Below are 124,284 nucleotides of genomic sequence, written 5' to 3' on the forward strand. Positions count from 1 at the left end.
ATTTGGTCGGAGCCCTCTTTTGGTTTTGGCATTTGAATTTTGGTGTATTGTTTGCTTTTGCTGTTGCCTACCTCTTGTGGGGTGTCTTACTGATTGTGTTCTTCATTTGAAATAGTATCACCTGAAGAAACTTGCAGAGGAGCCATACTGCTATAGAGCTGCTTGCTCCTTCCTGTTTGTCTAGTTGCAATTTTGTGTGTAAACCTTGACTGTTAAGCATGGGGGCCTCCACATCAGTACTGAGTGGCAGCCCCCTGGGTCATTCTGGCCACGAGTGGTCCACTTGTGATTATGAGCCAATGGCCAAGAAAAATATGATTTTTTTAATTGTTACACAGCTTGGCCCGTGTATGTTTTGGGGTTTGAAGAGCAATGGCCCCTAAATAGTTCTCTAAATCAGCAGTTGCCAACAGGTGATCTGCAGGCCACTGGGGGCCCATGAGGCCCAAAAGGTTGGCGACCACTGCTTTAAACTACTACACCGTGTTGCAACTGAAGTCACTTTGCCAATCACGTGGTCAATGTGATATGGTCTGTTGCATGCCAGCTTCTGTGTTGTTACATCATAAGAATTCTGCTCAGAAAGACGGAGATTAGTGGTTCAAAATGGGAGGGAAGTACTTACTTCTCTCCCAGACAGTAAAACTCACAAGGAAAGAAGTCTTTTAAACACTGTAAATCTTCCTCCTTGAGGTCAGGGAGCTGCCTTAGCACAAGGAACAATGGGGAAATTAATTAATGCCACCCCCAAACCCCCGCACAGGCTGTGCGTGCAGCTGGAGCGACTGCCCCACCCCTTGTGTGTGAAGGGAACAAAATGGTACTTTTAAATGCAGCTGCAGGCCTGCTATCCCCCGGCCATTTCCCAGCTTCCTAGAAGTTGTCAAGGTCATGTTATCTCTGTTATGCCTCTTTAAATATGTGAGTGTATCTGTCAATGAAAAAAAACATGTTTCTGAAAATTATGTTTTTAGTTGTCACTAAAAATTAAAATTTATAAGAATTTAGAATTCTAAGTTGTAAAAAAAAAAAGTATATGCTTTTGAAAATAAAAAGTATAAGTTACACTATTTTTTTTTAATTGGAAGAAAATAAATTGTTCTTAAGTTAGTTATTTCTGAATCGGTAAAAAAAAAAAAAAAATGGCACTAACAGGTTTGGCTCAGTGGAAAGAGCATCAGCCTGCAGACTGAAGGGTCCCATGTTTGATACTGGTCAAGGACATGTACCTTGGTTTCAGGCACATCCCCAGTAGTGGGTGTGCAGGAGGCAGCTGATTGCTGATTCATTGATGTTTCTAGCTCTCTGTCCCTCTCCCTTCCTCTCTGTAAAAACACAATAAGATATTTTTTTTAAATGGAAAGTGACTAAGAAAGACACAGAGGTTCATGGATGTCACAGAAAAGTTCATGCAAGTTGCATAGGGTCTTTACAAGTTGAAGAAGGATTGTATAGAGGTTAGAAGCAACAACAGAAAGAATAAAAGAAAATTGAAAAATGAAAAAGAATTTTAAAGGGTCATACATATTACTGGAAGAAAGGACAATGAAGGAGAAATGAATACTCATGAAGGTAAATGGAAATGGGGGGTGGGGGGAAGGGAATAAGGAACAAAAAAAAAAGGTGCTTAGATAATATTGTAAAACGGAGTGGTAATTTTAATGACAAAAGAAAAAGCCAGGAAGTGCCACTTAATTTTTCAAAACCAATTGTAATTTCCCCATTGGAATTCCAGGCATAACTGACTCTGGGAACTAATTAATTGCTTTCTTAATATGATATACTGTAAGGTTGAGTAAAACCAGAATACAACAATAAATATAAGGTTGAGTAAAGCCAGAATACAATATTTTATGGCAAACATTAAAGCAAGGCTAGGCCCCGAGGGAGGTTTCATCCTTAGGTACTCATCTCATGATACTCATCTCATGACCACCAACCTGACCGCTATGGAATTCACCTCCCGGGAACTGAGCGACCTGACCGTTGAGGAATGCATTTACAGGAACAGACCAGCCTAACCTGTAATTACGGGGAACGACCATCCCGGAGATGCTGCAATGGCAAAAAAGGACTTACATAAGGGAACGGGGACGGGGAGGCAAAGGGTGCTTACTTGCATAGCTGGGCTAAAGTATAAAACTTAGAAGGAAACTTAGAGCGAGGTCTGAGTTTGGAACAGGTGAGTGCCATTGCGCTGGTGTCCCAGCTTGGACCCTAGCTCGAGCTAGAATAAATAAAGACTTTCTGCCTTTGCATCGGACTCGGCTCCCTGGTGGTCTGTGGGTCCCAGAATCTACCAGGCACAACATTTGGGGGCTCATCTGGGTGGGATCCACATCGCCCCACAGGACTACCAGTGTGGAAAGTCTTCCTTGACAGAGAGGTGAATGGACTGTTTTCTTCTGTCAAAAGTCTTGTTGGCTTGTTGCTGTTGTGGGCTCAATTTTGGTCTTGGAAGCACCCGGAGAAACCAGTGGATGCACCAGCAGGTGTAAGATTGGAGGAGCCGGAAGACTTTCTGGTTCCTTTGGAAAGGAAATATATTTCCCTCATTGAGTTGGGACGAGACAGGTCGCTACCATTGGTCAGTGAGAAACCATCGTCCATTCTGGCCCAGACTTGCTCCCACAGAGTTGGGAGGTTGGTTTTTGGTGCTTTCTGTTTGTCTTTCATTGTTTTCTTTTGTGTGACGTACTGGACGGATAAAATGGGACAGACTCAGACAACTCCTCTTTCTCTGATGGCTGAGCATTTCAAGGATGTTAAGGGAAGGGCAAATGACCTCGGTGGAGGTCAGGAAAGGAAAATTCATTACTTTCTGTGGTGCCGAATGGCCTAGCTTTGGCGTAGGATGGCCTAGAGAGGAAACCTTTAACGTAGAAGCAATTGGCAAGGTTAAAGAGATTATTTTTGAAAAAGGTACTCATGGGCTTCCAGACCAAATCCCCTATATTCTGGTGTGGGAGGACCTGGTGGAGAAACCCCCATCACGGTTGCAACGGATCATGCCCACTAAAGGGCCCAACAAAGTGCTGGTTGCTAAAGAGAAATAGAATAAGGAAGTGTTGGCTGCTAAAGAGAAGGAGAACAGCGAGGAGAGTGGGGAGCAATGGAGAGAGGAGCCCCCAGTCCTCCCTGACTCTACCCCAGCCTCTTTATATTCAGATCTTATTGATCTGGAGACTCCTCCTCCCCCGTATAACCCTGCTCTGGTTCCGATTCCAGTGAGAGCTGAGACAGTTGGCACAGCTGGAGAAGGGCCGGCTTACGGAACCGGCAGAGAACAACAAGGACACCGGATCCCAAGCAAACACAGGCTTTTCCTTTAAGGGCCCTGGGACCTCCTAGACCCGATGGAGAGCCAATCCTCCAATATTGGCCCTTCTCAATCAGTGACCTAAATAACGGAAAAGCTTAGAATGCTAACTTTTCTGAGAATCCAAAGGAACTCATTAACCTTCTGGATTCGTTTCTTTTCACTCACCAACCCACCTTGGATGACTGTCAGCAGCTGTTGAGGGTCCTGTTCACCACTGAGGAGAGAGACGGGATCCAGGGAGAGGCACAAAAACTCGTCCCCGGAGACAACGGGAGACCCACAACGAACCCCAGAATCATAGAACATTCCCACTGGAGCGGCCAGCATGGGGCTTCAACAAGGATGAAGATACGGAGCGTCTCCGGGTCTACCGCCAGACTCTGAGCGGCAGCACGAAAGCCAACCAATTTGGCTAAGGTAGGGGATGTATGGCAGGGGTCGGAGGAGAGCCCAGCTGCATTCTTGGAATGGATCATGGAGGCTTTCAGGCAGTACACCCCCATGGATCCTTCCTCGGATGAGGCCAGGGCATCTGTTATCATGGCCTTTGTTAACGCACCTGATATTAAAAGGAAGCTGCAGGAGGGGAGCAATGGAGGAAAAGAAAAAGAAAAATGAGAAAAAAAAATGAGGAACATTTGTAATAATATGAACAATAAAGATTTATTTAAAAAAAATAAAATAAAATGCAAGCCCCTACAATGACATTTAAAAAAAAAAAAAAAGGAAGCTGCAGAAGGTGAATAGGCTTACAGAAAAAGACTCTAAAAGAGCTACTAGAAGTGACTGAGAAAGTGTTTAATAATAGGAAGACTCCTGAGGAAAGATCAGAAAGACTAAGGCAAGAGGATGGAAAGGAAGCTAGGAGGGCCAATAAAGAGATGGCTAAAATCCTACTAGCAGCTGTAGGACGAAAAGAGAAGGTAGAAGAGAATGGGAGTAGAGGAACCTACAGGGAAAGACTAGATAAGGACCAGTGTGCCTATTGTAAGGAGAAAGGACATTGGAAGAGGGAGTGCCCAAGATAAAGAGAAAAGAAAAGAAAAAAAACAAGAAGATTTTGTTAGAACAGGAGGAGGATAGTGATTAGGGACATCGGGATTGGGTTCCCCTCCCCGAGCCTAGGGTAACATTAACTGTGGAGGGGAGCCCGGTGACTTTCCTGGTAGACACAGGCGCAGAACACTCGGTGATAACCCACACTAAAGGCAAACTCTCGGGGAAGACCAGTTGAGTACAAGGAGCGACTGGAACGAAACTCTATAGATGGACTACTAAACGAAAGTTAGACTTAAGCACAGGACAAGTGAGTCATGCCTTTATGGTTATCTCCGAGTGCCCTACACCCTTACTAGGAAGAGACCTCCTCACCAAATGGAAGGCCCGCGTTTACATTGAGGATGATGGAGTCCCCATAACTGACTCTAAGGGCCGACCAGTAGCTCAGCCCCAGTGACCCAAGGATTAACCCTGACTCAGGCAGATGAATACCGGCTGTATCAGGAGTCAGAACCCACTAATGAAAAAGAAATGAATTGTTGGTTACAAAGTTTCCCCGAAGCATGGGTAGAGACGGTGGGACTTGGGCGGGCAAAACACCAACCGGCAATTTATATTGAACTGAAACCTGGCACTGAGCCAGTTTGGGTTAGACAGTATCCCATGAATCAGGAGGCCCGGTTGGGAATAACCCCTCACCTCAGGAGGCTCCTGGATGCTGGCATCCTTCGGAAATGCAGGTCGCCCTGGAACACCCTCCTTCTGCCTGTTAAGAACCCAGGAGGAGCCAAAGCCGGTTTGGCTCAGTGGATAGAGCGTCGGCTGCAGACTGAAGGGTCCCAGGTTCAATTCCAGTCAAGGGCATGTACCTTGGTTGCGGGCACATCCCCAGTAGGGGGCGTGCAAGAGGCAGCTGATAGATAACTCATTGATGTTTCTAACTCTCTATCTCTCTCCCTTCCTCTCTGTAAAAAAATCAATAAAATATACTAAGAAGGAGGAGGAGGAGGAGGAGGAGGAGGAGGAGGAGGAGGAGGAGGAGGAGGAGGAGGAGGAGGAGGAGGAGAAGAAGAAAAAGAAAAGCCGAAGCCGGTTTGGCTCAGTGGTAGAGCATCGGTCTGCGGACTGAAAGGTCCCAGGTTCGATTCCGGTCAAGGGCATGTACATTGGTTGCAGGCACATCCCCGGTAGGGGGTGTGCAAGAGGCAGCTGGTCGATGTTTCTCTCTCATCGACATTTCTAGCTCTCTATCTCTCTCCCTTTCTCTCTGTTAAAAATCAATAAAATATATGAAGAAGAAGAAGAAGAAGAAGAAGAAGAAGAAGAAGAAGAAGAAGAAGCAGCAGCAGCAGCAACCACTGAGAGGAAAAGATTATCGGCCAGATCAAGATCTTAGAGAAGTGAATGCCAGAGTGTCTGATGTCCGCTCCACTGTCCCCAATTCTTATACTTTGTTAAGTTCGCTTTCTCCGAACCAGGCGTGGTATATGGTCTTGGACTTGAAAGACGCCTTCTTCAGTTTATCAGTAGCCCTGCGAAGTCAGGAGGTTTTCACTTTCGAGTGGCAGGATAAGGAGAGGCATTCAAGGACAACTGACCTGGACCAGGCTTCCCCAAGGATTTAAGAATTCTCCTACTCTGCCGAAACCGGTTTGGCTCAATGGATAGAGCATCGGTCTGCGAACTGAAAAGTCCCAGGTTCGATTCCAGTCAAGGGCATGTACATTGGTTGTGGACACATCCCCAGTAGGGGGTGTGCAGGAGGCAGCTGGTCGATGATTCTCTCTCATCGATGTTTCTAGCTATCTATCCCTCTCCCTTACTCTCTGTGAAAAATCAATAAAAATATATTTTAAAATAAAAAATAAAAATAAAGAATTCTCCTACTCTGTTCAATGAGGCACTTCACATGGACCTGAGTGAGTACAGAGTCCAACACCCACAACTGACCTTGTTACAGTATGTAGATGACCTACTGTTGGTAGCGCCTACTCACCAGGCATGTCTAGACGGGACGCGAGACCTGTTGCTGACTTTGAGCGCCCTGGGATACCGTGCCAGTGCCAAGAAGGCTCAGATATGCAGAGAGGAGGAAACGTACCTGGGGTACAAGGCGAAGGGAGGACAGCGATGGCTGACGGATGCGATGAAACAGATAGTTCTGGGGATACCCACGCCAACGTCCTGCCGGAAGGTACTCGAATTCCTAGGCTCAGTGGGATATTGCCGCCTATGGATCCCTGGGTTTGCAGAGAAAGCCAAGCCGCTATACGGGGGTGTAAATGGGGACACACATGGACTTGGACTCTCGCTGTGGAAGGGGCATTCCACACTCTCAGAAAGGCTATGCTTGAAGCCCCAGCATTGGCCTTACCTGGACCTACAAAAGAATTCCACCTCCTTGTGAGTAAAGGAAAGGGGATAGCAAAGGGGGTGTTGACTCAAACCCTGGGACCTTGGAAACGGCTGGTAGCCTACTTGTCAAGGAAACTAGATCCAGTAGTGGCCGGCTGGCCTGCATGTCTGCGAATTATCGCAGCCACGGCCCTGCTGGTCAAGGACGCTGACAAGTCAACCTTAGGCCAACTCCTTGAGGTTACTACCCCTCACGCTATAGACGGCATTCTAAAGCAGCCGCCTGGAAGGTGGATTACGAATGCCCATGCCCAGCTAACTCACTCCCAGGGACTCCTGCTTGATGCCTCCAGAATTTCGTTCAGAACTCCAACCACACTGCTCCCGAATCCAGAAGCACCTCCACCAGTGCACAACTGTCTTGAGATCCTAGCGGAGACTCAGATGGCAAGGAAGGATCTACAAGACCGCCCCCTTGGCAACAGTGACCTGATTTGGTTCACGGATGGAAGCAGTTTCCTTTGAGAGGGACGCAGGTACTTGGGGGCTGCCGTGGCCGATGCAGAAGGAGAACGGGTGTGGGCGGCTAGCCTGCCCGCTGGGACGTCAGCGCAGAAGGCAGAACCGACGGCCCTCACGGAGGCATTGCGCCGGGCGAAGGGGAAGAGGCTAACTGTATACACTGACAGCAGGTACGCCTTTGGGACTGTGCGTATCAGTGGGGCCCTCTACCAAGTACGGGGCTTTATAACAGTGGAGGACAGAGACATCAAACATAAGCCAGAGATTCTACAATTGTTAGAGGTCGTTCTGCTACCTAAGGATGTTGCTGTGGTGCACGTTCCAGGCCACCAGAAATGAAAGACTCTATTTATTTATTTATTTTTAATATATTTTATTGATTTTTTACAGAGAGGAAAAGAGAGGGATAGAGCATTGAGGAGAGAGAATCATTGATCAGCCGCCTCTTGCACACCCCCTACTGGGGATGTGCCAGCAACCAAGGTACATGTCCTTTACCGGAATCGAACCCAGGACCCTTCAGTCCGCAGGCCGATGCTCTATCCACTGAGCCAAACCGATTTCAGCTGAAAGGAGAATCTCTAGAGGTACAGGGAAACCATGCAGCTGACACAGGAGTCAAAAGGGCAGCAGAGAAAGGAGAGTCCAGGGAACTGGTTTTGACCCTCAATATACCCCCACCGGGGATGGGGGTGCTTTCTCCTAAACCGGAATACTCAGACACTGATAAGGACTGGGCATTAAATAGAGAAAGGGCCTCATGGGGAGAAGACAGCTGGCTATGGAATTCGGAAGACCCATTAGTACTTCCAGAAAACCTGGGAAGACATTGACTGGAACACCTGCATCAGACTACACACCTCGGCAAGAAAAAGGCACTCCAATCATTGGACTCTGCTTGGATCAGTTTCCGGACACCTGGGAAAGCGATGGACTCCATCCTTAGCAGCTGCCGTGCTGGCCAGGTTATGAAACTGGGAAGAGAAGGGACCCACACAGGTACGAAGGAGAGAGGGACGAAGCCAGGGACAGCTTGGGAAATAGACTTCACCGAGGTAAAGCCAGGCAAGTACAGTATAGATACCTGTTAGTGATGGTAGACCCCTTCTCAGGGTGGATGGAAGCCTTCCCCACAAAGAAAGAGACTGGCATAGTGGCAGCTAAGAAAATCCTAGAGGAAATAGTGCCTCGTTATGGAGTACCAGAGAGCATAGGGTCAGATAACAGGCCAGCTTTTGTGGGAAAAATTAGTCAGAGGTTAGCCCAGGCTATGGGGGCAGATTGGAAATTACATTGTGCATATAATCCCCAGAGCTCTGGGCAGGTAGAAAGGATGAATCGGACCACAAAGGAGACTTTAACTAAATTGGTACTAGAGACTGGCGGCGACTGAGTGGCACTCCTTCCCTTCGCCCTGTTCCGAGCCCAGAACACTCCTTATAAACTAGGGTTAACCCCTTTTGAAATAATGTATGGTTCCCCTCCGCCTATGTTTCCTTGGCAAAGGGAGACTCATCCACCAATAGAACACCCAGCGGAACTCACACAGGCAACACAAGCCTTACAGAGAGTCCAGCGGCAGATCTGGCCGGCACTCCAAGCAGTGTACAAAGGGCAGGGGAAAGACATTGAGTCTCACCCCTTCCAGCCTGGTGACTGGGTATGGGTTCGAAGACATAACAGCAAAACTCTAGAACCTAGGTGGAAAGGGCCCTTTCAGATAATCCTTGTTACCCCTACTGCCCTAAAGGGTGACGGAGTGGCTGCCTGGATTCATCACACGCACGCCCGAAAAGCAGAAAAGGCGGAGCAAGAAGGCCAAGAGGCTCAATGGAAGGCCACCACTGATCCTGAGAATCCATTAAAGACCAGACTGACGCGAGTGACCCTAGAATCATGAGGACCGTATTCAATCTGGTGACTATGTTCTCTTTCTCTCCCTTCTTGAGAGAGAATAAAGTTTCAGGCTACAGGGCTTGGGACTTTGACCACCAGCCTTATACCTTAACCCGGGAGATTGTCAATCTTGAAACCTTGGAGGTCTACAATGCAACTCCAAGGTAACCCCTCTTCACACCTGGGGGCCAGATCTTTATTTCAACTTAGAAAGAGTAAGTCCGGTGGAAGAAATATCAAGGACACATGAGGGACGGGCACAAGCCCGAGTAAGAATGAGCGAATATGGATTTTATGCATGTCCGGGGTTCAGACAGAACTGGGGAAGTCAGAAGGAAATGTGGAGGGCCAGAATCCTTTTGCTGTGCTAAGTGGGAATGTGTAACTACTAATGTTGGGGAATGAAATAAGGTAGCAACCTTACTTGGGGAAAAACTGCTGTTTGGATTTTAACGCAGCCATTCTGGCTTCTGCACCTGCTTATTAAACATGGGGTAGTTATCTCAGCTTCCAGGTGGAGAGCTGGAGGCTAAGGCAATTTTCCTGTGCCTGGGACCAGAACTACAGGAGATTGATTCCCACTGACTCAGTAGCTTCAGGGGTAGAAACTGTAGATAACCTTTAGAGACTAACCGCTGAGCTCTGCTTCTGTATTATCGGCTATTGCAAGATAGAGCCACATTCCAAAGTCCAGCAGGATGTGGCTGGGAACGACTCTGCAGGCTGTTCCCAGCCTTTAGTCTTTAGAGTTTAGAACATAGAACAAAGGAAATTTCTTGGGATTTGGACCTTTAAAAGGACTGCCTGCACCTGAAACAGTGCGTTCGTCTAAACTACCCAGAAGAGACTTTATATGATTATCTAGAACCAGGAAATCAGAAAACTCAGACATCCCAGTACAAGTGAGAGCCTTTACAGCCAGTATGATTGCACTCTATTTGGCCTCGGGGCTGTAGGAGCAGGAACTGGGATAACTTCCCTGGCAACACAACATAGAGGATTCAAGTAGCCTCTAGGCTGCCATAGATGAAGACATAGCCCGACTAGAAGAATCTATTTCTCATCTAGAGAAGTCGCTGACCTCCTTGTCAGAAGTAGTACTCCAGAATAGGAGAGGGCTAGACTTAGTATTCTTACAACAAGGAGGGTTATGTGCGGCTTTAGGAGAAGAATGCTGTTTCTATGCAGACCATACGGGGCTAGTTAGAGAGGCCATGGCAAAAGTCTAAAGGACTAATAAGGAGAAAGAAAGAGAGAAAGAGAGAGAGAACATCAGGAAGGATGATTCGAATCATGGTTCAATAATTCACCCTGTTATCCACTCTACTGGGACCCATTATCATTACTTTGTTATTACTTACTTTTGGGCCTTGCATAATCAACAGGTTAGTGGCCCTTGTAAAAGATCAAATAAACACGGTCCAACTAATGGTTTTAAGACAGCAATACCAGAGATTAAGCTCCACTGAGACAAGAGGCTTGTGATCAACTATGGGCAAGAATGCCCATAGCCTCAAGAAAAAAGGGGGAGCTGAAACGGGTTTGGCTCAGTGGATAGAGCGTTGGCCTGCAGACTGATAGGTTCCAGGTTCAATTCTGGTCAAGGGCATGTACCTTGGTTGTGGGCACATCCCCAGTAGGGGTGGTGCAAGAGGCAACTGGTCGATATTTCTCTCTCATCGATGTTTCTATCCCTCTCCCTTCCTCTCTGTAAGAAAAATCAATAAAATATATTTATAAAAAAGAAAGAGAGAAAGAAAAACAAACAAAAATGACCATGTTCTTAAAAATTTAAATATATATATATATTTAAAATAAGAAAAAGGGGGGAATGTAAGGTTGAGTAAAGCCAGTATACAATATTTTATGGCAAACATTAAAGCAAAGCTAGGTCCCAAGGAAGGTTTCATCCTTAGGTACTCATCTCATGATACTCATCTCATGACCATCGACCTGACCGCTATGGAATTTACCTCCCGGGAACTGAGCGACCTGACCGCTGAGGAATGCATTTACAGGAACAGACCAGCCTAACCTGTAATTACGGGAGGCGACCATCCCGGAGATGCTGCAATGGCAAAAAAGGACTTACACAAGGGAACAAGGAGGGGGGAGGCAAAGGGTGCTTACTTGCATAGCTGGGCTAAAGTATAAAACTTAGAAGGAAACTTAGAGCGAGGTCTGAGTTTGGAACAGGTGAGTGCCACTGCGCTGGTGCCCCGGCTCGGACCCTAGCTCGAGCTAGAATAAATAAAGACTTTCTGCCTTTGCATCGGACTCGACTCCCTGGTGGTCTGTGGGTTCCAGAATCTACCAGGCACAACAATACTTCCATTTTAAATTCTAAATGTTATCTTAAAATATTGTTACGAAAAAAGCAAATTCTTTTGTCAATTGCATTATAATCAAATCTATAATCATGTCATTTTAAGTATCTTTTGCCATTTATACACAGTAATTACTTAACTTACGCATTTGCAAAAATGTTACATCTTCTGACTTATTCTAAATATGAATTTTTAAGAGTAATTTTCATATCATACCTTTAAAATAAATAAAGGTTTCTAGAACTCTAAGAAGTAACTAAGTCATAGAAATACTGTCAAATAATCAAGATAAATAAGAATTGATTATGGGACTGAATAAACTGAAGATTATTATTGTTTATGACTTTGTTAAAAATATTGCTGATTTTTAAATTTTCATTTATTTTCTTAGAGCAGTTTTGTGAATTGTACCTTTTAATAATCAATATTAAAACATATTTTTCTCCAAACTTGATCCCTCCAGAATTTAAAAACTCTTTTAATAAGTGACTATTCTTATTTTCATGGCAATATGTTTGTTTGCATGAATCCAATAAGAATCTGATTTCTTCATAGCAGACCAATTGTAGTTTTATTAACCAAGACTTTGACTGGAATGTTATGTTTGCAAATGTCATGCCTAGACTCTTAACTGTCAGCAAAAAACTTTAAAAAATAAAGATTGACTTTAAAGCCAAGAAAAGTCCTTTGGGAAAATGTCCTGGTACCTTTCCTGGGAACCTTAACTATCAATATATAGTCTAAATTTGGTTTTAAAATCAAGATATAATTCACATAGGATACAATTCACCTTCTTAAAGTATTTGTTTGGTTTAAAAGATATGTTTTTTGCCGAAACCGGTTTGGCTCAGTGGTAGAGTGTCGGTTCTGTGGACTGAAAAGTCCCAGGTTCGATTCCGGTCAGGGATGTGCCCGCAATTGGTTGCGGGCACATGCCTGGTGGGAGGTGTGCAGGAGGCAGCTGGTCGATGTTTCTCTCTCATCGACGTTTCTAGCTCTCTATCTCTCTCCCTTCCTCTCTGTAAAATATCAATAAAATATGTGTTTTTTTTTAAATAAATAAAAGATACATTTTTAACATGGCACAAAAATTTCTCAGAGGAAATAAATCTTCTTTTAAATAATTCTATAGACTTGTGTGGTTTTCTAAAGGATGCTCATATTTTAACATTTGGAAGGAAAATGATGAGTTGAAATGAATGGGGTCTGGGTGGCCCCTTCGTTCGCTTTAATGAAGGTAGAGACATCTGAGCTGGCCACCGCAGCCCAAGTAGTAAAAGTAAAGTTGATCTTCAATGGCACCCCCATCCCATTTTCTTTCCCTCCCCCCCCCTCTTTCTTTCTTTCTCTTTCTTTTTCTTTCTTTCTTTCTTTCTTTCTTTCTTTCTTTCTTTCTTTCTTTTTTTTTTTTTTTTTTCCTACTTATTCCCCATCACTTCTCTTTGGCCTTACCTCTGGACAAACTCCTTTCCCAAATCAGAATCCACCTTTGGGCTGTACTGTCACCGTGTCATCAGTGGTGTTTTCTGACCCTCACAATCCACTGGGCAGTCGCTGTGGCTCAGGCTCTTCGGTGGAGCTGTGGGGAGTCATGCCCCATTAGCTACTGCTCCTGGGAACAAGTCCCAGCCCCGCTCAGGCATCTCCATAGACTCCCCCACGAGCCCCAGGCAGCCTGGTACAGGGAAAGACCAGCAGTTTGGGATCAGGCAGGACTGATTGAAACTCTGCTTTGCAGTTTACTGTGTCAGATTCTGGGCAATTTCACCAAGTTTCCAAGCCTCACTTTCCTCTTGGTGAGATGGTTGTAAGAGTTCCTGCCCTAAATCACCCCAGGACCAGGTAACAGACAACCAGGGACCACACCGAGGCTCACAGAAATTATTCAAATTAGTTAATTCTAGGCTTGCTCAGCTTGCCCACCCGGCCTCACCCATTCCTTCCCATAAAAATCATAACGAAGGCTCTGCCCGTGCTTTCCCCTCACTCTTCCTGCACCGCTCTGGTGCTCCTCCCATGTGGTCCTAAGTGGCATGGTGTGCCCCCTTTTCTTGGGAATTGTATGTAATAAGCCTTTTTAAAAGACAATGTCTTCCTGTCTGTCACTATCCACGACTGAAACAAATTCCAGGTATGTATGTATGTATGTATGTATGTATTATTTATTTACGTATTTATGTATGTATGTATTTTATTTACTAGTTGCCCAGTGCACGAATTTATGCGCCATGAAAGGAACTGTGGGCCATGAGGCTGTGATGGGCACAGGGGTGGGTCTCAGCCCATCCTCTGCACCCCCACCTGGCCCCTCATGCCACGACCCCTAGTCCCCTCTCTGCCAGCAGCCACACTACTGCCACTCCTGCTGCTGCCACTCCCATGCACTGACAGCACCAGCCCTGCTCGCACCCACAGACAGCATGGAGTAATTGGGGCCAGCCCCATCAGTAGGTGCAAGTGGCGGCTGCTGCCCGATCACCCCTCAGGAGCAGGGGGAGGTCGAGAAGCCCTCAGGTGTGACCAGGTGCTGGCAGTGGGTGTGAGCAGCAGTTCTGGCGCTGGCTGCGGGAGCAAGTGGGGCTGGCGCTGGCAATGGGTGTGAACAGGACCATGACTCGCAGGAGCAAAGGATTTTCAGTAACTACCACAGGCTCACCCAGATGACAGCGACCGGTGCCCCACCTTGGTCTGGAGCCCCTGCTCACCTGGTCCACCATCCCACCACAACCGACACCCACCATGTTCCATGCACATCCCCTGGTGGTCAGTGCACGTCATAGTGACCAGTTGTTCCAGTTGTTCTGCCATTTGGTCTATTTGCATATTAGCCTTTTATTATATAGAATTTTTTTGTTGTTGTTAATCCTTATCTGAGGATATTTTTCCATTGATTTTTAGCGAGAGTGGGAGAGGAAAAGTCAGAGAGAAACATTGATGTGAGAGAAGCATACCAACTGGTTGCCTCCTGCACAAGCCCTGACCAGGGCCTGGGCCAGGGAGGAGCCTGCAACCAAGGCAAGTGCCCTTGACCAGAATCAAACCCAGAACTCTTTGTTCCACGGGCAGATGCACTACTCATTGAGCCAAACCAGCTATGGCCCAGGTATGTTTTTATTTTATTTTTTTTATTTTTTTAATATATTTTATTGATTTTGTACAGAGAGGAAGGGAGAGAGATAGAGGGTTAGAAACATCGATGAGAGAGAGTCATCGATCAGCTGCCTCTTGCACACCCCCCACTGGGGATGTGCCCCCAACCAAGGTACATGCCCTTGACCGGAATCGAACCCAGGACCCTTCAGTCCCCAAGCCGACGCTCTATCCATTGAGCCAAACCGGTTTCGGCCCAGGTATATTTTTAAATGGAGGGTATTCTTAAGTCTGCAGACCCTCATTTGGGAGAAGGCAATGGTTAGGAGCAGGGGGACCCAAAGAGGGGAGGAGCTCTGTCTGGTGTCCCCAGCACCCAGGGCAGTGAGTGAGTGAGTCCTCTAAACGTAGGACCTCTCACCAGGGCCGTGCTCATGGCAGCTCAAAACCAACTTCTAGACTTTCAGGAATTTTGTGAATCGGTTGTTAAACTGTTGGTAGCTTGAAACCAGCCACAATGACAGTATTTATACCACAGAAGTCTACACACCTGCATGTGACAGATCAGGACTTTCCCCATCACCACCTGCTAACACTGTTAAATGTTTACGTCTGATGAAAAACATAAACCGATGAACAAAAATAGATCCAGAGACGTAGAAGCATTGAACAGACCGTCAAACCTCAGAGAGAAAAGGGCACGGTAAGAGGTCAACCATAGGACTTGTATGCATGCATAGAAGCATACCCAATGGACACAGACAGTAGTGGGGTGAGGGCCTGTGCTGGGAGTGGGAATGGGCAGGGAGAGTTCAATGGGGGGAAAAGGAGACATGTAATACTGTCAACAATAAAGAATTTAAATTACAAAACAATGTTTACATGTGTACCACTGCCTCTAATGTCTTATCTGCTTCTCCATTTGTACTGGAAAGGCAGAGCGAAAGGGAGCGTTTCCCGCTGGAGCTGCTCTGCAGCCCACTCCCAGGACCAGAGGACACTGCCCAGGATTGGTGTTGACCCTTCCATCATACTCCACACAAAGGACCCCAGGTCTCCAGAGAGACCTCATTTCCCTGCCGGACACTTCTCGTCCCCGGTGCCCCAGCCTGGGTCAGCCCAGTCCCCCAGATGCTGAGCTGGAACTGCCAGGTGTGTCCGTGTGGGACCAGTAGACCCTAAGCATGGCCACACCAGGAAGAACTCACACCCAGTCCTCATGCGGCCAGATGGGGGAACTTCCACTCCACCCTCCAGTGGGAAAACCATGCGAGAAACATCTAGGTCTTCTCCAATGGGAGCGCTTGGCAAAAAAAAAAAAAAAACCAAGGGTACGCAGGTGGGCCCTCGTTTCTCTCCCAGCTGTGCCCACCACCGAGCAGGCAACCACTGATGGGACAGCTGGTGTCCTCAAAGGCCTCCCACCCAGCTCAGCTCAGCTCAGAAGTAACGCTCAGCTTATGGTTGGGGCCCATGATCACCCTCCCTCTGCCACCTGCGCCTTTCAAGTGTTTCAGACTCAACAGGCAGGAAAAGGAGCCCCTAAAACCTAAGCCATCTGAGGCCCCATCCAACCTTACCCTTTCACATCCTCTTGCTTACCCCTTGTTCCCCCAACCACACGGACCTTCCTCCAGTTCCTGGAACATGCCAAGTTCACCCCCAGCTCCGCATCTCTGCCTTTTTCATTTTCCTCAGTGCTTCCCAGGGCTGGTTCCTCCTGCCCTCTCAGGTCGTGGCTCAGAGGCCACTCTACGAAACATCCGCCTCCCTCATATAACCCTGGTTTATTGTCTGTGTTTCTAAAACTGTGCATGTGCTCACCTGTTTATCACCTGTCCCCTCAGGCCTTATCCGTTTGGTTCACTGCTGTGACCTAGCACCTAGGACTGCAAAATTGCAGAGGCTTAGAAATGTTTGTTGAACAGACTGTTTTGGGGATAGGGGAAAATGAGTATTTTTCTTTTTTCTTTTTCTTTTTTTTATGGGGTTTTATTTTTTAAACCAAGGATATTTTTCCATTAATTTTTAGAAAGAGTGGAAGAGAGAGAGGGAAAGACAGAGAAATATCAATGTGAGAAGCACATCTATTGCACACATTCTGACCAGGAGCCTGTAACCGAGGTGCTTGCCCTTGGCCGGATCGAATCCGGGACCCTTCATCCCCAGGTCAACACTCTAGCCACTGGGCTAAACCAGCTAGGGCAAGTGTTTTTCTTCAATAGTAAAATATAGATTATGAAAAACTTGAAAATATAGAAAAATACAGTTTAGAACCTTCTTTAACATTTTGATCACAAAAGACAAGTCACACCTGCACTTTCTCCACGCATGTAGGTATAATGGTGGGGGGGGGGGGGGTGCACATGTAGACAGTCCTTCCAGGCTCCTCAGGGCCCCCGATTCCCGACCACATTCTTGTACACCCATCCCATTTCTGAGGACCGCCCTGAGAATGACCCTTCGTTGGAGACCTCTGGGGCTCAGTAAAGTGTAAGGCTTTGCAACGTAAGCATGAGGTAACGATGGTCTTCCCCATTTCCAGATGTGGGGACCAGACTGGCTGCTGTCACAGAAGCCACACAACTGACAAACAATTCCAATTGTCTAGCAGTGCCAAGGCCTCATTTCTCCCTACCTTTGGCCTTCAGGGCATCTAGCCTAATTGCCTGCCCTCTGCAAGGTGCTTGCTCATTAATGAAAACTAAGATGGTTAGGGACGGGTGGTGAGTCACAGCCACCAGTCCGTAGACTCCTTGGGACAGGCCCTGTTGATGACCAGACAGTGGGGCAGGCCCTCACACAGGATCCTCTCCACCTCGGGACCCTCCCACTCCAGCCCCTGCAGCTCGAGCACCCTGAGCTTGGGCATGCAGCTGCAGGAGGAGATTATTTCAGCCAGGGAGAGCTTTTCCAGGGTGCCGTGCGGGGCCTGCAGGCACAGGCTCTCCAGCGCCGGCATTCCCTCCAGGGCAGACAGGCCGATGGCTGACAGGCCCATGATGGTGAGCCGGATCTTCCGCACATCACGGAGGTGGCGGCTGATGGCCAGGAGGGTGTTGTCGGCCGAGAGGACACAGCCCAGCACCTCCAGCCTCTGCAGGTAGCTCAGCTCCTGCAGGCTTGCATCCATCCCGGCCTCGGTCACCCGGTACGTGCCGCCCAGCACCAGTGAGCGCAGGGCGCCGAAGCACGTCAGGCCCTGCAGGTGCTCGTCCCGAAAGGCAGGGACGCGGTCCAGCACGAGGCACTCGAGCAGGGGCATCACGGTGTGGTCCTGCCCCTTGAGGAGCCAGGCCATGGAAATCTCACAGCTGTGCAGCTCCAGGGTCCGCAGGGTGCAAGGCAGGCTGGTGATCGGCAGCATGCTCAGATCAGCGCTGTGCAGGCAGAGGCGCTGGAGGTTGGGGCATTTCTGGCCCAGGGCCCTCATCAGGGCTGGGGACAGCTGGGGAGCCTGGGAGCCTGCGGACAGGTAGCCACACAGCCGCAGGGAATGGAGCCTGGATGCCATGTACCGGCGAAGGAGGTGCCACATGACTTTAGGCCGCATCTGTAAGAGCCAAAGATAGGGGTGATTAGGAAGTGAGAGACACAGGGAATCTTTCAAGGTCCCTGCCCAACTGGAGTCAGACAAGCCCCCGCTGGGGTTCTCCTGCTCCCCTAGAATCGTCCTTCCACCATCAGCCTCGCCCGATCAGACACCTCTCTGGGGCGGGGGGGGGGGGGAAACTCCACTGCTTTGACTCCAAGAATTGAACAAAAGCAATAAAGGAAAGAGGTCATAACAAATCGGTCTTTAGCAACAGAGTGGATTCTCATTATGTTCTGGAGTAAAACAGCAAAGCAACCCCCCGAGTTTTTCTCTCTTTTTTAATGACCACCATGGAGAGAAGCAAGCAATGTAAAATAAAACTGAAAAAGGCTAAAACTGCCCAGGGTGCATTAGGTCTAGGTTTTAAAAAACCAAAACAAAACGCCATAACCTGATAATAGCGAAAGCTGTCAAAAATGTATCCTAGCAAGTTAGATTTAGTAGAAAACAAACAGATAAAGGGCCCGGATCAGGCTGGTTGGCTGCTGCCGCGAGTGTCATAGCCATCCCTCATTCCACCGTTCTGGTCTCTGGGCTTTCTTATCTCTCTCTCTCTCTCTCTCTCTCTCTCTCTCTCTCTCTCCCTCCCTCCCTCCCTCCCTCCCTCCCTCCCTCCCTCCCTCCCTATCTCTCAAATCAATCTTTAAAAAGTAGTGTGTGAATAAGGCTAATTGTGGGTCGATACAAGTAAAATAGCATTTAATAATCTAAACAGTAGCAATAGCATTATCTAAATTTTAGAATCACATTAACAATACTGCATGTTGCTAATGGGCACACACATAGGAAGTGAATAAAAACGCCAAAGGCCACAATTCCATTTTAGAAGAGTGGTTTCCTCTGAGGAGGGTTTCAAAAAAGTGCAACAAGCATATCAACAAATGTTGTGTGTATAATGTATGTTTCACATGACCTGCAGTAAATGCGGCCAAAGGCTAAAACAGGGTAAGTCTGGGTGGTGACTACCTATTTACCTGAAACCATGTTACCCTCTATACATTTCTATATACTTGAAATAGTTCATCATAAAAACAAGAAAGGTAAGATGCAAATGACAGAAAGTGGAAATAGCTGGGTTGCACTACTCAGGAAGTTAATTATGGAAAATGATTTCCCCATGAAGCCTCGGTAATAATAATCCTAAGTGATAACCTCATCACCAGCCAGCACTTATCATGTGCCGACTCTGTGCACTCAGACTTGGCCAAGCCCATTCCCCCGCACCGTCTCGGTCATTTACATTTTGGAGATGGGGAAACCGGCCGGGAAGGTTGCAGAGGAGCGAGTAAAAGCGACACGACCGGGTGGCGTGCTCCCCGGAGCGTCTGGGCTCGAACCGCGCGCGGCCCGGGCCCGCCTGGCCTGCCGCACTCACCCGGTAGACGGTCAGGTCGACGTGTCGCCACAGCCACCGGTCGTCCACCAGCCTCCTCCAACGGTGACAGACCCTGCGGGGGGAGACCGCCGTGAGCGCAACCCCCACCCCGCCTCGCCCTTCGCCCCCCGCCCCCCGCCACGGCGGGGCGAGGCCGCACCTGGAGAGGCGAACCCGGTCCCGCACCGGGAGGTAAGAGAAGATCTCCAACAGCACCGAGTCCGGCAGGTCCGAAAGAGCCGCCATGCCCCGCCGACTCGCATTTCCTCTTCTGGCGACCGGCCTCGCCCGGGGGCGCCCCCGGAGGCGGGGGGAGTGGGGTGCCGGCTGAGAGGTCGCCACGGCTCCGGTAGCGGTGGAGAGGGTTAGCCTTCCTTCTGGGGAACGCGCGTGAGTCCCTGCCGAGGACCTGCCCCGCCGCCTAGGAGCCTTCAATTTCAAACCGGAAACAAGCTGGGAAGGCGTAGCTGGGCCGCGTGACGCAAGGGGGCGTGGCCGAGGCGGGGGACCAATCCGGAAGGCGTGGCCAGGACGGGGGCGGGGACGATGGGCGGGGCGGGGACCAATCCGGAAGGCGTGGTTAGGGCGGGGCGGAGCGGGGAGCACTCTGACCACCAGGGGGCAGCTCCCGCATTGAGCGTCTGTCCCCTGGTGGTCAGTGCCCGTCATAGCGACTGGCCCTTCCGCTTGCACATTAGAGTTTAAGTATAGGCTAGTCTGCACCGCAGGTGTCCCCGGGCGGCAGAGCCATAGCCGGAGGGAAGGCCCAGCCCTGAATGAAGACAGGGGCCCCCGGGATGACTGCAGGGCTCGGCAGCGGCAGGTGTCACCCGGGCCCCTCTAGGGTGCCCACCCACTGACGGTGTCTCCGCACAGCGAATGGCGCCTCCACCAACGAGCTGGGCCCCGGCCTCTGACCTCTGACCCTCCCTCCACGGGGCCGACGCCCCCATTCGGCCCGCGCACCAACCGCCAGGGACCCCCTGCCCAATCTGGAGTCCCCAAAGCCGCGCCGGCCCATATTACCAGGCTCCGAGGAAGGGGCGGGCGCTTTAGGCTGCGCACTTCCGCTTCCGGTTCCCAGCGCAACCTCCGGCCCCGGCTTGGCTGTCGAGCGACTAGGCTGTGGCGTCGGCGGGTTCCAGGCGATTCGAGGTGAGGAGTCGGGTGGGGCGGTCGGTCCCGAGTTGGAGAAAGCGGACGGCCTCCGGCCATCGACGGCCCAAGGGCCCGGAGCGGGGAGGCGCGGCGGCCTGGGCTCCGCGGTCCCGGGACACGGAGCTTGGGGCCCCGGAGGACGGGGGTCTGAGGAGGTGGGAAGACAGCGTAAGTTTCCACCGGAGGTCTTGGGGTGCGGGAGCCCCTTAACGTGCTGACTTTGTGGCTTCGGACAGGATGATCGAGGTTGTTTGCAACGACCGTCTGGGGAAGAAGGTCCGCGTGAAGTGCAAGTATCCTCCGGAGGCGGGGGCGCGGGGGGCGGGGGGCCTGGCCCGGGCCGCTGGGTCCGTGCTGGAGGGGGGGCGGGTGGGGAGCCGGCAAGTGCCGTTAGCCCTGCAGTGTCCTCCCACCACCCCGCACCGTTTCCCTTAACTCCTCTGCGCCAGCACCGATGACACCATCGGGGACCTGAAGAAGCTGATCGCAGCCCAAACGGGGACCCGTTGGAACAAGATCGTGTTGAAGAAGTGGTGAGTGCCGTGACCGAGCGGGGGTCCGGGGTTCGGGGACCCAGGGACCAGGCCGGAGGTCTGGGTCGGGGTCGTGAAGACCGCCTTAGGTTTCTGTCTGAAAGGTGTCTGTCCCGCAGGTACACGATTTTTAAGGACCATGTCTCTCTGGGGGACTGTATCCTTTGTGTGATTTCTTGAGGAAAGGGCTCCACGCCGCGTCCTGGGTCTGTCAGAGACTGTGCTCATACGGTGTTGAGCCAAGTATGGAGCACGTGGTAAGCATTTGGACAATGCCAGTCATGTATGTCATTATTTCGCTGGGGGAGGAGGGTGGCTGGTTGGTGAAATATTTTGAGGCTTAGAAGACACTTCTAAGGAGGTCGGGGTGGAGTGAGACTCCGCCATGTCTCTGATGCAAAAGGAGCTGATGCAAAAGGAGCGTGACACGTTACAGTGTGTTCTTTCCAAATCAAAATGACCCAGTCCCTGATGGCTTCCTTGGTCCTGGCTGGAGCCAGCAGGCCCCCCGGCCCAGCTGGGAGAGAGGAAAGGGTGGGGGTCCAAGCCACAGTGAAGGATTCCTTAACACCTTCACTTCAGATGAAATCCATGATGGGATGAACCTGGAGCTTTATTACCAATAAAGCGGAATTCCTTCCTCGCGCCCTGTCCCCCCTCCCCTTCTCTCCTGCGCTCAGCTCCAGCACTAGTACGGATGCTTGTTTTTAAAAAAGTCATGTTAATAAAAACTTAGAACAGCTTCATTGTTGTCATCTTTGACTGAGGCCTGTCTGATGAGGGAGGGTTGGTGTCTGGCTGTCACTATACTCTCAGTGCCCAGCTGCTCATTAAGACTGACTGGATCCGTGAGGAAGAGCAAGCCAGGAGACCCGGAGCCTGTGTGGGTTTCTGGAGGGCAAGAGATCCCCAGATTATTGTCACCCTAAGAGGCCCAGGGCCCTCTGGATAGGGTCAGTTAGGAATACAGGTTCTGGATTGAGACAGGCTGTGGGTGGAATCCCAGCTCTTCACATTGACAACGACCTCGGCAAGTTGCTTGATCTCCCTAAGCCTTCATTTCCTTTTCCAAACTGGAGCTGATAGTTCATGGTCGTGTTGCAAAGTGTAGATGAGATAAGATGAGGGTTAGCACCTGTGGGGATCCGGCAGGGCCAAGGCATACTCAAGCCCCAGGGCGCCTTATGCACTGCGCCAGCTCAGCCAGGTTCAGTGACCCGGGAGGGTGCGGTGAAGGATTGAGAAAAGACAGACAAGAGACTGAAAGCTGGTACTCCCGGCTGGGGACCCAGCAGCGCCACGAACTACAAGCCGATGCCAGGAGGCAAAGTAAGGGCGTGGTCAACATGTTGACAACATTCTTGTGGGTTTCCATCCCACTCAGTTACATGTACCTGATCAAGCTTTGTTTATTTGCAGCCTTTATTAAGCACTTGGGGCTACATGTTCAGAACATAAGTTCACGCTGTGCCCTCTTGTTAGTCCAAGGCTTGAACCTGTCCAAACACTGTAACCACACCCCACAAGCACCTACAATTCTTGGCATTTATGAAATCCTAGTGGACAGGGCAAAACAGTGTGGCATAGGCTGAATTTTGACTGATCATTAGTAGTTGGATTTGGGGTAGTCAGCTTCTGTTGCTCTTCAATTTCCTGTGCCGCAGACTCCAGCAGGTCTTCGCTGCAGCACTCCTGAAGATCTCTCCCCCCCCCCCTGCCTCCCACCCTCCATCTCATAGCAGACCAGACATCCTGCCCTACCTGGCCACTCCATGCCTGGAGCAGCTTTGTGGCCACCATCTTTGGTCTTCTGATTTGCATACTCACTCTGATTGGCTGTGGGCATAGTGAAGGTACAGTCAATTTACATGTTTGCCTATTATTAGGTAAGACTAGAGGCCCGATGAATGAAACTCATGCAAGAGTAGGCCTTCCTTCCCCTACTGCTGGCACCAGCTTCCCTCCAGCATCCAGGAACTCGGAAGGCCCCGCCCACCTGCCTCAGGCCTGTCAATGGCCTGGGCCTCCCTCTGCGGGCGATCAAACATTGTTTCAGCCTTAGCCAGTTCCAGTGATTAGAGCGTTGGCTTGAGGACTAAAGGGTCCCACACTGGGGATCTGGTCCAAAACCAGTAGCCCAGCCAGGGTGGCTCAGTGGTTGAGTGTCAACCTATGAACAAGGAAATCATGGTTGGATTCCCGATCAGGGGATATGCCTGGATTTCGGACTAGATCCCCAGTGTGGGGCATGCAGGAGACAACCAATCGATGACTCTCTCATCATTGATGTTTTTATCTCTTCCTTGTCCTTCCTCTCTGATATCAATAAAAATATGTTGTTGTTTTTAAAGTTACAAGTAAAATGAGGCAGGAAAGGTGGAAGGGTGTTGTTAGAATGAACCTGTGGGACTGGATGAGAGTTGGAGGCTTCAGTGTGGACGCATGGTTTTTATTTCCTATGTATATAGACATGCAGATATGTGTGTATACATATATTTTCTTGCTTTTTCCACTTAGAGGGACCAGAAGCAGTGACACCCCAGTGCAATGAGCATGTCCAACACCCAGATCTTTGTTTCTAACCAACATTCTCCAATGAAAGGAACTAGAGCTTCTTGGGGAAGTGATTGGTTCTAGAGCGAGGGCAGGGAAAATACAAGCTGGGCATGGAGCATCTAGTGGCGCCAGGAGCTAAGAAGTGCCAAATAAAAAGGATGGAAGCATGTTGAAAGGGCACAGTCTCAAAATATCCCTCAAAAGTATTATTGTAATAGTAAGTTCAGAAATTGCCTTAACCAAGTGGTCAAAGTTAATATCGCAACTGTCATAGGCAGCCTCTACAATGGCCCGTAATTCACATCCTTGTGTAATCCCTTCCTCTTGAGTACAGGCTAGGCCTAGCTTCTAACAAGTACAGCATGGCAAAAGTGGTGGGATATCACTTCTGAGATGAGGTTGCAAGGAAACTCGCTTCTGTCTTGCTTTCTCACTCGTTCATTCATGAAAGCCAGCTGCTATGTTGTGAGCTGCCTTATGGAGAGACCTTCAACAAAGAACTGCAGTCCTCAGACAAACATCCTATTAGTACTTGAATCCTGCAAGCAGCCACCTGAGAGAGCTTGGAAGTAGTTCCTGCCTCAGTCAAGCCTTAGACTACAGCCACCCCTGCTGACACCAGCTAAACTGTGCTTGGATTTCTGACCCAATAGAAGCTGTGAGAAAGTGTTAATCCACTAAGTTGTGAGATAAGTGTCACTGCAACAATAGATATCTTAATACAACCAGGAACACATTGCATACCGGGTATGATGCACTGAGGTTATATTATCTCTGGGGTATCTTTCCTAAAAATGAATAACCTCAATCTAATCATGAGAAAATACCCAACAAACCCCATCATGAGAAAACATCAGCATGGGCATTCTGCTATTCAAAAGTTTCAGGATTGTGTAACACAAGGAAGACCTAAAAAAAAATTGTCACATGTTGGAAGAGACTAAGGAGATGTGATGATGTGGATTCAAGTCTTTTAAACTGCCCTAGCTGGTTTGGCTCAGTGGATAGAGCATCAGCCTGCAGACTGAAGGGTACTGGGTTTGATTATAGTCAAAGGCACATGCCTGGGTTTCAGGCTCAATCCCCAGGATGGGGCATGCAGGGAGCAGCCAACCAATGATTCTCTCATTGATGTTTCGTTTCTATCTCTTTCCCTCTTGTCCTCTCTGAAATCAATTAAAAAAAAAATTTAAAAAGAGTAACGTACCAATGTTGATTTCTTTTTTCAATGTATCTTTATTGTTGAAAGTATTACAGATGTCCTTTTTATTCTCCTATTAGCCCCCTCCACACTGCTGCCATCCCCCATGTTGATTTCTCAATTTTGATAATTATGGCAGAGTTTCTCAGCTTTGGCACTGGTGGCATCTGGGGCTGGATAATCCTTTGCTGTGGGGGATGTGCATTGTAGATATTTAGCAGAATCTTTGGCTTTACTCACTAAATAAAATGCTAGTAACAGTGCCTCCCAACTCCACCTATTTGTGACAACCAAAAATGTCTTAAGACATTATCAGATGTCCCTTGGGGAACAAAATCACCTGGTTAAGAACCTCAATTCTGTTATTAGCATCTGCTAATACAAGGTAAGGCTGGGTGAAGGGTATATGAAATTCTGTTTTCTATACTAAAACACTTATACTACTTCTGTAACTCTGCCCTAACTCTAACATTATATATTTTAAAAGATTATTATGCTAATACATGCTCGTAAAATAAATCAAAATGGCATTATTTAAGTTGTTCATTTCTTCATCTCTATCACCAGTGGTAGTTATAACATATTTGATTGAATCCAGAAATTTTCTGTGATATAAATCTATAGTTTTTACACCGTTAATTATACATATTCTAAAACTGATACTGTTCATTAGCTTGCTTTTTTATACTCTTAATGCTTTGATATATTTCCATAGGTGATGTCATTAAGTAATTTTTTCATTTGTTATGCCTTTCTACATACTATAATGGCTATGCTGTACTATGATTTGCTTTTTTCCACCCAGAAAATACATCCCTGCTATGTATGGGCCAGGCTCTGTTTTGAGTGCTTTACATAAATTAACTCATTTACACTTTACATCAAAGATATGCACGAAATATTATTTCTTACCCTCACTTTTTCAGGTGGGAAAGCTGAAATGCAGAGGTTAAGTAATTTGTTCAAGGTCACAGCAAATGGTAGAGCCAGGCTTTGAGCTAAAGCAATCTGGCTCTTAAGTGCTCTTAACCTTCTACCGAATCCTGTCTCTACTTTCTTGTGAACATGCTGCCCTCCTTTTCACTGTGCCTCATTCTTTTTAGTGATCACATGAGGGCCCATGCTGTAGATGGACTATAATTGAACTTTCCTGTTAGTCTCTCTTACTTCCATATTTATCTCCAACCACCTCCTCCGTGTCCCATGGACACCACAGACTCCATTTTAAATGGACTCAGATTGAACTCATCCTCCTCCAACCTTCGCCTCTTTCTATGTCCCCATCTGAGTGGCAATGCCAACATCCACCAGTCATCAGGTTGGAGGCAAGAGCCAGTTTGAGAGGGAATAAGTGATGGTGTTTGGGTCAGTGGCACAGGCCAAGGGTTAACTTTGCCCAAAAAATAAAATAAGGGTTAGACTTGAACATCTGAAGGAAAGAGGGAGGATGGAGAAGCCAGATTTAGGCTTTGGGTTATTTGATGCTTATCACCAAGGCAGCTGCTTGCTATGGCAATAGTAAAGACAGCACCGCATCTCCCAAGCATCTGGTCGGCTGCCCTTTTACCTCCGCACTGGCTAAGACACTTCCGTCAGGTGGGCTGCGGCCCTCCGGAAACGGCTTAGGAAGACGGAAATTGCGGCTGCAGTAGCCAATCGGATAGGCTCTGTGGCTAAGGACGCCCAGGAGGGATGGGTACTTCTTTGAAGCTTGCAAAAGGGAGTTGAGAAGTCGGGAGTGCATCCCTTCCTCACCAGAGGCTCCAGGAGAGCAAGGAGGCGGGGCCCAGGTGAAAAAGGGTGGGGAGGATACGCCCTCTTTCGCTCTTGCCCAATAGAAAGCCAATTAAGATGCCCAATGGGGGTCGCCGCCAGACCGCGCCCCACCAATAGGCGGCCGCGCTGGGCGGGTGCGGGCGGCGGAGGCGGGGCCGCGGGGGCGGAGCAGGCGCTGCCGCAGGAGGGAAGATGGCGGACGAGGAGAAGCTGCCCCTCGGCTGGGAGAAGCGCATGAGCCGCAGCTCAGGTGCCACGGGGGTCCGGGCTGGGGCGGGGCCGCGCGGGTCTGCGGGAGCAAGGCTCGAGCTCGCCCTCGGGCGCGGCGCCGCCGCCCTATTCCCGTGGGGTCTTGGCTCCGCATCCTCCCGGGTAACGGCCCCGGCCCGCCCCGTGGAGGCTTCGAGCCTCTGGAGCCGGGAAGCGGGAGGAAACAGGCGGGGCCGGGGCCGGGCCCGGGAGGCCCAGCGCGTTGCGGGGCGGCGGGGATTCCTCCAAGCGATGGCCCTGGTCCTGCGGACCGGGCTGACCCCTTCCGGCCTCATGCACCTGACCTCGCCGGGGAACTCCTCTGCACCCCGCTGGTCCTGGGGGTCAATCTCTGGGGGAGAACACCCGAAGGCCATGCTTCTTAGGGTGTGGCCCCAGGGTTTGCCCCGGCCTCTGATGCACAACCCACTCCTGCCACCACTCCTGCCACCCACGCCTAATGCTGAGCCCCTGTTCTTGGGTCCCATGTAAGGCTTATCCGTAGTCATGTCAACAACAGGGTACTTTTATTAGTTGCAGGCATTGTGCCAAGCGTTTTTAAGTGTCTTCTCTGAATGGCAGTCATCACCCCCATTTTGCAGGTGAAATAACTGAGGCCAGGAAAATGAAGGAATTTGCCCAAAGTCATTCATATTTCTGGGAGGCGGGGCCTGAGGGCTCCAGAGCCCCATGCCCTTGTCACTGCAAACTGCAGAGCACCAGGCCCTGCATCTTGTTCCACCCCTTCATTGTCCATAGCTGCCATCGCCGCAGTGACAACTGATGAGCACTTTGCATCCCTCATCATGGACTCTCCACATTAACCCCTTGAAGTTTGATGGCCTCATCTCTCACTTCCCCGCCACTTTTCAAAGAGATAGAGTCCATTACCAAGGTTTTATAGACCTTCCATGGCTCAACTCTCACTCCCCTTGCTCCAGCCTGGCCTGTGGCTGTGACCTGGGCCATAAAGCTGACGCTCTGCTCAGCTCTGGCCCCCTTCCCCCAGTTCTGTCATTCCTGCTTGGCGTGTCCCTGACAGTCCTTAAGGTGACATCCAGCCCTTCACAGAGCTGGGTACAAGTCCCCCATGTAACCCAGGCACACTCTGGGCCCATGGAATGACACCCCCTTTCTACCAGGCCCCTCCACTTCAAGTTTCTTGTGTGCCGTGTTCACTCCATGCTCCTCAGTCGCTGAGTAACATCTGGCCCCTCGTCCAGCCCGGTACGCTGCAGGGGAAAGAGCAGAGTTTGGTGTCTGACACCCCTGGGTACGGTTCTTGCTTCCCTCCACAGTGAGCCTGGAGCAGAGTAATCGCTCGGGAAGCATTACCTAGTTTTGTCATCTATAAAAAGAGATAGTAATAGCGATCACCCTCTTAAAGGCGTGCCAGGAGCCATCCTAAGCACTTGACAGATGTGAACTCATTCAGTCCTTACCCCAGCCCACCCAGGCAGGTACTGTTGTCATCTCCGTGTGACAGGTGAGAAAACCGAAGCCCGGGGAAGGTAGGTCATAACGGTGAGTAAGAGGCAGAACCAGGTTGGAATAGGTGGTCTGACTGCCGAGCGCATGCTTGGAGCCACTTCATCTCCCCGACCCTGGTCCGCCTCTGGGGCGGGGCTGGCTTCTCTGTTGTCACCCCGGCTCATTCACAGTTCTCAGTGACTAAGTTACCGTGTCCTGTTCGCTTCACTGGCGGCGATCCGTCCCCACCTAGAATGTTGGCTCCCTCAGGGCCTGTGGCATGCGGTGGACGCACAGTGAATGTGCTGAGTCATGGCATCTCTTAGGCCAGTCCCTTTTTCTGGCCTCAGGGGGGTGTCCTCCGGGCAGGCCCAGCTGAATATCCACCTCCTCTCCCTCCAGGCCGGGTGTACTACTTCAATCACATCACCAACGCCAGCCAGTGGGAGCGGCCAAGTGGCAACAGCAGTGGCAGTGGCAAAAATGGACAGGGGGAGCCTACCAGGGTGCGCTGCTCACACCTGCTGGTCAAGCACAGCCAGTCACGGCGGCCTTCGTCTTGGAGGCAAGAGAAGATAACCCGGACCAAGGAGGAGGCCCTGGAGCTGATCAACAGTGAGCAGAACTGGAGACAGGATCTGGGGGTGGAGGGGGGGCCTCTCCCTGAGGGGGCCAGAGCAAGCCTCGTAGAAATCACACCAGACCCTCTACCCCAGCCTGCTCGGCTGTGAGGCGTGGCGCTGGCTGACACAAAAGGGCCTTCACATGACGTGAGCCTGGCCCACATGCCCGCTCCTTGCTCTTTCCGTCTGTAAGAGCGGCTAGCAGATCCCTGTGAGCTCTGTGACCTCCCCGAGACTCAGTTTTCACCTCTGTAAAGTGGGCGTCGTCACACACCTGCCCCTGAGGGTCGTTGTGAAAGTTCAGTGAGATGAGACAGTGCACGGGGCCCGGGGAGCCCTCGGTCAGTGGGAGTGATTGATGATGCTGCCATGAGACAGGGTTCTGCAGTGCATCCAGGAGTGGGTCCGGAGGCAGGGAGGGAGATCGGGAAGGTACAGAACTGGCCGGCAGCTGGTAATTCATTCTGCCGGAGAGGAGGCTGTTGTGGCTCTGTTCTGTTTGCTCCGAGTCTGGAACAATGGTCGGCAAACTTTTTCTTAAAAGGCCAGATGGTAAATATTTTCGGTTTTAGAGGCCCAACAGTATCTGTAAGCTCTGCTTTGTAAAATGATATCATTACACAAAATGTAAACAAATGGGCGTGGCTATATGCCAATCAAACTCTGTTTACAAAAACAGCGAGCCTGTGGGTCGTTGTTGGCAGAGCTGTCCATTATAGCTGCCACTACCTGCATGTGCCGATGTCCACTTACATGAAGTAATGTTAAAAATCGGTTCTTTAGTCGTGCTGGCCACACTTCATGGCCAGGGCTGCCGTCTTGTGCAGTGCATTGTAAACATCTTCATCCTCGGGAGAAGCTCCTGTTGGACAGGGCTAACCTGCATCTCACCTGTGATTTCATCAGCCACTCAGCCTCTCCCACCAGAGACCCCAGACCTCTTCCTGGCTGCTCCTGCCCCACGTAACTGCCCCCTCATCCATGCCCAGACAGCCTGAGTTCCCGTCGGACTCTGCCAGGTCCTGGCTGTGTGACCTTGAGCAAGTTGCCTAACATCTCTGAGCCTTCATTTCTACCTGTAACATTGGTATTTATAAGAGAACCCACCTCCCAGGGCAGTTATGAGGACTCTGACCTAATACAGTAAAGCACAAATAACAGCACCTGGCACTTGGTTAACGTTCTATAATTACTCGCGGTGATTATGGTTGTTATTAGCACAGGCCTGGCAACGAGCACACAGCCAGTCAGTATTGGCTGTGCCTCACTATCATATCACTTGGTCCAGTACTTGCCTGGGAAGATATTACTCACACACATGCATACCCCCTCCCCCATATGGGGTCTGGCATGATAAATGACACCCGTTAGCCTCATGCCTCATAACATTATAGGGAGGATCTCAGTTCTTGCACAGAACCTGAGGCAGATTAAAAAACGCGCCTCCTGAGCTTCACCAGGGCAGGGACTGGATCTGCTCTGTTCCCCGTTTCCCTGCTACCCAGCACACAGCCAGGCCCGTGTGAGCCCTCAGCATTGTTCGTGGAGCAGTAGGAGGCAGAGCATTCCTGGCCGAGGACATGCCAGAAATAAAGGCCTGGCGCTAGGCTGTGAACGGAACTCTGGGAGGCTGTGCAGGGGACTGAAGAGGGACCGCATCCTTCGAGGGCAGGTCCTGGCCCGGTTGAGGAGGGCCCAGAGTAAGGCAGAGAGTTGGGGTCTCTCCTGGTCATTGCAGGAACCATGGCCAGGTGTGACCGGAGAGGGCCCTGCAGCGGTGTGCTTTCAGAATTGTGTGGCCGGAGGTGAGCGGCCAGGGAAGCCAGAAGGTCCAGCGGCCAGGTTGGCTGGGACCAACTCTGAGTGATGGGAAGGCGGGGGAAGGGGTGGGGGAAGGGGAGGAGATCTGACTGCCTCAGGGAAAGAGAGGAAACAGTGGAGAAAGCCATAGAGAGAATCTTGAGATGGCATCTTGGGTTCTCCCAGCTCAAGGGGTCCCTGTTCCAAGGCTTCTGGACCCTAAGACAGAAAGACATAACAAGAGGCGCCACCACTGGTAGAGAGGACTAGGAGAGAGATGCAGTCTGAGGAGGGACTCACTACATCTGGGGGCCTGAGGAAGAGACTGTGGGAAGGCAGCTGGGAGGGGGCTTGGGCTCAGCTGTCAGGCTGTGAGGATGCTTCCCCATCGCCAGGATGGGACAGGTGTGTGGTAGGGCTGACACTGTTGTGGGGCCTGAGAGTGCTGAAGTCGGCTCGGGTTTTGAGGAGGGTAACGTGGGAGCAGGTGCTCCCCGTAAGCAGCTGGGCCCCGGGGCCTAACCTTCAGTGGATGCAGACTGGGTTAGCAGGGGTAGGGCATGCCCACCTGTGCTAGAGGGCCTGGTGGGAGCTGTGGGAGGAATTGCAACTACAGATGATGGACTTGAACTTGGAGGTGGGTGAGAAGGGTGGAGCATATTCTAGAAAGATTAGGAGGCAGAATCCAGAGGAATCAGTGATGGATTAGATGGGTGGGGATGGGGTAAAGTCAGAACCATGTAGCCGGACCTGGAGTCACACAGAGATGGGTCCTGGTGTCAGTTGAGTGGCCTTCAGCAGTGTCTTCATTTTCAGAGCCTCGGCTTCCTTTTCTGTAAAGTGGGGGACAAGGTGGCCCGGAAGGTCCAGGGAGTACTCAGAAGAGCAATGGGCTCAGTGTCTGGCGCTCACTGTCTGTGTGCTGGAGCCTTGACCTCAGTCATTTAGGCGTGTATGGTGGGGGCCAAGGTCAAGACCAGGCCTTTGCTCTGCAGCCCCTGCAGCTTCCCTGAGGCTGATGGAAAGAACTCGGGCCCGTGGAGAGAGCCTTGGGCAGGGGGGCGGGAGCTGGCAGGCTCTGGGCAGACCCTCTGATGACCTTGGGCAGTGAGCTTCCTCTTCTGCCTCCGTGCCCTGAGACTCCGAGCTGGGGCCGGGGCGGTTAGGAGGGAGCAGTGAGACGCAGGCTGGTGCCATGACGGCGAGCTTGGGGCGTTTGGCTCCTTTTCCTCCTGTGGAAGTGAATGTTCCCCGTCGCGGGCTTGTTCCAGGTGATCAGGAGATGAGGATTTGGGCAGCACACTTTGTCGCTGGCAGCCGGGTCTGGAGGCTCATCAGTACCCATTTAGAGCCAGTGCTGCCCGTTGCCCAAGGGGACAGGCTGCCTGCAGGGAGAGCCAGTGCTTCCGCGTTTTCTGCTGACGCCCCTGTTCTCAGCGCGGCTCCTCTGCAGCTGCGGGGCTGTGGCCAGGAGCGATCGGAGATCAACTGCTGCCTGTAATCCCGGTGTCCTTGCTGCGGAGGCCAGGCCATGGAGAAGAAAGGGATGCAGGGCAGGTGGGGAGCTTCCCCGGGACCCTGTCCAAGGATCCAGGGTCAGTTAGAGCAGTGGTTCAGATCTTCCCGCCCTGGTCAGTGACTCAGGTCTCTCTGAGCCCTCTCTGCTGGGTCTTAGGACGTGTGGGATGACAGGACTAAACCCTCTTTCCCTTGTTTGTCTCCAAACCTTAGAGTCAGAGACCACCCTGTTTGTTCACTCACTTCCCTCAGGTAATGTGCTGTCATCACAAAGCCTGTCCTTGGTGTGTGCCCATGCGGAGAGAGACATGGACCTCTCCGGTGTCTCTCTCATAAGAACACTAGTTATCGGCTCCACTTAACCTTAATTATTTCTGTAAAGCCCCATCTCTCAATACAGTCACACTGGGGGTCGGGGCTTCGGCACTTGAATTGGAGCACACAGTTCAGTCCATATTGTGGGGACCGATAGTTAGTGCCTGTCAAGGGTTTGCTCTGGGCCAGCCCTGCCCCGAGGTAGGAGCTGCTGATTAGCCCATTTTTCAGGTCAAGAAAGTGAGGCTCCAAGAGGGAAAGTCACAGAGGTCAGGAGCAGGGAAGCTGGGATCTGAGCACAGCAGCTAAGGTTCCACGTCCACCCCCTGCGCCTCAGGCCTGTGTTGTGCCGGCAGAGGCAGAGGCTGTTCCGTTGCTCATCCTGTTTCAGGAGTCCTGAACTCCCCAAGCGGGCGGGAGGGGCCTGCTCCAAACCGGAGCTCCTGGCGAGGCTGCCTGGTCGGTCTGGCGCCCTGGCCCAGCCGGACCTCCGTTGGAGGGGGGCTGAGTGGGCGCTGTCTTGGTGACTGGTGTGGACGCAGTCAGGTGAGGCCAGGGCACGGAAAAGGCCAGGGCGTCTGGTTTGTTCTGTCTGTGTTGCCTTCTCTTTGGTATTTGGGCCCGAGGTTCACAGAAAAAGTAGGAGATTCCGGCATTTCTGCCTACAAAGCCCAGTGGTGGATCCCTCTCCCTCCTTCCCCGTGGCCTGTTTCTGTCTCATTTATTCATGAATTCCTTCAACATTAGTGAACATCTGCTCTGTATCGTGCCCGGTGCTGAGGACACAGCGGTGAGCAAGGCTGGCCCGGCCCCCGTCCTCCGGTACAAGGCGGGCCACAGAGGCGCAGGCGCACACAGGACAGTGTTAAACGCAGGGCTCGGGGGCACCTCGCAGAGCAGGGTCTCAGGAAAGGCTTTTTTTTTTTTTTTCTAATATATGTGTGTTTATTAATTTCAGAGAGGAAGGGAGCGATAGAGATAGAAATCGAAACATCAGTGATGAGAGAGAATCATTGATGGCTGCCTCCTGCACGCCCCCCACGGGGATCAAGCCTGCAACCGCGGCCTGTGCCCTGACGGGAATGGAACCCGGGACCCCTCAGTCCTCGGGCCGACGCTCTATCCACTGAGCCAGACCAGCCAGGGCTTAGGAAAGGCTCTTGAGGCGAGGGAGTTGTGGGCAGAAGACAGCAGGCCAGCTTCAAGTGGGAAGAGATGCCTGAGCAAGGATGGAATTTTGGGCACCGTCAAGGTGGCAGGCGGAGGGGGCTGAGGGAGCAGAGAGCAGGGTAGGACTGGGAGGGACACCCTGTGGGGCATAAGAGTGGAGATGAGGGGACACAGGAGTCTGAAGGTTCCCTTGCATCGTGGCTTGTGGCCAAGACAAACTCCTGAAGGTCAGCCTCCACAAGGTGAACTGAGGAGGGAAGCACTTTTTTTAAATATCATTTCAGGCTCCATCTGAGCAGAACGTTTTCTGAGAGAGCTGGCTGCTCGGAGGAAGATTTGGGTGCTTGAACTATGGGGCAGGGGGAGGTTAAAAGCTTGACTTTTGCCCAGGCCAGTGGTTATAGCATCGGCCCATGCACTGAAGGGTTGAGGGTTCCATTCCCGGTCAAGAGCACGCACTAGGGTTGCAGATTCAAGATCCCCTACCCAGTTGGGGTGCATGCAGGAGGCAACTAATCGATGCGTGTCTCTCACATCCATGTTTACCTCTCTCCTCCCCCCTCTCCCACCCTCTAAAAAGTCAGTGGAAAAACATCCTCAGATTAGGATTAACAAAAACAAAAAGCTTGATTTTTACCTGGTTTTCAGGCTGGCAGCGCCTGCTCACACACACACTGTGCTTCTTGGCCAGTCCCTGTAGTTATGCCCATGGCCAGCTGCTGGAGGATGCAGCCAGGTGGCCACAGTGACATGCTTGGAGTGGGCTCAGGTCTCGGCCTGGGTGCAGGTGCTGGGCATGTGCGGACAGTGTGCCTCTTTACGGCAGACAGGTACACACGCAGGGGGTGGTGCGCTGTGTGCTCAGGATCCCGGGCTGCAAACTGAGGTCCAGGCAGAAGAGAAGAGGAATCTTGGTGCTGCGAGGGGGAGGGCACGGAGATACCTGGAAGTCCAGGGAGGGGGAGGGGTATCCTAGTGACATCCGGTGCAGGTCAGAGTCACCTATGGATGCATGTGGCACAGAGGCACCGCCTAGCAGCCCCATGGAGGTGTTCCAACCACCCCAGGGCATTGTGGTCAAAAGCCACTGCATCTTGCAGGCAAGCGAGCGGGGCTTTTGTCGCACCGGTGAGTCTGCCCGAGCAAGCAACACCCCAGACCAGACTGAGGTGTGCCAGCGAGGAAGCCAGGGATGGGCAGGTCAGGGAGAAGCAGAGACAGCCTCATCCGGGATGTGTAACCCATAGGGAAGGGGGAATGGTGATAGCAAATGACACTTCTCAAGTTCTCACTCATGTCCGGCACTGTGTAGCATGTCACTGGTCTGCTAGTGAATGACTAACAATTCAGACTCGGAGGCAAAGGGATGGTGAGAACAAGACAGGAGTGACAGGGACATGGGGAAGGCAGGAGTGATGGCGATGGTCGTGGGAGCATGAAGCAGATCAGACACCAGGACACTGGTTGCTGCTGTGAGTTCAGAGAGACAGGTGATAAGCATACTGTCATGGGCATGCCATTTTATTATTTTATTATTATTATTATTATTATTATTTAATATATTTTATTGATTTTTTTACAGAGAGGAAGGGAGAGAGAGAGAGAGCTAGAAACATCGACCAGCTGCCTCTTGCACACCCCCTACCGGGGATGTGCCCGCAACCAATGTACATGCCCTTGACCGGAATCGAACCTGGGACCTTTCAGTCCGCAGACCGACGCTCTACCACTGAGCCAAACCGGCTTCGGCTGAGCATGCCATTTTAATGGGTCCCTGTAGATGGGTGACTGTGACCTTGAGGTCATACAGGAGTCCAAGAGAGCTGGCTGCTCAGAGGAAGATTTGGGTACTGTGAACTGTGGGGCTGGAGGCGGTGGGGTGGTAAAAGCTTGACTTTTTGCCTGGCCAGTGGTTAGAGCAGTGATTAGCAAACTGCAGCTCCAGAGTTTGCCGACCACTGAGTTAGAGCATCAGCCCATGCACTGAAGGGTCAAGGGTTCCATTTCCGGTCAAGGGCATACCTGGGTTGCTGAATTTTTGTTATATTTGTGTGGATTGGGGGAGAGGGATAAAGGCAGCAGGAGTTTAGGATGGATTGTGAGACCAGCATGGCTGTTGAGGTTACTGTAGTGCACATACGTGTGGAAGGCACCACTTCATGGGCTCCTGTGCCTCCAGGCGTGTGCAGGGAGAAGGCATTTGTGGCGGTGTTAGCCTGTGGGGGTGGTGAGTGTCCACACGTGCGTGCATGTGTGCGCGTCCACAGTAGAGCAAAGGTAGCACAGCCTCGTTCTGAGTGATGTGCCACCGCTCACCAAGCTCTCGGCCTGTCCCGCCCCTGACACTGTCTCCTGTGTGCTCATGTGTGTGTCCACAGGCTACATCCAGAAGATCAAGTCCGGAGAGGAAGACTTTGAATCTCTGGCTTCTCAGTACAGTGACTGCAGCTCTGCCAAGGCCAGGGGAGACCTGGGTGCCTTCAGCAGAGGTGCGCAAATAACGGGCACACCCAGCCCCGGGGGACCCTCAGGCCCTCCAGCCTGTGGAGCAGGGGTGGGAACCTTTTTCTGCCAAGGGCCTTTTGGGTATTTATGACATCATTCACGGGCCATACAAAATTATCAACTTAAAAATTAGCCTGTTAATGCTTGCTCAAACATTTAATTAGCTCACCCCAGTGCCCGGCAGGGCCAGGCCTACACCACGGGATGTTCCCCCGCCTGCTGTGGGGGATGGGCGGGATGGCCCTGCGGCACAGGCCTCAGTCCACCAGGTGGCAGCACAGTCCCTTCCTCAGGCTTCAGAGGCTGCCTTGCTGGTGAAGGGCAGGGATGACTGCAGAGCCTTCTCCCGAGTCATTCTCTCCCAGTCTGTGTTTCTTTGCACACTTTTCCCGGCACAGACCCCCAAGCTGCATTTTGCCTCTCCTCCAGCTGGAGGTATAAGGCAGGGCCCCTGAGAACCTCAGGGTGGTCTCTCATAACCTCTGCCCCTCCCTTACTGGTGGGGAACGAGGGCTGAGGGGAGGGTGGGTTGGATCAGCAGCTCTGAGTTTAGGGCTCTCTAGTTGGGGCCGTGGGAAGGGAGGAGCAGAGGGGACCAGCTGACCACCTCACCTTTGTCCTCCCTTCCCTCCACCCCCGAGATGCCCAGGATGGGGCGAGGGGTGTGGGGTAACCAAGGAGCTGCCGCCCACCCCAGGAGGCAGACGGGGCAGACAGGACGGATGATGTGGCAGGGGCTGGGAGCTGGGTCTAGGGAAACATTCATCACTAAAGTGCATCTCTAAGCACACAGCAGCAACAGCAGCTCTGCCTGGCATCCCTCATGCTGTCCTCAGGCTTCCTGGGGCCTCCTTAATGGCCCTGCCACCTCCAGCTGGGCTGCTCAGCACTGTGACAGGGCCATAAACCAAGTGACAGATGAGTGGGAGCCCCATCTGGCCATCCTGCCTGGTCCGAGCTTCTGCCGTATCCTGACCCCCACACTTCCTCCCTTACGCTTCTCCAGGTCAGATGCAGAAGCCATTTGAAGACGCCTCCTTTGCGCTCCGAACAGGGGAGATGAGCGGGCCCGTGTTCACGGACTCCGGCATCCACATCATCCTGCGCACGGAGTGAGGGGCAGGCGGCCCAGGCCTGGCCTTGGGGTGGGGCGGGGCAGGCAGGGTGGCTGGGCCCGGAGGCCCTGCGCACTGCTGCCAGCCGAGCATGGGTGCCTCTCCCTGCTGATGTCACACAGTATTTATTGCTCCCAAATGGCTAGGAGAGGGGCTGTCACCATTAGGGGCTCCCTGTCGGCCCAGGTTGGGGCTGTCCCCGCAGACTCCTCCCTTTGGAATTGATTCGGAAGGACAGCGGAGTGGGGAGGCTCCCAGAGCTCCAGACCCGGGGGCTGGGGTGACCTGTCCCAAAGGGAAGGCCTAGTCGGCTGAGCTGCCCCGCGTCCAGGATGGGGTGGGCGGGCCTTACATTGTTTCTGGTTATGCCGTGTTCCTCTATTAAATTGCAAAAAGCAGATGCTCTGTGTGGGGCCCAGGCTGCTGCTGCCGTGGGGCCCTCTGAGCAGCAGCGCAGCACCCGCACCCTCCATTAAACCTGGAACCACTGCTCTGCTGTCCTGTGTCTCATTTCCTCCCGCTGAGGGGAGCAGGCCCCTCCCGCCACCCTGGTGTCCAGCCTGCCTTTCCTCCCCGAGAAGCCTCCCATTCTGGGCCTCAGGACGGCCAGAGTGCACCCAGCATCCAGGCTCCGGGGAAGCGGGGCACGGTCAGCACCAGCGGTCCTCAGACCTGGGTGTTCCAGAATGCAAGGACCCTGCCTGGACCCCACAGCCCTGGACTCAGCCCTGGAGCTGGAGACAGGCAGGGGATCCTGGGAGAAACAGATTTAAGCCTCTGCCCTGGGTGCTCCCGGCACACTCCACAGACCACACCAGTTAGATGGGGAGGCCTTGTGCTGGAACGGGGTGGGCAGAGGGGGGAGGGGGGCTGTCAGAGCAGAGGGGATCCCTGTGGCTGATGGGAGAGGTGGTGGGCTCTCCCTCTTAGGGTGGGGATTGTGGGTGTGGCCTGCTCTCTATTCCTCAGAGCTGCCTCTGTGCCAGGGCCTGGGCTGGGGACTCAGTTCATGCTGGGAGTTATGGGCCTGTTAGGTGGTTATGCCCACTCCGCTGCCCCCTTAATGGGGACTAACCTGCATTGGGGATAGCAGACTGCCAGGGGTTGGGAACCTAAGCAAAATAGAGCCCTGACTGGCTTGACCTCAAGGGAGGCACAAGCCCAGGGCTGAGTCTCAAACAGTCACCTGGGCGGACTCCAATCTGGCAGGTTTCTGGAGCAGTTGCTGTCCGCCTGCGCCTGCTGGAGCACTTGTCATTAGGAAGGTTTAATGAGTTTCAGCTCTAGTGGGCTGGGGAGAGTCGGCTAGTTGGCTGCACCTCCTGGCAGAATCTTCCATCGCCTTCGGGGGCCACAGGCAGGCAGCAAGCTACCCCACTGTTTGTGTCAGCAGTTCTGTGGGGTCAGGGGAGCGGTCACACCCCTCCTGGCCCAGCGGTGCCCCTGGGAAGGACCAGAAGTGAGTGCTTGTGGGGCAGGAGGGTGTCTGAGTTCTGCTTTAAACCAGAACAGGCACTTGCCACACCAAAGGCCCAGAGGAGAGGTCCCTGGACTCCCGGTGGCTAAGATGCTGCAGGGAGGGTGGGGGGCTGTATTTCCTGAACTGGTCTTTGTGGTGCTCCCTGTCACGCCGGGCATCCACGTCTCTCACGTGCATGTGGCCGTGTACCCCTAGTTGTGTCTAGGGATGTATCCAGTGCGACCCTGGGAGTAACCCCCCTCCCATCTACCCTCCTCCCCAGTCTGGGGGTGACCCCTGCCTCTGTGGGCCCTCCTCCCCTTCCTTTGTCTAGCTGTGCCGCAGCCAAAACCCAAACACAAAAGAACGTCACTCCTAGATAAACGTGTCCCCAGAGCCCTCTCAGAGTCCGGCTGATTCATGGCTCAGTGGCTGTGGCTCTCCTCACCTGCTCCACATCCCCCCACCCCCTCCTGCCCAGAAGGGAGGTCAGAAATCCCTGCCTTCAGGATGGTGACAACCGTGTAGCCGCCTCTCCCCGCCGAACTTGGTCCCAGGGACCGGTGCTCCCTCCTCCTCCCTGTGCACCAGCCCTGGCTTCTGTGGCCACAGGGCGGGGCCGGTCCGCGTCCCCTCAGCTCAGGGAAAGGCTGGTACTGCCACTGCTTTCCAATGGAGCCCGCTGCACCTCCATGAGGGAGGTCAGAGTTAGCCGAGAGGGTGGCCACGCAGATGGCAGGTGGCCCTGGCCTGGGGAGGGTGTGGGTGAATTATTCCTGCCTGCCCTTTGTTGGATATACTGTTGACCCTGGAACAACGTGGCTGTTAGGGGCACTGACCCTCGTGCAATCAAAAATCTCCCAAAACTTAACTAATAGCCTACTGTTAACTGGAAGCCTTATGGATGATATAAACAGTCAACGAACGTATTTCCTATGTTATATATAGTATATACTGTATTCTTGCAGTAAGCTGGAGAAAAGGAAATGTTAAGGAAATCTCAGAGCACACCCCGACTTGCCGCTAGGGCACGTGACCTTTGCCCTTCTCTCCTAAATTCCAAGGGCCCTTTTGCTTCTGTAACCTTCGTAACCCAGCAGGCTCACTTCTACCACCTCTGTAACTTTCTAAGTAAACTTCCTCTTATAGTTTGAAAAAAAAGAAAATCCTAAGGAAGAGAAAATACATTTGCTGTATTGGGGAGGGGGGGTACTTGCATGTAAGTGGACCTGCACAGTTCAAACCCACGATGTTGAAGGGTCAACTGTATATCCCTGTAAGTATATCCAGTATAAGGAGTGCTGGGCCTGCCTGTATGTGAGAGAGAGGGGAATGGGGGGGTGGGGGGGGGTTAATAATACCAGGTGCCTGTGGCATCCATGTGAGGACGCATACAGATGTGACAGTCACACCCACCTACCCTTTTTCTCATGAGTATCTCCAAGTCTGTATATTTTGGACAAAGATTGTCGAACTCAGCAATCCCAGTCCCTCACCTCACTTTGGGAAAATTAGCTAAGAAAACAATGCCCTATCTCCCCATCCCATGCCCCCTGCTCACCTTGGAGATTTGCCTCCAAATAAATATTCGGATGGTGGCAGGAGGATGTGCTGAGTGCCCCAGCCTGGGGCCTGTCTTCTAAGCAGGTACAGAGCAAAGTGCCTTTCAACATGTCTATCCGGGGATCGATTCTTTTCCTGTCAAACTTGTTAATTTAAATGGAAATTAATTGCTCCTCTTGAACATTTCTTTAAAAATTGGTTTTAAATGAATGCATTAGGCAGTCACATTTATTATTCATTGGCTTCCTTCGCAATATGGCCCCGGTGTCCCGAGTTCCCGGAGATGCAAGCGTGGAGCGGAGATGATTTAATCAAGGAGGCCATTAATTAGAGCTGAGGAGCTGGGGGACACGGGTTCCACCCAGAGGAGCAGACTTCACAGCCGCTGGCCTCAGCGGGGTGCGGTGGGGGTGGGGTCTGGGCCGGTGGGGTTCTTTGCACAGTTTCTGCTCAGGATTCAGTGGAGACCATATGTGGTGGACAGTACGACCTTTGTTCCCAGCCCCAGAGGTCACTCTCCCACTCTCCTTGCTGCCTCATCCAGGCCACCGGGGACCTGGCAAAAATAAAGCCTTCATCTGCTCTTTCCTTCTGTGACCCCACAGCTGCCCCATCTCTGCCTGACTCCCTCGCACACCCCTTCCTGTCTCCGATACTTCCCAGCTCTTCCTGTCCTTCGCCTCCGGGAGTTGCAGTCTCCATGTTGGGCCCTCGATGTCAGGCCCACACCTGCCCAAGCCCCTTCCAGGTGAATGGGGTCCAGGTGTGGGTGTGTTCAACTGAAGGCACCAGTGCACCTTCAGGCTGTTTCTGGCCTTTTGTTAGTAGTTAACTCAGGACAGGTGCCACTCATACAAAATGATTTTGAAATTACAAAGCAAAGAGAGAAGAAAAATGAAAACAACTGTGTCCTACCCACTCATATGCCCAAATTCTAGAAGCAGCCAAATGGTTAAAACCCCATTTAAAAAGTTGCCAGAGGGCTCAGCAATGCACCAGACTGATCAATGAGTGAGAAAAATGATGGAGAATATTCATTTGAGACCAGTTTTCATTGCTGCGACAGAATTCTCAGGTGTTTGGATCAAATTGCTTTCAAACAAATTGTTTTCCATTGAAACTTCGCCTATTTCCCCAAAGGGCTTGGCTGCCCCCTCTTCTCGACCCCTCCACCCCCGCCAGGAATGGGGGCCAGTGGGGATGGGTCTCCAGGCTCAGACTTAACCCTGCACCACTGCCTCCTCTGCCCTTTCTGGACACAGAACAACCAGCGCATCAAATGTCAAAGGTCCCGTTTATTCCGGCAACCAAGAAGGTAAAGGTGTAATTGAAAATAAAAACAAACAGATCCATGCACTCAGCTCCTTGGACGGGAAGAGGAAAGGTTCAGAGAGAGAGAGAGAAGGGAATGAGTGGGAGGGAAGCACAGAGGGAAGGAAAGAGAGACAGGCAGAGACAGGGAATGATCTGGAGAGTCAGATCAATAAAAAGAAAAGAGGGACATCAATAAAAAGGCAGGATGACAAAGAACTGGAGTATCAAAATCAGATCAATAAAGGAGAAGAGACAACATTGAGAAAATGCACCAATAGAAATACAGAGGCAGAGAGTGAAAGCCGGGCGAAAGGCAGGGAGAGGAAAAAGAGACAGGAGGAAAGGCGGGGCAGGACAGAGACAGATCAACTTGAAGGGACACAGGCAGAGTAGAAGGGCCCCCGGTGGCCCTCTAGGGGTCCCCAGCAGTGCTGATGACGTGGAAGAGGGTGACATTGTAGAGCACCTGGTGGCCGTTGTTCCAGGTATAGAGGGCCCGCTCCCGGGGATTGTAATCCAGCATGGAGATGTGGGAGTACTGGTTGTGGAAGGGCACGTCCGTGTACTCGTAGCTGGACGTGTTGGTGAAGTAAGCAAAGTAGACCTTGGCCCCGGCCAGGTGGGAGTTGGTCACGTAGAGCACCCCGCAGATCATGAAGGCCTCCCCAGCGCTGCGCTTGGGGTAGCCCGTGTCCCAGGACCGCATGACCTCCAGGGTGTGCGGGTCCAGCCGGCTGACCACGATGTTGCCCGCGTTCTGGTTAGTGGTGTACACGGCCCAGAGCCCGCTCTCATCTACCATGAAGTCCATGTCGGAGAAGCCGCCCCAGGAGTAGGGGAAGGTGTTGTTGTAACCGGCCCCCGGGAGGCTCCTCTGCACCAGCACGGAGCGAGAGCCGAAGTGGTACTTGACGACCACGTTGCTCTGGTACTTGTTGTAGAACAAGGAGCCGTTGTACACCACGTGGCCGGTGCCCGCCCACGGCTGGGGCAGCAGATGCTGGATAAAGTTCTGGCCTTTGATGAAGTCTCCCAGAGTGCGGAACTCCAGCACACGCCGGCCCTTGTAATAGCCGTCCATGTACCAGACCTATGAGAGAGCCACTGGTCACTGGGGGGCCACTGCCAGTGACCCAAAGTCTGCGGCAACCACTTAGGAATTGGCCGTGGTCATTAGGAGTCAATAGTTACTAAGTGGTCACTCATGACCTATCCTAGTCACAGTGATTGGGATCATTAGATCAGGGAGTGCCATTGGTCTTAAAACACCCACTAAATGGACAGGGCTTGATCCCTATGGATCAGGGGGAAATTACAGTCTCTAGAGACTCACTGGGCCTGGAAATTTACTGGTCATTGGCTATTGAAAGGTTAGTGGTCATTGGACAGCCATTGGCTGATGAGAGGTCACTTGAATTCATTGCCCATGGTAACCCCTGCAACCATGAGGTGATCAGGCCTGTGATCAGCACTTTCATCATTATCGTCACTCACCAGCATATTCATTAGCCCTAGAGCCCTTACTAGGGTTGGTTACTGGGCTATGCATCTTAAAAACGTTAATGCCAGCATCATCACGACCCTTTTGGAGATAAGGAAATTGAGTATCCAAGACATGAAGGAACCTTGGGCAGCTAAGAATTGGAACTGAGATGCAAATCCAAGTCTGGTTCCCAAACCCAAGCTCTTAACCACATGGTTGAACCACCATGATCCCTGGAGACCAATGTTCATGGCAAGGATATCAGTCACTAGCACATCAGTCACTAGTCACTGGGCAGTTAATGAATGGTCCCTCTAGATCAGAGGTGATTGACAATTCTGGATATAGAGGCCACTGGAAATCCAAAGGCCACTGAGTGGTGCTGAGTGGGGAGCTTGGAAGGAGCTCTAGTTCTTGTGAAGACACAGGTTACTAGATAGTTACTTAAAGGTCAGTGGTCAAAGGAGCTGGTCAGTAGTACCAGTAACCATTAGTCTCTATACAGTCATCAGAGGTCAACAGACTTGGGGACTCAGAAGGCTAAAAGGTCCTTGATCACTTGGTAATCAGCAGTCAAGGGGAGGTCCAAGGGCTCTGAAGATCCAAAGACACTTTGGGCTACAAGAGAATCATTGGTGTGAACTCACCAGGCACTTATGGGCAGCCACAGGCTGTCCCTCCCTCCCAGGTTCCAACCCCTGCGGTGGGCACAGTGACTCACCCGGCTGTCCGCACTGGGGGCCATCGTGTCGGTCATCCAGGAGCCGAAGCGGGACCCCATGGCTCTAATGGTGATGGGGTTACTGACCCCAGTCAGCTTCCCACAGCCTGAGAGGCAGGAACAGGGGGAATAAGGGAGTCAGAGGTGGAAAGAGCCCACTGGAGGTAGAGCAAGGATAAAGTGGGGCTGGGAAGAGGTGGGACCAGGGATGAGAGTGGATCCAGAGATCTGGTTCCAAGATGGAGTTAAGTTGAGGGTGATGGGCTAGAAGTCAAAGGTCAGGGCTATTTTCAGCTTTGGGGTCTATTTGCGACTTTGGGAAGGGAGACCAAAGGTCAAAGTTTAGATGTTAGAGGTCAATATTGTTTGGCTTCTATGGTACTGGGATTGGACATGGAGGTAAGGGGTCAAAGTCAAGGGTCAAAGCATACCCAGCTTCTGGGCGCAGGCGTGGAGCCGGGCCTCCAGAGCCATCACCCGCTGCTGCAGGTCCTCATACCCGTAGGCACCCATCTCCTCCTGGATGGCTGCAAGACTGCTGGACAGATTCCTCACCTCTTCCCGCAGGCGCACAATAGTCCGCGTGTCTGCCTTATACTGCTCCAGGACCGAGCTCAGGGGCAGCAGCTCCGTCATCCTGTCCTTCAGTTCCTGCTCACCAGGATGGAACTGTCGCTGATCCCTATCCCTGACCTTCAACCCAGAAATGACCCAACCTTTGACCCATAGTCTCACCCCCTCTCTTTGACATTTGGCCCACACTGGACCCTAGATCCCAGCCAACCCTCAGTCTTCCCAGATGCAATCTCACTCTCAGAAAAATGGGCAACATTCCCAATTCTTCTTTTGACCTCTGACCTGACCCCAAAGGACCCACCTGGAAGCTCTTGGCAGAGAGGGACCCATCAGCTGCCCGGAGCCGTGCATCCAGGTTCCGCATGAGGGTCTCCATGCTGCGCACGTACTGGAGGTCACGATACGTCCGCAACTCAAGGACCTCCATGGACTGGGAGACATTCTGGACCTAGGAACTGGGAGGGTTAGAGACAGCCAGACTCCTGCCCCAGCCAACCTTCTCCTCACCTGATCTTACCAACAGCCTCCCAATGGCAAGCCCATCCATTGGCTCCACTCAGGATAGCCACCATCACTTTTCACTTCTCTCCTCTACTCCCTGGCCTCCTGCTCCCACCCTAGCCCCAACAGTCAGTTCTCCACAGAGCAGCTAGAGGGAGTTTTTCAAAGGGAAGACTGGATCTCCCTTCCTCTGTAGACTCTTCCAGCTGGTTCTGCCCCCTTGCCTGCCTCTCTGCATGTGCATCCACTCCAACCACCAGTCCCTTTCACCCTCACAGATTCCAAGTTCCTTTCTTCCTCAGGAAAGGTCTTTGCACTCTCTGATCCCTCTACCTGGAGCACTGTTCCCATCGTCTTCCCACAGCTGGCTCTGTCTCATCATTCAGGTCTCAACTCCAGCATCACCTGATCACCGTTTCAAGTAAACACTCGCTCACTCTCCCCTCACCCAGTTATTATCTTCCCAATAAGGATTTTATCTGAAATGGTCTTATTCATCTGTTACCTTCAGATGGTATCCTCAGAGGCAGACCCGGTATCTAGCATGTCCACAGCCAAATCTCTAGTGCCCAGCGTGGGTCCTAAGCAGATACTTAATAAATACTTTTTGACTTAACGAGTAACCTGAAATTCCCTAGCCCTTGGCCTCCTAACTCAACCTGAAGGCCCTCTAGCTCCCACCTCCACCTCGGTCAAGTGAGCTGCCCGTAGCCAAGGTGGGCCCCACCTGGCTAAGGTGGGCTCAAAGGCAAGTTGTTGACACAGACTTTCCACATGACCTTGGAAGTTCTCAACAGCCTGATACCCGCCCTGGCCACCGCAGAACAGGATAGAGCCACTGTACACAATCAGGGACATCACACGGAAGTCCCAAACGGTTGGGGAAAGCAATTCTGGTGTAGTGGGTAGGAGGAGCCCACACAGTTGATAGGTGGGAGACTCTTGGGTTGACAGGGTCCCTTCCGTCCTCTGCCAAGCCTCAGCTTCCTCCTTTATAGGGTGATGGTGGGTGGTAGCTGGTCCCTTTTAACACCAACATTAGAACCGTCTAATGGGCAGTCAGCTGGGCAGTGGCAAGGGCAGCAAGCAGTGTACAAAGGACACCACGTCTGCAGAGGGATGTATTGAATGGGGACCATTTTCTATTGACCATGATCAAAGGGGAAGGAATCTTTATACGAACCTCTTGGCATAGAGGCTGAGACCCCTCCTCAAGGGCACAAAACACCTTCTCAGGAGATGAGTATGACACACTGAAGGGCTGAGTGGGGCGTGCACAGTGAGGGTGGAGCTCACACATGCAGGCGACGGATGCTGCCACTGGAGTCCTCTTTCCTCCTGGTTCCCACACAGAGTTCAGCCAAAAAATGGCTGAACAGATACTAACTAAAATATCCATCTGGAGGGGAGGCCGGTTGTCTGCCAGCTCCGAATAACCAGCATGGCTAGACATGGCCCTGGCTGACCTGGATGGGGGCGGAGGGCAAGAAGAGAACTGGGAGATTTCTCCGAATCCCCCCAAAGAAACCTTCTCACCTTCTCCATCAACTGCCGCAGCTCCCGACTCCTGCCGTCTCGGGCGCAGGTGCTCTGAGCGGGGATCACGGCCGTGCAGATGCATTTCCCATCGGGGGCCTGGGCCGAAGTATACAGCTGCCAGCCTTCTTCTGGGCTTTGGAAGAGGGTCTGTGGGGAAGCCACGGGTTAGAGAGCGGGAAGCCAGGGGGGACTCAGCCAGCCCTCTCTGAGGAGAAAGGGGAGCTGGAGAAACAACAGCTGCCTCCTACCAGATCCCTGGAATGGGCAGAGTGACTGAGGCAGGGGACCCCATGTTACAAACGACAAGATTGAGGTACAAAGAGTAAGAGAACACCGCAAGGAATTGTGGGATTTGAGCCCTTGCACAGGCAGGAATTTAATCTCGCACACACATTTGCACACACACAACATTGCCTCCATAACCACCATTAGAAATAGGGCTGCTAGGACACCCAGCCACGGATCTCCCTTTCTGCTTCCTCAGCCCAGAGACACATAAGCTCCGGATACACAGCAAAGGCCACTAAGCACAACCCTATTGTTGTCCCCTCCCCATCTCTGCCCCTGCTCCTGAGACGCCCAAGCATGGCAATGGCCACACAGTGACAATCCTGAGGGAGACTTCAGGGCCTTGAATACTTTAAGACTCCTCCTAAGCAAAACTTCAAGTTCGTTGATATAACTCAGGTAATTCTGAGATTTATCGTGGCTGTGTTTGCAAGCCATGATCCTTGGAATACTGGCGATCTTACCAGGTGTGCTGGGAAAAGGGTCCTCTGTGGTCAGGTAAGTTTGTGCCTTGTTCGAAAAAAAACACTGACTGCCAAAACTCTGATATTTCTTTTAGCAATATATTTCTTTTATTTATGTCAGGCAAGAAAAATAAATCAGACTGTATCAAACTAAAAAGTTTTGCACAGCAAAGGAAATCATCAACAAAACAAAAAGACAACCTACTGAATGGAAGAAGATATCTGATGAAATATCCAATAAAGGGTTAATATCTAACATTTATAAAGAACTCATACAACTCAACAAAAAAAAAAAAAAAAAGTCCAATTAAAAAATGGGCAGAGGATCTGAGTAGACAGGTCTCCAAAGAGGACATACACATAGCCAATAGACATGGCAAGATGCTCTGTGGCCAGGTAGCTCAGTTGATTACTAATTCCAGTATTATCCTGATACACCAAAGTTGCAGGTTCAGTCCCTGGTCAGGACACATAAAAGAAACAACCAATGAATGCATAAATAAGTAGAACAACAAATTGATGTTTTCTCTCTTTCTCTCTCTCTCTCTCTCTTTCCTTACTCTCTCAAATAAATCAATAAAAAATTTTGTAAGGATGCTCAACATCACAATAAAAAAAACCATGATGAGATATCACCTCACACCTTTCAGGATGGCTATCATCAATAAATCCAACAAACAACAGTGTGGTGAAGATGTCCTGTTGGTAGGAATGTAAATTGGTGCAGCCACTGTGGAAAACGGTATGGCGGAGCCTCAAAATATAAAAAATGGAACCACCTATGACCCAGCAATTCCACAGCTGGGCATATATCTGAAGAAACCCAAAATCCATATAATTCAAAAAGATATGTACAGCCCTATGTTCATTGCAATGTTATTTACAATAGCCAAGATATGGATGCAACCTGAATGCCATCAGTAGACAGCTGGATAAAGGAGATGCAGTGCATATAAACAATGGACTATTACTCGGTCATAAAAAAGAATGAAATCACTTGCAGCAACATGGATAGAGGGAATTATGCTACATGAAATGAGTCAGACAGGGAAAGACAAATACCACATGACTTCACTTATATGTGGACTCTAAAGAACAGGATAAATGAACCAACAAAACAAAAACAGACTCATAGATGCAAAGAACAAACGACATTGCCAGATGGGAGGGCATTTGAGGAATGGGTGGAAAAAGTGAGGGGATTAAGAAGTACAAATAGGTAGTTACAAAATGGTCACTGGGATGTAAAATACCGCATAGGAAATATAGTTAATCATATTGTAATAACTATGTATGGTATCAGCTGGGTATCTGGATTATTTGGGGGGGATCACTTCTTAAATTATATAAATGTATAACCACTATGCTGTACCCCTGAAACTAATGTAAAATAATATTGAATGTCAACTGTCATTGAAAACTCAAATGAAAGCTAAGAAAGCATTGGCTGTCGCTGGCTGGAACATGCCAGGCCTCCAGATCAGGCCCCCTTGAGCTTCTGGAGTTAGTCACAAGTCCCAGTCCTTTTGTGTTTTACCGCGGCATGATGGCCTCATTTGTTCAACAAGCATTTGTTAAGCGCCTGCTGTGTGTCCAGCTCTGTTCTGGATCCTGAAATCACAGTGTGAACAACACACACAAAGACAAAAGCTCCTCTAGGAGTGCACATTAGAGAAACGGAAACAAACCATTAAGTAAACGTCCTGTATTTAAAGGGTGATGGTGGCATCGAGAGAAGTAATGCAGGGAAGAAATGATGGGGGCAGGGTTAGAGGTGGGTGGGGTTGCAATTTTAGGGTGGCCTGGGAAAGCCTCCGTGAGAAGATGCACTTGAGTCAAGACCTGAAGGCGGTGAGGGAGAAGCCAAGGAAGGATGTTCCATGCAGAGAGAACAGAAGGTGCAAAGGCCCTGAGGCAAGATCCTGCCTGGAGTGACTAGGAAACATGGGAAGCGACTGGTGTTGCTGGAGCAAAGGGGTAGGTGGTGATGCGAGGGCAGGGAGGAAGAGGAGGAGGAGAGCATGGAGGGGACAGGGCCGCATGTCAGGGCCTGTAGGCAGTGAGGAACGTTAGATGTTTGCTCTGAGTGAGGTGGGAGTCATAGAGGGTTCTATCGATAAAAGGAGGATAGACATGACCTGAGTCAGGTGCTCACAGGCTCCCTCTGGCTGCTGTGGGGGGAACAGACTGTGGGGGTCAGGGAGCAGGATGAGGGCAGGAGACCAGGGTAAGGGTGACTGCTGTGACTGCTCCATCCCGGCAAGAGATGGGTGGTGAGCGTAGAGGTGGAGAGATGATGAGTGGTGAACACGGAGGTTGGAAGTGAACGACTCTGGTCCCATCCAGGATGTATTCCCACAGGCACTGAAGAAATTCTGATAAAAGCCCAAGTGTTTTGCAGAGAAACAAAGCCCTATAATTGATCATTTGCAAGCCATTCACTGAGTGCCCAGCAGAAGCCAGGCTGTGTTGTGCACAATCCTGGAGCCTCCAGCTATTACACGCCCACCTTTTTCTCTCCCACTCAATAAAGCCTTTTTCTGGAAAGCTTATTAGAATGTGAGTGATAAAATTGTACAGACGAGCTTGACTCCTCACTGTCATTAGTCATTGTTTGTGCCTATTACACAACCTTTTGAAGTTGGGGAACCCCTCTCTATGAGCCCATGTGGGGGAATGACGTCACTCGCCTTCCCAGACTCCCCTGCGTGCAGGTATGATTCAGGCGGAGCCAACACTCATGCCTCTGCAGTCCTGCGGCAGCAGCGAGGCTCGGATCACCCAAGGCCCAGGGCTTTCCCTGGGGGTCTGAGCCCGCTCTGCCTTTGCACTGGGCAGGCTTCTCCCGCCCGCAGGCCCCATCCCTGCCTCCTAGGAATCAGTGATAAATGCCTCCCTCTCGCCTCCCTGGTAGGAGGACTCTGAGGTGTGCACAGCGCATCGTTTCCCAGGGGAGCCCATTAGGACCTGTACTCCCGGTGCCCACAGCAGCACGCTGCTCACTAGCTCACCCTGCATGGGTTTCCTTCCCTTCTCCTCTCCCTTCTCCCACTGGGTCCTCTGGGGATCACCTCCTGAGGGAGCCCAACCCCAGACAAGAAGGTGACTCAACACAAAAAGGGTGAGTCAAGAAAGCTTTCCCCTAGCGCCTGGAAGACCATAGCTAGCTTTGCCTTCTTTCACAACAAATCCAGTTCTCTAAAACACACACACACACACACACACACACACAGCAACACACGTGAGTCCAGGCTTCCCCATCCACGTTCCCTGGCTCTGATCCCCAAGCAATTTGGACAGGACCCCCTGAAAAAGTCTCACCTGTGCAGAGACCAAGCTGCCCAGTCCAACCTATTTAGCATCTCCTTCCTACATCTCCTGGGCTGTGCTTTGAAGCAAACCATCCCCATTCTCTCAACAACAGAAATATTGAATTGCAAAAGAGAAGCAAGATTTACATGGCGAGGAGAGGCGGCCTCCGCGGCTTTCCTAAAATAATTGTCTGCGTGGACACCCCTCGCAGGAGCGCTCTCTGCAGCAGGGTAATTAAATGCCTGGGGTTTGGCCGCCGCCAACTCTCAGCACGGCAGGCATCACCCGCTGCCAGGTTCAAGATCAAATACTACACAGGCAAGTTCACGTCCCCAGGGGCCCCTGGGATGACCTGGAAGGCTTGATGTTTGAGGGTCCAAGTGCCTGCTCTGTTAGACTGGGTTTAGCTTGGAACCAACGTCATGAACTCTTGGAGGTCCCAGACCGAGAGACAGAGCATGGCCTGTGCTACCGCCTCCGACGAGGTGGCCTGTCTCACCTCCGATGTGGCAAATGCTCCCCAGAAGCCAGCCGCTGTCTTGGCCGAGACACTGGTTCTGAGTTTAATATCCCTGCTAATGGCCTCTAAGAGGGTAAGTATGTGCTCAGTGGCTGCTCAGCTTGTCTTTCTGGCTGGGAGTTTTCCAAACACTTTCGCAGAGGCTGCTGCCCCAATTAAGCCGATGTCTCTGGAACAGATTCGGGATTGACCAAGTCTGAGAAACTCAGGAAAAAATTCTCTGACTGTCACACCCAGGTCTCAGGGCCCAGCGCCCCCCCCCCCCCCCCCCCCACGCCTTGGTTTAAAAGCAATTCCTCGGTCTTCCAAGATCCCGGGGGCAGCCAGCCAGCCAGCCAGCGCTGGCTACGGGGGATTAGCCGACAAGAATAGAGCAAGCAGCTGGCTCTTAATAAGACAAGGATATTATTGCATTTGAGGCTGGACAATTTAATCAGGAAGCAGAAGTGGCTTGGGGCTTATACATTTATTTGTCCCCTGCCTTGTTCCAGAGAGGATTCGAGAGGTTTACAGGGATATGTAAAACACCACAGATAGCTCCAATTTAAAAAAAAGTGGGAATTAGGTGTTTCTGGAGGGCAGGCTGCCGATCCAAAGCCAGCCAGCGCTTGATGGTTTCTGCATTTGCATTTGACCCAGCCAATCCAAGCCGAAGAATTCAGCCCAGGGAAATCATGTGGACGAACAATTGCTACAAGGATGCTCGTTAATATCCAGGGAGAGAAAGAAAAAAAAATTGGACAGCTGGAATTCTCCCCTCATGTTGTCCAATCACAGGAGTATTGATTTCAAAACTTAAGTCGCCTTCACAGGAGGGAATACCATGCAGACATGCAAGTTGGGGATTAGTGGGGATTTTTATTGCCATCTTCAAGGGTATCTTATTTTCTGAGTTTTCCACAATGAATGCATATTGATCTTGTAAAGATTTTTTTTTTTTTTTAAGGGAGAAAAGGAAAACAGAGAAAAGCAGGGACATGGAGCCAGAAGCCGAGGCTAAGAAAAACGGATCCCTTAAGACCCGGCACAACCAGCATATGGTTGGGCCCTTCATTTGGCTCCTCGCTCCTTCGCCGCCAACTCAGAAAAGGAAAGCTGGTCATTTCTGTGGCTCCCCGTGTCCTGGAACCAAGTACACCAGATGCTCAGGAGATAGCTCAAGTATTTTTGGTACCAAGAACAGGCAAGGATCGCTCCCACGGCCCTCCCAAACAGGCGTCTGTGTGATGTCACCAGCCTCTTTCCAGACGCCACCCTTACGATAGAAATGACCCCCTCCTCCCGCTGTCTCTTCTTCCCCCTCGCCTGGCAGAGGAGAGCCGCACGGCCGGCCGAGAACAGTGTCCTGGGTCAGGCTGCCTGCAGGGTTTATGCCCTGGCTCGGCCGCCCACTGGCTGTGTGACCCGGGAAGCTCGGTTAACCGCTCTGTGCCATTTCCTCCCATGATCACCGCGCCAGCTCGCAGGGCTGCTGGGAAGCTCGGATGTGTTCACGCTGTGTGCACGAGCCATGAGAACAATCACCACAAGTGCTCGCTGCTATTGATTATCAGTTATTGCCCTCATGACACTCTCACTTCCCGCAGGGAAAATCGTTAGAGCTTGAGTCACTAAGTGAAGACGATCTGGAAGGACCGATGGAAGTCCTGTCTGTGGAGCTGGGGCTGAGGCTGCAGAGGGATGAGGTGTCACGGAAAGTCCAATGGCCTGCGGAGTGAGCGAGAGAGGAGAGAGAGGAGCCCTGCGGAAGGCGGGCAGAGACACTTGCTGCGCGCTGGCCCCCACGTGGCCCAGCGGCTTCCTGCTTAGGCCATGGCCTTGATGTCATTTTCCATCTTTACAGCAGTCAACACGGGTCCTCTCCATGCCGTCTTCAGTGGCCTGGCCCTTGCTGGAACACACCGTGCTTTTTTTTCTCACCCCCAGGCCTCCGCACTGGCTAGACCCTCTGCCATCAACACTCTCACCCCATCTCCTGGCCGGGCTCCCTCTTCGCCCTTCCTGGGGCTCAAGCACAAATGTCTTTTCCAAAAGCAGCCTCTGTTGTACCTTCTCCAGTAACCCACTTCCCCTGGCATCCTGTGCTTTTCCCCCCGCATCCAGTGGCTCCCAGCCTCTTTTTGGCCATGCCCCACCTAAGCATCTCTAAAATCCTGACCCCCCCCCACCACCACCACCACCCCTCTTGTGACATATAATTCTTATTTTTCAAAAAGAGGAACTCCTGGCAAAACCGGTTTGGCTCAGTGGATAGAGCGTCAATCTGCAGACTGAAAGGTCCCAGGTTCGATTTCAGTAAAGGGCATGTACATTGGTTGCGGGCACATCCCTGGTAGGGGGTGTGCAGGAGGCAGCTGGTCAATGTTTCTCTCTCATCCATGTTTCTAGCTCTCTATCCCTCTCCCTTCCTCTCTGTAAAAAATCAATAAAATATATTTTTTTTTAAAAAAGTGAACTCCTATTCACGTGCAGGAAGCCTAAACAAGCTTCCAAAGACCATGGCAATCCTGAAAGAGAAAAATAAACGAATGAAAGGACAGTTGAAGTACTGAGGAAGAAATCACTGAGAAACTGTCTTAAAAATAATAATATGGCCAAAACCGGTTTGGCTCAGTGGATATAGCATCGGCCTACGAACTGAAAGGTCCCGGGTTCAATTCCGGAAAAGGGCATGGACCTTGGTTATGGGCACATCCCCAGGGGGGGTGTGCAAGAGGCAGCTGATCAATGATTCTCTCTCATCAATGTTTCTAACTCTCTATCCCTCTCTCTTCTTCTCTGTAAAAAAATCAATAAAAATATATTTTAAAAAATAATGATAATATGAAGTGACATGAAAAAATAGCAAATAAAGTTTCAAAACATGTAGCAGAGAACTGAAATGCATCAATATGTCACTCTATATTTATATACTGTGTTTGAGGCCCCTAAAACTATCAGAAATGCAAAAAAAAAACTCACTGTTAATAACTCATTCTCGAATTGTCCTCCTTAAAAATCAAATTGCACCCCAGGGGCGTGTGCCCCACGTGGGAACCGCTGGCCTAATCCTTCTATTTCTTATATATGCTAAGCATTGTCCTAAGTACTTTGCATGTTTTAACTGATCTGGTTCTCACCACAATGCGAGGAGGCAGGCGCTGTCATTTATCCTCCTTTGAGAGGCAAGAGGGCTCGTGACTCTTGACCAGTCTCACAGACTGCAAGTGGTGGACCTGGGATTTGAACCCGTGCCATCTGGCTCCAGATCGCAGCACCATGCTTCACCTCCCCTGTCCTCCCGCAAGCCTGGCCGCAGTGGCCTAATGGGCCTCAGGGGCGGGAGGGATTCTGTGTGCTTTGCTCGTCACCGGGTCCCCAGGCCTGTCCCAATGAGTGTTTGTTGAGTGACTGGATCCAGTCGGCCGGTGGGGCAGAGAGCAAACCTGCCCGCAGACCCACCGTGCGTTTGCCCTTCTGCCTCTCCCACGGAGGCGTGTTCTGAGATCGGCTGCAGACGGACGCCCAGTGGGCTCCGCGGCAGCCGTGGCTTCTCTCAGAAGGGTGGCAGGATGGCCGCGACGAATGATCGGGGACACGCTTGTCTGCCATTTCTGAGCTATGACAGGGCCACGTCCCTTTGGAGGGTTTGAGATAATAGCAAGCTGCCCCTGTCAAACCTGGAGGCACTGGGCAAATCCTCGGAGTGATAAGCCTGACAGGCCTTAAGGAAGACATCAGCTCATCCATGCCGAGAGGGAGCGCTGGGGCCTCCCTCAGCCTGAGCAGCCTGTGAGAGCCTGTGGCTGGGGGAGGCGCCGGATGGGAGAAGCCTCTAGTCTGTCTATTCATTCACTCACTCACTCATTCATTCATTCACTCATTCATTCTTTCATCCCCTCCCAACGTCAATAACCCATCTTGCCCTGAGACGCTCTCTAAGTCTTGGCAGAACACTCCAGCACCTCTCAAGCCCCAGTTCCAGCCAGTACTTATATCCCAGCATGCCTTCGTCTCTGCCATCACAGTGCCAATGTGGGCCAATAATCAATGAAACCAACTTTCCCGGGAAAGGTGGGAAGAGACACAGGCCTCTGAGTTCAACTGACTTCCTGCCCTGGAGTCCAGGGAAGGATGGAGGAGCTTGCCTTGTGTGAGAATTTACAAATACTGTTATGCCCAGACTTCGTGATCCCCAAGGACCACCAGGGAGCCGAGTCCGATGCAATAAACAAAAGAGCCTGTACCATGCTAGCAATGGGCTCCTCCCACTCATGCCGGCAGCATGGCGGAAGAGAGAGAATTTCTCCCAGTGCAGGGGTTTTGAGGGCTAGGGATAACTCCGCCCTATGGGGCGGAGTTGGGAGCTCATCCTCGCCCCGCCCTGCCCTTTCAATACGAAGACTCAATGTGAATTTGGAAACGAGCCAAGATTTGGAAGCAGTCCAAGTGCCCACCAGTAGATGAGTGGATTAAAAAAAAAAAGCTGTGGTACATTTACACAGTAGAATACTACTTGGCCGTAAAGAAGGAAATCAGACCTTTGGGGACAGCATGGAGGGATCTGAAGGTTATTGTGCTAAGTGAAATAAGCCTGTCAGAGAAAGGCAAGTGCCATACGATTTCACTTGTATGTGGAATCTAATGAACAAAAGAAATGAACAAACAAAATAGAAACAGACTCACAGATACAGAGAACAGATTGACAGCTCTCAGAGGGGACAGGGATTGGGGCAGATAAAAAAGGTGAAGGGATTAAGCAAAGAAAAAAATCATAGACACAGACAACAGTATGAAGATCACCAAAGGAAAGGGGTGAGGGGGTAGAAGAGGGTAAAGAGGGGATGGAAGGAAACTTGAATTTGGGTGGTGAACATACAATAAAATATACAGATGGTGTATTATAGAATTGTACACCTGAAATCTATATAATTATATTAACCAATTCAGTAACATAAAATAAAAACTTAATTTTTTTTTCAGAAATGAAAAAGGAGAAGTTACAGTGGACATCCCAGAGATACAAAGAACTATGCTAGAATACTAGGAAAGACTGTACAGCACCAAATTCTATAACTTAGAAGAAATGGGTAAGTCTTTAGAAAGATAGCCTTTGGAAACTGAATCATGAAGAACTGGAAAAAATCTAAATAGACCAATGAAAAGTAAGGAAATTGGAACAGTCATCAAAACCTCTCCCAAAATATACATCTACACAATGGAATACTATGCTGCGGTAAAAAAAGAAGGAATTCTTACCATTTGCAACAGCATGGGTAGTACTGGAAAGCATTATGCTAAGCAAAATAAACAGGTCAGAGAAAGATAAATATCACAGGATCTCACTCATTTATGGAATATAATGAACAATACAAACTGATGAACAAAAACAGATCCAGAGACAGAGAAGCATCAATCAGACCGTCAAACCTCAAAGGAAAGGTAGAGGAGAGTGGGAGTAAGGAGGAGAGATCAACCAAAGGACTTGTATGCATGCATATAAGCATAACCAATGGACACAGATAACAGGGGAGTGAGGGCATGAGTGAGCGGAGTGGGGAGGTAAATGGGGTGATAAGAACACATATGTAATATCTTAATCAATAAAGAAAAATAAAATTTTTAAAAAAACTCCTCAAAAATAAAAGTGCAAATTTAACACCTATCCTTCTCAAAGTCTTCAAAAAAAATTTTGAAGAAGAGGCAATACTTCTTAACTCATTTTATGAGGACAACATTAACCCAATACCAAAACCTGGCAAAGACAACACAAAAAAGAAAATTACAGATTAAAATCTCTTGATGAACATAGGTGCAAAACTCCTAAACAAAACACTAGCACATTGAACACAACAATGCTTTAAAGAGATAATACACCACAGACAAGTGGGGTTCCTTCAGGGGTGCAAGGACCGTTCAACACATGCAAATCAAGCAGCGTGACACACCAAGTTAATAAAATAAAGGACAAAAATCACATGACCCTATCAAGAGATGCAGAATAAGCATCTGACAAGATACAACACCCATTTATGATTGAAACATAAATTTCAATGAAACAAATTTCAATGCAACATAAATAAGCAATGACAAGATACAACATCCATTTACTATACTCAATAAAATGGGTATAGAAGAAAGTACCTCAATATAATGGAGGCCCTCTATGACAAACCTTCGGCTTATATATTCAATGGTGAAAAACTAAAAGCTTTCTTCTAAGAACAGAAAACAAGACAAGGATGCCCTCTCTCACCACTTCCTCACCATAATACTGGAATCCCAATCAGGCAAGAGAAATAAATAAATGACATCCAAATTGGAAGAAAATTGTCACTTTTTGCAGATGACATGTCACTTTTCTAACATCTACATATAGAAAACCCTAAAGACTCCACTAAAAAAAAACTATTAGAATCAATAAACAAATACTGTAAAGTTGCAGGATACAAAATCAATGCACAAAAATCCATACATGCTATATACTAACAATGAAATGTCAGAAAAAGAAATTAAGAAAACAATTCCATTTGTAATTGCAACCAAAAGAAGAAGAAAATACCTAGGAATAAGACACATGAAATGGGTGTGGCAGTTATGAATCTGGAGGGAGCCCTGGCTGGTGTGGCTCAGTTGGTTGGGCATTGTCTCATTTACCAAAAGGTTGCCGGTTTGATTCCTGGTCGGGGCACGTGCCTGGGTTGTAGGCTCAGTTCTTGATGGGAGGCATGCAGGAGGCAACCAATCGATGTTTTTTTGTTTTGTTTTGTTTTATATATTTTTAATTGATTTTTTTAGAGAGGAAGAGAGAGGGATAGTTAGAAACATCAATGAGAGAGAATCATTGATCAGCTGCCTCTTGCACACCCCCTACTGGGGATGTGCTCACAACCAAGGTGCATGCCCTTGACTGGAATTGAACCCTGGACCTTTCAGTCCCCAGGCCGATGCTCTATCCACTGAGCCAAACCAGTTTTGGCAATCGATGTTTTACTCTCGCATCAATATTTCTCTCTCTCTCTCTCTCTCTCTCTCTCTCTCTCTCTCTCTCTCTCTCTCTCAAAATCAATTTTTAAAAATATTTTTTTAAATAATCAAGAGGGATATCTCTGATCCAGAGGACTTCTCTCAGACGGGGGGTAAGGGAGGAAATAGAGGCTCTCTGCTATTGCTCATCTCTGAGAATCAGCTTCATCTTCTCTTCAGTTTCTCATCTCTTCCATCATCTTGGTAACCAAGCCCCTGGCTTAAAGTCCCTGAAAGACCTAGAAGAGTTTCATTTTTCTAGTCAGCCCCTGAGGGGCTGCTCACTAAGTACCTGTGAGTGAACAGGCGGTTGTAGAATTTCACAGCTCAGGCTGTTTAGGTCCAAATTCTGATCTTTTCCTTCCTGTGTCACGCTGGGCAAGTGGCTTAACCCCTCTGTGCCTCTCTTAAACTCTCTGCTTACTCATCTAAAAGTTGGGATCTGACCAGCCGGCATGGCTCAGTGGTTGAGCTTCGCTCTATGAACGAGAAGGTCACAGTTCGATTCCTGGTCACGGAACATACCCGGGATCCAGGCTCAATCCCCAGTGTGGGACATGCAGGAGGCAGCCGATCAATGATTCTCTCTCATCATTGATGTTTCTATCACTCTCCCTTCCTCTTTCAAATCAATAAAAGTATTTTTTAAAAACAAATAAAAGTTGGGAGGATAATGGCTGAACTTTACAAGACTGATGTCAGGACGGTGAATTAGTACGTCAAGAGTCAGTCACAGGCTCTGGACGGTGTGCTCGGTTGGTTGAAGAATGGCTGCATGCACCAAAACGTTGCTGGTTTGATTCCCAGTCAGGGCACATATCTACGCTGTGGGTTTGATCCCCAGTGGGGACCCATATTGGAAGAAACCAATTGATATTTCTCTCATACATCGATATCTCTCTCTCTATCTATCTATCTATCTATCTATCTATCTCAAATCAGTAAAGCATATACTGCAGTGAAGATTTAAAGAAAAAAAAGTCTCAGAAGGAAGGAGGAAGGAGGTCAGGAAGAGATTAACCAAAGATCTGATTTGCATACTAGAGGCCCAGTGCATGAAATCGTGTGTGTGTAGGGTCCCTAGGCCTAGCCTATGGTCAGAGCCATGTCCGCCACCCCAGGACACTCTGTGACGCTGACACTGCCCCGTGAGTCCAGGCCCCAGTCCCTCTCCACTGCCACCAGCCTGGTTCCTGTGGTTCCTTGCTGGCCATCCAGCGACAGGAGCCTGTTTGCTTTGGGGGAGGGACCGAGCGGTGGCCAATGCACCTCATAGCAACTGGTCGATTGGTCGTGCTGGTCGTGATGCCTGGCCTTTTATTATTAGATATGCATTACCTATGAGCACAGACAATAGGGTGGTGAAGGCCGGGGGCCAGGTGTGAACCAGGTAAAGGGGGACAATAGGGGGGGGAAAGGAGACATCTGTCATACTCTCAAAAATAAAGATTAAAAAAAAAGAAGAAGAAGAGTCAATCACAGCATCTGGCACTGTTTGAGTGCCCGCCCAGTGACGGAAGCTTTTACACCAACTCACAGAAACAGCACTGTTCTAGCATTGTGCCCTGTTCCCCGCTGACTTTAAAATAAACTTTTCATTTTGGATTTATAGAAAAGTTATGAAGATAGTACAGAGCTCCCATGTGCTGCTCACCCAGATTCCCGTTAACATCAATTACCGTATTTTTCGGACCATAAGACGCACTTTTTTCCCCCCAGAAGTGGGGGGGAAAAGTCCCTGTGTCTTATGGTCCAAATATAGCCTACACATATACTTTAAAAAAAAGTTTTTTTACTTGCCCGGCTCTGTGTGGTCTCTGTGTGCTTGCCCGGCTCTAAAATGGTTCTAAATGCTGCTGTTTACTTTACAGGGTTGATTACATGTGTTTATGACTGTGATGTTGGGTTTTAATGCACATAAAATATTTTAGGACACTATTTGTTTCAGAATCTTTTTTTCTTCATTTCCCTTCTCTAAAAACTGGTGCGTCTTATGGTCCGGAGCGTCTTATGGTCCGAAAAATACGGTACATACATCCAGGGTCCATCGGTCACAGCTAAACAGTGCCTCACCATTACTAAACTCTAGACATTATCTGCATTTCTCCAATTTCTCCTCTCACGTCCTTTTTCTGGCCCAGGATCACGCCCAGGACCCCACGCTGCACTGCGTCAACACATCCCCTTAATCTTCACGGGTCTGTAACCGTTGCTCCGCCTTCCCTTGTTTTTCACGACCATGCCATTTTCAGGGGGTTGTGTAGAATGCCCCACCGGCTCGAGGGCAGCAACGGAGTTCTGATTGCCCCTGCGGTCTCCCCAGCTCTCAGCCCCACGCGGGGCACACAGCAGCCGCTTCACAGAATCTTCCTGAATGAATGAATACACGCGTGCAGCCACTTACGGCTTTATCCTCCCACACTCTGTGTTCTGCCGACATCCCTGCCAGAGGCTAGATCTAGAAAAGTTCAGGGCGGAATAAAAGCCCTTCTCCTTTCAGAAAGAAGGATTCGTTTTTGATCCCTCTTTGTAGACATCAAGGGTTCATTTCTTTAATATTGTGCCAAAGGGAAGCAGCTACATTTGCATCAGACAGTCACATTTTTCAAGGCGAGCGGGAGAGATCTTTCCAGCGAGACGGCGGCATCTCTTCCACCACAGAGCTGCCCCTTGGTGTCTCTTTCTCCCTCCATCACGCTGGGCCGCTGGCAGATGGCGGGATGGAAGTGAGGGGGCTCCGGGAGTATCCACGCTTGGATGCCCTCTCTGCTTAGCAACTCAAGGAACCTGAGAGCCTTGCAAAGTTGCTGAGACCGAGTCAGCCTCCTCCGGAGCTGGTGCAGGGGCCTGGCGATGAATTAGAAGCTCTGCTTGCCCTCCCCGCTGGACGGCCCGGTATTTACCACGGGGACCGAGAGGCCTGCCTTTGGGTGCACAGAATGAGCCCTTTTTCTAGCATTAGCCGGTCAGAAGTGGGAATTCCCTTTCGCCATACAGGCCTGCGGGCCCGGCTGCTCTTTCTGTCTCGGCCCCGGGAGGCCACGGGGAAGGCAGGGAATGTAAGAGGAATGCCCGCAGTGAGTAATTTCCCCATCACCGCGGTCCCTGCTGCTGCTGGAAGACACCGGCCCGGGTTTAATCTCTCGACTGAAGTTTGTCAGAAGTAAAAATGAGCCTGGGTGAGCTCCTCAGACACTTCCCTCGACGACGACGTACAGGAATTCAATTTCTGGCACGGGCATAAATTTGCAGCCATCAGCGCCCGTGGTGGGGGCTGGGGCCGGGCCCACTGGCTGGGGATAGATTGCTAAAATCAATCCGTCAGCACGGGGAAAAGGTCGTCGTGGGGTAAATTTATCTTCCAAGGCATTTCGCACGGATCGCTGCAGCCGCCCCTTCAAAATGGAGGAGCTGGCTGCAAGGCTCCCGGGGCGGGCGGGGTTGCCTGGGGGAAAGCCTTGAAGACTGAGCAGGGCAGCTAATGCAGCAGCCGCGGGAGCCTGGGGGTGCGGGCAGGGTCAGAGTCTGCCAAGCAGTGGCTCCCCGGTGGCTGTGTCCCTTACTCTGAATCTGGGGGCTCCTCTGGGTATCCCTTATGCTATGGATGGAGTTGTGTTTCCCCCCGATAGATTAAATAGAGAAGGTAGACCACAGATCGGGATGCCAGGACACACACAGGCTTTATTGGAGGGAAGGATACCCCTTCTAGCTGCTTCCAGGGAGAGGAGCGGAAGAGAGCGAGCAAGTGGAGTACAAGCACCTTTAAGGATAGGGGGCGGGGATTAGGGCACTCAGCACACACTGACTGGTGATTTAGGGACCTAGAGACTTAGGAATGGGGGTGGGGGGGCTAAGGGTATTTGGCAGGTGCTGATTGGTGGTTCAGAGTCTGGCCGCAGGTGGGGTTTACGTCTGTCCATCAACTGAAGGAAGGGAGGATCTATCACCCTGTGCTGCAGTTCTCATCCGCAAGCCCTCACACTGTGACTGTATTTGGAAAATGGGCCTTTAAAGAAACTACAGCCGAAACCGGTTTGGCTCAGCGGTAGAGCGTCGGTCTGCAGACTGAAAGGTCCTAGGTTCGATTCCGGTCAAGGGCATGTGCAAGGACCTGGCGATGGTTGTGGGCACATCCCCGGTAGGGGGTGTGCAAGAGGCAGCTGGTCGATGTTTCTCTCTCATCGATGTTTCTAGCTCTCTATCTCTCTCCCTTCCTCTCTGTAAAAAAATCAATAAAATATATTTAAGAAAAAAAAAAGAAAAAGAAAGAAACCACAGCGGTGACTAGGGGAGGCCCCAGGTCAATATGTTTGCTGCCCTTGTAGAGAGATCAGGGCACAGGTAGGCACAGAAGGAAGACCAGGTGAAGACTGGAGAAGGGGGCCATGGACCAGCCAAGGAGAGAGGCCTCAGCTCAGGAACCAGCCCAACCCTGCTGACGCCTTGTCCTCGGTCTTCTAGCCCCCAGGATGGTGAGAAGCGAAAGGCCTGTTGTTTGAGCTGCCCAGTCTGGTATTCTGTTATGGCAGCCTGAGCAGCCCACTGCCCTCTCCTGCAGCCGTGGCTCTGCCTGAGGCCTGTGGGTACCGCGGCTCCCCTTCGTTCTGACCCCAAGGTCTTCAGCAAGCCTCTTGCTTGTTCTCTTATCCCCGCCCACCGTTCTGCAAAGAGTCATGTGTTGGACCTTCTCTACTCATCCTGTTGGAGGGAGCCAGGTTGCGCCCTGGGACCCTGCCAGGCACGGTGTTGTGGAGCGGGGCCACACAGGGTCTTGAATAATAGACTGAGAGCTCACCCTGAAGGGGTGGGAAGCATGAAGGTTGTGTGCATTGGTTTGCTGGGGCTGCCATAACAAAGTGCCCCAGACTGGAGGGCTTAACAGATGTTTAATTGCTCACCATTCTGGGGCTGGAAGCCCAAGAGGAAGTGCTGCCAGCGCTGATTTCTCCTGAGGCCTCTCTCCTTGGCTTGGGGGTGGCCATCTTCCCCCTGGGTCTCCCCATGGCCTACCTTCTGTGTGTCTGTGTCCTAATCGCCACTTTTTTTTTTTTTTAATATATTTTTATTGTTTTCAGAGAGGGAGACAGAGAGAGATACATAGAAGCATCAATGAATCATGGATCAGCTGCTTCTGCAAGCCCCCTACTGGGGATCAAGTCCGCAACCTGGGCCTGTACCCTGACCTGGAATCAAACCGTGACCTCCTGGTTCATAGATTAATGTTCAACTACTGAGCCACGCGAGCTGGGCCTATCTCCTCTTGTAAGGACACCAGTCATATTGGATTAGGCCCATCTTAATTACCTAATTTTAACTTAATTACCTCTTTCAAGGCCCTTTTCTCCAAATACAGTCACATTCTGAGGTCCTGGGGAGAGGACTTCAACATATGAATGTGAGTGGGGGAAGGATCTGGTCAGGAAGATCATGGAGGTGGACTGTCCAGGGAAGACAGACAGAGCTATCTGCCAGTGAACTGCAGGTGAGGACCCGGGGGGCTGAAAGCTTTATCCTAGGATTTTTCCAGAGCTTTCAGAGAAATGAATCCCACAGACAGAAAACAGCTCCAGCCGACAGCAAGGCACGTCCTCCTGCTCCGAGAGGAGGGGGCGGCTGCGGCCACCTGGGTCAGGGAGCTCTTTGTTAGCGAGAATGGGCCCGTTGAAGGGAAATCGATTCTGGCTAAGCGCTGAGCAGCTGCTCCCAGCCGAAGCTGGGAGGGAGAGGCCCCCTGCCCCCGCTCCCCCAGGGCTGGGCCAGGCGCCAGCGGGAGGCTGAGGGATGTTCTTCCAGGTGGCAGATCCCAAAAGGGCCTTCCATCAACACGCATTGTGGCCGCCCGCGCCTGTGTCCATCCGAGGTGGGGTTTCAGCATCACCTCCATCCTGGGCACTCACCAGAGACCAGCCACACGTAGCGACGATCACCGCCCCCAACTCGCCCACATGCCAGACACTTCGCATGCACGATGCATGGTGCGTGGGTGAGGGGCCTCCTAGCGCCACCTCCCAGCGGGGTGACCTTGAGCGAGTGACTTAAAACCTCACCGTGCCTCCGTTTCCCCATCAAACGGAGCTCACAGTAGCACCCTCCCTTAGGGTGGTTGTGGAGGTTAGATGAGCACCTGTGCAGAGCTCCGAGCCCTACAGATAAGAACCGGACAATGCCGGCTCCTGCTCACGTCTCCCCTCGCCTCACAATGGCTCCGGGAGGCTGGTGGTGTTACACGCTGAAGGTCAGGGTGGCAGTGGCTGGTGTGTCGCCAGCCTGTTCAGGGTCAGAGGTCATGCCCAATGGCTGGTGGAGGAAATTGAACGTGGGGGGATGTGGTGCTGAGGAGCCAGAAGGGGTGAAAGAGGGCAGGGGAGAAGGTGAAATAACCCAGAGAATAGCAACTGCAAGAAGCTGCAGGGCTGGCAGGGGGGAGGGAGGAGGAGTGTTACTGAGCCCGGGAGCCAGGCCACAAGCTGCCTGAGTGGATGCCAGGTGGGCACTAGATGGCGGGGGCGAGGGGGGGGAGGTAGAGACAAGCCCTGCCTGCAGCAAAGAAACCAGGAGAAATCCCCCAGGTTCTTTCTCCCTCCCGCCTCTAAACGCCCACCACGGCCTTCTACGGGCTGAGTTTAACAGGAAGCCAGTGAGCAAGGCCACCTGGAAAATGTAGTTTTCGGTCAACTCCCCTGAGATAGAGAACAAGGGAAGGGCGAGGAAGGAATGGATCTGAGGGGCACCAGGTAAATGACCGTCTCGCTAACAGGACTCAGGACCCAGGCTGCCTCTCTCTAAACTGCCTTGGTTACTGAACAACACACTTAGGGAGCATTTGGTCATGTCTACTGTCCCGTTTCATCCCCTTCTGCAAGCCTATGGAAGAGCAGTGGTAATGCTGGATCCTTCTTGTCCAGAGTTAGGAATTAAATTTAAAAGTCACCTCCTCGGGGAGGCCTCCCCTGACTACCCCCTTAAAGAAATCCTTCTCAGTCCCCATCTCCCAGCCTGATATTTGTCATGGCAGAAACCATACTGTGTTTGTTGGCTGGTGTGGTGTATGACCCACTAGGAGGGCATGTACAAGGACCTCAAGTCTTGGTCTCTACCATGTTCCCAAATGCCTAAAAGCACTTGGCACATAGTAGGTACTCCATAAATATTTGTACAAATTTTTTTAAATTGATTTCAGAGAGGAAGGAAGAGGGAGAAAGAGATAGAAACATCAATGACGAGAATCATTGATTGGCTGCCTCCTGCACACCACCCCCCCACTTCTCCCCCTACTGGGGACCAAGCCCACAACCTGGGCATGTGCCCTTGACCGGAATCGAACCTGGGACCCTTCAGTCCACAGGCCACTGCTCTATCCACCGAGCCAAACTGGCGAGGGCTGTACAAGTTTTTAAAACCTTGAGATAATGGTGCTTGCTCTGTATATTAAGTGGCAGAGCTGGAATTTCAAACCTGATCTGTGAGCTGTACAGATGCTGGTGTTTCTTCTCTGCTGCACATCTGTCAGCTGCCCCAGGGCTCTCCAAACTCTGTGTATCCTCCAGGGCTCAGAGTAAACATCACCCCCTCCAGGAAGCCTTCCCATCCCTGCAGTCAGGTCCCAATCCGCTGCTGTGTGTGTCTCCACAGTTCCCTACCCCTCCCCTCTAGCAAGTTCCTTACATCGTGTTCTCTTCCTTGCCTGGGCGAGAGTCCGCATGTCCTGTTAAACTGTTAGCTCCAAAAGGGCAGGGCTGAGGCCTCCTTCCTTCCTTCCTTCCTTCCTTCTTTCCTTCCTTCTTTCCTTCCTTCCTTCCTTCCTTCTTTCCTTCCTTCTTTCCTTCCTTCCTTCCTTCCTTGAACGAATGAACGAATGTCTCTTGCACATGGCAAGTCCTCAGTGTCACTTCTTTCTCCCCCACTCTCCACACACCTTCTGTTCCATTCCCTCAGGACTCCCTCCCTCTTCCCCCTCTCTCTTTCCCCTCCCTCTTCTCCCTCCCTCTCGGTGTGAATACAGGGGCTTTGGGGTTTGGAAGGAGGCACGGGGTTTAAGGCAGTTGAGTACAGCTCTGAAGCAATAGACCCCAGAGCCCAGTGACCTGAGTTCAAATCCTGGCCCCTCCACATTCTAGCTGTGTGAACTCGGGTAAGTGATTTCACTTCTCTGCGCGTCCATTTCCACATCTGCCAAAAGGGGGGGGGGGGGGGGCTGTGCGGCCCCCCGGGGCCGTGGGGGAATTACACCAGCCGTTCCGACCTGTTCCGGGGCAGCATCTCTCCCCCTCAGCTCCCTTCTGCGATTCCCATGCAATCTGGGGAGCGCGGAGCTGGGGCTCTGGCAGTTAATGAATCGGAAAGGCTCTCAGCTGTGTCAGGGGAGCCCCCGTGCCAAGTTGGCCTGATTTCCATGCCGAGCGAGCTGAGCACGGGCCCTGGTGTCAGACATCCATGCTGCGATTGGCACAAGTGCCTGGTGCTCCTCTGGCCCGCTTTGGGGGAGCCTGGGGCGCTGCCCAGATCCCCTCGCTGACCCAGTGCACCCACCCTGCAGCTGCTGAGAGCAAAGGCCCGCCGCTGGAGACCTGCCCTTGGCTTTTGGGAGCCAGCACAACCCTGGATACACCTCGGAGGTGTCCTCCACCTCCAGGAGCAGCCAATGGTTGACTGACTCGGGGGCCCAGAAGCCCGCCCCTTTGCAGTACAATTTACCTTCCGGAGGGAACCCCAGCCCCGTCTGGATCAGGCCAAGCTTAGAGCCTGTGGAAACTTCATCCTTGGTCAACCCATCCCCCGCTCAGTTCTACTTCGCTTAGGCCCCACGCCCGATTAATCATGCACTCCAACTCTGCAGCTCAGGTTCTGCTTCCCAGGAGCCCAATTGAACAGGGAGGGGGCGAAGGGAACAATGTCCGTTCAATGTAAGGGAGTGTTCACGTGGGCATCCCTCCAAAGCTCAAAGGCACACCCTGGCACCACGTTCTGTCATTCCCACCTGCACACGCAATCCGTCAGCCAACCTGAGAGGAGCTCTCGCTTCAAAATGCATCCCACATTCTGCCCAGTCCACCCACTCTACATGTGAGCATCCATCGCTCCCCGAGGCTCACTCTGCTGCATTCTTCTGTATGAAATTCCCTACTCTGACCCTAGATTAGATGCATCCTGTTTCTTGCCCGTCTCCTCCATGATATTAATAGAGCCCCAAGGGCACAGTGATTTTCATTTTGTTCTTTGCTGTGTTCTCCAGTCAGAATAGCGCCTGGCACATAGTAGGTACTCAGTAAACATTTCTGGAATTAAAGAACAAGTTCTTGAAATGCATTCATTTACAGACGGTTTTTATCGTCTCTTCCTTGTACAGCTTTATCATCAGAATCTGCTCACTGCTCCATCTCCCAGTGGCCATCTACCCAGTATAGATGCCTCTGCCCTGGCCTCCTGACTCCCACCCTCACCTCCCAGAGTCTGTTCCCACCACGGCAGCCAGAGGGCACCTGTGAGCACCTGAGTCTGGTCACATTTTTTTTTTTTTCTTTCAACTACAAGAGAAAGTTCATTTAGAAAGTCACAGAGGGAGAAAAAGTGAGCCAGATGGGCTGTGGGAGCTCAGAAAGGAAGTTACAGAGGCAAAGAGGGGCCCTTGGAGCTTAGGAGTGAGCGAGAGGGCAAAAGTACACACCTTGAGAAAAGAAGAAGGGGAGAGGAAGAGAGAGAGAGAGAGAGAGAGAGAGAGAGAGAGAGAGAGAGAGAGCATAAACAAGTGCCAGGTCACGTTCTTTCTCATCTCGAAATCCTGCATGGCACTCGTCCAGTGTGGCTCAGTGGTTGAGCACTGACACAGGAACCAAGAGGCTGCCCATTTGATTCCAGATCAGGGTACATGCCCTGCTTGCTTGATCCCTAGTAGGAGGCCTGCAGAAGGCAGCGGGTCAATGATGTTTCTCTCTCATTGATATTTCTCTCTCTCTCTAAAAATCAACAAAAAACATATATTAAAAACAAAAATCCTGCATGGCTCCCACCTCACTGCGGGTAGAAACCAAAATTCTCCCCCTGGCCCACAAGGCCCAGCAAGATCAGCCCAGTCACCACCCTCCCCTGCCCTCCTCCATCCTCCCCTTAGCTCACTGTGCTCCAGCCATCCAGGCCTCCTCGCTGTTCCTGCAACATACAGACCATGTTTCTTTTATATCCAGTCTTTGCCCAGGCCATGCCCACTACCTGCAAGGTCCTCCTCCTTCCTTCAAATCTTAAATGTCATGTTTCCAGAGCACTTCCTGAGCTGCCCTCTCTCCCAGGCAGAACTACGTGTAGCTCAGCACTAGTCGCCCCCCTACTTAGCAGCTTCCAGCACATCATTTGCGCATGAATTTTGCGTATTTCCTTCCTTCCCCTCCAGATGTCAGGCAGGGGTTTTCTACCTTTTGCTGTTCGTCGCTGTGTCGCCAGCACTTAGAATCAGTGTCCTGCACTCAACAGGCACTTGGTATCTATTTGTATTTTTATTTGTTTTTTTCAAATATATTTTTATTGATTTCAGAGAGGAAGGGAGAGGGAGAGAGAGAGATAGACACATCACTGATGAGAGAGAATCATGGCTCGGCTGCTTCCTGCACACTCCCCACTGGGAATCGAGCCTGCAACCCAGGCACATGCCTTGACCAAGAATAGAACCGTGGCCTTCCACTGGGCCACGTCGGCCAGGCTATTTGTTATTTTTTAAAATCTACACAGCCATCCTATGCAGCAGGAACTCTCAGCATCCCCCCTTACAAAGATGAGGAAACTGAGGCCCAGAGAGGGAAAGTGCCATGCCTCAGCCATGGGTCAGAGAGAGGGCCCATGAGCTGAGGCCGTGGGCCCCTGTGGTGTGTGTGTGTGTGCGTGTGTGTGTGTGTGTGTGTGTGATTACATGCAGCTTGTAGTGTGTGCCAGTCTGAGCCCAAGAGCTGTATCTGCCTGAAAGTGGACACAGGAAGCTGACAGACAAGTTCAGGCAGACTTTGCACGTCAGCCTCTGTGTGTGGAACGGAGACAGTGGGGCCAGGCCCCAGGCAGGTGCGGACGCGTGTCTGTGTTCAACCGTGTGCGAATGTGTGCATGTGTGACAGTGCGCTGGAGGACAGGAACTTGTGCATCTACAGCCATGCTGTGTTTGTGTGTGTGTGTGTGTGTGTGTGTGTGTGTGTGTGTGCGCGCGTGTGTGTGTGTGCGCGCGCGTGCGAACGTGCAGGGGGTAGTTCTGCGAGGCTTGGATGGAGCTAGAGCCAAAGTTGAAGGAATGTGGGGGGGGGGGGGGAGGGAAGAACCCCATCAGCCACGAGCCTGTTATTTATAGACGTATCCTGGTTCATAAATTCCTTTTTTTTTTTTTTTTATCTCCCTTACTGCTAGAGCCCTATAAATATTCATGAGTTTCCTGCCTTGGAATATTTAAGTAGTTGGAAGGAGGAGGGAGTGGGGCAGGCCTTGCGAGCCCCATGTGGTGCTGGGAGGGGGAGGGGGGACCTGCAGCAGGGAGGATGGCTTCTCTCTGGATTTGCCTTCTCCCCTCCAGATCCCCTTCCAAGCTGCAGCTGGCAAGATGGGGACGGTTTTTGGCCAACACAGAGATCTCTCAGTGCCTATTATTATTCTTCCCCAGTGTCTGTGGAAAAACACCGCCCACTCCAGGGGCAGGGAAGGTGTCTGCGCTGTTGCCGCGGCTCTGACGCTAGCTCCAGCTTGGAAACTTATTACCCTGGGACCCCCCGCTCAGGAGGGAGGGGGAGGCCGCTCAGAGGTGCCACAAGACAAAGGCGCTCTGGAGACACACCAGGCGGAGGGCATGTGTGGCCCCTGCCTCCTCCTATGGAGCAGAGCAGGTCGGAAAGACTGGTCCATACGAGAGGGAATAAAGAGTGCGTGTATGGACTGCATATGGGAGCGTGTTAACTCTCGGAATGTGTAAGAGACTGTGGCAGTCAATAGAAGTGTCCACAGATTTTTCTAGTTCTTCTCTCCAAGACTGTACTTGGGTGCTGTGTGCATGTGTCTGCTGTGGGGTGACTATGTGAGTCCCCGTGTGTGATGAGCCTGTGCGGAGTATGGGCATCCCTCCAGTCTGTATAAGAGGGGTCACAGCCAGCGTGGATGGAGGGATGGCCACCCTGGGCATTCCAAGCTGTCAGCTCTGCTGAGCATGTTTTCAGGTCCTTGGGCCTGAGCTAGCTTACACTTGGGTCCCAGGATAAGCTGCACTGGAAAGTTCACTTCACTTCCCCTCATTAGTCCTGGGATGTGACACGTCATTTGCCATGGACATTAATCCCAGAGGTGCTCAATAGTTGGAGCAAAGTGGCTCAACAAGCAGGGAGACCCCCACAGGGCAAACCTATTCTGCCCTAATCTCCCCACAATCAGCCCATTTTCTGTTTCTATTCTCATGAATTCTGTTCTGGTCTGTCTTAGGATGTGGGTTCAGCACTAGTCCACCCCAGTACTCAGGTTCAACTCTGGTCTATCCCAGGAGCTGAGTGAGGCCTTGTCTATCTTAACCCAGAACTCCACACTGGTCTCCTAGGACCAAGTTTGTCTTCTGTCTATCCCCAGATCCAAGTTCAGCCTTTGTCTCTCCATGGCTTAGGTTTGACCCTAGTCGGTCTCAGCGTCAGCCATGGAGTATCTTTAGACTTCAGGGGAGCCATAGCCGGTTTGGCTCAATGGATAGAGCATCCGCCTGCAGACTGAAGGGTCCCTGATTTGATTCCAGTCAAGGGCACATGCCCAGGTTGTGGGTTTGATCCCCAGTGTGGAGAGTGCAGGAGGCAACCAATCAATGACTCTCTCATTGATTTCTCTCTCTCTCTCTCTCTCTCTCTCTCTCTCTCTCTCTCTCTCTCTCCTCTCTGAAATAAGTAAAAATATATATTTTAAAGAATACCTCAGGGGAATATTCCTGCTCTGTCCCAGGAGTTGAATAATCCCTAATCTCGAACCTGAGCTGAGCCTGGTCTATCTCAGAACCCAGCCTCCACCAGGTCTATCTCAGTCTCTGCATCCACCTTCCTCAACTTTCACAATCAAGTGAGAAAGCCGTAGCTAACGTCTCCTTTTCCTGAGCATCTCCCAACTCATGGAGCACTTTCCTCCACGTGCTCAGGACTCTTGGATGAATGTCCACTGCAAATGATTGCTGTGACTAAGGATTACTGAGGGGGAGGGGATTTTATTTTTCCAATGCCATTATCTAAGATTCATTAACGTAGATCATATGAGTCTTTCTCAAGAATTATTACAAGGCTTTCTTGATGGGCTATTACGAATTCGGCATTCATTTTCACAAGTTGGGGACTTTATGAGAAACCTTCATGAGGTTACCTCGTCAATCCACAAGTTGGACATCCCCATCTGAGCCCTCTCTAGGCTCAGAAGCCAAACCTCGGGCCAGGAGCTCATGAGGGGACTTTGAAGAGGGAGTTCTTCATGGGAAGGCCAACACACTGTCGTGGGCGATTTGAGCTGAACAGGAAGACTCGAAACGTTCTCCATTCTCCTCCACCCTCCCGTGAACTCCCGGAGAAGACAAGAGCCATGACATGGAGTCTCTCTTCTCCCCTGTTGTAACTGATGCACTCCTGCCCCATCCTGGCCCCTCTCTCCTGTTAGAATGGAAGAGCTGCCCTTCATCTTAAGGTTGGTGTAGCTATTCCCGCTTTGTTCCTCTTCTACCTTCCTGGGAATCTCATATCATCGATATACTGTCTTTATCTTGCATAGTCAACCTCTTCCTCTCAAGAAGCACTTTCTCAGTAGTTAAGTACACTGAGGTCTCTCCTATTCAAAAACAAAACACCTTACTTGACTGGTCCCTTCATCTGTCTCCTACTTCTCCCCTCCTCTTCTTAGCTGCCTACACCAACTGCCTCCATTTCCTCACTTCCTGAACTCCCTCCTCCACCACTCCTATCCTGACAGTACCAACAACATAGCTCTTGCAAACGCCACCTCATGTTTCTAAATCAAATGGATGCTTTCAGCCTGCCAAGTTTCTTGACCTCTCGGCAGCATTTGACTCTGTTGACTGCCCTCTTTCTCTCTATATGTTTCCTTCCCTTGGGCACCATCACGTATACATGCATGGTTCCCTCCTACCTCAATGCATCTCCTTTGCAGACTCATCTTCCTCCACCTGGCTGTTACAAGTTACTCTAGACCCAGGTTTCTCTATCTGAGCGCCATTGATATTTTGACCAGAAAACAATTCTGGGCATTATAAGATGCTCAGTGGCATTCCTAGCTTCTACCAGTAGTATTTCCTCCCAGTTGCAAAGACAAAACATCTCTAAGCATTTCCAAATGTCCCCTGGGTACAAAATCCTGGCTGAGAACCACCGCTCTAGACTCAGCCTTGGGCTTTCTGTTTGCCTCGATCTTTCTCTTACCCCTGTCAAACCTCCCATGACCACCTGCATACATATATATCCTCACAACTCCAGATCCAAATATATAGTGTACTTCTTGACCCTCACCCTTGGATGTCTCAAAAGCATCTCAATCCCAGCATGCTCAGAAGGAAATGCAAGTCTGTCTCTCTTGAACCTAGTTCTCAGGTGGTTCACCCATGTCACCATTCCCACTTCCCCAGGTCAATGGTTCAGATGCCCAGGCACTATCGCCACCCCCACACCTATTCCCTCATCAAGTCTGCTTGACTTTAATGCCTAGATATTTTCACACTTCATGCATGGTTCTCCATCTTTAGCACCACTCGGTGATCCAAGCTACCCCCACAATTCAGAAAGTCTGTCTGGTCTGCCTTCATCTACCCTTTTCCTTTCCAGTCCATTCTATGCATAGGAGCCTCAGAGAACTTTTACAATGCACATCTGATCATGTTATCCTCCCAACCAAAACCTCATTGGTAAGTTCCTTTTATTCTTAGGATATAGCTAAAACTCTTTAACATGGCCCCGAGGCCCAGCGGGTCTGCCCTTTGGTTACCTCTCTGCTTTCATCCTACTGTCTTTCCCCTCCACGGCCCTCTTTAATCTGTCACACTGTCCACACTTCCTCTCACCCCCAGGGCCTTTGCATAAGCAGTTCCCTCTGCCTGGAATACCCTTTGCTGTCTGCTTCAGATCTCAGCTCTGACTTCCTCTGAGCTTCCAAATTAGATTAAATCCTCCTATTAAAAGCTCTTATGACACCAAGGATCTTTTCCTCAAGCTGTTATCACAGCTGCCGGTTCTCTCCGTGAACGTTTGATCATACCTGTGTCCTGTTTTGAAAGAAGCTCCATGCATCCATGTCTGCTTGGCTCACCATCTTAACTCCCATGATGGGCACCTAAGTAGGTCCTCAAAAGGACTTGTTGAACAAAAACATGGTGGGTCAATGGCCCCGCTGCTTTCAGGATTGAGTTCGAGTGGTGTGCCCTGGCATTTGGGGCTCTCCATCACCTCAAGATCTAAACGCTCAGTCTAGATAAAGATCAGAGCAGAGACCGAAGGGCAATAGATGCCAAATGGGGAGCAATGATCAGCAGAAGCAGGGAGTCAGAGACGGGAATGACCAAGAGAATATAGGCCCCAGAAAGGGTGGTAATCTTGGGGAGACACTGGCCTTTCATGGAGCATGGAACAGAGTGCAAGCCATTATCTCCTCCTGGTCATTAAGGCAGGGTGACCAGCTGACATCTGGTCTGCTCTTATTCCCCCATTTGTTAGAAATTCTCCCTACGTCTCATGCTTCTCTCCAGCTACCACCCTGTTTCTCTGTTCCTTTCTCTCACCCCTCACATCTAATCTGTCAGCAAGTCCTGACTGCTCATGAGCCGAATCTCCCCACCGCTCATGATTCCAGATGTTTCGGTCTGGCTCAGCCACCACTGGCTTTTGCTTGGACTCCTCCCTGATCTCCCTGCTCCCACCCTCTCTCCCTGGAATCCATTCCCCGTAACAGAAGGGGCCTTTAAACATTGGGGATAAGATCGTGGCGCTTCTCCCCACTGCAACGTGTCCTCTCATTGCATTTAGAATAAAAACCAGCAACTCACTTTGGCCTGCGAGGCCCTAATGCAGTGTTCCCTCCAACCCGTCCCACCTCATCCCCTCCTCCTCTCAAGCCACCCAAGCCCTCACTTTCCAGAAGGCAGTCACTACGCTCATTTCCATTCAGGGACATTTGCACTTGCAGTTCCCTCTCCAGAATGTTCCTCTCCTGTCCTTTCCTCATCTATCAGGTTTCTGTACAAATGTTGCCTCCCCAAACTTCCAAGTGTAAGATGAATAAGTTCTGGGGATCTATTGTACAGCATGGTGATTACAGTCAACAATTTTTTATTATATACTTGATAGTAGATCTTAAATGGTCTCACCACACACACACACACACACACACACACACACACAATTATGTAAGATGATGGAGGTGTTAACTAGCTCTAATGTGGCAATCATTTTGCAATATACACCTATATCAAATCATTTCATTGCACATTTTAAACAATGTTATACATCAATTATATCTCAAAAAAGCTGAGGGGATGCCCTAGCTGGTTTGGCTTAGTGGATAGAGCATCGGCCTGCAGACTGAAGGGTCCCAGGTTCAATTCATGTCGGGGGCATGTACCTTGGTTACGGGCACATCCCCAGTAGGAGGTGTGCAGGGGACAGCTGATTGATGTTTCTCTCCCATTGATGTTTCTAACTCTCTATCCCTCTCCCTTCATCTCTGTAAAAAATCAATAAAATATATTTAAAAAAAAAAAAAAAAAAAAAAAAAACGCTGAGGGGAAGTCACCTCCCCAGAGAGCCTACCCTAATGTCCCAACTAAATGAGGTTCTCTGGTCACTTTCTTTCAAGTCTAATTTTTTTTTTTTTTTTTTACAGCACTTAGCTGTCCAAAATGAATTTGCTTAGTTATTTGCTTACAAGTTTATTGTGTCCCTAGTATAAATAAACAACACAAGATAGTGGCAGATTCATCATATTCACAGCTGTGTCTCAGCACCTACGACAGTACCTGAGCCTAGGCACTCAATCAGTGGGTCCGGTGAGTGAATGGATGAATGATGATGTCTGTCACTGCCTCCCTCCCAGTGCCCCTTCCCAGAGAGTGCCCTTACCTGTAAATCCTTCCTGAGAGGGAGACCTCCATACCCACATGTTCCCAGGGGCCCAAGTGTCCAGTCCAGAGAATTGGACAAGTGGATTCCTGATATGAGTTGAAAGAGGCAAATTCTCCAGTCCAGGGAGTTGGAATGGAAACGTGGAGGTCAAGGTGATTAAAAGGACCCTCACCCCTCCAGCTGTTCCCCTGTCCCCCTGTGGCCCCCACTTTGCCCAGATTACTACCTTCGTGGCCTCCCAGCCTGCCTCCCGAGCCCCTTCTTCACAGAGCCTTGACGTCTTGCTGCTTTCACTTCTGCCTCTTTTTCTTCTCTTTCTCTCTGCTTTAAGCCTTGTTTCTGGCACCTTCTACCTCCGAGGTCATTGGTAGGAGTCCCCTGTCCCCTTTGAGAACCATTTCCCCCCTGCCAGGCTGTGGAGCCCACAGCTCCACCCACTATGCCTTCTCTCACCAGAAAATTTAAAAAAAAAATTTAAAAAAATAAATAAATAAAAGGAGCGGGACCGTGGAGCTAAGTTCATGGGGGACCAGAGGCTGCGGATATCCAGAGTCATGGGCAGGCTAGCGTGAGGGGAGCATAAACAAAGGGTGCTCAGAGCGGGGAGGGGACAGGAAAGTGGAGATTTGCTTCTAAATCCAAAGTAGCCCCAGCCCCACCGCCGTCCCTCTGCACAGCGCTGTCACTGAATGATCATTTCTCACATGTTTGTTTATTACTGGCCTCTTCCCACTGAAATGTCAGCTGCATGAGAGCAAGCATCTTCTCCATCTTGTCTGCCTGGTGCACAGTAGGTGCATAATAAATATTGGCTAGTCGAAACCGGTTTGGTTCAGTGGTAGAGCACTGGCCTGCAGACTGAAAGGTCCCAGGTTCAATTCCGGTAAAGGGCATGCACCTTGGTTGTGGGCACAACCCCAGTGAGGAGTGTGCAGGAGGCAGCTGATCGATGTTTCTATCTCTCTAACTTTCCCTTCCTCTCTGTAAAAAAATCAATACAATATTTTAAAAAATATATATTGGCTAACTAAATTGAGAAATGGGCGAGTGATTATCATTTTCCAGGTCTCTGGAGCCTCAGCTATTGGATTTTGTGAGATTCCCTGCATTCATTACATGAAGGTCCTACTTCACTGGGCCATTGTGGGCGGCTTTCTATTCCAAACTGACTCTCGGATACCCACCCACACCTAGGCAGACAGACCGGAACTGTGATGCTTAGAGGCAAATGAGGATGAAGAGAGGTGTCAGAAAAGAGCCACCAAGTGAGAGAGGAAACCGAGACACAAAGGACCAGGGTCCGTCTGCATTTCATGTGGTAATAACGATTCTGCGCAATGACAGGGATGGCCCCTCACATGCCCTGGCCCTTCCTTATGCCAGGAACCACCCGGGGCCGTTTCTGAGCACTGGCTGCCCCAATTAGCTCTGATGGGAGGGGGTGTCAACAGGGAAGGATCTCCGATAGAACAGCACCAAATGCACCAAATGCCCCACCAAGACTCTGTATTCTTGGGTGGTGTGACTCTGTACTCCCTCTCTACTCCTGTTGGCTTCAAAATCTCACTTTGCCGGTAGTCCGGGGACTATGAGGAAGGGATTTGGTTATTTGTATCCCAAAACAGTGGCATGGAGGTGCTGGGGCACACAGGGGTTCTGTGACTGTCTGTGGACACCAATGTTTATCCACGGGCACCTGTGAGCATCATTCTGGACACATAGGGAACATCCGAACACATCTGTGACTAGCTATGTGTATAGGTGCATGTACCTGTGAGCCCAGACGAGTGCCCGTGTGCAGCAGTGGACAAGTGCAAGTGTAATCGCACTGTTGCCCATGGCCACGAGCGTTTCCTCCCGACAGGCACGCTCACAGCATGCTACTCCTGTGTACTCAGTGCGGTTCATGAGCCTGCAAGTCAACCTCGGTATCTGTATACCGGGTATATTATGTTTATCTGACTCTCTCCTTGCGCGACCATGTCCACGTGTCGCCCGAGAGCCATGTATGTGAATGTGCATTGCCTAGATTTGCAAACAGCCCTGCCACAGTGTTCCCATCACACAGGTGAATGCCTCCTTAAAAATACTCTTCGTCCACCCTCGCCAGTTTGGCTCAGTGGATCGAGTGTCAGCCCGGGTACTGAAGGGTCCCAGGTTCTGTTCCAGTCAAGAGAAAGTTCCTTGGTTGCAGGCTGGATCCCTAGCCCTGGGTGGGGCGCCTGTGGGAGGCAACCAATTGATGTGTCTCTCTCACATCTACCTCTCTCTCTCTCTCTCTCTCTCTCTCTCTCTCTCTCTCTCTTTCTCTTTCTCTCTGTCTCTCCCCCTCCCTTCCACACTTTCTCTAAAAATCAATGGGGAAATATCCTTGAGTAAGGATTAACAACAACAACAACAGCAAAGACAGAAAGAAAAAAGAAAAAGAACAATAATCGTGGCCCTCTGTGTGCTATGCTGAACAGCCATAGATACATGTGTTTGTCCACCCAGAAACCACAGACATGTCACGCATGTCCATTTAAGAACATGCATGCCCTTCCACGTCTAATGCTCTACATCTACATCCATATGCGCTCGCCTGCCTGTGTCTGGAAACATCCCCACACTCCTCTCCGTAGGCAGCGACATCTGTGTGCATCCTCCCAGCTGCCCTCTCAGCTCCCTGACTAACTCATTAGCATTGCAATCAGCCCTGAAACATTCCTGCGGAACTCAGGAACTCACCACGCTTTCCAAATAAGCCTGGGGTCCCGCTGAGGTCACAGGGCACTTACCAGGGCTAATGAAGCCAGCCTCCGCCAGGCCAGCGGGGGGTGGGGAACCCCGGCCTCCGGAATAGCCAGGGACCGCACTCACCAATGGGCACACTCCACTTCCTCCGACTGCACCAAACGCCCCAGCCAGTGCCCGTCTGCGGAACCGAAGTCACATTTCAAGATATTTCGAGTTGACGGCCCCAGCACTGCCCGGGCACCACACTAAGGCTGCATCACCAGATCTGTCACCGCGCTGCCGGCTGCACTGCTCGCCGGGGCACGGCACGGAGGGCTCCGTCCACAGCGTGTCATTACACTGAGAGTGGCGTCCCCTTGCTGGACATCACAGTCAGGGCTGCAGCATCACGCCTGTCTCCATGTGAGGCCTGAACCGCCCTCTGGGTCACACCGCGAGGGCTCCGGGCTGAGTGTCACACCGAGGGCTTCATAACTAGAAAGTAACCATTGAAAAGCAACGTTTGCTGAAACCGGTGTGGCTCAGTGGATAGAGTGTCGGCCTGTGGACTGAGGGGTCCCAGGTTCGATTCCGGTCAAGGGCATGTACATTGATTGCGGGCACATCCCCGGTGAGGGGTGTGCAGGAGACATTCTCTCTTATAGATGTTTTTAACTCTCTATCCCTCTCCCTTCCTCTCTGTAAAAAAATCAATAAAATATATTTTTTTTAAAGAAAAAAAAGAAAAGCACTGGTGACGCCTCTGTGGGGGGTGTTGGGGCGGGCAGAGGTGCGCAGAAGGGGGCTGGTAAGTCTATAGCAATGGGCTCTGAAGCCAAGCACGGAGGGAGGGAGGCCACAAAGGCAGAGGGGCAGACAAGAGCTGGAACCCAGCCCTTCTGTTCACCAGTGCTGAGGGGCTGGGGCTGGAGGCACGGCCAGCTCCTCCTGGAAGCTGTAGACATTGTCATGCCACCTCCAGGCTCCCGGCCAGCGGACCTGCAAGACATACTGGCCACGCCCTTGAGGAGAGACGCCCCCGACACACGTGGACATGCTGGGCGCAGACATTCTCCGGGAGACAGGCTCTGGCCTGCGCCTACGTGTCCCCATGCCCCGTGGCCATCAGACTCTCCCCACACAAAGCGGCATGCCTGCCACAGACATGTTCAAACGTGTCATGTCTACCCGGACACGCAGGGCAGCTCCACGTACAGGCACACGCCCCGGCACGCTCTGAGTCTATACCCATGCGGCCACCTCGCCCTTCCGGATGGATTGACGGGGCGCAGAGAGAAGGCTGTTATAAATTAAACATTGAGGCAGCCATCCGCTCGCTGGCTGCTTGTCTCCCAGGAGGCTGCGGGACGGCGGGGTGGAGGAGAGGGCAGGGGAAGAGTGGCTCGCTTAATTAATTAGCTCTAATTGAGATATCTTTGTAAATATCTCTTTATTGAAAGACAGGAGCCCGCGGTTTCCTGGGAATTTGCCATCTCTCCTCGACTCCAGCCCCTGAGCAGCGCAGACATGACAAGGAAAAGACAGAGGCGTCCAAAAGGCTGCTTGAACCCAGCTGTGCCTCGGATAATGACGGCGGCGGCAGCGACGTTCAGAGATGCAAGAGGTCCAGGCAGAGTGGTGGGCAGAGAGACCGCGATCCAGGCAGGAGCGGTGGGGAAGCGGGAAAGCGGGAAATCCGGGCAGGAGGCAGGACAACAGGAGCCCGGAGACAGGGACACAGGCAGAGAGGCAGAGAGGCAGGAAGACGGAGCGACAGGCGACGGATGGACAGACGGATGAACGGCAAAACTTCACCAAGAGGGGGGCCAGAGGTGGGGACAGGTGGACCCCCGGCTGGGCAGACAGACCTCCCTCTGCCTCCTCCCAGTCTCCCCGCCTCCTGGGCGAACACCCGCTGCGGCAGCAGCAACAATCACGCCTGATTCCTTCTGGCCCTGCCGCCCTCCCCCGTGCTCTCCCTCCCCCATCGCTCCTGCAATCATCTCCCTTGTTCAAAATGAGCTTCTGCAGCTGCAGCCCAGACAGCTGTTCCATCCTGGAGCCAGCACTGGGGCAGGGTGGCTGGATCCTAGAGGGGCGTATGTCCTCCAGGGGGGGATGGGGATGGGGGGGCGGGGGGAGATGGGGTCACTGGATACCCTGAGTCCAATACCCTTCAAGGGCTCCTGATGGTCTGGTTCAATCTGTCTCCTGAATCCGCCCAGCACCCCCCACAGGTCCTGGCTCAAGAGCTTTCTCAGGTCCAAGAATTCTAGTCTCTCCCCCAACTCCTGTCAGGGTCCTGGACATGAGATGAGACTCTGGCAACATGAAAATAGACTCTCAGAGAGAGAGAGAGAGAGACAGAGGCAGAGACAGACAGACAGACAGACTGAGAGACAGAGACACCAAGAGACAAGAGAGAATCAGAGTCAAAAGAGACAGAGTCAGAGACACACAGACAGAGAGGACCAAGTAGACTCAGAGACACAGAGACAAGACAGAGATGGGAGAAAGACAGAATGACAGAGACAGACAGGCAGACAATGAGATAATCATCAATATTCACTCAGCAAATATCTATTACTCGCCTGCTGTGTGTTATGAATACACAGCTAGAAAGAGAGAAGGAATAAAGACAGTTAATGGAACAATGAGAGAGAGAGAGCAAGAGAGAGGCTCAAAAGACGAGAGTTTAAAAATAGAGACGCGTTAAGGCTGAGAGAGAGAGAGAGAGAGAGAGAGAGAGAGAGAGAGAGAGAGAGACAGGGCCTGGGAAGGAGCTGGGCCCCTGGTCTCCCGGGGGGAGCCTCTTCCCTCCTACGCGGGATCACACCCAGCCCCACATCCAACTCTCACAGCGCCTGGGCCCCAGAGGGCTGCCTCCCCTCCTCGCCCAGCTCGCGGCTGCTCCCTGGCTGCTCCCTGGCGGAGCTTCACAAAGAGGCATCGATCACCAGGCGGGAGGTGAGAGGATGCTGGGGCCTGAGAGACGCCAAGAGGCAGAAACCAGCGCCTCCTCTGGCTGAAGAGGAAGCCAGCATTCGCCGCGCCCCAGCGGCCCAGACCACGGGGCCCTGAGAGCTGCCTGGGGTCTGACTGGGTGGGCGAAGGCCACACCTCACGCTATTTCTGCAGGTGTTGGCATCACACTTAGGGGTAAACGGGGTCCAGGGTGGTGGTCACCTAATGGGTTAAGGCTCCTTCCTACCTTCCCAGATCCTCAAACTCAACCACCATCACCACCACCCTCGCCCCCGCTGTCCCACTCCAACACCTTCACATCCCCATTCCCCATCCCCCCCACTTCACTCGGCCTCTCTCCCTCCACCTTTCCCGCTCGGCCTTTGCTTTATTCATCCCTCATGTCTCAGGGCAAATGTCATCTCCTGGGGGAAGCCTTCCCTGACGGCCCCTTCCCAATCGCATGCCCCCGTGGCTCCGCATCAGCTCCTTCCCTGCCCTTATCAAACTGCAATTATATCCAACAGCCGTTCGCACGGTTGGTTCCATGCTGCCTGTGCCTCCCTCCCTCCAGAGCTTTGTGACGGGGAGAGGAGTCTCTCCGGTCCCCAGCCGCACCCAGCACTCAGCACGTGAGGGGCTAGCACTGCTCCCGGGCATGGCTGCCCTGCTCCTTGGCGGCAGCACCACCCAGACCTTCGTGTGGGGAGTTGGCATCGTGCACCCTTTCTGGACACTCCTTCAAACCAGGATGCGAGAAAAACTGCTATGAGAAACAGGCCCCTCGGAGCCCTGGGAGGAGGTGCGGGTCACGGGCATACCCGTCCAGACTCACGGGTGTCGGCGGGAGGACTCAGGGGCCGTGGGCTCCCACGGCAGAACCGGGACCCTTCGGAAAACACCTACCGCCTGAACTGACATGTTGTTCCCGGCGATAAGCAAGAGGGGCAAAGATTTTGCTCACATGGCATTTCCAATTCTGACGGTGGTAAACAGACAATTACCACGATGATTTCCGATCATTAGGAGTGCCAGGCAGAAAATAGAACAGGTCCGCATAATAGCGCGGGGCCCATTCAGCCGAGGCAGCAGGGCCATCTTTCTGACGAGGTGACATCTGAGTGAGGACCTGAACGGTGAGAAGCCGCTGGCCAGAGGGAGGGTTAGAGGCAGGGTGTTCCCAGAGGGTGGCACGGCAAGTGCAATGTTCCGGAGGCAGGAACAAGAAGAGGGTAGCACCCGGCCAGTGTGGCTCAGTGGTTAAGGGTGGACCCATGAACCAGGAGGTCATGGTTCAATTCCAGGTCAGGGCACATGCCCGGGTTGCAAGCTCAGTCCCCAGGAGGGGGTGTGCTGGAAGCAGCCAATCAATGATTCTCTCTCATCATTGATGTTTCTATCTGTCTCTCCCTCTCCCTTCTTCGCTCTGAAATCAATGAAAACGTTTTAAAAAGAGAAAAACAAAGTGGAGGAGCAGATGAGTGGTCCAAGATCTGAGATTCAGGCAGGTAGGGTCTTGTGATAATAATGGCGATGGCGAGAAATAACAACAGCTAACTTTTACAGGCACCTTCCGTATGCCAGCTACACTGCTAAGCACAATGCCATAAGGTACATCCGGCTATTATCCCCATTTTGTGGATGGAGAAACTGTGGCTTCACAAATTGGGCCAGGGTAAGGAGTTTCGATTTTGTGCAAGTGAGGTGGGCAGAAGTTAAAAGGGAGGCAGATTTCACCCTCACAATCTTGAAGTATTTTCCAATAGCTAGGCTTCTTGAAAAAAAATGCAATAGGCAGCCTCACATTAATTCCTGACTCCTATCCCCTCCAAGGCTCCATCTTTGGCACTCAAGATGAAGTACAGGCACCTCGAGCAACATCCCTTTGTGACATAGATCCTTCTGACCACTCCGGCCACTTTCACACTCCTCCTAGCCTGGTGTTCAGTCTCCGCCCACTCTGCACAGCCTCTGAGCCTCTGAGCCTTTGTCCATGCTGTTCCTTCTGTCTGGGATGCCCTTGCTCTGGCTTCATCTGGCCCATTCCTTAAAGACACGGTGGTGTGGGCATCGTCACCTCCAGGAAACCTCCACGGAACCCTCCATGACACTCCAAAACATCACTAGCATCTCTGTGGGTGAGACTGCGATGTGACTGAAGTGGGGGGCATTGTTCATTTTGATATCCCAGAGTCTAGAGCCCTTCCCAGTACAAAGCAGGTATTTCATAAATATTTCCTCACGCTTTGAGGTGTTTGAGCAGAAGCTGTGAGGCTATGATTGGGAGCCGGTGAATGTGGCAGGTGCGGTCGAACCCACAATCACCTACTGTTCTCCGACTGCCTGGCCCCTGCTCTGGTCCAGTCCCCATCATCACTTACCCAGACCAGTGCAGGTGGTCTCTTCCCTGGCCTCCCAGTTCCCTCCCTCACTTCCTGCCCTGCCCTTCTGACCGAGGCCAGAGGGAAACTGAACCCCTGAGCCAAGCGCATCCCTCCTCTGCTCAGAACCCTCCTAACATCCCATTTATTCATTTAACAAGTATTTCTTTTTTTTTAATATATTTTTATTGATTTCAGAGAGGAAGGGAGAGGGAGAGAGATAGAAACATCAACGATGAGAGGATCATTGATCGGCTGCCTCCTGCACGCCCCACACAGGGGATTGAGCCAGAACCCAGGCATGTGCCCTGACCAGGAATCGAACTATGACCTCTTCTGAGGTCATACACTGAGCCACGCTGGCCAGGCTTAACAAGTATTTCTTAAACACAAACTGTGTATTAGGCCCTGGGCTAGGCATTGGAGCTGCGACAGTCAACAAAAATTGATTTGTTAAAATATCCCTTCCTCTAGTCACTGACATCATAGTGGAGAGAATCAGACAAGATAAATAAGCAAATACATAGGGTATATCAGAAGGTGAAAAGAGCAATGGAGCAAAGGAAAGCATGAGAGGGAAGGGATGCATAAGAAGTTTCACATTAAATCTAAATTCCTACAAGGCTCCCCATCCCAAACGTGACGTGGCTTCTGCAACCTGCCCACCCTCATCTCCTCACGCTCTTCCCCTCTCCCCACCCTTGCTCACTCTGCTCCAGCCACACTAGTTTCCTCAGCGTTCCTCCAACATTCCAGACATATTCCCACCTCAGGGTCTTTGCACTTGCTGTCCCCTCTACCCATAATTCTGTTCCTCTAAGCCCATCTCACTTCCCTCAGATCTCTGCTCAAATGCCGCCTCCTCACAGAGGCCACTCAATCTAAAAGTCCTCCTTGTCACTCCCCCACTCTGCTTTTGCTGACTGCTGTGTTTCTTCATGGCACATTTCAGCACGTGAAAAGAGTGTGCATTCTCCTATATACTTATTTCTCCCCACCCTGCGCTAGAATGTCAGTTCCATGAGGACAAGGATATCTGTCTATTTTGTTCACTGATGTATCTTGATACCTAGAATAGGGCCTGGAACATTATAGAAACTTAATACATATTCACTGAATAAATGAACGAATGAATGAATGAATGAAGACACGCTCTAAGAGAATTCTTGTCACTCGTGATGAATGGAGGAGAGACTGAGTGCAGCAGGGCAGGAGTTAGGGTTGTTCACACATATTAGGCCATTCCTCGCCACACGGGTCATGGGAGGGCCACTCTTCTGCTGCTGCTTCTTCTTCTTCTTCTTCTTCTTCTTCTTCTTCTTCTTCTTTTTAATAGATTTTTTACAGAGAGGGAGAGGGGTAGACAGAAGCATCAATGAGAGAGACATGGATCAGCTGCCTCCTGCACACCCCTTACTGGGGATGTGCCTGCAACCAAGGTACATGCCCTTGACTGGAATCGAACCTGGGACCTTTCAGTCCGCAGGCCGATGCTCTATCCACTGAGCCAAACCAGTTTCGGCTGGGGCCACACTTCTTACCCTCGTTGAGGTTAGGCATGCCATGTGACTTGCGTTGACCAATGAAATGTGAGCAGAGGTAACATGTGTTACCTTCAGGGCAAGGCTCTAGGAGCTGGGGTGGGAGGGAGGAGGAAGGGTCGCTGGGCCCTCCTTTTCCAGTCTATGTGATTACGTCACCATAGAGCCTCCATCACCCCGGTGATGGAAGTGACTAGGCACATAATAGGTGCTTAGTAAGGGACCACCATGGACAGTACTCTCCAGCCAACAAAAGGACTCACAGTGCAAGAGAGAAAGAAATCCCTGAGACATGGGCTGTTTGTCACTGTAGTGGAACTTGGCCTCTCTAGGCTCATACAGAGCATCTGGGGCCTTTTCCTCCTCAAAACTGTCAAGACATGGATTCTGCACTTGAGTTCTTCCCAGGAAGGTCCTCAAAGAACATTTTGCTGATAGTGCTCAGCTCCTCCCATTCCTCTCCTGAGGAAGAGGGTCCTCCCCAAGCAGAATCGCCTCCTCCATCTCCCCTTTCTTCCCTCCAGCCCTTAAGGATGAGGGGATGGACAAGGACATAACATATAAGGCGCAGGAACTCACTTTAGGCCCATAATGACGGCGGCCGCTTGCAATGAGGCTGACAGCTTTTAGTCGGGTTCTGGATTTATGGCCCCAGGTGAGGAGCCATTCCATTGAAGGCTCCCATCCCACAAGAATGGTTTATGGCTGGGAGTTGGCCAAAGATAGCAGCAGTGGCAGCTTCCTCCCAGTCCTTTCCAGAGATGGTCTCTAACACCCTCTCTGAGAATCTCTTAGAATGCTAAGCTGCTGCTCTGGATCAGATCGGGAAGGGGAAGCCAAAAGCAAGAAGCCCCAGAGAGTCTGGGGTCACCAGCTCTCACACTTCACAACTGAGGCTCTTTAAGCCAAATACCAGCATTCAAAATTCTGCCTTGTAACGGGATTCTCACTACCTGCGCTCCTGAACCGGTCAGCTTACTTACCCATGTTGGTGCTCCATACCTTCTTACAACCCCTCCTTACTAAGCACCTACTATGTGCCTAGTCACTTCCATTTGTCCTTCCCAGTCCTTAGGAGAGTGGATTATTGATTTAAACACTTAAAAATATTTATTCCAGGCATATTATGTGCTTGGTTACAATGGCAAAGTACCTCCTTACTGAGCACCTATATCAGCAATTTTCAACTGGTTTGCCGCAAGAATTTTACAAACATGCAATACCTGACTATTTAGTCAAGGGCACTGACCTCTTTTCCCTTAGATTGTCAAATTAAAAAAAAAAAAAGACAACAGCCAGCACCACAATAGCCATCTAGCATGAATGAACCAATAGTATACCTTTTTTTTTTCATCAGCTCAGCAAAAAATATATTTTTGGTGTGCCGCAGAATTTTAGTAATTAGTTCATATGTGACATGAGACGAAAAAGGTTGAAAATCGCTGACCTATGTGTACCCAACCATGTGTTTCCATTTGAAGGTTGAATCCTTATGAAGATTTGATTGTTGATTCAGCCAGTTGACAAATACAGAGTGTCCCTGTATACACACTTTAACAGCTGACAGCTCAATTTTGAAAACGAACTGTATTTTTTTTTAAAATTTTTAAATATTTTATTGATTTCAGAGAGGAAGGGAGAGGGAGAGGGAGAGGGAGAGAGAAACAACACTGATTAGCTGCCTCCTGCACATCCCCCCCTAGGGGTTGAGCCCACAACACCAGCATGTGCCCCAATTGATCGGGAATCAAACCATGACCTCCAGGATCACAGGTCGACACTCAACACTGAGTCATGCAGGCCCAGGGGTGAGGGTGGAGAATGAAATGTATTTTAATAACCACTGCCTTTATAATTATTCAAAGTATATGTGTATACATTTTGTGGGACATTCTATATTTATTGCATGCCTACTATGCATCAAGCCTTAGGGTTCAGTAGTGAGCAAAACATTGATATCCACTTGGGTCCTATGGTTTAATGGGGAGTCTGACTCTCCTTGACAATGGGGATACTGGAACTTAAATAGATCAAATAATTTCCCTCAAGGTCATTCTGCTAATAAATTTCAGTGCCAGAATTCAGACCCATGTGTCTGACTTGGAGTCCTGTCTCTAACTGAGAATCTACCCCAGGCACTGGGCTGGGGCTTTCAAGTATACACGTGGTTGACACAGGGGAAGCACTCAATGATTTTGTTAATTAAACAAGATAGATGGAAGGATGGATGGAGACATGGATGGATGGAAGGATGAATAAATAGAGGATAGATGAAGAAGTGGTTAGATGGTGGATAATGACTGAATGGAGGGATACGTGAATACATGGATAGAGAAACAGACAGATGGAAAGAGAAATGGAGAGACAAATTATGGCTAATAGCTGGAGAGGTGGATGAAGAGATGAATGGAGGAATGAAAAGATAAATGGATGAGTGGATGGATGGAGAGATGGATAGAAGAATAGAGATGGGTGAATGGATTAAAGATGGATGAATGGATGGGAAGCTGGACAGTAGATCTGTTAACCATGACAATTCTATGAGGTAAGAATCACCATGCCCATTTTATAGATGAATAAACTACACAGAGGTGAAGTCACTGGCCCAGAATCAAGAGCAGGTCATAGAGCAAGTTTGGAGAAAGTCTGGATCCCACCCAGGTCTATGAGACACTCCCAAGACCCTTCTAGAATACCTGCATGTCAGAGTTCCCTCCCAGGTCCCGGCTCTCACCCCACAGAGTGAGAGCTTAGTGAGACTCGGAGATGGGGTGGGGATCAGGGTGGGAGAACTCTTAGCTTCAGCAGGCAATTTCATGGAAGCATTGATCAAGGCGCTATGAACTATAGATGGGCCAGAATGGAGACCAGGTCTGTTTGAGTGTGCGTGCGCGCGCGCACACACACACACACACACACACACTAATATTTACAGAAAACACGTGGTACACAAAGGAATCCACCCACACACATATAATACAAGGTAGGCATAGATACACACTTGCACATCTATGCACACTCTTCTGAAGACATACATGTCTACACTTAAAATGCACATAAAACACACATATGCATATGTACATACTTGTACAGACACATACGCACACACAAAATCATAACTCAGAGAGACCCACTCTTACACACTTATGCACACGTTCCTCAGACATAGTGTATGCTCTCATTGACACACCACACACTGCACATAATCCATGCACACATTTACAGACACCCGCACGCCTAAGATGGTGGGTGAGAGGAATCTGGCTTCTGATTTCAATGAGACAACACCATCTTTCCTGCCCCTCAGAAGGTAGCAACAAGAAGGCTGTCTCCTGTACACAAACTCACATGTGCACATGCAGTCACATAACACATGCAAATCCACAGTCGGGGACATACAGCCGCAGACACACACTTAGGTGCATCTGCACCGAGACACACTCACTCAGGGACACACTCACACTCGTCCTGGGCTGCCTCCTTACCCACGAAGACACACTTAGACCCCCACGCTGGCCAAGCACGTGACCTTTCTCGCAGCCCCCTCTCACACACACCCTCACAGATACACGGAAGCTCGCGCAGAGATGGGCACACCAGGGCGTACTGTGAGGCGCACAGAAAGACACTGGCTCACACGCCGGCTTCAAGTCTGAGAATTTGGACTGAAAGCCCTCACCTGTGCCAAACCCAGGGCCATTTCTCCCCAGGGGCTGAGCCAGGCCTGGGCACGGTGCATGGCACCCCCTCTCCGCTTGCCTGAAACTCTTTGGAGCAAAGACCTCTTTTCTTCCATGGGAGGGATGGGAAGAAGCAGCCTGGCAGCCATTGGAAGCTGGGCCGGGTTGCTGGGTTGCTGGCGAAGTTGGGGGGAAATCGAGCAGGAGAGGGAGCCCAAGCATCCCAGCTCCATGCAAGGGGAGGAGTCCCCGGAACAGACTGAAGAGGGGAAGGGGTGGGAGGGACCTATCTGGAGGAGGCTGAGGGAAGTTTTCCACAGAGGATACCTCGCCGCCACCCTCTCCTCAGGACCACCATTATAAACCCCCTCCCTCCCCTCCGGCTCTGTGGCAGGAAAAGCTGGAGGATGAAGGTGATAGAGGAGAGGATGGCATGGGGGAGGGGGCAGTCCTGGAGCTTCTGGGGGCAGCCCCCGCCCCCGCCCAGGCTGAGACCCTTCTGGGAGGGAGAGTTATGGGAATAAATATGCAGCACGTGGTAAGGCAGGTAACGAGGAGGGAGATGCTGGGGAGGAGAGGGGAGGATGTCGGAAGAGACACACACAAAAAAGATACAAAGTCAGAGACAGCGCAACAGAGACAGGGGAGAGACAGAAACAGAGAAGCAAACCACAGGCAAAGGAATAGACAGGCAGAGAGGCACATATAGAGACAGACGACAGACAGTCAGACAGACAGACAGACAGACGCGGTACTATCCAGAGACCCCGACGCGAACAGGGAGAGATCCTGAAGGTGGAGGCACTCGGAGACCCCGAGGCTGCCCGGTTCAGAGGCGGTGCCCCCCACCCGCACCTCCGCTCCGCCGCCTCCACCCCGGAGCCTCGCACTCCGTTGCCCCTCGGACGCTGCTCACCACAGATCACAAGAAAATCGCAGGAACAGGAGTGAGGGTCCCGGGCCCGCCGCCGCCTCTGCGCCCGGCCCCCAGCCCCAGGAGGGCGCCCCCGGGCCGGGGAAACCGGGGGGCCGGGGGTCCCCGGGGGCTGCGGCGGCGGCCCGGGCACCACGCCCCCCGGGAGCGCCCCCCGCGCGGCAGCCACTCACGATTTTCTCGGAGGCGCCGGCGCGGGACACGGTGCCGTTGAGCCCCACGAGGGAGGGCAGCGTCTGCGACATCCAGTTGGTGACCATGGCCATGGTGCTCAGCACCGCGCCGATCTTGAGCAGCGGCACCGACATCGCGCCCCTGCCTCATGCCCCGCGGCCGCCCGCCCGCCGCTCCGGCCCTCGCCGCCCAGCCCCGCCGCCCGGGGTGGGGGTGGGAGGGCGCCAGCTGGGGTCTGGGGTCTGGGGTCCGGGCCGCCGGCGGGGGCGCAGGGACGCGGGGCTGCGGCTCGGCGCGCCGGGCGGGCGGACTCCGCTTATAAGGCGCCGACTCGGCCCCCGCCCCCTCCCTCCCGCGCCTCCCTCCGCGCCGGGCACTTCCAGCCGCCGTGACGTCACGGCCCAGGCCCGGAGCCCGGCGGGGGGCGGGGGGCGCCCCGACTGCCCGCCCCCCGCCCCAGGCTGGCCGCCCCAGCCCGGGCCCGCCCCTCCCGGGCAGGTGCCCCCTCCGCGCCCCTGCCCTCCCGCCGCGCCCCCCAGCCCGGGCACCCCCAGCCCCGCCCGGCGGGGCCGCCCCCTCCCCACCGCCGGCCGGCGGGGTTCCCCATCCCTGGGGCGACCACCCCACTGTGTCCTAACCGGAGTCCCCGAGTCCCCGCTCCTCCCCGGTTAGGACAGCAGCCCGGCTCTCCAAAGCCCGGGACACAGGTATGCGAGTCTGGGGGGCAGGATGGGGCGCCCCCATGCGTCCCGCAGCCCAGAGCCTCCTCTTCCTGGGGAAGGAACGGGCTTTCCTGGGACCCGGGCCACGCGGGGTCGTTTCGGAACCAGGGAAGCCCAGAGCGGCGGGGCCGGAGCCGGCAGACGCGGCGAGTCGGATAACGGTGCGGGAATGGGGGTCACTGGGGCAGCGGAGGATTCCCCGGGGCCCTGGGGGCGGTGATGGCCGGGCACCGCGGGGACCGGCAGCCTTTGGCAGACAAGTCCCCGGCGGCTCTCCAGGCACCACCTGAACTTGGCGCGGGGGCGGGACCTGACGCCTGGGACCCTCCCCCGGTCCCGGGGACTCCGGGGCGCACCCCTGCTTGGGGGAACCGGCCTGCAGAGCCCCCGCACCTGCCGCCCACGCACCAGCCGCCGGCGGGGGCGGCGAGGCTGCCGGGAGCAACGCCCGGCGAGGTTCATTTCCTCCGTTTTCCCTGCGCTCACGCCCCCTCCTGGCGTCCCCGCATCACCTCCCGCCGCCGCCGCCCTCGGTCCCGGCCGCCGCCGTCTGGAGGCGGCGATGACTCAGGCTTTTGCAAGGTCTCGCCTGGGGAGCAGCCCTGAGCATGGGGGTGCGTGCCTGGCGCGAGCCTTCCTCTCTGGGCTTAGCAACATGGACAGGCAGGTTCTGCCCCCGTGTGACTTCCGACAGGGACTTCCCTCTGCCTCAGTGTCCTCGTCTGCCAAGTGGGTGGCTGTCAGGGCCGCGGGCAGAATGTGTGTCAAGGGCCCCAGGGTCCTGAGAATCAGCGCAAGGCATTGAGCATCCGCGTCCCAGGCCCTGCGGACCACCAACAAACAATACGCCTGCCTTCGTGTCGCTGAACACTCTGTGGGGTGAATCAGTCAAGAAATAAGAAAACAGAAGTAAAATAAGGCATGGGGATTCGGGTGGGGCAGATAAATACGTAAATTCGGAGGGTGGTTTGGGGAAAGGGACGTTTGAGCAGAGATCTGAGGACAGTAGGGAGGGATCCATGTGGATATCTGAGGGAAGAGTTCCAAGCAGTGGGAACAGCAAGTGCAAAGGCCCTGGGCAGGAGCATTAAGTGTTCAAGGTCCAGGGAGCAGAGTGAGCTGGGGAGGAGGGATGGGGAATGGTGCTTGTAAAGCATTTTGCAGAGTGTCTGGGACATAGTGTTTCATATATAGTAACCGCTGATATATATATATAAAAATTGATTTCAGAGAGGAAGGGAGAGGGAGAAATAGAAACATCAATGATGAGAGAGAAACATTGATCGGCTGTCTCCTGCGTGCCCCATAATGGGGATGGAGCCCATAACCCAGGCCTATGTTCCTATTGGGAATGGAACTGTGACCTCCTGGTTCATAGGTTGACGCTCGACCATTGAGCCACGCGGGCCTGGCCACTGTTCTTATTATTATTTGCAACTGATACTGAGCTTTAAAAAATGAGATGTGTCCTTGCGTACTTGTGCTACAGCTTGCATTTATGAGGGCTGAACACTGCACATGTGCTTGCTGAGCAGTCGTTGCAACCTCCCATGCAAAGTACAGTGACTTCCCTATTTACAGGTGAGGAAACGAGGCTCAGCGAGGAGAGGGGTGACCCAGCAGGTAAATGGGGTCCCGGGATTTGAACCCCGGTCTGATTTTAGTTGCCAAAACCACTGGGCTTCAAGCCTCCTGGCTGAGAGGATTTGGAAGCCAATGATAATCTCCCTCAGCATCGGTGCTGTAGGAAAGGGCCCTAGCTCTTTTCAGCCAAGCTTCTCTGTGGAGTGGACTTCACTCGCATCTGTCCTTGCTGTCTCTACTTCCTCCCACCTCCTCCATCCTTCCAAAACTCCTCTCCAAAGCGGCTGCTGACCTTCCAGTGTGCCAGTCCCACAGCCTCACACGAGCCCTCACTTAGTCACTCTCACAGAGTAGCCTTCATGGATCATTCCCTCCTTCTTCTTTTTTTAATCACCTGATCATCTCAATAGATGAGAGAATTATTGCTTTTTAAAAATATATTTTTTTAGCCCTAGGAGGTTTGGCTCAGTGGGTAGAGGATAGAGAGGCCTGCGGACTGAAGAGGGTCCCACGTTCGATTTCCAGTCAGGGCACATGCCCAGGTTTCGGGCATGCAGGAGGCAGCCTATCAATGAATCTCTCTTATCATGGATGTTTCTATCTCTTTATAAATATATTTTTATTAATTTCAGAGAGGAAGGGAGAGGAAGAGAGACATAGAAACACCCATGATAAGAAAGAAGCATTGATAGGCTGCCTCCTGCATGCCCCCTACTGGGGATCAAGCCCGAAACCCAGACATGTGCCCTGATGGGGAATCAAACCGTGACCTCCTGGTTCATAGGTCGATGCTCAACCACTGCACTACCCCAGCTGGGCCATTCCCTCCTTCTTGAAAGTCATTTGTCCCTTGATATCAGACACCTTGTCATTTCTAGTTCTGCCCCTACTTCTTCAGCTGCACTATCACTGTCTCCTGCCTTCTCCCTACATATTTATATTTTCCAAGGCTTTGTCATAGGTCCTCAGCCCCTTTCTGTACACTTAGCCTGGAGTCTAAGTGTGGCTCTTTGGCCCCTTGAGTTTTTAGCAAAGCTTAGGAGTACCCTAATTAAGTTAATAACAATGTACCTACCTATATAGTTTGAGTTTTAAAAGTTTGGCTTTCAAAAGAAATTTCAATCGTTGTACTGTTGATATTTGGCTCTGTTGACTAATGAGTTTGCTGACCACTGGCCTAGACCACCATGCCAGAGTTTGGGTTCCATCTGGCCTCAGGAGCTTAGCACTTGCTGTTTTTTTACCCAGAACACTATTACCACAGATACACATGGTTTGTTCATTTACTTCATTTATATCTCTGTTCTCTCATTGTATGGGTAAGATACATGCCCTACCCTTCTCCAGAAAACTACATTTCCCAGGTTCCCTTGCACACAGGCTTCCTGTTAAACTCACCCAATGGGAGGCAACGGAGGGAGATTGGAAAGTGGGGAAAAATGAGCCAAGGTATTTCTCTCCTTCAGCTTGGGTTGGGGGTGGGATATTCTGACCGGTTGAAGAACTCCCACACAGAGCCCCTTTCTCATCACATCACCCTTTGTCATGTCCCTCTAATGGCCTTGTCCTATGGCTTGTTGCTGGATTCTCTGATCATGCCATCAGTTTGGCTTCTCAACCCTTCCATCTCGCACTCAACCAATTCCCTGTATTAAATTCCCTCTCTTCGAAACCCTAGCGGAGTTTGTTTCCCTGACTGGGCTCTGAGTAATATGGCCATTAAGGGCCTTCCCTGGCCACCTCATCCACACCACTCTCGGTCCTTTACCCTGCTCTATTTTTTTGAACAGCATGTGACATTCTATTCTTTATGGTCTGCCTGCTCCATTCGACTTGCCATTTCACAAGTCTGTATTTTTCACAGCTGCATCCCCAAAACTCGGGGCAGTAATTGGCCCAAGAAATTGCTGAGAGACTGATTAAATAAATCTACCTACAACTGGGGCCTCCCTGGGGCAACCCAGGTCTCCACCTGGAACCGAGACGCCTGCGCCCATCTGCTTCTCAGACAGCTCCACTTGTGCCTTTCACAGTGGGCCTAGAGCAGGCGGCCTCCGCCAGCACAGCCTCAATCAACAAGGCAGGTCTGCCCTGGCCGGCGCCTCCGTTGTTGGAGCATCTGCCTGTACGCCGGAAGGTTGCAGGTTTGATTTCCAGTCAGGGAGCATACCTAGGTTACGGGTTCAATCCCTGGTCCTGGTCCTGGCGTGTACTGGAGGCAGCTGATTGATGTTTCTCTCTCTCTCCTTCCCTCCCTCCCTCTCTTCTTTCCTCTCTCTCTAAAATCAGTAATAAAAATGTATCTTTGGGTGAGGGGGGGGGGGGAAAGGCAGTATCAAGTATTGGTGATGATGTGGCAAAACCAGAACCTATTGCAAGTGGCAGTATAAAATGTTGCAGCCACGTTGAGAACCAATTTAGCAGTTTCTTTAAAAGTTGGACAGAAACTTACCATAAGACCCAACAATTCCATTTACCCACGAGAAATCAAAGCATGTCTGTGGAAAGGCTTAAATGTGAATATTCATAGCAGCATTTTTCATAAGGAAGGACACCACCCAAATGCCCATCGACTGGTGAGTGGATAAAACTGGTCCACCCATATGGTGGAATGCCATTCAGCAACAAAAAGAAACAAACGACTGACACATTCTACAATATGGATAAGCCTCAAACTATTTGGCTAAGTGGAAGAACCAGACAGTCACTAATTTCAGGCAGTTTCATAATTTCAGGTGAGAGTGAGAATGGACTGAAATGGGCACGAGGGATTTTTTGGGGGTGGGGGGTAACAGACATGTCATAAAACTGGATGGAGGTGATGTTTGTATAACTCTATAAATTTACTAAAAGCCATTGAATTGCACACTCAAAAGGTAGATTTTATGGTATGTAAATTATACCTAAATTAGAGGCCTGGTGCAAGAAATTCGTGCACGGGGGTGGGGGTGTCCCTCAGCCCAGCCTGAATCCTCTCCAATCTGGGGTCCCTCAAGGAATGTCCAACTGCCCATTTAGGCCCGATCCCACCTACGGGCAGTTGGACATCCCTTTCACAATCCAGGACTTCTGGCTGCCAACCGCTCACCTGCCTGCCAGCCTGATCACCCCCTAATCACTCCCCTTCCAGCCTGATTGATGGTTAGCTGCTCCCCTGAAGGCCTGATTGTCTCTAACTCCCTCCCCTGCTGGTCCAATTGCCCTAACTGCCCTCCCTGCCAGCCTGGTCACCCCTAACTATCTTCCCCTATAGGCCTGATTACCCCCAACTTCCCTTCCCTGCTGGTCCAGTCACCCCTAACTGTCTTCCCTTGCCAGCCTGGTCACCCCTAACTGCCCCCCCTCCTGGCCTGGTTCCCCCAACTTCCCTCCCCTGCAGGCCTGGCCATCCCCCCCCCCCCCCTAAACTGCCAGCCCAGTCACCCCTAACTGCCCTTCCTTGCAGGCCTGATCGCCCCCAACTGCCCTCCCTTTCAGGCCTGGTCCCTCCCAACTGCCCTCCCCTGCTGGCCTGATCACCCACAACTGCCCTCCCCTGCTGGCCATCTTGATGCAGCCATCTTGTGTGTCAGAGTGATGGTCAATTTGCATGTTACCTCTTTATTATATAGGATAAAACTGTTAAAAGAGGGAATATTCTTAAGCTTCCCCTACAAGGCTCCTTCCCTGAGGTGCCCTAAGCTTGCACTGACATGAGGATGAGCTCTTCCTTACATTTTTCGCCCTATGCTCCTTGCTCCCCAGGAACATTGCCCAGGTGCACCCATAGTTAGAAACTACAGATCGCGCTCCGTTTTACCCTTCGTTCTCTCTTCCTACTCCGCCAGTCAAGCCAGCGACAATGCGGCTGATTTTGATGCAGAAATATCTCCAGAGTGTCCTCCCTCTTCTACACCATCATCACTCGGCATGGCGTTTGGGAGTGCTGTAGAGGAATGTTTGTTCTTCCAGCAGTCACACGTTGGAGCCCTAACCCCGAGGCGATGGTATTAGGAGGTGAGGTGTTCGGGAGGTGGTTAGGTCATGAGGGTGGAGCCTTCCTGAATGGGAAGGTGCCCTTCTAAAAGAGACCCCAGAGAGCTCCCATGCCTCTGCCCCCGTGTGAGGAGGACACAGAAAGCAGACACTATCGGCGAACCGGGAAGTGGGCTCTCACCAGGCTTAGTTGTTGGAGCATCAAGCCGGCATCGTCTCTGCTCGCAATTTGATTTTGGACTTATCAGCCCTCCAGTCTTTTGTGTGTTAAAAACGGTTTGGCTCAGTGGATAGAGACTGAAAGGTCCCAGGCCTGCAGACTGAAAGGTCCTAGGTTCAATTCCAGTCAAAGCCATGTACTTTGATTGCGGGCACATCCCCAGTGGGGGCTGTGCAGGAGGCAGCTGATCGATGTTTCTCTCTCATCCATGTTTCTAACTCTCTATCCCTCTGCCTTCCTTTCTGTAAAAAATCAATAAAAAACATGTTTTAAAAAAATAAATAAATGTTTTCTGTATGTGTGAAAGAAATCTATGTTGTTTATAAACCACTCAGCCTGTGGTTTTCTCTTATAGCAGCCTGCATGCCCTAAGACTGGGAGCCATGGAAAGTAATGTTTTTTCCCCCTGACAATTCCCAGGAGGAAAGACATTAACATCTGTCAGGAACAATAACAATAACAATTATTGCTAAAGTTTATTAAATATGTAGCACGTACCTGGCACTGTTTGCAGTGACATACATGTAATAACTCATTTAATCCTCAGAATACCACTCTGAAGTAGACATGATTCTAATTAAAATGAGAAATAGAGGCACAAAGATGCTAAGAAACTTTCCCAAAGGCCCCCAGGATTCTATCCCAGACAGACAGGTTACATGGTGCTGCGTCCATCAGGGGAAAGAATTAATGTTGATCCCTACCTCACATCATATGCAAAAATCAATTCCAGGTAGATGGTACATCCTAAAGATGAAAGATAAACAATAAAGCTTTTAGAAGAAAACATAGAAGGATATCTTCATTACTCTGAGGTAGGCAAAGATCACTAAAACTGGACAGTAGCAAGCACTAACCTTGAAGGAAAAAAATCATTTGAACTACATTAAAATTTTAAACTTTTATTGATCAAAGATACCATGAAGAGAATGAAAAGACAAGCCTCAGAGTAAGAGGAGGTATCTGCAATTCTATGTCCAATAAAGAACTCATATTCTGATTTCCTATTTATATAAAATATGCATAGAGATATTATTGTAAATCAATAAGGAAAAAGCTGGCAGCCTAATAGAAAAAATGGGCAAAAGACTTGAACAGACATTTCACAAATACCTAAATGCCTAAATACCTAAATAAACATGTGCAAAGGTAGTTAGCACTGTCAGTCATCAAGAACTGTAAATTCCGCCCTAAACTGGTTTGGCTCAGTGGATAGAGCGTTAGTCTGCGGACTGAAAGGTCCCAAGTTTGATTCAGGTCAAGGGCATGTACATTTGTTGCAGGCACATCCCCGGTGGTCGATGTTTTTCTCTCATCAATGTTTCTGGCCCTCTATCCCTCTCCCTTCCTCTCTGTAAAAAATCAATTATATATATATATATATATATATATATATATATATATATATATATATATATTTTTTTTTTTTTTTTTTTTTTTTTTTTTTTAGAAGAAGAACTGTAAATTAGCCTGCCTGGTGTGGCTCAGTGCTTGAGCATCAACCTATGAACCAGGAGGTAACGGTTCAATTCCAGGCCGGGGCACATGCCCCGGTTGTGCTTGATCCCCAGTAGGGGGCTTGTAGGAGGCAGCTCATCATTTATGTTTCTCTCTCTCTCTCTCTCTCTCTCTCTCCCCAACCCTTTCCTCTCTGAAATCAGTAAAAAATATATATTTTTAAAAAGAACTGTAAGCCGACCTGGTTTGGCTCAGTGGATAGAGCGTTAGCCTGCAGACTGAAGGTCCCGGGTTTGATTCCGGTCAAGGGCATGTACCTTGGTTGCAGGCACATCTCCAGTAGGGGGTGTGCTAGAGGCAGCTGATCGATGATTCTCTCTCATCGATGTTTCTCTCCTCTCTCTTCCTCTCTGTAAAAAATCAATAAAATATATTTTTAAATAATAAAAAATAAAAAGAACTGTAAGTTAAGCCCATAAAGTGATATCACTGCACACCCTGAGCATGTCTGAAATGAAAAAGACAACACCAGGTGCTGTGGCGATGTGGAAGAGCTGGCCCTCTCAGACAGTACTGGTGGAAGAATAAATTGGTAAGCTCTTTGAAGAGCCTTTGGAAGCTTGGAAGGCTGCTCTGTAATACCTCCTAAAGCTCTGTATTACCCCCACCCCACCCCACCCCACACACACACACACCCACCCCACCCCGCCAACAAGCAATCCTGCTCTTAGGTAGATACAGTTGAGTCTCATTATTGGCAAGATTTTGTATTGGCAAGCTCGCCTACTCATTACTATTTATTTATAACTCACCAAATCAATAGTCGCAGGGTTTTTGTGGTCATTCGTGGACATGCACAGAGGGGCAAAAATTTGGTCACCCTCAGCCATGCTCTGCCTTCTTGTTCCCAGCTCTCCTACTGTAAACATGTCCTTATCAGCCTAGTGAGTGCCAAAGTGTTCACATTTTCATGGTTCTTACTGGTGATTTCTCTATTTTAAGAGGCTCCTACGCATAGTGCTGAAGGGCTGTCTAGCATCTCCAAGCACGAGAAGGCTGGGGTGGGTCTTCAGGAGAAAATACGTCTGGCCGATAAATTTCATTCAGGTATGAGTTATACTGACACTGATTATGAGTTCGATGCTAATGAACCCACAATTTATATTAAAAGGATGTTTTAAACAGAAACACATATAAAACAAGGCAGCTATTGTTTGGCCACAGATACGTTGTAACCAGAGGCTTGCAGGAATCTAACCCTGCAATGATTCAGTATTTGTTAATTCCATGTCTGCAGGGTGTTTATGGAATACTAGAGGCCGAGTGCATGAAATTCGTGCAAGGGTAGGGTCCCAAGGCCTGGCCAGCAATCCAGGGCTGATCTGTGGGGTGACCAGCAGGGTAATTGGGGGCCCCCTGCTGGCACTGCCTGGGGCCTGGGGCCTGCAGGCTGGGGCAGCTCCTGCATTAAGCGTCTGCCCCCTGGTGGTCAGTGTGCATCATAGGACCGGTGATTCCACTGGTCATTCTGCTTTTCAGACAATTTGCATATTGGGCTTTTATTTTATTTATTTATTTTTTAAATATATCTTTATTGATTTTTTACGAGAGGAAGAGAGAAGGACAGAGAGTTAGAAACATCAATAAGAGAGAGTCATCGGTCAGCTGCCTCTTGCACACCCCCTACTGGGGATATGCCCACAACCAAGGTACATGCCCTGACCGGAATCGAACCCAGGACCTTTCAGTCCGCAGGCCGACGCTCTATCCACTGAGCCAAACTGGTTTCAGCTTGCATATTGGGCTTTTATTATGTAGAACACTGGAGGCCCAGTGCACGAAATTTGTGCACTTAGGGGTGGGGGAGTCCCTCAGCACAGCCGGTACCCTCTTGTAGTCTGGGAGCCCTCAGGGGGGATGTCTAACTGCCGACTTAGGCCCGCTCCCCAAGCTGGCAGTCGGACATCCTCAGTGCTGCCACAGAGGCCAGAGAGGCTCCCACCACTGCTGCTGCACTCTCCAGCTGTGAGCCTGGCTTCTGGCTGAGCGGTGTTCCCCCTGTGGGAGCTCACTGACCACCAGAGCAGCTCCTGGGTTGACTGTCTGCCCCCTAGTGGTCAGTGCATGCCATAGTGAGTGGTTGAGCAGCCTTAGCATATTACACTTTGATTGGTTGAGTGGACAATTGGATGATCGAACACTTAGCATATCAGACTTTTATTATTTAGGATAACTACTGCAAATGAAAAGAATCTACTGAACACGTATAGCCAAACATCCTTACAGACATGTGTCAGAGTGTCTATGTCAGCACTGTTTGTGTCAGCCACCAACTTCCCCAACCCAAAAGCCTAAACCAGATATATCATGGTATATTCACACAATGGAGCACCATAAAGAGATGAAAACACACAATCTATCACAGAGCAACCATATGGAGGAATCTCACTAACACTCTGCTGAGCAGAAGAAACCGAATACCAAAAACTACTCACTTCATGACCTCATGAAGTTAAAAAGTGGGCGAAAGCAGCGTGAGGTGAGAGATGGCAGCTTAGCAGTGGGTTACTCTGGGGGAGGGGGTGAAGCGGGTACCTGGAAGGAGCATGAGGGCGCCTCTGGATTTTTGCAAAGTTCTGTTCCTTTTTCTTATAATATATTTTCATTGATTTCAAAGAGGAAGGGAGAGGAAGAGAGAGAGAGAAATATCAATGATGACAGAAAAACATCAATCGGCCACCTCCTGCATGCACCCCCCCCCCCCCCCCCACTGGGGATCTTGCCCACAACCCAGGCTTGTGCCCTGACCGGAATCATACCTTAACCTCCCGGTTCATAGGTCGATGCTCAACCACTGAGCCATGCCAGTTGGCAAAGTTCTGTTTCTTGGCCTGGTGCTGGTAACACTATGTCGTCTCCAGACAGTGTATCAAGCTGCACCTTTAGGATTTGTGCAGGTTTTATGTCAAGAGGAAATTTATTCAGAAATATGAATTAGGGCATCAAGCCTAAAACCTAAGTTCCATCTCCGATGGGCAGCAGGTAAAAAAAAATAATAATAATAATAGAGCTTTCCTGTAGAAAAGCTGGAAATCACACACCAAGCAAAACTAAGTGTCCTTGGCAGCAAGCCAAGTGGCCTCTGTCGTCTGGGCCATCTCAGCCCACACATAAAACAAGGTCTGAATTCCTGTCCACGCACACACCCGCTGTGTCCCTCAGAATACAAATGGTGTGAGCCTTCCAGCCTGGGGCTGGTTTTAGGCTGTTTTCCTTGGTTACAGCAAGTCTGGGGAGATGGTGTTGAAATATGTCTCTTTCCCCACCCCCACCGCCACCCCTTGGAAGAGCTGTTTTTTCTCTCCTCTCAGCGCAGCCTTTCTCCTGTCATCTCTGCTCCTCGCCTGGTTCCGAACTCCAGGAGGAGGCGGAAGGAGGACTCGTTAAGGACTTCAGACACCAGGGGATGAGGCGATGAGAGGCGCCCTCCCTCCGCTCACCACCCCCAAGTGTCAGTCTCGCTGGGCCTCTGGTTGCCACCAGTCTGCCTCGGGCCTTGTCAGCTCCTGAAATAATCCTGTCTTCACACCTTTACTCTTCCCACTCCGTCTGTCTTCCATGCGAGAGCGACAGGATCTGTCCCTCGCACAGATCCAACCCCATCTCATCCCTGGCTTTACAGCCTCTTTAAACAACAACAACCACCACCAATACAACCCAATGTAAAAACGAACAGAGGACTTAGCTAGACATTTCTCCAACGAAGATGTACCAATGGCCAATAAACACAGGAAGAGATGCTTGGCCTCGCTAACCCCAGATCAAAGCCGCTGCGAGAGAGCACCTCACCCCCAGGAGGATGGGGCAGCTTCAAAGGTCAGACAGTAACAGGTGTTAGTGGAGAGGTTGGAGCCCTCGTGCACGGCTGGTGAGAATGGAAAGAGGGGCAGCCACGATGGATAGCCGTGTGGGAGTTTCTCAAAAACTCAATTGCATTCCTGGCTCCTCGCGCTGCTTGTGTGAGGACCTGGGGTGGACCTAGTACCCCTTTTGTGAGACAACGAAAATCCCAAGAAGTCAAGACTAAGAACGTGGTAAGAAAAAGCTAAAGGAGTTCATCACCACCAACCCAGGATTATATGAAATGCTGAAGGGTATTCTTTAAGAAGAGGAAGAAGAAGAAAAGAGTAAAGATAAAGATGATGAACAGCAAATACTATATCTATCAGCAAATGAATCTAAAAATCAACTGAATTAAAAATCTGAGGAACAGAATAAACTGGTGCATATAATAGAATCAGAGGCATAGAATGGGAGTGGACTGACAATTCTCAGGAGGGAAGGGGGAGGGAGGTACGCCGGGAAGAGACTGGATAAAAATCGTACACCTATGGATGAGGACAGTGGCGGGGAGATAAGAACAGAGGGTGGAGTGGGAACCAGGTGGAGGGGAGCTATGGGGGGGGGGGGGAGGAACAATTGTAATCTGAACAATAAAGATTTATTAAATTTAAAAAAAAGACTAAGAACGTGATCATGTTCCTTTGAAGGTGCCGGCAGGATGGCTCTGGGTGCAGGTGAAGATTAAGAGGCACACGCCGCTCAGTAAACGAAGGCAGGCTGTGGTGAAGGACAGGGTTTGCCAGTGAGGCAGGCCACATTCTGATCTGACGGGCAGCCGATCAATGGCACAGACACGCCGGCACAGGTGGAGAGGGAGGATGAAGACACAGCGGATGTGTTCTGGCAGCGGACGGGAGGCGTCCCCTACGAAGGGAACCTGCTACTTTATCCAGAACCCGGTTCCTCCAGGCCAAGGAGACATTCTCAGTTAGAACACCGCCGTTTCCCCAGCCCCATTCCCTTATTGTGCATAAACTAACTGATGTATTATACGTGCAAAACATGTGCATTTTGTAAAATAAATGGCCAGTGGTATTTGATGGGCTGGGGGAAAATACTGGTTCTGTGAAAATACCCCCTTTCTCCATTAGTGGAAACTCATTCAGCTTTTATCTTTATATCCCAGTAAGTTATTTTGCTCTCACTGTTTAACAACAACAACAAAAAGAACAACATAAAGATCCTTGCACGCCTTGTTTGACTGCGGAATTTTCATGTGTTTCATTTGTCGCTGTAAAACTAAGGACAATGTTATAACTTTTTTGGACGTAGCTGTTCCATGGAGGGCGGTCAGTCTTTAAGTAGGGATACATCACTCGAAAAGAAATGGATCCTAGATAGCTTTTCCTTTAAGTCAAGCATCCTATTGTTTCAATTTCTTGTTTAAAATGAAGAGAAAAAAAAGCCTTAACTACATTATTACCATATAATGCAGCAGTCCCACTTCTGGTATACATTCAAAAGAACTGGAAGAACTCAGTTGGCATGGCTCAGTGGTTGAGCATTGACTTACGAACCAGGAAATCACGGTTTGATTCCCCGTCAGAGCACATGTTCAATCCCCGGTGGGGTGAGTGCAGGAAGCAGCTGATGAATGACTCTCTCTCATCATCGGTGTTTCTATCTCCCTCTCCCTGCCTCTCTGAAATCAATAAACATATATTAAAAAAAAAAAACTGCAAGAAAGGTCTTGAAAGATGTTTGTCCACCCATGTTCATAACAGCATTATTATTCACAATTGCCAAAAGTGTCCACCAAAGGATGAATGGAAATCAAGATGTAGCCAAAACCAGTTTGGCTCCGTGGATAGAGCGTCAGCCTGTGGACTGAAAGATCCCAGGTTCGATTCCGGTCAAGGGCATGTACCTTGGTTATGGGCACATCCCCAGTAGGGGGCGTTCAAGAGGCAGCTGATTGATGTTTCTCATCGATGTTTCTACCTCTTTATCCCTCTCTCTTCCTCTCTGTAAAAAAATCAATAAAAATATATTTTAAAAAAACAAGATGTGGCATATACATCCAATTAATATTATGCAGAATGAAAGAATGAAATGCCTTTTTGCAACATGGATGAACCTGGAGGACAGGATGCTAAGTGAAGTAAGGCAGTTACGAAAAGAAAAATCCTGCCTGGCTCCACTTATATGAGTTCCCAGAGGAATCAGATTCGTAGAGACAGAAAGTAAAATGTTTGTCAGGGGCTGGAGGAGAGAGGATGGGGAGTTATTGTTTATTGGGGACAAACTTTCAGTTCAGGAAGATGAAAAGAGTGCTGGAGATGGATGGTGGTAAGTGATGGTTGCACAAAAACACGAATGTACTGCCCTGGCTGATTTGGCTCAGTGAATAGAGCGTTGGCCTGCAGACTGGAGGGTCCCAGGTTCAATTCTGGTCAAGGGCACATGCTTGGGTTATGGGCTCAATCCCCAGTAGGGGACATGCAGGAGCAGCCAATCAATGATTCTCTCTTATCTACCTCTCTCTCTCTCCCTTCCTCCCTGAAATTGATAATATATATATATTTTTTAAAATAAAATAAAAACATAAATGTACTTAATACAACTGAATTGTACACTTAAAATGGATAAGAATATGAATTTTATGTGTATTTTTTTTTTTTTTTTTTTTTTTTTTTTTTTTTAAATATATTTTATTGATTTTGTACAGAGAGGAAGGGAGAGAGATAGAGAGCTAGAAACATCGACGAGAGAGAGTTATCATCGACCAGCTGCCTCTTGCACACCCCCCATTGGGGATATGCCCGCAACCAAGGTACATGCCCTTGACCGGAATCGAACCCGGGACCTTTCAATCCCCAAGCCAACGCTCTATCCATTGAGCCAAACCGGTCTTGGCAGAATTTTATGTGTATTTTGTTGATTTTTCTAAAGACCTTCTATTGAAACACACACAGTGACATGCACACACCTTCCATTCCATGGCCTCATACTGTCAGCTCAATAAATTGTAAAATACTTAACCAGCTGAAACCGGTTTGGCTCAGTGGATAGAGCATTGGCCTGAGGACTGAAAGGTCCAGGGTTCGATTCCGGACAGGGGCCTGTACCTTGGTTGTGGGCACATCCCCAGTAGGAGGTGTGCAAGAGGCAGCTGATGGATGATTCTCTCTCATGGATGTTTCTAACTCTCTATCCCTTTCTCTCCTCTCTGTAAAAAATCAATAAAAATATATTTTAAAAATAAATACTTAACCAGCCCACAAGATCCTTACAGCCAGATTACAACCTACCTCTCCCAGCTCACCTCCTTTCCCACTCCACCTGATTCCTGTTTCCAGAACCCACCGGGCGCTGTACGCATCACTAGGTTGGCCAACAACCTTCTTCTGCATGGAATGTCCACCTTCCAATCTTCACTCAGTCATCCTTCGAGGCCCCACTCATATGCCATCTCCTCCAGAAAGCCTGCCTGACTCTTGACATTTTACACACTATACCCTGTGCCTGCTGCCTGCTCCCCAAGTGGCCTTGAGAACCCCTCCACAGCCAGCTGCGTCACAGCCCTCCACAGCCCCAATGCCTCACTTGCTTTCACATGGGAATGATGATGTATCCTGAGTGGCCAGGTTATTATGACCACCTGACGTTTGTAGGCAAATTAGCCATACACTGCCATCATATGGGATATGGAAGCCTATTCGAACATCTTTGCTGTCTGCAGTTACCAAGATAACACGTCTCCAATTTGCACAGGAACACAAGGATTGGACAGTCAAGCATAGGAAAAAAAGTCATGTGGTTCAATGAATCACGTTTCCAGTTGCATCATGCAGATGGCAGAGTGAGAATTTTGCAGAAACAGCATGAAAGCATGCATCCCACATGCATAAGTACAACCCTTCAAAACACTGCTGATGGGAGCAGTGTTATGGTGTGGGGCATGTTTTCCTGGCATTATTTGGGCCCTTTAATTTGTGTGGAACGTCTGAATAGCACAACATACCTAAGAATCATTGCTGATGAACTTCATCCTAGCATGTTGATGGCGTATCCCAATGGAGATGGTGTCTTCCAACAAGACAATGCGCCATGCCATGGTGCTCGCATTGTGCAGGAGTGGTTACAAGAACACGAGGGAGACTTTACCTTGCTTAGGTGGCCCCCACAACCACCAGATCTCAATGCCATTGAGCATTTGTGGGACGAAGTTAAAAGAGCAATCAGGCAGCTGGTTCCACAACCATCAAATCTCACAGAACTGGACAGTGCTATCCATCAGGCATGGTGTCAGATTCCTCGCATCACCTTTCAACACCTTGGGGAGTCAATGCCAAGAATCGCCAAGGTACTGAAGGCCAAAGGTGGCCCAATGAAGTACTGATGGGGTGGTCATAGTAATCTGGCCACTCAGTGTATATATATCGTGCTTTTTTCTTGTGAATACCCGCAACTCTCTCAGGGCCTAAAAGGTCAGGGGCTGTTTGCCATATCATTCAGTGGCCTCAGCAGACTTGGCCTTTTGGTTTCTGTCTTCCACACTGTGGCTTCCTGCCTTCCTTGCCCAGGACAGTTAGGACTATGTGCAAAGGAAGAGGAAACAGCCACTGGTAGAGTGTATTCTGCCTGCTCTCTGCTCCATCTGCTTTCTCCTTGCTTTGCCGCTGAGCTCTGGGTGGATGAGTATAACACAGATCAGCTTCCACTCTGGGTGTGAAGGCGCGTTGATGTTCTCAGACAAGAGCTCCCGAACAGTGGGAACAAAGTCTCCTGCTTCTATCACAACTCCCTTCTCCCCAGCACAGCCAGACCCAACATCACACAAGTTAAGTCTTCCATCCCACCCCTCGACAGCTCCAACTGCTGCCCAGCCTTTGGTGTCTGGTTTAAGGTTCGACACACAGAAGGCTCCCAGTGAATGCTTCCTAAATGAGCACACAAAGGCATGACTAAAGGAAAACAGCAATGAAAGATGTCTCCGAGCACTGGCGGTGAATTCCAGGGACACAAAGTTACTGCCCGCACCAGCTGCTGTGCTCATGAGAAACACGCCCACGCCCACTGGGTCAACACATAAGGACACAGAGTCACGGGTGTACACCCCCACAGGCATGATTATGGCACGCACGTCTCTGTGCCCAGCTTGGCCAATGCCAAGTGCACAACCCCTAAACACACACCCATAGGCACTACAGACACACTCCCTTAGAGCCAGGGTTATGGTGAGGCAAGTGATGTGAGAGTTGGATTCTGTCTTTAAAGTTTTGTTTATTGTAGTTTTTTGAATGAATTTTTATCTTCTTAAGATATTTCATTTCCAAAACCGGTTTGGCTCAGTGGATAGAGCGTTGGACTGTGGACTGAAGCGTCCTGGGTTCGATTCCCGGTGAAGGGCATGTACCTTGGTTGCGGGCACATCCCCAGTAGCGGGTGTGCAGGAGGCAGCTGATTGATGTTTCTCTCTCTCATCGATGTTTCTAACTCTCTATCCCTCTCTCTTCCTCTCTGTAAAAAATCAATAAAATAATTTTGTAATTATTTTTTTAAAAGATACTGCATTAATTTGTTATTTATCTTGGTTTTGGTGCTTTGGGGCACCCCTTCAACTTTGCACCAGCGGCGAGCGCTTCACCCTGGACTGGGCCGTGACACACACAGGGACATCAGCCAGCACAGCTTTGCCCTAGTCACACACACACACACACACACACACACACACACACACACAGTCTCTGCACAGACCTCATTCCACCACTAGGTGTCACCCAGTACCAACCCCGATCCTCCGTGGGAAGAAAATATCCAATTCATTTATTAATGGCGAGTCCTTAAGATTTCCTTTTACTTCCCTCCACCTGGGACATTTACATCTTCCTCAGGGGCCTACTAAAACCGTGTCTTAACTCCACATAACGGCGCCCGGCAATGTGGAATTTTAGGCGCAGGGAAGAGGATTTTTCCTGATGCTTCCTACCCAGGAGAGTGGTTGACGATGAATGGGGATGGGACGGTGCAAGGGCAGTGTCTCCCCGACTTTCGGGGGGGGGGGGGGCCGCCCACAGCAGTCACACAGTTTGAGAAAGAAAGGGTTCTGTGAGGAGGAGTGGAATTCATCATTCATCCACCCAACAGATATGTGTTGAGCACCTATGAATGAATAAACAAATCGTGTAAAGATAGTGATGAAAGCGATGAAGAAAAACACATCAGAGAATGACAGTGGATGTTCCAGGTGGGCCTCTTGGAGGAGGTGCCATTTAAGCAAAAGGAAAGAGAGAGGATCAAGTAACTACAAATTTGGGGGAGCAGTGTCCCAGGCAGAGGGAATGGCCTGAGGCATGCAACACAAACGGAACTACTACTCCTGTCCTATCCCATGGGGACCCCAGAAAAGAGGGGACCCAAACCCAGATAGTGCCGAAGATGCCGCTAGATCTCAGGGAGGATCTGGTGCTCAGGAAGGGGGAAAGCTCTCTGGTAGCTCCACGGCGCTCATGGGCCACGCCTAGAACGTCCCAGACAAACCCTGGAAGGACAGACGACTCCTCTGACAGATGCACCTCCCCAGCTCTCAAAGTCAAATCCAAACTCCTGCCTACAGCTCACAAGTTCCCGTGTGGCCTGCACCCTCCTGCTCTCCCCACAACTTCCCTTTGGCTCACTCCTCTCCAGCCACACCAGCCTTCCCGCTGCTCCTCAAGCTCACCAAATTTGCTTCCACCTCAGGACCTTTGCACTTGCTTCCCCTGCCTCGAATGCTCTTCCTCTGGGTACCAGAAGGCTCCCTCTCTCGCCTCTTTTGCGTGTGGCCTTAGATACCATCTCCTTAGAGACACTGCCCCTGATCATTCTGCTACAACAGCCCCCACCCCACCACCACCGCTCTTTAATTCCCTCCCCTGCTTCTTTATGACACCTGCCTTGTAGTGTACATTTAGCTTTGGCATTGTGCTGTGTGTTTATTCCACTCTTGCCTGTCTCTCCCGCACAAGATCGGCTCCAGGAGAGCAAGGATTTGATTACTTGGTTCATGGCTGCATCCCAGTGCTTAATCATGTCAGCTGACAGAATAGACGAAGGAATGCTTCCTGGAACGGACCCCTTGGTGGCGCCCAGGGCCCAGCAGGGACCGAAGAGGGAGCTCTGGGAAGCGATGGAGGGGGCGGAGAGGGGGACAGAGCATCCGTCCTTCCCCCGCCCTGGGGCGTCAGGCTGGTGGGCAAGCTTGGGGCTAAGGGCGGCTTAGGACACGGTATTGTCAGAGGTGACCGCCTGCAGGAACTGCAGCCAATGGCTGGACCTCACTAGCCCCGCCCCAACGGATTACCCCAGTTTAGCCCCGCCCGCCCGTCGGGTAGCCCCGCCTCCACCGCCCCAGGTTAGCCGTGCACCCCAGGAAACCTATGTTAGCCCCGCCCCCAAGCCGCACCCTCCCCGCCCTGGGTCTGTAGGATTTACACACTCTCCCGCTCCCCTAGCCAATGGGCCGGAAGTCAGGAAAACTAGAGTTCCTGGCGGCTAGCAGGGGCGGGGGGATGGGGTACGCACCCAGGAAGTGGTTGCATGGATACCTCTTGGGAATCAAATTCAACTTCACTCCTGGTTCATTTCCCCCCCCAGCAAACTCTAAAGTATAAAAGCTTCTTTTGATCTCTTGTCTCTTTTCCAGTTTACTCTCTTTACTTTTTTCTGGTTCACATCCGGGGTATCAAATGAGCACCTACTATGTGCAGCCTGATGCTAGGTACTGAGCATGCTTCCCATCCCGCTCAGTGTGTGGGTCCAAAGATGGGAAGACAGAGGAGTCTTTAAGGGGACCCCACAGCCTCTCCTTGAAAATCCTGTCTAGAGTCTGACCTCGAACACTCAGAAGTCAGACTGTAGATAGGATGGGGTACAAGGGTCTGATTCCTTTCTTCCCTTGCCCAGGAAAGAGAAGGTGTGAGGGCTGGTTTTCTTGGGGCTTCTACCTAAACCCCATCCTCGCGTCTACACCAGTGCTGTCCACACCACGGAGTGTGGGTAAACAAGAGGGTAAACATGTGCACCCCGAAACCACACAGCCTCTGAGAAATTCTAGCTCTGCCACTCCCAAGCGTCCTGAGCTTGAGCAAGTGACTCAATCTCTCTGTGCCTCAGTTTCTCCGTCTGTCAAGTGAGGGTAACAATAGCATTCACCAGTGGAGGGCCGGGAGGACTCAATGACTTCATTCATGCTTGTGCTTGAAACGGTGCCCAGGACAGAACAAGCACTTAATAAACGTTCGCTGTGGCTTCAGTTCTCCCCCCCCCCCCCCCAGTTCCAGCTTCCCTCTGAGTCCCTACAGATCTGCGAGCCCGAGGGTGCTCCCGCCCCCAAGATGGAGAAGGAGAGAGGTTTCCCAACAGCTGAACAAAGCCTGGACCCCCACATTTTTGCAAGATCCTCCAAGCCTGCCAGAGAGATGGGGCAACATGGAGAGGGAGACCTGCTTCCGTGAAAGCACAAATGGAGTGCTCGAGGCACCGCCACCACACATACGCGCGCGCGCGCGCGCGCGCGCGCACACACACACACACACACACACACGCACAAGCACACGCCTGGGTGCGCACATTGCACAGCTAGGTACTGAGCATGCTCCTCCACACCCCCTCTTAGGCGATCTCACAGGCATCAAACGGCGCTCTGTCACCCCAGAGCCCTCACACAGCGACACCTGGCCACGGGCCTCCTGTAGGACAGGCACCCCGGCAGGTGGGAGCTGTCACACTCAGTCCCTGACGCTCAGCACAGCTGCCCAGATCCGGCCAGGAGGAGGTCCTCCCTGGCTGTCACATCACCCCTCAGACATCCAACCCCCGTCACAGCCTCGCAGCCCCTCAGGGTCACACCAGCCTCTTGCTCGCGCGCAAGCAGCCTCCCTGATCACACCCAGCTCACGCACAGCTGGACCCACACCAGCTCAGCCACACGAACTCCCAGTCGCACCCAGCCACGACACAAAGGCACACGTTCACCCAGCACCCATGGGCGCCTCACACACGTCCCAGTCCGTCACTCACACGTGAGCCCCGCCCCCTTCTCCACCTGGGGGGTGGGGGGTGCAGGCGAAGAGTGGGGGGCTTCGGAAGCTGGGCCCCTCCAGCCACGATGGAGGAGTGAAGGGTAAGCGACACCCCAAATCCCCCTGAAGTCCCCCCCCCCGCTCCCCATCAGCTCCAGCGAGATGACGGGCGTGGTGGGCTCCGGGTCACCGAGGAGTCGAAACCCTCGAAGCTGGGGTCAGCCCGTCCCCCACACCCCCCCGGCTCGGGGCTGGATCGGAAGCCCTACTCCTGTCCCCCGAGGCCAGAGTGCACCTCCCAGCCCCTCCCCCGCGGCGACCTCCGCCCCTCGCAGCCCCGGGGGCCCCGGGGAGCCCGAACCCCGTTTCTGCGGGGACCCCCGGAGCCGCCCTCTGCTCTCGGAGCCCCCCGCGCCCGCACCTGCCTGCCGGGCCCCTACCTGTCCGGCGAGGCCTGGGCACAGCAGCAGCAGCAGCAGCGGCGGCGGCGGCACCGTGAGCGGCCACATGACCGCCCCCCGCCCGGTCCCCCACCCGCCCTCGCGGCGCCTCTGCACGGGGACCAGGCGCGACCCCGCCCGCCCGGCCGGGCGACCCTCGGCTGCCGCCTCCCCCGCCTCCCCGGCGGCTGGGATCCGGCCCCGCCCCCGGCCCCGGCCCCCTCGCTCGCCGGGTCTTTGTTGCGGGCTCCGCCCCCCAGCCCCGCCCCCAGCCGGTCTTTGGGCGCCGGCCCAGGGGGTCCGGGGGGGATGGGGACGGGGATGTGGGGGAGCCCGCTCTGGGGACCGCAGCTCGAGAAAAAACCCCGCAGCCCCCCTCCCCCGCCCCCCAGGCCATCATGCAGGCGGGTCACGGAGATGGGGGAGGGGCTCCATCACGTGTTTGTGGATTTCACCTCCCTGGACCTTTCCCGCGTTGGAAATGGGGACAGGAGAGGGGGGCCAAGAGGCGGAGGGAATAGGAGGAAGGCCTGATTGCAAAGACGAGAACTTGAGAGGCTCCCCCCCCCCTTAAAGAACTCCAGAATCAAGAGGGAAACTGAGTCAAGGCCTGTGACAGTGGACATGGGGGATGGGTGTAGTAGATTGCAGACTGGGAGTGAGAAGCAAAAGCAGGCCGCCAGAGGCGGACCAGAGGCCGGTGGCGATGACCAGCAGGGTGGGCCTGGCGCCCAAAGCGGGCACCCCTGTTTTCCCTCTCCTCACCCCAAGTCCCATTCCCCAGGGCCCTGCCACTCAAAATCGCCCGGCCCCTGCACACCTTGCGCAGTCTCTTACTCCCAGTGTCAAAGGCCCAATAGGTAAGGCAGAATATTGAGAGAATCAAAATATGAAGGATGCCTTTGGGCAACTTATTTGCATATGAAGGACATCTTAATCCTGCCTCCAGCCTTTCTCTGCCTCTTCCCATCTGTGGGGTCTCCCCAGGCAACTTCCCTTCCCTTAACCCTCAATGGCTTTTTTTTTAGGGGGCAGCAAGCAAGTCAGGTTGTAGAAGAATCAACCATAATATGGGGTAGGCCTGGCATTTTATCAACCCTACTGTGTGCCAGGCAGATAAACACATCATAGGGTGGTTTTGTCAACGCAAGGAGGAAGGGCTTGGTGTCCGGCAGAACCTGGGTTCAACCCTGGTTCTGTCGCTTCTCGGCCATGTGACCTGAGGCAACGAGCCTTCCTTCTCTCAGAAGACCTGCTTCTCCCTGGAAAGGCTGGGAGACATTTGTGAGCACCTCGCCAGAGCTCAGTCCCCAGGGAGCTGAACAAAAAGAAGCTTGAGGCTGATGACTCTGGCTAAGGGACGAAGGACACCAAACAGAAGCTGAGCCGGGAAAAGGCCTCTCACCCATCCCTTCACCTCCTCTTTCCCAATCAGAGCTGGTCCTTTGCTGACTCCTCAGGCTACGCCTGCAGTAGGCATGGGATGGGAGAGGGATGTTGGGTGGTCTAACTCTCAAGCTCCTGACCAAGAGCGGGCTGCGGTCAACACTGGTGCGGAAGGGCCCTGCTGTCCCTTTCCTACGGACCAATGGCTGTGCTTCAAGACTGTGAACAATGTCCTTCTTGGGATCTGAGATGTTCATTGTCATGGTCAAGCTATGGCCTGTGTTGTGTGATTGGCATTGGTCAATATGCCCTTAGGTATATTCCCCGCCTGATTTCTCTGTATCCGGGGAGATGGTCCAGGTTCTGGTGAGCCCCTACAAACTGTACTTCCCAGCTCTGTTGCACCTGGCTAGGCTCAGCCAGGGAGGCCTGAGGGAGACGGGCAAGTAGGAAGAAGGAAGCCAGAATGTGTCTTCCCTCTCTCCCCTCTTGGAGTGTCTCTAGAAGTGGCTGTTGTGTCTCCTCTGTGCTTTCAGTCACACTGGACAGAATCCACCATGGCTCAGTCCCTGGACTCTGGCGACCACCTCCTTCCTCTCTTTGCTGATGGCAGCTTACTAATCTAGAGTCAATCCATCTCCTCCTATTTGCTCCTAAAGTTTAACTAACTCCTCGGTTTTAATCCACATATTATTACATTTTTGCTATTGAACTAGTACCTGAGGTGGGCTTTATTCCTCCGACTGGACACTGGCCAACACATTCAGTGCTGTGGTCGTGACCGCAGTTATGGTCAGCGGCAAACGCAGTGTCCTGGACATGCTGAGGTCAGTGTTCTGTTGAACTGTGATCTGGGCTGCCGACAGCATCCTGGTTCTACTGGAGTCCGCATTGTGGTTAATATTGTGGTCTCCACTGGTCATTCCTGGTTGTGTTGTGGTCAGTGTGGTAATCAGTTTCTTGGCTATAGTGTACTCAGAGTCTCAATCACTCTCCTGGTCAGGTTCTGCCCTTGCGTTGGACAGTTACCTAGACATGTTATGGTCAAAATTATGTTCAGGTCCTACTGTGGTCAAGGTCATACTCAGTGTCCTGGTTGTGCTGTTTGTCCACTTAAAAGTCAGTATCGCCCTAACCGGTTTGGCTCAGTGGATAGAGGGTCCCAGGTCAAGGGCATGTACCTTGATTGTGGGCACATCCCCAGTAGGGGGGCATGCAGGAGGCAGCTGATCGATGTTTCTAACTCTCCTCCTCCCTTCCTCTCTGTAAAAAAAATCAATAAAATATATTTTTTAATTAAAAGTAAAAGTCAGTATCATGGTCAGTGCTATAATGAGCACAGTGTCCAGCTTCCTCTGGGATTAGTGTGGTGGTCAGAACTGTTGTCCATCATTGAAGGGAGATCAGCTCCTCTAGGACCGACCAGGTGGCTCAGGGCCTGGCACAGGGCAGTCTGCTCTTCACCACAGCCAGAAGGCCAGGCTGCGGGCATTGGATCCCCACTAACTCTTACCACCTAGCTAATAGGTTTTCCTAATTGGTGTTTGAGCAGTCATTCAGTCATTGCCTCTACTCCCCTGTGACCCGTTTGATAGATCCTCCTTTCCTCCAGTTGATGGACAGACGTAAACCCCACCTGCAGCCAGACATTTCTGAGCACTGAACCACCAATCAGCACCTGCCAAATACCCTAAGCCTCTGATTCCTAAGTCCCTAGGTCCCTAATCATAGGCCTTACATAAAGCCACCAATCAGCGGTGCTGAGTGCCCTAAGTCCCGTCCACTATCCTCCCCTTAAAGGTGCTTGTACCCCGGCCCTCGGTCCTCGCTCTCTTCCGCTTCTCCCTCTGGAAGCAGCCAGGAGGGGTACTCTTCTCTCCAATAAAGCCTGTGTCCTGGCATCCCAGTCTCCGGCCCCTCTGTTTCATCTTTCACTCTTCAAGTGTCCAACCAGAGGAGGATATCATCAAGGCCTTTGTTCTCCCAGACCCTGCATAGGGTCTGACCGGGGGGAAAAAAGTGATCCAGAAAGATTTAATGGCCCTAGCCAGTTTGGGTCAGTGGATAGAGCGTGAGCCTGTGGACTGAAGAGTCCCAGGTTTGATTCCAGTCAAGGGCACATGCCCGGATTGCGAGCTTGATCCCCTGTAGGGAGCATGCAAGAGGCGGCCAATCAGTGATTCTCTCTCACCGTTGATATTTCTATCTCTCTCCCCCTTTCTCTTCCTCTCTGAAATCAATAAAAAAATATTTTTAAAAAATAAGAATTTAATGAGTGAATGAATCTACAGTGTGCATGTATACACTGGCCTTTGCTTTTGCTGATACCTCTCTATGGATTAGTCAGGCTCCTCTAGGCGCAAGTGGTAGAAAGGCAACTTGAACAATCTTTTCTTTTCTTTTTTTTTAATATATTTTATTGATTTTGTACAGAGAGGAAGGGAGAGAGAGAGAGAGTTAGAAACATCAATGAGAGAGAGTCATCGATCAGCTGCCTCTTGCACATCCCCCACCGGGGATATGCCCGCAACCAAGGCACATGCCCTTGACTGGAATTGAACCCGGGATCCATCAGTCCCCAAGCCAAATGGATCCATCTATCCATTGAGCCGAACTGGTCTTGGCGACTTGAACAATCTTAAATTTAAAAAACAAAACAAAACAAAAAACGAAAACAGGTATCCATTAGCTGACATTAAAAAATTCAGGGGTAATGGAATTCAAGCATAGTTGGATCCAGGGGTTCTGTTATATCATCGGGATTTTGTCTCTCATTTCTTATCTCTGATATTCTCCACAAGGGATTCCATTTTAGAATGGAATGGAAAAGATGGCTCCACCACAACTTCAGCAAAAAGAGCGAGCTTGCAAAATAATGACTCTCATTGGTCCATCCCAAATCATGTACCCTGAGCCAGTCATGGGTTTGAAGCAATGTATTCTATGGCTTGGCCAGACCTCCCTTGCAAATAATTCCCTGAATCCAGAGAGTGAAGTCAGCTTCATTCATCCAATAATGGATAGAGAATAAAGGCAGATGTGGAGAATAGAAGCAGGCGTGGGAGTTTTACCATTGAAAGGGAAAGAATGCTGTGCAAGCAAAACCAAGAGATGGCAAGTGTTGAGGCACCCCAACCTCGTAATGTGCAATTCTATACTACCCTGTTTCCCCGAAAATAAGACAGTGTCTTATATTAATTTTTGCTCCCAAAGATGCTCTAGGTCTTATTTTCAGGGAATGTCTTATTTTTCCATGAAGAAGAATACGGTACACATTTATTGTTAAATGAAAATAAAGGAAATTTATTGCCTGTATACAGTACTGTAGTTGTCAACACAAACCAGACAAACTGTGAATCCTACAGTATCAAGAATTTATTCATTTATTCAATGACAATCATGTCATCATCTTCTGGAACATCATCATAACAATCCAATTCCTGAATTTCCTGGTGAATTTCTTGTGACTCCATTTCTTTCAGAATCAGTGGACCAAATCTCTCATGTTTAGCCTGGGGGGGCCTTATTTTTGGGGGGATGCCTTATATTTCACTCAGAAGGAAACCTGTAAGTAGGTCTTATTTTCAGAGGATGTCTTATTTTTGGGGAAACACGGTACAAAGCTAAAAGCTATGTGTTGCAGGCTTCCTTGCAGCTACACTTCTGCATGCCAATTAGGTTCTATAAAGCGGAAGCATGAGCCCTGCTGGCATGGCTCAGGAGTTGAGCATCATCCTAGCAACCAGAAAGTTGTGGTTCAATTCACTGGGGTTTCTGACTTGATCCCCAGTAGGGGGCGTGCAGGAGGCAGCCGATCAATGGTACTCTCTCATCATTAATGTTTCTATACCTCCCCTCCCTTCCTCTCTGAAATCAATTTTAAAAAAAAATCATGAGATGTGTGTGGGAGAAATGGGTGGAGGTCACCTTTCTTCTGCATTGCAGTGGCATGTGGCAAACACATTGTGGAGACAATGCGTTTTCCTGACGGAATGTTACTGTCTCCCATCACCAGTGCCACCAGCTTTTACTGAGAGACAGTTGCAAATGACAGTGATGGTGACTTCCAAATCTCTAAATTGCAACCGTCATCATGCATTATGTTTTTTTAAATAGTTTTATTGAGCCAAAACCGGTTTGGCTCAATGGATAGAGCGTCCACTTGGGGACTGAAGGGTCCCAGATTTGATTCCGGTCAAGGGCATGTACCTTGGTTGCGGGCATATCCCCGGTAGGGGGTGTGCAAGAGGCAGCTGATCGATGACTCTCTCTCATCGATGTTTCTAACTCTCTATCTCTCTCCCTTCCTCTCTGTAAAAAATCAATAAAATAAATATATATTTTAAAAATAATAAAATAAAAAATAAATAGTTTTATTGAGATATAATTCACATACCATACCACTCACCCTTTAAAGTAGTTCCATGCTTTTTGATATATTATGTGTTTAATTTTTAAGTCGTAGTAAAATATACATAACATAAAATTTGCCATTTTAATCATATTTTAGTATACAACTCAGTGGTATTAATTACTTCTGCATTGTTGTACAATCATCGATACTATTCCAGACTTTCTCACCTCCCTAGATACCCCATAATTGTTAAGCAATAATTCCCCATTTTCCCCCATCCTGTACCTTCTAATCTGCTTTCTGTCTTTTTGAATTTGCTTATTCTATATATTTCATGTAAGTGGAATCATACATTTGTCCTTTTATATCTGGCTTCTTTTGCTTAGCATAATGTTTTTGAGGTTCACCCATGTTGTCAGAATTTTCTTCCTTTTTATGGCTGAACTAGAGGCCCGGTGCACAAAATTTGCCCATAGGAGGGCGTGTCCCTCAGCCCGGTATGCACCCTCTCGCAATCTGGGATCCCTCTTGAAACCCAGGACCGCTGGCTCCTAACTACTCGCCTGCTTGCCTGATCGCCCCTAACCGCCTCTGCCTTGGCCCCTGCACCCAGGACCAGGGCTTCCTTCTCTCTGGCCAGCCACAGACACCCAGGACCCCGGACAGTTTCACCCGGGTCCCAGCTTTGTCAGGAAGGACATCCAGAATGATGTCCAGAAGACATCCGGTCTATCCAGTCTAATTAGCATATTACCCTTTTATTAGTAGAGATAATATTTCACTGTATGGATGGGCTTCATTTTGTTTATCCATGTGGTGACATATTCTTGAAGTCAGTGGTTCCCAGAGGGTGATTCCTTACCTTCCTATAGATAACAGAGGCAGAAGGTCCTGGGGGGCGGGGGCAATTCAGAAGTGATGTTCTATAGCCAGTCATCCTAAAGGCTCAACCTAGAGCCCATTGGCCGGCCTTTCTACAGTTTTTAAGCACCACATTCCCTGATTTGGATCCTTTTTTTCCTTTAGCAAAATGCTGATTTGGTATGTGCTTGGAATGTTCATTCTGCTGACCTGTCTGGAGAAGACCTTGTCATTCACGAAGCCCAAATACTCCGGGCTGTGTGATGACCTACTCAGCACCCTTTTAATGAGAACCATCCCCACTCATCAGACTCCCACTAGGAACTCCAGGCTAAGTCCTCTCCATGCATTACTGCTTTGAATTCTTAAAATGACCTTGTAAGGGAGGAATAATTATCCCCAATTTAAGAACCACAGAGAGGTTAGGTAACTTGACCAAAGCCACCATAAGCAGCAGACAGGGAATTCAAACCCAGTTCTGTCAGACTCAGAGCCAACTGTTGACCTTGATAGTATTATATTGGGTTGTGTGTTGTGCATTTATTCCTTTCCCATCAAATCCACGTGGGCAACTGAGGGTCAGTCCTGCTGAGGACCCTGGGAGAGAAAGTAGAACCCATGCCTCAGAGAGTCCCCCCCTGGGTGTTCATTCTCCAGGACCCATGGCTGTTGGAGGAGGGCAGCGTCCAGGGGCGTCGGCTCCTCCGCATTTCAGGCCTGGCCAGCGTGGGAGCTGAGGCAGCCCTGAGGCTGGGCAAACCGTGCCCAGAACATGTGAGGGCTGAAGGGATGCAGTCAGGGCACCAACATCATCTGGCTGGGGCCCACTTCTCAGATGGAAAAACTGATGTTCAAAGAACTTAAGATGCTTGACCAAGGCCACAAGAGGATATACAGCAGAGAAAAGACCATAATTGGGTTCATGTCTGACTACAGAAGCCAGGCTGTTTATGCCGTGTTTGCAAGGGAACACCTTCCAGTGCTCCTGAGGCATCGAGGAGGCCTGGCCCTGCCCAGGTGAGCTGAGCATCATCTTCACCCTCCACAGGCCCTGAGGGCCATTCATTCCAGCCCCTCCAGGCCCAGGCCTCCCAACCCCCTTCCGGAGCTCACACAGAACAGAGCACCGCCCCTTTCAATGTCCAGGAGAAGGCTCCTGAGGAAGCCTGAGTTTAACCCTCAACTCTTGGAGTTCCCCATGTACCGTCCCCACCATTCAGCCCCGCTTTTTCCTACTCTTGTGCATCTCTCACTGTGGAACTGCTGCCACTCCTGAGACTTCCTTACCTCCAGGCACCACAGGCACACACACACACACACACAAACACACAGAGGCATGCGGAATGAGCCAGCTGTGGGGGCTGGGAACTTATCCCCCAGTTGCCCAGGCAAACTGTGAGCCTACGCTCAAAATACAACATGGGCACACTGTCACCCAGGGACACACACCTGGACACATGGTCCAGGCACAACATCACACCCACCCAGAACAAGCACACACAACAAACAGCCAGACACACATCCCAGGCACAGGAGCCCACAGAAACATACACCCAGGGTCAGATGGTGGAAGAAAATCAGAGGTGAACCGCCACACTCACCCAGCACTCACAAACACAGCAACCTATCACACACCCAGACACCCCAACAAAAAATACACACACACCCCATAAATCAGGCACACAGCCCACATGCAGAGAGCCCAGGTATAGACATGCAGTTCCCACACCAACTCACCCATACCCACAACATAGTCACACAAACAACATGCAATATAAACACACAGTTCACATACATAGAGAGTCATAAAACAGACATACAGTTAACACATGCACAGACCCATAGATGGCCACACAAGACAGGCAGGCAGTTCATATGCAAACATACTTATAACATAAGCACATAGTTCATACAGAACACACCCATACACCTACAATTCAAACACAATCACACACATAAACACAGTACAGACAGATGGTATACACACACACACACACACAAAGAAACCCATGACATGACACACCCTCTGACATGTGTATCGCAGGCCAGGGCAGCGTGGGAATGAGGCTGTGAGAAGGGGTGAGGTGACCAGGATGACTCAGGGGGCCTCTCTGGGGAAAGAGCAAGGGGAGGGAAGAAGGGAGGCTGGGCAGGCATCCAGCACATGTGATTCCCATTACAGGCTTGGGAATTGAGCTGGCTGGACAAAGAGCCCCAGCATTGCTTCCCAGTCCTGCCAAAGCAGGAAGGAACAAGGCCCCACGCCAGGGTTACAGGGCCGGAACTTGGCTCAGAACCACAGGAGCTCCTACCAGGACTGGTCTGCCCTTAGCCAGGCCTGATGGGCTCACTCATTTCAACCTCTGCAACAGCCCTAGGAAGGTTTCCAGGAACAGAAAGTGAGGAGCTCAGAGAGGCTAAGCCACTTGCCTGAGGTCACACAGCCAGGAAATGATGGACTGGGAAAGGAGCCCAGGTCTCTGTGCAGTCCCTGCCCCAGCCAGGAGGGAGATGGAAGGATTCCTCCATTCATCCACAAACACAGGACAGGTGTACCTTCCAGGCCCAGCCTGCACGCAATTTGTGGCCATGAACAAGGCAGCCTCTATCGTTAAGTAATCGAAAGTTAAGTGTGGCTCAGTAGTTGGCTCAGCATCACCCTTCAAACGGTTGCCAGTTCTGTTGTGGTCAAGCCACATACCTGGGTTGCAGGTTCAATCCCCAGTCAGGGCACATATAGAAGGCAATCGATCAATGTCTGTCTCTCTCTCTCTCTCTCTCTCTTTTCCTCCCCCTTCCTCTCCCCCCCCCCCCCACGTGTCTCAGGTGAGGACTAAAAAAGGAAAAAGGAAGTTAAGACTGTGGTGCATGCACAGATGGACAGACTTCTCTGAGCGTAATTGGGGGCCCTGATCTAGCTTTGGGGTCCAGGGTCAGGGAATGACCCTGCAGCTGAACCTGAGGGATGAGTAAGAGCCGGCAGGGCACGGTGGACAGAGAGCAGAGCAGAGGCAAAGCTCGGAGGCCCACAAGTGCAGGAGGCTGGATCTCCTCCTAAGGTATGGTTTCCACGAGGCCAGAGCTGCCAGACAGAAGGACTGGACTTTCTCTTGGGGGCAAAAGGGAACCTCAGGAGAGTGAGGAGAGGAAAAAGACTTCATGACGTTTGGGCAACAGCATGAGCATCCTCCCCAGGACGGCACCCTGAATGTCCGCCTTCGGTGACACACACACCAGAGGCCTTCATCCTGGCACAGACAAGCCGGGATGCGTGAACAGGAGCAACCTGGGAAACAGCTGAAAGGTCATGAGTAGGAGAACGGATAACTATGCTGAAGCAAGCATCTATTTTTTTAAATATATTTTTATTTATTTCAGAGAGGAAGGGAGAGGGAGAGAGATAGAAACATCAATGATGAGAGAGAATCATGAATCGGCTGCCTCCTGCATGTCCCTCACTAGGCATGTGCCCTTGACCGGAACTGAATCCGGGACCCTTCAGTCCGCAGGCCGACATTCTATCCACTGAGCCGAACCAGCAAGGGCTGAAGCAAGCATTTTAAAAGCAATTACAAAGACAGGACTAGAAATACTTGTGTCTACATGGGTAAGATACCAAAAAAAAAAAAAAAAAACCCAATTGACTAACAAATCAAGTTACAAAAGAAAATGTTCAACGCAGTACAGTTATAGTTTAAAAACTTGCCAGATGATGTGTGTGTCATCCATGGATACGGCCTGCTTTGCCGGAAACATGGAGACTCGTTCTGAACAGAAGCTCCCAGGGGAAGGAGAAACAGGGAGTTAGTGTTAATGGGGACAGAGTTTCGGTTTGGGAAGATGAGAAAGTGCTGGAGGCGGTGGTGGGAAGTAGTTACACCATAATATGAATGTACCTAACGGCACTGAACTGGACACAGAAATGGCTAAATGGAAAATTTTATCTTTTGTATACTTTACCAGAACTTAAAATGTTTAAAAAATTCTCCACACTCATCTATCTACCCTCGGTGGGGAAAGGAGAGGCATGCAACAGCAGAAATGTGTGTAGAAGGCGTCAACTATGTGTGTGATGCTTTATTTCTGAGGGTGGGTGGTGCACGCACAGTGTTCGTTATAAAGTTCCCCCGACGTGCGTCTTTTAAAACAACAGCAACACGTTGACAGCATTTACCACAGGGCATTTACCACACATGTTCTAAGTGTGAGATCTAATTTAACTAATTTAACCCCAACACAACCTGATACTATAGGTGCTATTTTTAAAAAAATATGTTTTATTGATTTTTTACAGAGAGGAAGAGAGAAAGATAGAGAGCTAGAAAAGTCAATGAGAGAGAAACATCGACCAGCTGCCTCTTGCACACCCCCTAATTGGGGATGTGCCCACAACCAATGTACATGCTCTTGACCAGAATCGAACCTGGGACCAACGCTCTACCACTGAGCCAAACTGGTTTCAGCCTATAGGTGCTATTATTTGCCCCATTTCACAGCTGTGAAGACTGAGGTGCAGAGGGTTAAAGATCACACCTGTAATAGTGAAGGGCTAAAACTTGGACCAGGTGCCAGAGGCATGGACACATGGAACAGAATGTCAGATTCAGAGGAAGGAGGATGGAGGGACAGAGAAGTGACCAACCACAGAACACATATGTATATAGGCATAGCCTATGGACACAGACAACAGTGTGGGGAAGGCTTGGCGGGGGGCAGGGGCTGAGTGGAGGGGGACAAAAGAGGGGGAAATGGGGGACATCTGTAATGCAGCCAACAATAATTAAAAAAAAACAAAAAAAAAAAACTTGGCTCAGCTGGTGTTGCTCAGTGACCTATGACCCAGGAAGTCATGGTTGATTCCAGGTCAGGGCACATGCCCTGGTTGTAGGCTCAATCCCCAGTAGGAGGCATGCAGGAAGCAGCCGATTGATGATTCTCACCATTGATGTTTCTCTCTCTCTCTCCTTCTCCCTTCCTCCTGAAATAAATAAATAAATAAATAAATAAATAAATAAATAAATAAATAAATAAGGTTGGACCAAGTGGCTTAGCTCTGATCACTACATCACGCTGCCCCTTTCATTCATCGGTTTTGTCCCACTAGGAAATGTATCTGAGAAGAGCTCGTGTCTTGGAGGGAGCATGAAAAAGGCATGAGGAATTTTCTGGGGTGCTGGAAAGTCTACCTCTCGCTTAGGGTGTGCAGACAGTTGTCAACAGTCATGCAACAGAGCGCTTGATATCGCTCTGTTTTATCATATATTTTGTGCCTCAATGAAAGCAATTTTTTAAATATACTTTATTGATTTTTTACAGAGAGGAAGGGAGATGAATAGAGAGTTAGAAACATTGATGAGAGAGAAACATCCATCAGCTGCTTCCTGCAGAACCCCTACTAGGGATGTGCCCGCAACCAAGGTACATGCCCTTCACCGGAATTGAACCTGGGACCTTTCAGTCCACAGGCTGACGCTCTATCCACTGAGCCAAACCAGTTAGGGCTGAAAGCAATTTTTAAAAAAGAAACATGCCAAATTGAGCAATCCTCTTCCGGGAATACATATCCAGAAGAATTGAAAGCAAGGTCGAAGCAGCATTATTCACAGTAGCCAAGAACTTGGAGCAACCCAGTGTTCACCGATGGATGAGGAGATAAACAAATGTGACAGACCTGTGGACTGGGGTAGTATTCAGCCTTTAAAGGGAGGGAGATTCTGACACAGGCTGCAAAGTGGATGACCCTTGGGGACAGTACGCTGAGTGAAATAAGCCAATCCCAAAAAGACAAATACTGTATAATTTCACTCATAGGAGGTCCCCTATTTCACAGAAACAGAAAGTAGAATGGTGAGTGCCTGGAGCTGGAAGAGGGATGGGGAGCGGGAAGTTACTGTTTCTTGGGGACAGAGGCTCTGTTTTGCAAGATAAAAACGTTCTAGAGATCTGTGGGATAGCAATATGAAAACTTAATGCCATTGAACTGAACACTTAAAAACGGTGAAGATGGTAAATGTTTCGTGCGGTCTTTTTTACCACAAAAATGAATAAAATAAGAAGTAGCCGAAACCAGTTTGGCTCAGTAGATAGAGTGTTGGCCTGCAGACTGAATAGTCCCAGGTTCCATTCCTGGAATGGACATGTACTTTGGTCAAGGGCATGTACTTTGGTTGCGGGCACATTCCCAGTAGGAGGTGTGCAGGAGGCAGCTGATTGATGTTTCTCTCTCATCGATGTTTCTAACTCTCTATCCCTCTCCCTTCCTCTCTGTAAAAAAACAATAAAATATATATATTTTTTTTTAAAGTAGACCAATGGGGAGGGGCATGTATAAAGGAGAAGAGAGCAGCACCGAGGCAGAAGAGGGCAGCTCTCACGGTCAGTGCGGTCTCTGGTCATCTCTGCTTCCCCTGCCTCCCCAGCGCCTCTGCTGTCACCTGCTAGGCCCGGACTCAACCTCTCAAAAGAAAGCTCTGGTGTATGTGTGGGGAGGGGGGGGACCCCCGCTCAGGACACAAGGCCATGCACCCACCCTGGTGGGGACGGACGGGCCTTTGTGACTCTACATGGCACGCGCGTGGCTGTGTGGGGCGTCACTGGCTCCCTCCCTCTCTCTGTAGGAACCGCTGCTTCAAGGATGCCTCCCTGAGGAGGCTTTGGGCTGCCTCACCGCCTTCTT

The 124,284-nt window shown here is 50.8% G+C and overlaps 4 protein-coding genes across 6 annotated transcripts; 2 read left to right on the forward strand and 2 right to left on the reverse strand.

Annotated features, from left to right (window-relative positions):
* Nucleotides 1-16,731: 16,731 nt before the first annotated feature.
* On the reverse strand, nt 16,732-20,295 carry FBXL12 (F-box and leucine rich repeat protein 12). The gene is made up of 3 exons (XM_036459593.2): nt 19,642-20,295; nt 19,482-19,554; nt 16,732-18,064 (listed from the first exon to the last, which is right to left on the reverse strand). Exons 1-3 carry the CDS (start codon nt 20,148-20,150, stop codon nt 17,243-17,245), a joined length of 1,404 nt encoding a protein of 467 aa, XP_036315486.2. The 5' UTR covers nt 20,151-20,295; the 3' UTR covers nt 16,732-17,242.
* Nucleotides 20,296-20,477: 182 nt separating this feature from the next.
* Nucleotides 20,478-21,915, forward strand: UBL5 (ubiquitin like 5). The gene is made up of 5 exons (XM_036459598.2): nt 20,478-20,636; nt 20,876-20,932; nt 21,089-21,172; nt 21,292-21,329; nt 21,755-21,915. Exons 2-5 carry the CDS (start codon nt 20,877-20,879, stop codon nt 21,796-21,798), a joined length of 222 nt encoding a protein of 73 aa, XP_036315491.1. The 5' UTR covers nt 20,478-20,636; nt 20,876; the 3' UTR covers nt 21,799-21,915.
* A 4,889-nt stretch (nt 21,916-26,804) lies between these two features.
* PIN1 (peptidylprolyl cis/trans isomerase, NIMA-interacting 1) lies at nt 26,805-37,959 on the forward strand. Of its 2 annotated transcripts, none has more exons than XM_036459596.2 (4): nt 26,805-26,955; nt 28,827-29,039; nt 36,229-36,339; nt 37,362-37,959. In XM_036459596.2, the coding sequence occupies exons 1-4, from the start codon at nt 26,898-26,900 to the stop codon at nt 37,469-37,471; spliced, it is 492 nt and encodes a 163-aa protein (XP_036315489.1). In that variant the 5' UTR covers nt 26,805-26,897; the 3' UTR covers nt 37,472-37,959. The 2 variants fall into 2 exon arrangements, with proteins under 2 accessions (XP_036315489.1, XP_036315490.1); XM_036459597.2 differs by lacking the exon at nt 26,805-26,955 and adding an exon at nt 27,243-27,442.
* Nucleotides 37,960-41,767: 3,808 nt separating this feature from the next.
* On the reverse strand, nt 41,768-111,161 carry OLFM2 (olfactomedin 2). 2 transcript variants are annotated; one of them, XM_036459592.2, is made up of 6 exons: nt 111,008-111,161; nt 46,624-46,773; nt 44,888-45,034; nt 44,442-44,661; nt 44,011-44,117; nt 41,768-42,896 (listed from the first exon to the last, which is right to left on the reverse strand). In XM_036459592.2, exons 1-6 carry the CDS (start codon nt 111,074-111,076, stop codon nt 42,219-42,221), a joined length of 1,371 nt encoding a protein of 456 aa, XP_036315485.1. In that variant the 5' UTR covers nt 111,077-111,161; the 3' UTR covers nt 41,768-42,218. The 2 variants fall into 2 exon arrangements, with proteins under 2 accessions (XP_036315485.1, XP_036315484.1); XM_036459591.2 differs by lacking the exon at nt 111,008-111,161 and adding an exon at nt 89,700-89,991.
* Nucleotides 111,162-124,284: the final 13,123 nt, after the last annotated feature.

Source organism: Pipistrellus kuhlii, unplaced genomic scaffold, assembly GCF_014108245.1.
Source record: "Pipistrellus kuhlii isolate mPipKuh1 unplaced genomic scaffold, mPipKuh1.p scaffold_m20_p_30, whole genome shotgun sequence".
Lineage (NCBI taxonomy): Eukaryota > Metazoa > Chordata > Mammalia > Chiroptera > Vespertilionidae > Pipistrellus > Pipistrellus kuhlii.

Excerpts from the sequence above, each read along its gene's own strand:
- FBXL12 (XM_036459593.2), bottom strand. The coding sequence starts at position 20,150 with ATGACGGGCACTGACCACCAGGGGACAGACGCTCAATGCGGGAGCTGC. Across the intron at positions 19,555-19,641 it reads GACCGGGTTCGCCTCTCCAG|GGTCTGTCACCGTTGGAGGA; the intron begins GTGCGGCCTCGC and ends CTCCCCCCGCAG. Across the intron at positions 18,065-19,481 it reads TCGACCTGACCGTCTACCGG|ATGCGGCCTAAAGTCATGTG; the intron begins GTGAGTGCGGCA and ends TGGCTCTTACAG.
- PIN1 (XM_036459596.2), top strand. The coding sequence starts at position 26,898 with ATGGCGGACGAGGAGAAGCTGCCCCTCGGCTGGGAGAAGCGCATGAGC. Across the intron at positions 29,040-36,228 it reads GGCCCTGGAGCTGATCAACA|GCTACATCCAGAAGATCAAG; the intron begins GTGAGCAGAACT and ends GTGTGTCCACAG. Across the intron at positions 36,340-37,361 it reads CCTGGGTGCCTTCAGCAGAG|GTCAGATGCAGAAGCCATTT; the intron begins GTGCGCAAATAA and ends ACGCTTCTCCAG.
- OLFM2 (XM_036459591.2), bottom strand. The coding sequence starts at position 89,834 with ATGTCGGTGCCGCTGCTCAAGATCGGCGCGGTGCTGAGCACCATGGCC. Across the intron at positions 44,662-44,887 it reads TCTCTGCCAAGAGCTTCCAG|GAACTGAAGGACAGGATGAC; the intron begins GTGGGTCCTTTG and ends CCTGGTGAGCAG. Across the intron at positions 44,118-44,441 it reads CGCCTGCGCCCAGAAGCTGG|GCTGTGGGAAGCTGACTGGG; the intron begins GTATGCTTTGAC and ends CCTGCCTCTCAG.
- UBL5 (XM_036459598.2), top strand. The coding sequence starts at position 20,877 with ATGATCGAGGTTGTTTGCAACGACCGTCTGGGGAAGAAGGTCCGCGTG. Across the intron at positions 20,933-21,088 it reads AAGGTCCGCGTGAAGTGCAA|CACCGATGACACCATCGGGG; the intron begins GTATCCTCCGGA and ends CCTCTGCGCCAG. Across the intron at positions 21,330-21,754 it reads CCATGTCTCTCTGGGGGACT|ATGAAATCCATGATGGGATG; the intron begins GTATCCTTTGTG and ends CCTTCACTTCAG.